We start from the raw sequence: 121,896 nt of genomic DNA on the forward strand, positions 1-121,896 counted from the left end.
CGCTCAGATGGAAAAGCTGCACCGAGACCTGAAGAAACACCTCAAAGTGAGCACTTCAGTCAAAACTGCTGTCCTAGAAAATGAACCAACACCAATCATATTCACACATTCAAACACACTCTGGTATAAGATCTTGCTTTTTATCCCGCCTCATTTTGGTTAATAGCAGTGTGTTTCTTTTGTATACAGGAACTTAACACTCAAATCCAGCGGGAAAAAAAGCTCCTCTCCCAGAAAACGCAGGAGCTACAGACGCTGAGAGCAAAAGAGAAAAATGTCATAGCAGATATCTCAGGCAGTCGTGTAGCTCTGTCCAGCCTGGACAACCGCCTCAGTAAACTGGACCAAAATGTTCTCAGGCAGCAGGACTACATCAACAACCAGGCAAGGCATCCAGACCATAACAAATATTCATACTTATCATACAAGCAGTCCTGTAGTCTCCTCATGATCCCAGATCTTGTCCTCATGTGCATCTAACTAAAAGTTTATTCTGAATTTACCAGGAATTCCAGATCCAGTATCTGGAGGAGAAGATGGCCCGTCTGAGTGGCAACGTGAACGAAGAGGAGAAACAGGTTCTGGAAAATCAGGTCTCTGAGCTGAGTGCGGTATTGGAGGAAAAGAAAAGGGCAGCTGACTTGCTTGCAGCACAGCTCAAGAAGCTTCAGGTGAAGACAAACTGGTCAAAAGCAGTAGTGAGGGAAAACTCTGACACATATTGACCTTAACACCTGTGCTTGTGTATTCGCAGAATGATATCCGTTTTGTGGGGAAAGAGAATGAGAAGACGGAAGCAGATAAGCAAGACCTGACCACAAAGATTGAGGAATTGAACCTCGTTGATGACACCTTGAACAAAGAGCTGAAGAGACTTTGTCTCAAGAAACAGGTCCGCACTCACAACAACATCTGTTTGGGAAAATTACAGCAGTGTTTTTTCCTTTGTGGCCAGTAGCTACATTGCACAGGAAACCTAAATCGTAATCAGTGCTGGTTAAAGTTTTAAATGACCAACCATATCAGTTTCTGTTTTTTACTTCAGATGGTCACATTTTGTTGAGACAGACAAGTTATTAGTTATAGATCTTACTTTATAGACTTTATATGCTGTCCTACAACGACCACATCACACTCTTGACACTCTTCCTCCATTAGGACAGCATAGTGGAGAACAATATCCAGCAGCTGCAGGTGAAGCGTCTCAGGACCTTGCTGTATGACAGGGCGGATGGCGTCCTCTCTCAGGAGAAGAGGAAGCTGAAGCTTCAGAAATTAATGAAGGAGCAGCAGAAGGAGATCTGTGTGTATCAGAAAATGTGCACCAAGCAGCTGAAGATCACTGAGCAGGAGATACAGCGTCTCAGGTGGGGCATGAGTAGGAAGACAACACTGGCATTTGCATTATAGCTACTGGTCTAACTGCAGTACTTTCACACAGTCATCAAAATGAATCAAACACTATGAGGACAGCCATCTTTTTTTATTGGGTGCTACTGTGCCATGTCCCATATCCCATAATCCATGTGGTCATTCATGATGCTGCTTAATGCTTCTTTTCAGTGCCCAGTTGTATGAACGACTGTCCAAAGTTGACAAGATGAAGAAAAAATACGAGATCGTCAACATTTCCATGGCTGCACCAGAGGGCGAGGAAGACAAATCCCAGGCCTATTACATTATCAAGGTAGCAACATCACATTACCAGATTCTAAAGGAAATTGCAAATATAATTTAATTACGTAGCCCAAGTTTGATTCCCGTTTCCGTCTTAAAGGCAGCTCAAGAGAAGGAGGAGCTTCAGTGCAAGGGCGACGATTTGGACGCCAAGATCCGCATGATAGAGAAAGAGAATAAGGCGTTGGAAAATACCATGCACCTGCTCAATAATCATAACAGCGCCTATCGTAAATCCATCAAAGAGTCCAGTATGTGCATGACGTCCTGTATTTTCAAAACCTATTACTTGTTGATAGTTGAATTTCATTACTGCAGATTTTAATTATTCACTAAACCAGATCCAGGAAGAATCTCAAAGTTCTGCTTTTGGTTCAGTTGCTTTTCCTTAATATATCTACCTAGTGTCTGGATGTGTGATCATATAAACACAATCAAATACTTTACCAGTTGTGTTTTCACTTTGTAGGCCCCGAGTATCAAGAGAAATTGAAGTTAGAGGAACAGAAAAGGGCGGCGGACGAGAAGGGCAAGTTCAAGAGACGCCAAATCAGAGAGCTGCAGGAAAACTTTGAGGTCCGTCTAAGCATCAGAGGATGTTATGGAGAATCTCTCTTATCCTATACATTGGCATTTTTAACACCATTTTTAATATACTGCCATGCAGAGAAAGGACTGATCATGAAATGACTAATACATGAAACATGTTATTCATTATGTACTATTCATTACTCAGGCGTGACAGTGAAATGAAAACTAAAAGTACATAGTTATGACTGTGAGGAGTGCAAGCTGTTCAGAACAATTGAAGCAGATTTTTTCTTAGTTAATATTTCAAAGATGATTATCTTTGACTTGTTCCTTCATGGTCTGATTGATTGATATTTTTATTCATAAGGAGGTGTGAGAACCAGCATATAAGGGTTCACATAGGAGAATGCATGTTTCGTAGTACAATTACATGGCAGACATTCCACAAATCTGGCCACGCCAAATGAAATCTCACTTGGAGATTGCCAAGAGACAAACATTTGGGAAAAGGTCCTCATGATTTGAGCATTACGCTGATTTTCTTAGTCGCTTTTCTGACTAATCCCATCTGACGTTTTAATTTAAAAAATAGATTTAATACTTTATATATTGATATATATAAACCGATCAGCCATAACATTGTGAGCAGTGCCAGGTGAAGTGAATAACACTGATTATTATCTCCTCATCATGGCATTTTTGTGTAATTATTTAACCCACAGAAATCATATATGATCGGTTTCAGATCTGCATTCCAGTGTTGTTTTTTAAAATTCTCTTTTCTTTGCCAGGTCATGAGCAGCTCACTCAACAGCCTGCAGCAAGAAGAAGGTGTTGAGAGACATAGAAAAGCAGATCTGGAAACACAAGTTGTCTCTTTCAAAGCCGAGCTCATTTCTCAGCAGGAAAAATGGGACAGGGCTACCAAGCAGGTCAGATATCCTGCATTCATGCAATTTGTAGCCATTGAATAGACATAGCTTGATTTTGATAAAGCAACTTTTTTTTTTTTGCATACCTTTTTTGGAATGCTGATTATACATTAAGCAGGATTCCACGACAGGGTGAAACTATTCTGTGGGGAACAAAAGTCTTGTTACAAATGAATATTCTCTTGTGTTTTCCATTTGTTTTTTCTTAAATTTGACGGTATTTATTCCCTCAACAGTCCTTAAAGCTGACAAAGGAGATCCGCTCTAGCAAAAACACCAAAAAGGAGACCTTTGAGGAACGTGACCTCAATCAAAAAGTACTGAAAGACTGCAAGAAGACGGTCAATAAGCTGTTTCTGGAAGTCATGGAGCAGCACCCTGACCTCCAGGAGACGTTACAGACGTACTTCATGCAGGTGAAGAGCTGCTTAGTGCTCAAATGGAGGAACAGTCCTGAACATGGAAATTGTATGTAAATGATATGTTTTCTGTCGTAGGCCGGGCTTGCTCTTCCCTCTCCTGCACCAACCCCGTCGAGCAGGAGTTCAAAGCTGAGTTCGGCACGTAGCTCCGTTTCTCTCAGGTAAACCTGCAGCACACGAGCACTTTATATCAGATCTCCACTGTGTGTACACTGAAAATACGATGAATGGAATCCTTCAAACCTTTTCCTTGCTCAGAGCAACCCATTATGCTTGTCAACACACATCAGTATTGTTTTTACTTTCTGACCAGATCTTCCAGATTCCCCAGGCCATCAGCAGCTAACAGCGCCAGAGGCTTGGCAGTTCACTCGCCCTCCGTAAAGAAGATTGATTTAGGCCTTGGACTTGCCGTTTCCTCTACTCTTTCACCTCAGTCTCTGGGCAGTGACAGGAGCAGTAGGAACAACAAGAGCAGAAGGAACATCAGAGACAGACATCTCAAAAATCCTTAATCAGTACTTTATCGGCTTACGGAAATGCTCTGTGTGATACAGAATATTTGTGAGATATATAAATTAAATCAATTTCATATTCCCGACTTTGTGGGAACAGTTTGGGGGTGACCCCTTCCTGTTCCAACATGACTGTACACCAGTGCACAAAGCAAGCTCCATAAAGACGTGGATGAGTGAGTTTGGTGTGGAGGACCTTGACTGGCCAGCACAGAGTCCTGACCTCAACCCCATAGAACACCTTTGGGATGAATTAGAGCGGAGACTGTGAACCAGGCCAAAACTGGGACGTCTGCCTTTACATGCACATGAATGTAATATGGAGTTGTCTCCCGCCCTTTACAGCTATAACAGCTTCAACTCTTCTGGGAAGGCTTTCCACAAGGTTTAGGAGTGTGTTTATGGAAATTTTTTACCTTCCCACTAGAAGCGCATTTGTGAGGTCAGGCACTGATGTTGGATGAGAAGGTCTGGCTCACAGTCTCCGCTCTAATTCATCCCCAAGGTGTTCTATCAGGTTGAGGTCAGGACTCTGTGAAGTTCCTCCACACCAAACACGCTCATCCATGTCTTTATGGACCTTGCTTTGTGCACTGGTGCACAGTCATGTTGGAGCAGGAAGGGGTCATCCCCAAACTGTTCCCACAAAGTCAGGAATATGAAATTGATTTGACATTAAGAGTTCATTTCCCTGGAACTAAGGGGCCGAGCCCAGCCCCTGAAAAACAACACCTGAATTCAATGATTTAGAGGGGTGTCCCAAAACTTATAGTGTATATTCATTAATTTTTACATAAATTCACACAATGGTCATTCTCAGTGTTGTTACATTTAAGTTTAATAAAATTGTTTTAATCTGAAATACAAATGAAATCATATCATCTGTTCGTATCTGTTCAGCGTTTAAAGAAAAGGTGGCGTGTGTGGAATAATACTTTAACCATGGGTGGAGTTTGTGCACCTGATTTACTGGAACTGCCGCTGTTCCACGTCACCAAGTATGAAAGTTAAGAACGAGTTCTATCAGAAAGTGGTTATAAGAGATACTGACGGCAACAATACACACTCACACTCACACACACACACACACACTCACACACACACACACTCACACACTCACACACACCGACGTACCTCAGTCAGCTGTAACAGCCTCAGCGGGAAACATGTTACTCCTAATCCTTTTAGTTGGAGGGGTTATTTTCACAGACGGGACAATCGGTGAGTTCCATAAAGATTCAATAATTTATGTTTTTGTTTATGTGAAGATTAAAATCATCCAAATCTTGTCAGATCTTTTTCCACCTTTAACGTGATTGTAATACAGCAGAGAACAACAGTGAATTGAAAAGGAAGCAAAACATTTTTAAGGGAAAGTTTTTTTTACAGTAACCTGCTGGCATAAGAGTGCACTCTAATAAATGTAGCTCTGGTAAAAAAAATAAGAGACCACTGCAAAATAATGAGTTTCTTACTGCTGACAATATTTCTCCTAAATTCAAAATATAACTATTGTTATTTAGAGCATATATTTAAAGGAAATGACAACACATCAAAATAACTGACTTGAACCCTATTGAAAACCTCTGGAATGTCATCAAGAGGAAGATGGATGGTCACAAACCATCAAGCAAAGCTGAGCTGTTTGCTTTTTTTTGCAAAAAAGAGTGGTATAAAGTTCCCCAACAGCAATGTGAGAAACTGGTGGAGATCATGGAGCCAAAACACATGCAGATCAGGGTTATTCCACCAAATACTGATTTCTTAATGTTATTTAGCCAAAGCATTATTTAGCACTGCATGATCTCGGGTTATTTTGATGTGTTGTCATTTCCTTTAAACATACGCTCTAAATAACAATAGTTATATTTTGAATTTAGGAGAAATATTGTCAGCAGTTCACAAAAAATGAAAAAATAAAAAACTGTTCATCTTACCAATACATGAACCTGTAAGAAAAAAACATAAGAAACTCATTATTTTGCAGTGGTCTCTTATTTTTTACCAGAGCTTTATTTTGTGTCAAAAAGAAGGCCCACTGTCTTTGATTCTGAAAACACCTGACATATAGGACCCTTTTGAATATTATTCCATACCCAAGACGTACAAAAGCCTTAAATTAAATAATCCTAAAGATAGATCTAAATAAAATATAAACTGTTAAAGCGCTAAGACATTACAGTCTGAACATCATGACTTTCTATTATTCAACTAATGCAGTATTTAAGTTAAAATACAGACATGACTTAGGTGAACAATGGACCAGAACAGACTCCATCATTCAGCTGTTCTGTCTATTGATAAAGGAATTCTCAGCACTAGAAATACTAGTATGGTGACTGACAGTTTAAGTCAAGATACTCTCTGATGATTCCACCCTCAAAGAAATAGGATAGAAAAATCACCAAGAACATGAAGTAGACAAGATACAAGCAGCAAGACAGATGAGAGAATGAGAGAAGAGAGGCTATAAAAAATAAAAAAATAAGTATAATAAAGATTATTGTAAAATAATAATAATAAAAAAGGCACTGCTTCACAAAAGTGATAATATTCCACGGTGTACCTGTGTGAGAGAGAAAGTGTAATGAATTTAATGAACTCCTTTTTTAGTAGCAAGACTGAAGACTGAAAAAGATTGAATGAAATTGTCTAAAGTTCCATACTGTTTGTGTTAATTTGTGTTTATTATTAAACAACATTACATAAAAAATGCCCTTACAAAACTTGTTATTCTTGCTTACCCCCTCTCCCTAATTAGCCCCTGATGTTTTCAAATCCTAGAAATGCCCCTGTCTGGTTTTAATTACTGTTATAATTAAATGGTGTGTGTGATCCAATGTCAGAATTAGACACAAAAGCATGTTAGTGTTTTAAGTTAATGGTGACCATATGTTTTAAAAATATTTCAGGTACCTGAACTAGGATTGCTGGGTGGAGTGGATGTAAAGGACACGGTCTGGAGAATTATGAGGCAGCCTATCAAAAATGACTTGGCCAAAGCGGTGAACTGGAGAGGTGTAAATGGGAAAACACTGTTCCAGACTTTGGAGCTAAAAAACATTGTGATTGGTAAGTGCATTTTTATTGAAAGTCTAGAACTTTCTCCTTCATGCCTCCCATGTGCTTTGTCTCTATTTATTGTTCATTTTTATTTAAATGTATTTTTGTATGCTCCTATTTTAGAGGCTGTAAGAAGAAATCCAGTGTGTGCACAGACATCCGAGTGTCACAACACACATGGAGACAGAGAGCAGATCCAACATGGCTTTTAATAACCAAGGCAGGGGGAAAAAAGGCAATACGACGAACGGAAATATCCAACTTGAAATACTAGAGCAGTAACTCGGTACTTTCTCGTGAACAGTCTCAATACTAGCCGCTGTGCTCTGCAGGTGAGGGCTTTAAGTAGGCGCCGTGTGATTGGGTGCAGGTGGCGCGATTAAAAGTCCGGTGATTGAGAGCGCGGGGGTGCGGCTGAGGTGTATGTGCCTGTGACAGTATCCCCCCCCCCCCCACGGGCATCTCCAGACGTCCGAGAGCGACGACGGAGGTGGCCGCGGCCTCTGGGAGCAGGTCGGTCTGGGTGGTGCTGATGGAAGTTGGCGAGCAGTGCCGGATCGAGGATGTCATCCCGGTCCACCCATGATCTTTCCTCGGGACCATACCCCTCCCAGTCGACCAGATATTGTACACGGCCGCTGCGTCGTCTGGAGTTCATTATCTCTCGGACCTGGTAGATCGTGTTGTCTGTGTCGATCTGGGGCAGCGACGAGATCTCGGACTCTGTAGGAGGAGGGAGAACAGGGTTAGTGTATGGTTTCAGAAGAGACACATGGAAGGTGGGTGAGATTCGGTAGTGCGCAGGTAGGATGAGTTCGTAGTACACATCATTTATGCGCCTACGGATGTTCAAGGGACCGATATAGCGGGGGCTGAGCATTCTACAGGGCAGTTTGAGGCGGATGTCCCGGGTGGAAAGCCATACTCGGTCACCTGGATGGTAGCACGGTGCTTCTTTGTGCCACGCAATAGCGTGGCGCAGGTGGACATGCGCCGATCCCCAAACCCTCTCACTCTCTCGGAACCAGTGATCGACCGAAGGTATTTCAGCAGGTTCGCCAGACCACGGGAACAGAGGCGGCTGGTAGCCGAGTATGCACTGAAAAGGGGTGAGTCCGGTGGTTTCTTGGCGGAGTGAGTTTTGTGCATACTTGGCCCAGGGCAGGTATTGGCTCCAATCATGCTGGCGTTCATGGCAGTATGCTCGGAGGTAGTGCCCAATTTCCTGGATTTTCCGTTCCGTTTGGCCGTTAGATTGTGGGTGGTAACCAGAGGATAAGCTTACGGATGTACCCAGTTGTCCTAAGAAACCCCTCCATATCCTGGAGATAAACTGGGGCCCTCTATCTGACACAATATCTTCGGGAATGCCGAAGTGTCTGAACACTTGGTGGAAGAGGGCTTTAGCTGTTTCCAGGGCAGTGGGTAGGCCCTTGAGGGGTATGAGTTTACAAGCTTTAGAAAATCGGTCTACCACGACGAGGATGGTGGTGAAGCCTTCCGACGCGGGCAGGTTGGTGATGAAGTCCACTCCCAGGTGGGACCATGGTCGGTGGGGAATAGGGAGTGGCATGAGTTTCCCTTCCGGTAAGTGGCGGGGTGTGGAAATCACGGCACAAACGGAACAACCTTTCACAAACTGGTTTACATCCTTACTCATATTTGGCCACCAATACCTGTTCTGGAGGAGTGAGAGGGTGCGTTGTCTGCCCGGATGGCCGGAGTCTAGAGACGAGTGTACAGAGTCCAGGAGGTTAAGACGGAAGGGCGCTGGAATGTAGGTTTTGCCTACTGGGCTCCCCGGCGGAGCGGGTTCATTCGCGGAGGCGGCACGGATTTCCTCGTCGACGGCCCAGAGGATGGGGCAGACGAACAGATCTGGAGGTAGTACCGGTTCACATGCATTGGATTGAGGGTCTGGTGAATACATTCTGGATAGGGCGTTGGCTTTTGTGTTCTTAAAACCGGGACGATAGGAGACTGTGAATCGGAACCTCGTGAAGAACAGCGCCCAGCGCGCTTGTCGTGGGTTTAAGCGTTTGGCTTCTTTGAGGTATTGTAGATTTTTGTGATCAGTGATGACTTCAAAGGGATGGACAGCCCCCTCCAGCCAGTGCTGCCATTCCTCCAGTGCCAACTTGATTGCTAACAGCTCACGGTTTCCAATGTCATAGTTACGCTCCGCCGGGGTTAGTTTCCTTGAATAGAAGACGCATGGGTGGAGTGCCAGAGGCTCACCTCCTCGTTGTGACAGCACCGCTCCTACTCCTAGCGCAGAGGCATCTATCTCGACTACAAAGGGCTGGCTAGGATCAGGATGCAGTAATGTAGGAGCGGAACAAAAGGCGTCTTTTAGCTGTTGGAAGGCTTCGACCGCTAATTTTGACCAGGTGAGTGTCTTAGGCTGTCCACCTAATAATGAAGTGAGGGGAGCAGTGATTTGGCTGTAGTTGTGGATGAAGCGGCGGTAGAAATTCGCAAACCCCAGAAACCGTTGCAGCTCCTTGACTGTCTCTGGCTGCGGCCAGTTCATCACTGCGTCTATTTTAGCCTGGTCCATCTTAATACCCGCAGTGGAGATGATGTAACCCAGAAACTGCACGACCGTTTGGTGGAACTCGCACTTTTCAAGTTTGAGGAAAAGGTGGTGACGGCGCAGGCGGTCGAGTACCTGACGGACATGGTGGATGTGCTTCGAATGGTTGGAAGAGTAGATTAAGATGTCATCAATGTATACGATGACGAACCGGTGGAGCATATCACGGAAGATTTCGTTCATGAAGTTTTGGAATACCGCTGGGACATTTGTGAGCCCATATCACATGACCCGGAACTCGTAGTGCCCAGAAGTTGTGATGAACGCCGTCTTCCACTCATCTCCCTGACGAATGAGGATGAGGTTATATGTGCTTCTCAGGTCCAGCTTGGTGAAGATGCGAGCTCCACGTAACTCCTCGAGAGCAGCTGGTACTAGCGGCAAGGGGTAGGCGAATTTCACCGTTTGGGTATTAAGATTCTGGTAATCGATACACGGTCGAAGCCCGCCATCCTTTTTTGCCACAAAGAAGAAGCTGGATGCCGCCGGGGAGGTAGAAGGGCGTATGAACCCCTGGCGGAGTGCCTCTTTGATATATTCTTCCATGGCCTTGTGCTCTGGGACAGACAGGGGATAGATACGCCCTTTGGGCATCTTAGCGTTGGGCAGAAGGTCCACAGCACAATCTCAGGATTGATGTGGTGGGAGCTTTGTAGCGGCGACTTTGCTAAACACCTCCGTGTAATCCTGATACTCTCCTGGGAGGTCCACCTCACGGCCAGTAGGGGGCTCTTGATGTTCGTCGACCCCAGGAGAACAGATCTAGGCGGAGGGCGCGGGAGTGCGCGTAAGCACGAGCTGAGGCAATGATCGCTCCACTGTTCAATGCACCCTGTGCTCCACCGAATCGTGGGTTGATGTTGCGCCAGCCATGGGTGTCCTAGAACAACGTCCACCCTGGCCTCCTCCAACACCAACAGCGAGAGCACCTCCTCATGCATATAGCCGATGTGCAGCGTCAATTCCGGCATCCGCCACTGCACCAGTCCTCGACCCAGCGGTTTTCCTTGGATAGTTGTGATGCAATAGCGCCTTGGGTTCCTTTGTCGTGGGATATAGCATGCAGAGAGGATGCGAGTGGAGATAAAATTCCCTGATGCGCCCGAGTCAAAGAGCACGCTGACAGAATAAGAGTGAGAGTCAAACATTAATGTGGCATCATGATACCAAGGATTAGAGAGTACTGAGCTGAGGTGGATAGTACTCACCGCTGGGTGGACCAGACGGACGGGACAGGTAGAAATAGAATGACCAGATTCTCCGCAGTAGAGGTAGAGCCCATGCTGAAGCCGGCGCTGCCATTCGTCCATGGATAGATGGTACACGTCCGTTTGCATAGGCTCTGGTGCGGAGAACTCCTCACTGGGTGAAGCCTCGGAACGGTGGTTCCCTCCACCCGGAACTGCGACGAGATGTTGGGCCACTGTCTGAGCCTTCAACAGGAAGGCCTCCAGGCTGCTGGAGTCTTCATATATGGCCATCTGCCGTCGGATCTCGGGCTGTAACCCCTGCCGGTACGCCGCGAGAAGAGCCGTCTCATTCCATCCGCTAGATGCCGCCAGCATGCGGAAGCGCAGCGTATACTCGCGGACGGTGTTTCTACCCTGCCGTAGAGTGAACAGCTCGTCATGTGTCGAGAGGGTGGAAGCGCCTGCACCGAAAACCGCCTTGAAGTGGGCCAGAAAGTTCGTTATGGACGCGAACACTGGGCTCTCCGATGTCCACAAGGCCTCTGCCAAGCGTCGGGCCTCACCAGGACAACAGCAACAGGATAAAGGCTATTTTAGCGTGGTCATCGGGGAACAACTGAGGGGCCAGTTCAAAATAGAGCTGGCATTGCATAATGAAACCGACACATTCGGCCGCGCCGCCCGAGAATAATGCTGGTTTGGCTACCGGACAGGTTGGTGGTGTCGCCACGGACAGTACCGATTGCTGTAGTGAGGCCGCCAGAGCAATGATAGGGTCCGGTGGGGAAGGCGGTTCAGCTGTCGGCTGTTGCGGAACCGGGGCGGCAGATGGGTCGGTTTGCGGCTGAGCTGCTGTAGGGGGTGTGCCGACATGCTGACCTTCCATCTTCCTGGTAAGATCTCGTAGTTCGCTGTTTGTAGGGCTAGTATTCTGTCACAAAACACATGGAGACAGAGAGCAGATCCAACACGGCTTTTAATAACCAAGGCAGGGGGAAAAAGGCAATACGAGGAACGGAAATATCCAACTCGAAATACTAGAGCAGTAACTCGGTACTTTCTCGTGAACAGTCTCAATACTAGCTGCTGTGCTCTGCAGGTGAGGGCTTTAAGTAGGCGCCGTGTGATTGGGTGCAGGTGGCGCGATTAAAAGTCCGGTGATTGGGAGCGCGGGGGTGTGGCTGAGGTGTATGTGCCTGTGACACTGAGCTTGTGGTCAAAAGATTTATTAAAAGTTTGTTTCATCTGGCTGGTGACCGTGAGGGTGGCAGAAAAAGAACACCTTTAACATTTTAATTTATTGCTTGGTTTCTGTAGTCTTTGGTAGTTTTGTTTTTTTAAATATTTGTTGTTATTTTACTGGTTTCTTAGCTTTTTTCCACTGTTTATTTTTCATGTTGAGACCCCCCCCCTTTCTGCATCAATAAAACATTCTGCTTTGCATTTGTATAGTTTCATTCTTTTATAATACCTTGCATCATAAATATTATACGGGTAATTTCTGGTTCAGTTCTGGGCATTCTGGCAAAATATTGGTCCAGTTCTGGCTGTTTTGTGGACCTTCTGGATAATTTGTTAGTTTTGGGTTAAAGTTGGTGGCATTTTGGCTCTTGTCTGGCTGACACGTGTGGATTCTGGCACTGTTGTAGGTCAGTTATGGCTGATTTCTGGTGACACTGTGGAGTTTTGGCTGAGTTTTGGTCTGTTTCTGGTATTGGTCTGGTTGACTTTTGGCAAACAGCTTTTGGGCCAGCTTTGGGCCGTAATTCCATATGGTATCTGGGTCAAACTTAAAGCCAAAACTCAGCCAGACTCAGCCCAGAGTCAATTTGCTATCTGGGTTTGCATTCAGGTGATTGGACTTTTTTTCAGTTACTTATTTAAGGTAATGAAATACAATTACTCAAATATTTTCCTTATTTTATTAAGCAACTATTAAAAAAAATACTAGCAGGTTCCCCAAGAAATGTCCATGACAATATGTGCGTGTGTGTGTGTAAATTTCCACTTTAAATATGTGAAATTTTATATAATTAAATAAAACTTCACTGAATTTAATGTTTTATATTGGATTTTTTTTTTGGTTTCTTTTTAAAATACTCGTATTCAAAGCTCACAACATAGTATCCCCAACCTCTACACCTTTTACACCTTATACACCTTCTTCAACACCAGGGGCGTTTCTAGGATTTGAAAACATCAGGGGCTAATTAGGGAGAGGGGGTAAGCAAGAATAACAAGTTTTGTAAGGGCATTTTTTATGTAATGTTGTTTAATAATAAACACAAATTAACACAAACAGTATGCAACCTTAGGCAATTTCATTCAATCTTTTTTTCTGACTTCTCCCATCATTTCAGAGTCTTGCTACTAAAAAAGGAGTTCATTAAATTCATTAAATTTTCTATCTCACACAGGTACACTGTGGAATATTATCTCTTTTGTGAAGCAGAGCAGTGCAGATCCTTTTTAATTATTATTATTTTACAATAATCTTTATTATACTTGCACCTCTTATTTCATTCCTCATTTATGCTTGCACTACTGTATGTATTATTTTTTGTTTGTTTATTTATTTTTTTACAGTCTCTCTTCTCTTATTGCTCTCTCATCTCTCATTGTCACATCTGCCTTGCTGCTTGTATCTTGTCTACTTCATGCTCTTGGTGATTTTTCTATCCTATTTCTTTGAGGGTGGATTCATCAGCCACCATACTAATATTTATAGTGCTGAGAATTCCTTTATCAATAGAAAGAACAGCCGAATGATCTGTTCTGGCCCATTGTTCACCTAAGTCATGTCTGTATTTTAACTTAAATACTGCATTATTTGAATAACAGAAAGTTATGATGTTCAGACTGTAATGTCTTAGTGCTTTAACCGTTTATATTTTATTTAGACCTATTTTTAGTTTTATTTCATTTAAGGCTTTTGTGCGTCTTAGGTATGGAATAATATTCCAAAGGGTCCTATATGTGTAAGGAAGCACTCGCAGGAGGCGTGTTGGAATCCATCAGCAGATCAGTTAATTCACAAAAACGGCAGGCAAAATCGTAAATGAAATGGAACAGCAAAAGGGTCAAAAACCGGGAAACTGCACTCACTAGAAACTGAAACCAAATCTCTAAGCAAAACTCGTAGTCAATAGAAGAACAGGCTAGGATCATATACGTGGCAAACAAAGCAGGGAATAATGCAAGGCTTGGTACATAATGCAAGGGAACGATATGTCGCAGAGTACAAAGAGAGTCACGCTGCTTAAATACCTGAGCAAGCCGGAAGTGAGTTCATTGTCGTCAATACTCGGGCGATGGTTCCCTCTGGCGTTCTGGTTCCGTACACCCAACCTTAATCTTGAGGGATTAAGAATATCCTTGGCATTTACCCAGCAGCATTCCTCAGGGCCATACCCCTCCCAGTCCACCAGATATTGGAGACGACCACGACCACGACGAGAGTTGAGGATGGCGTGTACCCAATAGGCCCGGGAGCCGTCATTGTCCAGCAGAGGGGGTGGCTCGGTGGGTGGCTGTGGAATTGGGAATTCGAGGTTCATGGAAGGGTTTCAATAGAGATATGGGGAAGGTGGGAGAAATGCTTTAGGACACATAGGAGGCAATTCTAGGTGGTAGGACACTGGGTTCACTTGGCGTATGATTTTAAATGGGCCGGCGATGGGCTAACATTATGGCATGGGAATTTTAACCTCAAATTCCACATTGAGAGCCACACTTTCTGACCCACACGGTAGGCCAGGTGAGGACGCTGCTGACGGTTCGCTTGGATCTCTTGATGACGGATTGGAGGCGCACATGAGCTCTCTCCCAGACCTCTTGTCTTCATCTCAATCAGTCATCAACCGTGGGCACATCAGAGGGTTCCCCGGACCATGGAAATAGTGGAGGTCGATATACCAGCACACATTGGAAGGGGGTTAAGCGTAAAGAGTTCTGGGCGTATTCGGCCCAGGGAAGAAACTCACTCCAACGCTGCTGTTCACGGCTGCAGTAGGTCCTTAGAAATCTCCCCAGTTCTTGATTGAGCCGTTCCACTTGGCCATTGGACTGGGGATGATATCCTGAGCTGAGGCTGACGTTGACACCAAGTTGTCTGCAGAACTCTGACCACACCCTAGAAGTAAACTGCATGCCTCGGTCCGAGACAATGTCTTCGGGGAGGCCAAAGTTACGAAAGACATTCTGGAAAATGGCCTGGGCGGTTTCCATAGCTGTGGGTAAACCTTTCATCGGGATTAGTTTTCAGACCTTGCATAACCATCACCATGGTAAAGCCCCGAGACTCTGGGAGGTCCGTGAGGAAATCCACAGATAGGTGAGACCAGGGCCAACGTGGGATTGGTAGTGGTTCTAGAAGACCTTCTGGTAGCTGGCGGCTCGTACGTGCTTGTGCACAGGCGTAACAAGATCGGACATATTCCTCAACGTCTTAGCTGAGTGAAGGCCACTAGAATCTTTGGCGCAGCAGCTGGATGGTTCTGCGAATACTGAACTGGGGCTCTCGTGGGTCCACTGTGGTATTCTCTGACAGAGGCTGGAAGGAACATAGAGCTTATTGGGTGGACAAGCGGGAGGAGGAGCTTCGGTTAAATGGCTTTGCTCGATCTCCTCCACTATGTTCCATTGAACTGGGGCTACATGGATGGAGGATAGGTTCTGGGCATGCTGGAGGTTCATGGGTCTTGTGAATATGTGATAGGGCATCTGCTTTCCCATTCTTGGAACTAGGACGATAGGAGACAGAGAATTTAAATTGTGTGAAGACCAGAGCCACCTGGCTTGGCAAGGGTTGAGGAGTTTTGCTTCTCGAAGATATGCAAGATTCTGTTGATCTGTGAGAACCAGGAATGGGTGGCGGGCCCCCTCTAACCAGTGTCTCCATTCTTCCAAGGCTGCCTTTATAGATAACAGCTCCCGATTCCCATGTCATAGTTGTTTTCGGCTGGCGTGAGTTTTTGGGAGAAAAAGGCGCACGGATGTAACTTTCCAGAACCTGGTTGATGCTGGGAAAGGACTGCCCCAATACTACAGTTCGAAGCGTCCACCTCCTCCACAAATGGCAGCTCGGGGTTAGGATGGCAGAGGATGGGGGTGGACGAAAAGCTGTGCTTTAGTCTCTGAAATGCCTCTTGGGCTTTTAAGTTTCTTGGGCTTGCTTCTCAGCAGGGACGACAATGGGCTTGCTATGGCACTATAATTCCTGCTAAAGCGTCTGTAGAAATTCTCAAACCCCAGGAAACATTGTAGTTCTTTGACAGTGGCAGGTTCAGGCCAGGACGTGATGGCGGATACTTTAGCTTGGTCCATCTCCACCCCTGTGCGTGAGATTACGTACCCCAGGAAGGTTATTGAAGGTCGAAAAAACTCGCATTTCTCTAGTTTTACGTATAGGTTGTGTTCTGCAAGGTGTTGAAGGACAGCACAAACATGTGAAATATGTTGTTCTCAGCTAGTGGAGTAGATTAAGATGTCATCAGTGTATGCGATAACAAATTTATGGAGCATGTCATGAAATGGGAAGGAGTTCAATAGTGCAGTCCCATGGTGGGTGTGGAGGTAACTTGGTGGCCTTTTCTTTACTGAAGACCTCCTGGAAGTCTTTGTATGCACTGGGGAGAGTAACCTGGAGGGAAGACTTGGGGCTCTCGATGGATATTGAGAGGCAGGGCTGGGTGCAGTGATCATTAAAACAGTTCTTGAGACAGAAAGAAGACCACCTTTTTAGTTCCCCTTCCTTCCAGGAGATTACGGGATCGTGAAGCTGAAGACAGGGAAGGCCTAGGATGAGAGGGTTAGATGGTGAGGAGATGATGAAGAATCTTAATTTTTCACGATGAAATAGTCTGATTTGAACGTCCAGGAGTGGTGTCTGGTGGGTGAGCAGGCCTTCCCCAATGGGCTGATCATTGATTGCAGTCACTCTTAATGGTGGGGTACATGGAATGATGGGTAATCTGAGCTCTTGTACTAGGCGGTCGTCCATGAGATTGACTGTCGAACCGGAGTCGATTAGCGCTCGCACAGAGATACGAGAGTCAGAAAGGAGAAAAAAGGCATGAAGAGAAACTTTTGAGGCCAACTTAACGATGGGACGTGGTTGGCTTCTCTGGGCATTGAAGCACTCTGTGACCGGATTTCCCGCAGTAAAAACATAACTGAAGCTGTATACGATGCTCGCGCTCTGCTTCAGAAACATGTGACCTCCCCAGTTGCATCGACTCAGCTGTTTCCTCCCTGGGGCTGTGGAATTCCATTGTGCGGCGGGGCATGGAACATGATGCAAAGGCTGGAGATCAGTGTTGACGTCGGAGGTTGTCAAGTCACATAGCAGATGTGATGTACTGAGACAGTGTCACGTTGGTCTCCCAGCATGCCATCTTTCCTTTCAGCTCTGGATTGAGCCCTTCACGAAACACTCCAACAAGTGCAGTGTCGTTCCACCCTGACTGAGCCGCCAGCGTGCGGAATTTACTGGCAAAATCCTCTGCCATATCTGCCCCTTGGCGTAATTCCAGTAACTGCATGGAAATGTCCTTTCCCCCCGCCGGGTACTCAAATACCTCTTTGATAAGATTGGGGAAATAGTCAGCCGAAGTCTTGACTATTCTTGAGTCTTGAGAATCAGATTCTCAAACAGCTGAAGCCCAGTCTAACACTTTACCTGTCAGCAGAGAAAGCATGAACGCGCACCGGATTGTCTCGCCGCCGTAGACTTCTGCCTGTTGCGCAAAGAAGTTGTCACATTGGCGTAAGAATCCTCGGCAGCGATCGGCGGAACCATCAAACTTCTCAGGTAGGGAGAAGCAGGGTAACTCACTGCACGTATGCGACGCTGGTGCTGGTGCTGTGGTGGCTGCTGGAGATTGTTGCTGTAGCTGGGTGTTGGTGGCTTGCAGCTCCGCCACCTGATCTTGGTACATGCGAATCATGTGTCCCTGGTGGACGATGGTGGCACGTAGATCCGCTGGATACTTGACTGGCAAAGTATCCTGTAAGGAAGCACTCACAGGAGGCATGTTGGAATCCATCAGCAGATCAGTTTATTCACAAAAACGGCAGGCAAAATCGTAAGCGGAATGGAACAGCAAAAGGGTCAAAAACCGGGAAACTACACTCACTAGAAACTGAAACCAAATCACTAAGCAAAACTCGTAGTCAATAGAAGAACAGTCTAGGATCATACATGTGGCAAACAAAGCAGGGAATAATGCAAGCCTCGGTACATAATGCAAGGGAACCATACTTCGCAGAGTACAAAGAGAGTCACGCTGCTTAAATACCCGATCAAGCCGGAAGTGAGTTCATTGTCATCAATACTCGGGCGATGGTTCCCTCTGGTGTTCTGGTTCCGTATGCGCAGTGACAATATGTCAGGGGGTTTTCAGAATCAAAGACAGTGGGCCTCCTTTTTGACACAACATACATTTGTTAGCCGACTTTTATCAACTGTGTTAACAATAAAAATTAAAAGTTAGGCCAGTGGTTCCCAACCTTTTTTAACTCACGGCCCACACAACCAAACACATATGTTTCCGCGGCCCACTGCAAAAAATTTAAATGAACCCGCTATTTGTGTCGGGTTAGTAACTGAGTACTCAGAAGCAGGACTGTTAACTGCCTTTACTGAATAAACTGGTAATGTTGAATAAACAGAAAATGTACATAACGGGTCACCAAGCCCCGAGACACTCGGGTTGACAATTCTTAAGTCAATTCAATCAGTCAGAGGGAACAAGCAGAGCAGGGTTAAGACAAGCAGTCAAAACCAGCAGAGAACTCCAACACTGGACAAAGCAAGACTAGAGTCAGGCTCGAGTGAGAAGCGCAAATCGAGAGCACATATAGAGCGAACAATTTAAGAGAGAGAAATCAATGAGCGGCTGAGCTGCGTGCAGCTGGCACGTTAAAGAAAAAAACAAAGACACAAGGGAAACTGAGACCGCGATCAAACCCACTTCCTGACGCTTTTTAATTTTTAATTGCAATGTGTTAAAGTACAAATTTAGTAAAACGGATAAAAAAAAAATAAACTTCTTGACTTGTTCACATGACAATTAGACATCATAAACAATAAACAACAATCTGTCACTCACCTAATGCGAAGGTTGGTGCTGTTTAGCATTGACTAAGCGTTGTATGTCGGGCTGAAGTGAAGAAAATTGCAAGCAAAGATCAGGCTCGACGTTAAGCTTATTCCGGTATTTTGTCTTAAGTGCCACCAACGCAGAAAATCCTGCTTCGCATAAATATGTTGTCGGAAATGGCATCAAAAACCTCAGAGCTTTGTCAGAAAGATCAGGATACTCGGAGAGAGTATGAATCCAAAAATCTGTCAAAGTTTTGTGAGAAAACGTTAATTTTAAAGCACTGTCACAAGATAAGTCAATGAGGCTGTCGTGGTCTTTTGCACTTAAACTTGTGACGGCTCCCTCACACAAGTTTGCAAAAGGATTTTCAATCCAGGTAACCTGAACATCTGGAGATGGAAAGTAGTCACACAATTGGCTCTTCAGTCCTTGGAGATGCTCTTCAATCAGCTTTTTAACTGAGGTGGGCAGGCTCGTGGCTTCTTCTGACAAAAAATGTGACAAATTCTCAAACGATTCGGATTTTGATTTGCAAATTCGCCCGGCCCAAATGTCCAGTTTTTTTATTGTGGCGTCAATTTTATTTTGGACTTGAAATGCTGTCACTGATGACAAGACTCAAGTTCACTCTATTTAGGTGATTGAAAATATCAGAAAGGTAGGACAATTTTGAAAGCCACTCAAAATCACTGAGGCGGTCCGAAAGGGGAAAATTTGAGTTGGATAAAAAAATCCGTGCTTCGTTGCGTAATTCAAAGAGACTAGTAAGCACCCGGCCTCGTGAAAGCCATCGTGTGTAACAGAAGCTGAACATGGTCACTTCGCATTTCTTAACAGAAAAGTCGAAACAAATGTGACTGAAGGGGCCTAGTTTTTATGAAATTGACTATTTTAACAGCCTCATCCAAGACACATCTCAGATCTGTGGGCATCTTCTTGGTAGTTAGTGCCTCCCGATGTAAACTGCAGTGGACGGAGCTCATAAGCGGCGCAACTGTTTTCACGCACCCAACGACTCCGTTGCGATGCCCCACCATGGCTCTTGCTCCGTCTGTGCTCAGACCCACGCATTTAGACCAATCGATTCCATTTGAAACAATAAATGCATTAAAAATATTAAAAATGGCTTTGGGAGTTGTTTGAGCCGGCAGCGGCTTACAGAAAAGGAATTCCTCTTGTAATTCTCCATTATGAACATACCGTACAAAGGCAAGGAGGTTGGAAAGGTTTGCTATATCGGTCGATTCATCCAACTGTAGGGCATAAAAGGGACTCTCTCGAATGTGTTTAACCAACTTCTGAGTTATATCATCTGCCATTTCATTTATTCTTCTCTCAACTTTATTATCCGGAAGTGAAATCAGATTTAACTGCTTGTGGGCCTTTTCTCCACACATCACGCCAACCATTTCTTTTGTGGCAGGTAAAATCAAAGTTTCACCATTTGTGTGTGGTTTTCCCGCAACACAATAAGATGCCTCCACTGCTTTACTGTTGTCCTTGCCAGAGAACGCAGTTTCAATAGTTTTTTTCTTGCTTTGGTACTCTTTAAGTTTGTTCTCAAAAAACTCAATTGGCTTGGACGCATATTCACTATGTTTTCCAAGTGCCGTTGTAATTTGCTTGGTTTTAAAGCTTCATTTGACAAAACTTCTGAGCATACAACACAGAGCGGTAGCTCGTTCTCCACTCCCACACATGTGAAACCTAGCGCTAGGTACTCACTGCTAAATTTTCTTCGTTTAGGTTTATTTTGAGTCTTTTCAGGGTCCTGCTTACTTGTGGATGAAGAAACGTCTATATTTGTCCTTTTCAGCGATCCCGTTGACAACCATTTATCCATGTTTACATCTGTTTAGCATGTATGCAGCAAAAATATGTTAGATAGCCTAAATTGGCGGGTTGTTATTAAACCAATCAACGAGATGCAATAGTGAATGCATAGTAACAGTTTATTATTAATTTTTCATTATTTAATTATATATCAAATTATGATATTTAATTATGACTACACATTTTTCATACATTAGCAATATTATTATTTCTATTGATAATAACTAGCGCCCCCCCTGCAATACCTAGGGGGCCGCGGCCCACAGGTTGAAAACCACTGAGTTAGGCTATTATCTGGATAATACGATTGCTGTGTTTTCTGACAGTTCATTTTCTACAGTATTGCTGTAAGGTATTTTAGTCACGTGGTGTGAAAGCGGCGCTGTGCAGACCGATAGATGTAGGACATCAAAGTCTCGCAAGAGCGGTTCTAGAGCATATTCCAGCACACACTCTCGTGGTATTTTTGTGTGTGTGTGTGTATGTGTGTGTGTGTGTATGTGCGTGTGCGTAGAGAGATGTCAGTCAAAATAGCGTACAGTAAACGGTAACAGCGCCGTTTTCGAAGTTTCATTCACTTTTGACTTCACTTCCTTCTTAAAGCCAAGTAAACTTTCTGAAACATGACACATGAACTTAAAAGAGAAAAACACTGGCTAATAGTTAGTATATGTGAAGATGTATGATTGTAATGATTTCAAAGGAACACACTTGTCTTAACAGAGCAAGTCACTTTATTCTCGATGAAAAAAATAAAACCCAACATGTCCAAATAACCACTACGTAATTGCGTTTCTTAAAGGCATACACCCATTGCAATGATAAATTACAACATAAATAGCTATTCCCTTGAGTCTTTGGGTCTCATTACTGTACTGATTGAATGTTATTTTGTACTGATGAATGTTATTTTGGTGTTTAATGTGACACAACAACCAACACTTTTCAAGCTGAGAACAAACAGAAATGTTAAAACTAACAATAAATGAGTTGAACAAGTGTGCACACTGACTGGCTTCTAATTTTCCTTTTTTTGAGTCTACAAACTTCTTGATTTGCTAATTTTATTCCAAAAAAAGCCGCATACCAAGATGCTGCCATCACCATGCTTCACTGCATGTATGTTTTTCGATCAGCTGATAAACTGTCTTGTTTTTCACCGCACATATTTATTAGAGTGCACGCTTATGCCACCAGGTTACTGTAAAAAAAAATTTCCCTTAAAAATGTTTTGTTTCCTTTTCAGTTCACTGTTGTTCTCTGCTGTATTACAATCACGTTAAAGGTGGAAAAAGATCTGACAAGATTTGGACGATTTCAATGTTCACATAAACAAAAACATAAATTATTGAATCTTTATGGAACTCACCAATTGTCCCGTCTATGAAAATAACCCCTCCAACTAAAAGGATTAAGAGTAACATGTTTCCCGCTGAGGCTGTTACAGCTGACCGAGGTATGTGTGTGTGTGTGTAGTGTGTGTAGTGTGTTTGTGTGTGTGTGTATTGTTGCCATCAGAATCTCTTATAACCACTTTCTGATGGAACTCGTTCTCAACTTTCATACTTGGTGATGTGGAACAGCGGCAGTTCCAGTAAATCAGGTGCACAAACTCCACCCATGGTTAAAGTATTATTCCACATACGCCACCTTTTCTTTAAATGCTGAACAGAAATGAACAGATGATATGATTTCATTTGCATTTCAGAGTAAAATGATTGTACTGAATTTAAATGTAACAACACTGAGAATGACCATTGTGTGCATTTATGTAAAAATTCATGAATATACACTTATATTGCCAAAAATTTTGGGACACCCCTCTAAATCATTGAATTCAGGTGTTGTTTTTCAGGGGTTGGGCTCGGCCCCTTAGTTCCAGGGAAATGAACTCTTAATGTCAAATCAATTTCATGCTCCCAACTTTGGGGATGACCCCATCCTGTTCCAACATGACTGCACACCAGTGCACAAAGCAAAGTCCATAAAGACATGGATGAGCGAGTATGGTGTGGAGGAACGTCACAGATTCCTGACCTCAACGCCATAGAACACCTTTGGGATGCGTGGAGACTGCAAGCCAGGCCTTTTCGTCCAACATCAGTGCCTGTACTCACAAATAGGCTACTAGTGGAATGGTCAGAAATTTCCATAAACACACGTCTAAACCTTGTGGAAAGCCTTCCCGGAAGAGTTGAAGCTGTTATAGCTACAAAGTGCGGGACAACTCCATATTACATTCATGTAAAGGCAGACATCCCAGTTTTGGCCTGGCTCACAGTCTCCGCTCTAATTCATCCCAAAGGGGTTCTATGGGGTTGAGGTCAGGACTGCAGCTCTGATAGTAATTCTGGATGTAATTCAAATCACAGCTTTATTTTAATGCAATTATTTTATTATTCAGTTTCCATAGCAACCACATGTTCAAGAAGACTTGTATGTGTAGGTGTGGAGTTTATTCTCCAGTGTAAGTGATTCAAAAACTTTAAGCAGCTTTAATTTTCACGTCCAAGGATTGAATACAATTTTTTCTGCCTTAAACCTAGAAAAGAAAAGGAAGCTGATTCATAAGCTAATGTTTATCACTGCTATAAGTGTTTTGTGGATATCCAACATTAAAAGTATTCTAATTTAAACTGGATTAAATGGATAATCCAGTAAATGGATAAAAATGACAGACATGTCATTCCTTCTTAATTAAAAAATAATTGAAATTGTAAGATAAATGCTGTGAGTGACAATATACCTGGAGAGATGTTTTTGTATGCAAATATTTGGATTTGATGCAGCGAAATGAAGACAATTGTTTAGAAAATGAAACCTACATTCTCAGCATTACAGAAAGACCTGCAGAAGAATTTATGTATAGCAATAACTGAAACAGTTATGCATTAAACCTTAAGCATCTCACAAATATTCTGTATCACACAGAGCATTTCCCATAAGCCGATAAAATACTGATTAAGGACTCTTGAGATGACTGCTTCTGATGTTCCTACTGCTCCTGTTGCTGTTACTGCTCCTGCTGCTGTCACTGCCCAGAGACTGAGGTGAAAGAGTAGAGGAAATGGCAAGTCCAAGGCCTAAATCAACCTTCTTTATGGAGGGCGAGTGAACTGCCAAGCGTCTGGTGCTGCTGGCTGCTGATGGCCCGGAGAATCTGGAAGATCTGGTCAGAAAGTAAAAACAATACTGACGTGTGTTGACAAGCATAATGGGTTGCTCTGATCAAGGAAAAGGTTTGAAGGATTCCATTCATGGTATTTCAGTGTACACACAGTGGAGATCTGATATAAAGTGCTAGTTTGCTGCAGATTGTAACAGCACGTCACGATCCCGAACACCAGAGGGAGCCCTCTCCTGAGTATTAGCACCCACAAACTACACTTCCGGGGTCTGTTCGGACATAGAAGCAGCGTGCTCCCTTTGTTTTATGCGAAGTATCGTTCCCTCGTGACGTACCAGCTCCAGCAACAAGCCCAGAACCAAGCCGCAGCCCCAGCTCCCACGCCACCAACATGCTGTGAGTTACCTTGCTTTGCTCTCCCTGAAATGTTTGATGGATCCGCTGACCACTGGCAGGGGTTTCTTCGTCAGTGTGACAACTTCTTTGCGCAACAGCCAGAGACTTACGGGAGTGAAACCACCAGGTGCACATTTATGCTATCTCTGCTAATGGGTGAAGCGCTAGACTGGGGCTCAGCGGTTTGTGATTCTGATCCTCAGGTAAAGACCTGTAAGAAAAATAAAATGATGAGGGTGTTGAAGATCTTGATGTAGAAGTTTATTGCAGTGTCGCAATGGCAAAATACATAAAGTACTTTGGATTCATCATGGTCAAAAAGAACGCAGGACAAATTCTGCTCAAACATTTTAAATGAGTTTCATTTTAAATGTAATTTAGTGTAAGAACTGAGTATCCCCCAAATGGCTGGATGATATTTTCATCTAGCCGGATGTCCTTAAATGGTAATCACAGTCACGTACACCTTGGCTAGGTATTGTTCTAAGTGTTATCACATGGTCGTGTGGTCGGTCAATACTAAATGGTCGGTCAATACTAAATGGTAATCACAGTCACGTATACCCTTTGTTCAGTGATGGTCCTTGATGTCTTGCTGCTGCTCCCATACTAATAATTGATTGGATTAAGTGTTCTAAATGTTTGGTAAGGCTGCTTTAAGCCTAAGGAAAAATACCATAAAGATAAACTGATTTGAATTAAACATGTTTCTATATGATATGTAAGCCTTTTTGGGAATAAGCTCTTTCAGATGTGTACTGTGGAGTGGAATCTGGGTTGAGGCAGTCTGTAGTTTCTTTGTCCCCCCTTTGATGCTTTTGACCCTGAAGCATCACAACACTTCCTTTACACAGATTACACCTCCCATTTTGGGCAGGTGCCCAGTGGCGATGATCCCCTGCAGTGGGTTGGCCCTCAGAGAATATTACCCGTCATCGAAACATCACCTCATGCACACTGGTTATGGCTCCATTCCACTAGGCAAACTTATCATAATGATTCTTCTTAAAATTTGGTTCTATGTACAAATATTTCTTGGGTTTGGAGCAGAGGCATTCAGGAACCATCACAGCCAACAGGAACATCTTACATTGATTATTGTAGTATCTGCAATCTCCCATTTCAATATGGAACACATAAAGCATAGCATAATGCATTGACAAATGAGGAAGATGCATTCACAAACAACAGATTTATCTCAATTAAACTTGAATAGGTAATCATTTACAATCATGCTTTTATTGGTAAAAACCAATAAACCTTAAGCTTGAATTTGTTCTAGTAAAGTTCTTGTGCACTAATCCAAATTGATATCCCTAGTTTCAGTGACTCCCAGTGCCCTCTCCATAAATTCCAGTAATTTCTGACTGAAAAAGGCTTCCTTGGGATGATTTACTGAAAGATGGTCTGTTAGGTGGTCTGTGGGTGAGTAGGTTGCAGCAGCACTGTGATACATCAGGAATGGTGTTGTCTAGAAGTCCTTTACATTCCTGTCACACTGTCTCTGTGGCACTGTTTATCCATGTCTGGAAACCATGCCATAAGATTCACCAGGACTGGAACATGGATCCATTGTAGGTCATTGATTAGCGCTTTGGGATAGGGTCTCATCACCACCCACAATGGGTCAGGGGTAGGGTCTGCCATCCTGGTCCATCAACACAATCTTTATTTCTGTTTTGTTAGGTAATCTGAAAAATACTTGCAAAGAGAATGAATTTATGCCCCCCCCCTCTTTACACACAAGACAGAAAACATTACAAACACTTACAATATACACTTGACTAGTTACATGGCCCTGTATGATTGGCTTCAGATTTTTATGGTTTTTAACTGATCATCGTGGGACCATCTCTTAACAGGTTGTTGGTATTTAGTTCTGTGGCAGAGCTTGTAAACTCTTGAATCTGAGAATCTGAACTCTTGAGCTTGAATCTCTGAATGGTCACACCTAGTTAGCAGCCCATGGGCCCTCAGGTTGGTAGTTCTTTACCATTACCTCATCACTAGTTTCAAATTTGTGATGATGCACTTCCTGAACAAAAGACATCTTGTTTTTCCGCCCATGCCAAATTTGCTGAGTGGTTTGGCGATAAATAGCAAGCAAGGAGTTACACAGATTTTTGAGCTCCTCACTCAATCTGTTTACAGTGGCCTGTAACTGATCAATTTTTGGGCCTGTTCTCTTAAGAGAAAATTTGCAATTTTTGGAAATATGTCCTTCCTTGCCACATGAATAACACACTGTGAGGTTATCAGGGTTACAAGGGGGGTGGTCTTTCCTTTTTATCTCCAGTAGCTTGGTCCTCATTTCTAAAGGAAACCTTATGGCCTCTATTCCTATGGAGCTTTTCAACACCAACAGCTGACACAGGATTGGATCTCTTTAAGTTAGCATGGCTGTTGTAAAACTGTCATTTTAGAAATTATGTCATTATAGTCAGATAGATGGGTCACAAACATTGTTACAGCAGAATGAGTGTGTGGATCACATTTGTTAATTAAAGCAGATTTGACACTGACATCATTCTGAGTAATGTTAGGATTACCACTGAAAGTTTTGAATACCTCCAATAATCGCTCTGAAAATACCATCAGGTGCTCACCTTTCCTCATGTGTACATCAGATATTCTATCCCTATTAACTGACATCACAGGCTCCAGACAGAGTCTCAGGCAAACACATCATTAACAGAATGCAGGCATCACCATCTGTAAATTTGTAAATGTCAGCATATTGCTCCAGGTTTTTTAGAAAATCCAGTGGATCTTGTTTGGCAGGATCAAATTTTCCAATGCTCTTTATCACAGCTTCTAGCTCATTGGGATTAAACCCTCTGACTATAGAAGAGGTCATTGGTACCTCCCCTCCTTCACTAGCATGCATCGTTGTGGTAGCGTGAATTGGTGCCATGGGAAATCTAACTGTACAGTCAGAGTACTGACTACTGACCGACCAAGAATCTCTTTCCGAATTTGCATCACCATCTTCATGCAAGTCTGTCATTTCTGGAACTCAACCGCCTATTGGAGCACAACCTGTATGTCAAGCTGGAGAAATGTGAGTTCCATCGCACATCCATGACCTTTTTAGGGTATGTACTTTCACAGGAGGGGGTGGAGATGGATCAATCTACGGTCACCACCTGGCCCGAACCCACTAGCATCAAAGAGCTACAACGCTTTCTGGGTTTTGCCAACTTTTACCATAGATTTATCTGCCAATATAGCACCATAGCTGGACCCCTCACTTCATTACTTAAGGGCAAACCCAAGAAATTAACATGGACTGACCAAGCCAGAGAAGCGTTCCTGAATCTGAAACAAAGTTTTAACTCAGCTCCCATACTCCATCACCCTGATCCTAGTCTGCCGTTTGTTGTAGAGGTCGACAGGTGTGGTATTGCCCCAATGTCAGAAGGACTCTGGGAAATTACACCCCTGTGCCTATTTGTACTGAAAAGTTACTTCTGCAGATGCGATTTACGATGTGGAGAATCAGGAACTGCTGTCTATGAATGCCGATCTGGAGGAATGTAGTCATTGGCTAGAAGGAGCTCGCCACCCATTCCTAGTATTGACCAATCACAGAAATCTGGAGTTCCTCCGTGAGGCCAAGCGCTTAAACTCACGCCAAGCCAGGTGGGCCCTGTTTTTCTCTAGATTCAAGTTCTCTGTCATGTATCAACCTCAAAGAGGTTCAAAGAATGGGAAGGCAGGGAGGCCCTGTCTTGGATATATGAGACTCAGGAGCCACCAGCACACCCTGAGCCCATTCTCCCGCCTTCTGTCTTAGTAGCTTCCATTCAATGGAGTATCTTGGAAGAGATTGAATGGGCCCATACCACTGAAACTCCACTGAAAGCCTGTCCACCCTTCAAAATGTAGGTACCCACCTCTCTGCGTAAACAGGTCATGCAGTGAACCCATGAGAGTCCAAGCTCATCCAGGCATTCACCGCACCTCCCAACTCTTATGTCACAGGTTCTGGTGGCCCTCACTCACTACAGATGTGGAAAGGTACGTCAAGGCGTGCACCACATGCACCAACTACCAGAAGGGTTACTGGAACCCCATTCTGCGATGACCATGGTCACACCTGTCCATGGATTTCCTCACTGACCTGCCAGAGTCTCATGGGTTCACCACAGTTATGGTGGTCATCGATCGGTTCTCCAAAGCATGCAAGTTAATTCCTATGAAAGGGTTACCAACTGCTATGCTAGCGGCGCAAGCCTTATTTCACCACGTGTCTCGCAACTATGGCCTTCTGGAGGACAGATCAGGGTTCACAGTTTACATCACGAGTTTGGCAGGAATTCTGTAAGCAGTTGGGCATAAACGTCAGTCTGAGCTCTGGATATCACCCTCAATCTAATGGCCAAGCCGAGCTTCTCAACCAAGAGCTAGGGAGGTTCCTGATGTCGTACTGCAGTAGAGAGCAACATCACTGGAGTGATTTCCTCCCCTGGGCAGAGTATGCTCAAAACTCTCTAACCCACTACTCCACAGGCCTCACCCCTTTCCAACGTGTTCTAGGCTATCAACCTCCCCTGTTTCCATGGTCAGAGAACCCTCTGATGTCCCAGTGTTCGACGACTGGTCCAGACAGAGTCAAGAGGTGTGGGAGCGGGCCCATGTACGCCTCCAAAGGGCAGGGCACAGACAGAGAATCCTGCTTACCGGGTGTGTCAAAGAGTCTGGCTATCTACACACGACTTGAAGTTACAACTCCCATGTCGTAAGCTTGGGCCTAAGTTTATTGACCCTTTTAAAATCCTCTTTCAATTTAATACTGTTTCATACTGCCTGGAGTTACCCGCTTCATATCGCATCTCGCCCACATTTCATGTTTTACTTCTTGCACCTTTTCAAAAGCCACTGGCGTCAAACCACGCCACCAATGTACCACCCCCTCCCCTGGACATTGACGTGTCCCTCACCTACCAGGTACATGCCCTCCTGAACTCTTGTCGCATCGGACGCTGTCTTCAATACTTAGTGGACTGGGAGGGGTATGGCCTGTAGGAAAGCTGCTGGGTTGACAGGGCTGATGTTCTGGATCCCTCTCTCACTGAGGAGTTTCACCACTCTTTCCCCAACAGGCTTCACCCTCGCCCACGGGGGCGATCATGTCATCGAACACCTGGAGGTGTTCCTAGAGAGGGGGGTTCTGTAACAGCATGTCGTGATCCCAAACACCAGGGGGCCCTCTCCTGAGTATTAGCACCCATGAACTACATTCCGGGGTCTGCTCGGACATATAAGCAGCGTGCTCCCTTTTTTTACGCGAAGTATCATTCCCTCGTGATGTACCAAGCCTTGTATTGCTATTGCTCTTATTTAGATTTCCCTGTATGAACTTTGCCTGTCTCTGCCTGTTTATGAGTTTCGGTTTTGTGATTCAGTTTTGGTTTCTAGTGTTTTACTTTTACAGTTGTCAACTTCTGCCTTGCCTTTTGGATTACGACTTTTGCCTGTGTGTTTCGTTAATAAAGATCTGCATATGAATTCCAGTACTCTCGTCTCCGATGAATCCTTACACACGTTTACCTGAGACAAACGGAGCTACGTGCCAAACTCAGCTTTGAACTCCTGCTCGACAGGGTTGATTTTCCTGCTGAGAAATGGCTTTGAAAGGGACAATTTGTGCTTCCAGATCTGTATTTTTTCTTGTCTCTGAGCAGCTGCCTCTTGCTGCAGGGTGTTTAATGATCTGCTCATGACCTGTCAAAGAAAAAAGAAGAAACAACACTGGAATGCAGATCTGAATCTGATCGAATATGATTTCTGTGGGTTAAATAATTATACCATATTACCTGGATTATATCCTTAGAGAGGAGAAATCCCACTTCCTACACAAAATAATCACTTAAAGTTAAGGATATTTGGCTTTTGGGTGAAATTTATGTTAAATGTAAAAAGTTCACGCTACAGTGGTATTATACGATGAAAGTAGGGCATTTAAGTAGAAACATGCAAAGGGTGATTTCCTCATCTCAAACAATTTATTGAAACAAAAGCCAACAACAGTGGTGGGTATAACACAACAAAAAATGTCAATGTCTCAATAACTTGTCATGTGCCCTTGACCATCAATTACAGCTTAACAACGACGTCTCATGCTGTTCACGAGTCGACTTATTGTCTGCTGAGGCATGGCATTCCACTCTTCTTGAAGAGCGGCACTCAGGTCCTTGAGGTTCTGGGGTGCAGGGTTACGAGCCTCTACGGGGCGACTCAGCTGATCCCATAGGTTTTCTATGGGATTCAGGTCTGGAGAAAGTGCAGGGCACTCCATTTGAGGTATCCCAGCCTCCAGCAGCCATTCCCTAATGATGCGACCTCGATGAGCTGGAGCATTGTAGTCCATGAAGATGAAATTAGGCCTGTGTTGTTCATGCAGGGGCACAATGACTGGATTAATGATGTTATTCAGGTAGTATTGGGCTCATTCTATAATTACAGGTACACTTCATGTCAACCAAAAAGTGAATAAATCAGTATTGATTTTTGATAAATAAACTAGATGTTTCTGTAATATATCCCCCTAATGTGCTAAAATAAATAATTGCCAAGCTTAAGCTCTAGTGACTTTTTAAATATTTTATTGAAAATAAACATTTGATTCATTATTTTTTATGGACAAATGTTGTGTCATATAAAAGATATTTAAAGTACTACACATTTGCTAACGCATTTGTTTTAAAGTTTTTTTAGTCCATTCTCCATTGGTTTTGAGATTTTCTGTCTAACTGATCTGAAAATATGCATATTTTAACCTTGTAATGAACATTCTGTGGGATGCTATCATGACAGATAAATATTTTTTTCAACATAAATTTGCATAATGCTGAATTTAAAGTTATTCATCATGCTTAGGTAAGACTTCCCTCTCCAAACATAACCCCCATGTTTTTTGTTATAGTTTAGCCAACAACTAAAAGATTTATGATGCAAAAACCACACGTAACACAGTTGACAGACAAATTAACACAGTTGACAAGAGTAACACAGTTGACAGGACACATTAGCAGAAAAAGAGAACCGCTTCTTTAAGATAAAAACTATTTATTATACATTTAAGCTAATGGATTCAAATGAATAGATTAAAAAAATATTACAACAATGGTCAACAATTTATGGAAATTCAAACATAGCAAACTTAAAGATTTTAAATCCATAGAGTCTGGGGTGCCTCTTTAGTCTAGATGTGTGTGTCTGATTGGTATCTGTCTAGTCCAGATGTGTGTCTTATCTATATCTCTCCAGTCCAGACGTGTCTGTGATGTGTCTCCAGTCCAGATGAGCCTCTGTGGTATCTCTCTATTATAGTACTGCCCGACAAATTTTGTTTCATTTTTATTTCTTGTTCTTTTGTGTTTCTTTTTTCATTCACAAAACTTTAAAAATGTATTTTGTGTTCTGTTTGCTCTTCAGTGTTACTTTTGATTTCAGACAGTTCACAAGTCTGAGATCTTGGACCATATTGCCCTGTCAATCTCCATATGATGTGAGGTCACAGCAGTTGGAGGAGGAATCATTCCGATGATGTCTTCATGCAAATACCATAGGATATCCTCCCACTGTGGCCAGAAAAAGCGGTTGATTCCAATCTGGTGCATACATTTGACTTAGACATGAGTTTCATTCACCTCTTGAATCACTCCAGGATAAATTTCATCATCATATTTCAGACAACACCACTGGCCAATGCTGTCTGAGTTTTTCCAAGGAAATTGGGACGGAATCGGACTGGTGTCCTTCTGTATGGGTGCTGTTGCCTGAACCTTGAAGGTAAAGGTTTTGGAGTTATAACACTGACACTCCAGGGTCTGTCTCACTGAGCAAAGGCAGCTCACAGATTTGTCCTGGGGTAACTGTAACAACTTGGTGAATGTGCATGGTTGATGGCACCGTGAGGAGACTATCTGGCATGCTCTTTGAGGCTTCATCTATGTTATCCTCACTGATGTAGAACAGTTTTACTGAGGTCTGTGCATCCACCAGTGCATTGAATAAGAGCTCAGGGTTAGGGATGTCTTTCCCATGGCTGAAAAGCCTGTCAGCCGTTCTTTTTAGGAGGCCACCAACTCCATCTGGAGCACCTTTGCCATGACTTGCTTCAAAAAAGTTCCAGGTGCCTGATTGGAACCCTCACTGCTGCAGCTTAGTACAGAACAGATAGAAATGACCTTTCTGCCTGTATTGTGTGCATGGCCCATCGCTGAAAAAGTGTGCCATGGTCACATTTGGATAAGAACTATTAGCCAGGTGAAGTATTTGGGATAGATGAGTCCATATGGCTGCTGGGCCTTTCTCCTTTGATGGCCTAATTGTGGCAAAGCACATGTTCTTCCACTCCACCAACATAAAGAACTCCAGGCATAGGCGTACTTGCAGGCATAGTTTTCTGAAAAATCTACATGAATTAAGCATTCATGGTCTGTCATGCTCCTCTTTAGTTCCTGGTAGTAGGTGAACTGCCGTTTAATGTTAAAGAGGTGTCTTTTGAAGTTTGTAAGTTGGCATTGGAAGAGATCGAGTAGGTTGATGGGTAGTTTATGGGTAACACAATTGACAGGTAAAACAGTTGACATTTCGGCCATTTTAGGCTGTAATGAAAACTGCAGACCTCAGACCATTCACCACATAACCTTCATCAACTCATGTTTTTATGTACTTTCTGTGCATATTGGTAAATATAACATCTAAAGCAAGTTTACAAGAACATGTTGATAACACAGTTGACGATTAAATAACCCTCTCTATGTACACACAATAAGACTGGAAAAATTTTGAAGAGGAAGAGTAGAAACTTAACACATTGTCTTCAAATCTCCCTCCAAAAAAAGGAGTAACATCACATGATGTTGGACATGTGACTTTGTAGCAAACTACTGCTGATTTAAAGGGAATTTTCCAATGGGTAACACAGTTGACTGAGAGTTCTCGGACACACACAAAGTGGATGATTTAATTTAAATGAATGAGCAAAATTGTTTTTGAAACATGTTTCTTATATTTGAATCATCATTTTGAACAAACATTTAGGAAAATTATATACAAAAACATGTTTTTAGAGTTAATCTGAAGAGCCAAACCTGAAATTTTGAAAATTGGACAGCACAAAAATAGCAAATTCCAATTTTTTGCAAAATAAATTATGTGATCTATTTACTTTTTGTATTAAATGAAGAAGAAATATGGTCCAATATAAAATTCATCATTGCTTTAAGTAAGTAGTAGTAAAATTGATCAATACAGCCCATGGACATGACATGTACCCCTAATTATAGAATAAGCCATTGGCATGTCACTGTACCATTCACAAGATGTAGGGCATTTCTGTATTGAGTAGACACACCTGCCCAGACTGATGCATAGCGCTCTCCTTGACATCTCCAACATCGTTGGCAGCCATCATTTCTGCTGAACATGAATCAACTTTTGTCAGAGAACAGCACTGAGGCTCACTGGTCCCTTGTCCAGCATAAATGCTCCCTGGCCTGATGCCTCTGGCTGATGGTGTGGTAAGGTACCCTTGCAGGTCGTCTAGCACGCAGACCATGCTGATGTAAATGGTTTTGAATGGTCTGACGTGACACTTGGGTGCCTCTCACCTCCCTTAAATGTGTCTGGAGTTGAGTGGCATTCATCATCCAGTTCTGCAGGGCACTGTTCACAATGAAGCGGTCATCAACGTGGGATGTGGCCAAAGGACGTCCACTGTGTCTTTCTGTGACTCTTCCAGTCTCTCTGTATCTCTGTCACAACCTGCTGATGACACTCTGTGACACTCTAAGTTCAGTGGCCACTTCCCTCTGAGAACATCCTGTTTGAAGCCTTGCAATGGTGAGGTACTGTTGATCAATTGTTAGGTGTGGTCTTGGTCTCATGATGTCAAAATGTGAACAGCATGATGAAGAGGACTGTTTAAATACCAATTCTAATTGAACCAGAAAATTTATTGGTCGATTCATGGATCAAACACCAGTTGTGAATTTTGCCGTTAAGCACCTTGTTAGAGAACAGCAAGTTATGCAAAAAGTACTGAAACACTGAAGAGTTGGACATGTGCATTCAAAAGTGTAGAGAAGATCAAATTAAGTTCACCTGTAAAGGTTATAGTGCATTTTAGGTGCATCCTGAAATTTCACCCGAAAGCCGAATATCGTTAACTTTTTGTGAGTAGTGTATATATATCTACTACACGGGCCAGCCTTCGTGCATCAATGAGCCTTGGTGTCCCATGACCCTGTCGCCGGTTCCCCACTGTTCCTTCCTTGGACCACTTTTGATAGATACTGACCAAATGTCACTGACCAAAGGACAAAATGTTGACTTTGCTGCCTAATATATCCCACCCACTAACAGGTTCCATGATGAGGAAATCATCAGTCTTATTCACTTCACCTGTCAGTGATCATAATGTTATGCCTGATCGGTATAAGTCAGATAAGTTATCAATCAGGCCAAGGAAGTGATCCAGAGTTTAGACAGGAGAAGGAGAATTATAAGCAAAGGACAATCATATTATTCTCTAACATACACTATATTGCCAAAAGTATTCGCTCACCTGCCTTGACTCGCATATGAACTTAAGTGACATCCCATTCCTAATCCATAGGGTTCAATATGACGTCGGTCCACCCTTTGCAGCTATAACAGCTTCAACTCTTCTGGGAAGGCTGTCCACAAGGGTTAGGAGTGTGTTTATGGGAATTTTTGACCATTCTTCCAGAAGCGCATTTGTGAGGTCACACACTGATGTAGGACGAGAAGGCCTGGCTCTCAGTCTCCGCTCTAATTCATCCCAAAGGTGTTCTATCGGGTTGAGTTCAGAACTCTGTGCAGGCCAGTCAAGTTCATCCACACCAGACTCTGTCATCCATGTCTTTATGGACCTTGCTTTGGTCACTGGTGCACAGTCATGTTGGAAGAGGAAGGGGCCAGCTCCAAAGTGTTCCCACAAAGTTGGGAGCATGGAATTGTCCAAAATGTATTGGTACGCTGAAGCATTCAGAGTTCCTTTCACTGGAACTAAGGGGCCAAGGCCAGATCCTGAAAAACAACCTCACACCATAATCCCCCCTCCACCAAACTTTACACTTGGCACAATGCAGTCAGACAAGTACTGTTCTCCTGTCAACCGCCAAACCCAGACTCGTCCATCAGATTGCCAGATGGAGAAGCGCGATTCGTCACTCCAGAGAACGCGTCTCCACTGCTCTAGAGTCCAGTGGCGGCGTGCTTTACACCGCTGCATCCGACGCATTGCATTGCACTTGGTGATGTATGACTCGGATGCAGCTGCTCGGCCATGGAAACCCATTCCATGAAGCTCTCTGCGCACTGTTCTTGAGCTAATCTGAAGGCCACATGAAGTTTGGAGGTCTGTAGCGATTGACTCTGCAGAAAGTTGGCGACCTCTTCGCACTATGCGCCTCAGCATCCGCTGACCCCGCTCCGTCAGTTTACGTGGCCTACCACTTCGTGGCTGAGTTGCTGTCGTTCCCAAACACTTCCACGTTCTTATAATACAGCTGACAGTTGACTGTGGAATATTTAGGAGCGAGGAAATTTCACGACTGGATTTGTTGCACAGGTGGCATCCTATCACAGTTCCACGCTGGAATTCACTGAGCTCCTGAGAGCGACCCATTCTTTCACAAATGTTTGTAAAAACAGTCTGCATGCCTAGGTGCTTGATTTTATACACCTGTGGCCATGGAAGTGATTGGAACACCTGATTCTGATTATTTGGATGGGAGAGCGAATACTTTTGGCAATATAGTGTATGTTGAGGGCTTAAGAAACTTGAGGAAATGGTCCAAAAATAAAAACTGTGGCCTTGGAACAAAACACTTGAGAGTGTTGATGAGTTATAGGCCATGCCTCCTTCACTGAGACCGACAGATTTATAGGCCATGCCTCCTTCACTGAGACCGACAGATTTATAGGCCATGCCGCCTTCATTGAGATTGACAGATTTTTAGGCCACACTACCTTTTATTGAGAGTGACAGATTTATAGGCCTCGCCTCCTTCATTGAGACTGACAAATTTATAGGCCACACCTCCTTCATTGAGTGACAGAATTATAGGCCATGCCTCCTTCAACACTAGGTGCGTTTACATGGACACTTTTTAATCAGATCGGACTGAATTCAATCAGATTGACGAATCTGATCGCAGCGATTACATGAACGTGGTATAAAGTAATCAGATTGTTATGCGCGTTTACATGACACATGATTAGAATCGGATTAGATCTTTTGACATGCGCACAGTCCACGAAAACATCCGTACGTCATATGTCATTTGTATCAACATCCGTACGTCATACATCATTCTTGCATCATTGCACATCTGCAGAACTTTCCAGGAACATATTCCATCTGATTAAGTGTTTACATGTCCTCTCGATCTGACTAAAAATGGTTTAAACCACCCCTTACCATCCGATTGAAATTTTAATCGGATGTGGCAAATGCCATCCGATTGACGTGTTTACATGACACTTTTTTAATCTGATTGTGCTTCTAGTCCTGTTACGATCGGATTACAAGTGTCCATGTAAACACATCTACTGATGGCTTTATATTTCATGCTGTCTGTAACGTGAATTAAGAATTATAGGCCACACCTCCTTCACTGAGACTGACAGATTTATAGGCCATGCCTCCTTCATTGAGACTGACAGATTTATAGGTCACGCCTTCTTCACTGAGACTGACAGTCTTATAGTCCATGCTTTCCTGAAGTACCTGACAGATTTATAGGTCACGCCTTCTTCACTGAGACTGACAGTCTTATAGTCCATGCTTTCCTGAAGTACCTGACAGATTTATAGGTCACGCCTCCTTCACTGAGACTGACAGTCTTATAGTCCATGCTTTCCTGAAGTACCTGACAGATTTATAGGTCACGCCTCCTTCACTGAGACTGACAGATTTATAGGCCACACCTCCTTCACTGAAACTGACAGATTTATAGCCCACACCTCTTTCACTGAGACTGACAGGCTTATAGGCCACCCCTTTTTCACTAAGACTGATTTATAGGCCACAACTCCTTTATTAAAAAAGCACAAAACACCTCCTTCATTAAATTAACCCCCCCCAAACATTTCTGAAATGTCTTTCCCCCTGCAGGAGCGCCATCAGCGATCCATTCCGATAGACACCTGGAACCTCTTCAGCACCATGATCACAGACGACTTGCTTTTTTTTTACCACATGAGGGCGGTGTTGAGCTAAAAATAATGTCACTGGGAATTCAAATAAATATATCATTCTTTTTCTTTATTTTTAGTTATTATACACTGTATGATCAAACGTTTGTGCACCCCCACCAATCCCAAAGATATGTTAAGCGGTCCAAGCATCAAACATAACGTGGAAAATTCAGGAATAGAATCGCTTCAAAAAAGTCTCATTTGAAAATGTTCTTGAAATAAATCCATGCTGAGGAAGTCTGTGGAAATTTATTTTGGAGCTTAAAGAGTTAAACAGGCACTACTGTAAGGCAGCCTGAAAGGGGAGCTTAGCTCACTGTGGTGTAGTGCTTATGGGATTTGTAGTCTTTTATTAAGACTACAAAAACTACAATTAGGGATTAAAGGCATATATTAGCCCAATAATAACAAGTTTGTCAGCTGTGGAGTCAAGGCAGCGTCCGGATTTTGTCTGCAAACTTTAAAACTCTCCTTTTTTGACTGAAATTTAATATTTTTACTTTTACTTCCGCCTTTCGATGCGTTAACGTTTTAGCGCACTCTATTGGATGAAGACCGCGTTGCTAAGCAACCCACAGCACAACACAGGGCTACTAGCCTCGAGGTTGAAGCTGAATGATCTAACCTGATAAGTTTATGTGAATTTGCTACTTAAAGTGTTTCCAGAACTTTCTGCTACAAAAAAAATGGCTAACGCGGTCATGTCGGGGCTTTTGACTGAGATTGGCTGGGACAGAAAATTCGCCATTCCAGTGTCTAATACCGAGAATAAATCTTTGGAGGATAAGGTAAGGAAAGACCTAACGATATGAGAAATTATTAGAAAAGGTAAATTAAAGACTTTTGGTTGATTTTGTACACATTATTACGCGTTAAATGAGAAAGAATAATGAAATTGTGAGGGTTCTGCGCATGCGCAGCTGTATACTTTCTTGGACGCTTTTTCTTCAGTCTCCAAGGCGCCCGGCGTTAAATTATAATGAACAGGCAAACGGAGAGGGTTCTGCGCATGCGCGGCAGTATACTTTCTATTAAATAAGCTTTTATAAGTTTTATACTGAAATAATTTTCCAACACAGTAAACAAGTAGCTTACTAACTCTTGTTACAAAACGCTTGTTATGGTAAAACATATTTTCTAGACTTGAAGACAGTGGCGGACCGTGCATTTCACACTTTGGCCTTCACTGGTGTCCTTCCTGAATTAATCCACCTCCATACCATCATTATGACCCCCTGACATTTTCTACTCAGCCCTCCTAAAATTCTGCGACTCTCCATAAACTCTACACAAATTGGTGATCTCCTCAGTCCCCTTTAAATTTCATATGAAAACGGTGGCAGACTTTCGGCTCTTCCCCGTCTTTCAGCGCGTTCTTCAATACGCAGAGCGAGGATCAGAGGACAAGTGTGTGTGTGTGTGTGATCAGAAAGACTCGTATTTGGCTTGTTCAGTACTCAATACAGTGGAATGCTGCAATAAGTTTACCATCCTACCCTGTTAGTCAAACCTTTATTTTATTTATTTATTTAATTTTTATTATACCCTCATTGGGGGCTGAGCCCCCCCTTACATGAAAATTCTAGAATCGCCCCTGGACACCACGGGAATAGATACTAATCAACCGTTAAATAACAAAGTAAAAAAGAAATTAGTCTACAGTATTTCACACCTCACAAGGAACAGTCAATTTTATTACGGTTACTTTTCTCAAAAAGACATTCTTGATGCCGTATGCAGCAAACTGCAATCTCTGGAGGACGCAGCATCCAAAATGAGACGCAGTGAATATAGAAACAATGTATATGGGCGGGTCGCTGCCTCTGACTACTCCAACTATCCAATCAAAGGACGGGAAATTGCTGACGTAATCGCATGCCTGCTAGATGGCCCCAGTGATGCCAACTCGAAATCTGATTGGTTAATGGAACAGTTTCATTGCCACTTATTTTATTATTATTATTATTCAAATGTTTTTAGTGATTTTCAATATTGCACAAGAATCACAACCTCACAAACATATATGACATTCTTCTTAAAACACATATTCCACATCAAACCACAACTACAGACACACACCCCATAAGGGGGAGAGGGGAAAGAGAAAGAAAAGTAAATAAATAAATAGATAAATAAAAATTAAAGAGATAAGTAAATAAATAGATAATCCACACAAAAAGGGGGGGGGGTCAATTATGTTCAATTATGAAACAGCCCATGATGATGCAATGTAAGATAAGAAGGGCTGCCAGACCCTATAGAACTTCACAGAGGAGACTCGGATGGTGTACTTAAGATGCGCAAGTTTAAGATAAGACTCATTGCCACTTATTTTAAGCGCGCCTGCACTTTTACATGCGTTTACATGGACACTTTTTAATCAGATTGGACTGAATTCAGTCAGATTGACAAATCCGATTGCAGCGTTTACATGAACGCGGTATAAAGTAATCAGATTGTTATGCGCGTTTACATGACACATGATTACAGCATTCCCGCCATTTTGCTTAGCGTCCGCCATTTTACCTACGACAACATCCGTACGTCATAAGTCATTCTTGCATCATTGCACATGTGCAGAACTTTCCAGGAACATATTCCATCCGATTAAGTGTTTACATGTCCTCTCGATCGGACTAAAAATGGTTTAAACCACCCCTTATCATCCGATTGAAATTTTAATCGGATGTGGCAAATTCCATCCGATTGATGTGTTTAGATGACACTTTTTTAATCTGATTGTGCTTCTAGTCCTGTTACGATCGGATTACAAGTGTCCATGTAAACGCACCTAGTGATTCAGATCACTGCTGTTTAGGCCAGCAGAGAAGGCCTTGCTGACCCTGACGGTCCGCCACTGCTTGAAGATCATGAGAATGAAAATGGTTATATACACCGATCATGCATAACATCATGACCACCTGGTTAATATTGTGTTGGTCCCTGTTTTGCAGCCAAAACAGCCCTGACCCATCAAAGCATGGACTCTACTAGATCCCTGAAGGTGTGCTGTGGTATTTGGCACCAAGATGTTAGCAGCAGATCCTTTAAGTCCTCTAAGTTGCGAGTTGGGGCCTCCATGGCCTCCACGGGACCCACCTCACAACTTACAAGACTTAAAAGATACTTTTGATAGATACTGACCACTGCAAACCGGGAACACAAGACCTGCCATTTTGGAGATGCTCTGATCCAGTCATCTAGCCATTTGGCTCTTTTGGTCAAACTCTCTCAAATCCTTAAGCGTGCCCATTGTTGCTGCTTCTAAAACATCACCTTTGAGGACAAAATGTTCACTTGCTCACCCACTAACAGGTGTCATGATAAGAAGATCATCAGTCTTAATCGCGTCACCTCTCAGTGCTCAGAATGTTATGCCTGATTGATGTTTGGTGCATGAATGTGGACAAATAATATCTCCTCCATCCACCAGATCCAGAGAAAACAGAAAGATCGAGCAAATGTGGAAAACAGAGTGAGCAAGCTCAAGGACCGGATCAGTGCCATGACTGAGCATACGAAAAACGTCCAGCAAGAGCGCATTCACTCTCAGGTGAAAATTATGCCCAGTGTTTGACCTTAACAGCAATTTATTTTCTGAAAGGCGACTGCTGTAGTAGATTTGAGGTTAATTGATATGTGACGTGTCTGTGTGCAGGCCCTGTGTAGGGCTGTGGAGAAGCAAACGGAGTCCGGGCTGCATTTCAAGGCCTTGTCCGACAGAGAGAAGGGACGGCTTCGTCAGGAGATTTCTCAACAGCAAAGCGAGCTCAAATCGCTGCGAGAGAGGAAGAACTCAAAGGAGGTTATAGATTCTCTGCTCTCTCTTAGACGGAGTCTCACTTTCATATAACATACAATAACATACAGGGCCAAACATATGATGGTTTATATCTGAAATGTTTTCTTCACTGCTCAGAACAACATCTTCAAAGCCACACAGAAGATAGAGGTCCTCAAGGGGCAGGTGAACATGGACCAGCAAACTTTGGACGCCTGGTGGGAGGAATCGGCTCGCAAAGACGAGGACATCATGACCATCGTCAAGTACGCACAGCAAGATGAGAGCAGGATTCGAGTGAGTCTGTTAATATCTTCTTTTAAAACATAGCCAGCGCTACATAGGTGCATACACTAACACAGCGTTTGATCCTAAAGCAGATTCTAAAGCAGAGCTGATAGCGTCTAAGATATGTGGGTGTAGCAAGGTTCTTTCATGCCATTGATAAAGCATCTTCTGCATGCTGTGTGTGACAGACACCCATTGTCTCTGTGTGATAATATGACTGAAACCCACTCAAACACAGAGTTGACATTTTTCCTGAAAGAAAAAAAAAACAGCTGGAATATTATGCAGTCTGTTTTATACATATTTACATATTTATGTTTATGTAACACTTATAGTATTTATGTTTTTTATATGTGCCAAACAGGAGCTGACTCTGAACATAGACAAGCAGACGCTGGAGGCAAACCGCAAGAGAAAAGCTTTGGAAAATGAGGCCACTGAGACCATCATGGCACAGGTCAGTTTTCTCCAGCATCTTACTCTTAAAGTCATAAAGAGACAAAAAGTCCATTTCATTCACCAGATAAAATGTGTGTGTTGAGCACAGGTGGCTGTGGAGAAGACGGCCGAGCTGGTGCAGCAGGCCAACGTGGAGAGACAGGAGCTGATCACACAGTGGGAGAACTCTATCGCGCAGATGAGGAAGAAAGACCAGGATCTACAGCAGTGTGCTCTGGTAACAAGCTACACTGAGACATGCTTGAGGGAAATAAACATGTATTTTAAAAGTAAAAAAATAACTTAATTTATTGATTTTTTACTTTTAGCTGCTGGTGGAGATAAACCAGATGATCCGTGAACGCAAAGCACTGCTAAACGAGAAGCAGAACTTCCTAGCTTACGAGGTGGACAACAACAAGGACTGCGAGAAGAAGATCGTCGCAGCCGAACGCCAGGCCAACAGGCTATGGCAACAGTTTCAGGAAGAGGAGAGCAACCGCACTCGACTGCAAGATGAGGCACGTTCCTATAGCTGCATTGGCTACAGTACATCACCTACTTGGTTATAATGAGGAGGCTCTGATATTAACGTGTTGCACTTTCACAGCTGGTGAGCCTAAAGGGCAGGGTGGATCGCACTGCTACAGACCTGGAGGCTAAGAGATCCCACTTAGCGAGCATCAAGAAGGACATCAACATTAAAACAGCAAAGTAATTCTGCCTCATTATTACAAAAAGCTTTAGTGGCCCAGTAAAATGGACTGAGGACACTGAAGGGAGAATGTTTGTGTAATGGAGGCCAGTGGTAGGTGACGCTAGAGTCTGCAGTCTTTTGCCTCCTTGTTAGAGTGCCCGCAGCCCATGCTGGAGATCCGGGTTTGAGACCCGCTTGGGGGGTTACATTTGCGCCATTTAAAAAATATTCTTTGAGGATTTCATTTCTCCTGCTAATGGCGGAAGTAAATACTGCACAAACTTGATCTTGTCTTTAGCCTCTACAGCTCATTCTGTATTCCTTGCAGATTGGAGGATACGCAGCAGTACATCATTGCTCTCGAAGCGAAGTTGCAGGGCGTGACGGAGGAAGCTCTTAGCGTGGAGGAGAGAGCCGCTCAGATGGAAAAGCTGCACCGAGACCAGGAGAAACACCTCAAAGTGAGCACTTCAGTCAAAACTGCTGTCCTAAAAAATGAACCAACACCAATCATATTCACACATTCAAACACACTCTGGTATAAGATCTTGCTTTTTATCCCGCCTCATTTTGGTTAATAGCAGTGTGTTTCTTTTGTATACAGGAACTTGACACTCAACTCCAGCGGGAAAACAAGCTCCTCTTCCAGAAAACGCAGGAGCTACAGACGCTGAGAGCAAAAGAGAAAAATGTCATAGCAGATATCTCAGGCAGTCGTGTAGCTCTGTCCAGCCTGGACAACCGCCTCAGTAAACTGGACCAAAATGTTCTCAGGCAGCAGGACTACATCAACAACCAGGCAAGGCATCCAGACCATAACAAATATTCATACTTATCATACAAGCAGTCCTGTAGTCTCCTCATGATCCCAGATCTTGTCCTCATGTGCATCTAACTAAAAGTTTATTCTGAATTTACCAGGAATTCCAGATCCAGTATCTGGAGGGGAAGATGGCCCGTCTGAGTGGCAACGTGAACGAAGAGGAGAAACAGGTTCTGGAAAATCAGGTCTCTGAGCTGAGTGCGGTATTGGAGGAAAAGAAAAGGGCAGCTGACTTGCTTGCAGCACAGCTCAAGAAGCTTCAGGTGAAGACAAACTGGTCAAAAGCAGTAGTGAGGGAAAACTCTGACACATATTGACCTTAACACCTGTGCTTGTGTATTCGCAGAATGATATCCGTTTTGTGGGGAAAGAGAATGAGAAGACGGGGGCAGATAAGCAAGACCTGACCACAAAGATTGAGGAATTGAACCTCGTTGATGACACCTTGAACAAAGAGCTGAAGAGACTTTGTCTCAAGAAACAGGTCCGCACTCACAACAACATCTGTTTGGGAAAATTACAGCAGTGTTTTTTCCTTTGTGGCCAGTAGCTACATTGCACAGGAAACCTAAATCGTAATCAGTGCTGGTTAAAGTTTTAAATGACCAACCATATCAGTTTCTGTTTTTTACTTCAGATGGTCACATTTTATTGAGACAGACAAGTTATTAGTTATAGATCTTACTTTATAGACTTTATATGCTGTCCTACAACGACCACATCACACTCTTGACACTCTTCCTCCATTAGGACAGCATAGTGGAGAACAATATCCAGCAGCTGGAGGTGAAGCGTCTCAGGACCTTGCTGTATGACAGGGCGGATGGCGTCCTCTCTCAGGAGAAGAGGAAGCTGCAGCTTCGGACATCCATGAAGGAGCGGCAGAAGGAGATCTGTGTGCATCGGGAAATGTGCACCAAGCAGCTGAAGATCACTGAGCAGGAGATACAGCGTCTCAGGTGGGGCATGAGTAGGAAGACAACACTGGCATTTGCATTATAGCTACTGGTCTAACTGCAGTACTTTCACACAGTCATCAAAATGAATCAAACACTATGAGGACAGCCATCTTTTTTTATTGGGTGCTACTGTGCCATGTCCCATATCCCATAATCCATGTGGTCATTCATGATGCTGCTTAATGCTTCTTTTCAGTGCCCAGTTGCATGAACGACTGTCCAAAGTTGACAAGATGAAGAAAAAATACGAGATCGTCAACATTTCCATGGCTGCACCAGAGGGCGAGGAAGACAAATCCCAGGCCTATTACATTATCAAGGTAGCAACATTACATCACATTACCAGATTCTAAAGGAAATTGCAAATATAATTTAATTACGTAGCCCAAGTTTGATTCCCGTTTCCGTCTTAAAGGCAGCTCAAGAGAAGGAGGAGCTTCAGTGCAAGGGCGACGATTTGGACGCCAAGATCCGCATAGCAGAGAAAGAGAATAAGGCGTTGGAAAATACCGTGCACCTGCTCAATAATCATAACAGCGCCTATCGTAAATCCTTCAACAAGGTTACAGAGTCCAGTATGTGCATGACGTCCTGTATTTTCAAAACCTATTATTTGTTGATAGTTGAATTTCATTACTGCAGATTTTAATTATTCACTAAACCAGATCCAGGAAGAATCTCAAAGTTCTGCTTTTGGTTCAGTTGCTTTTCCTTAATATATCTACCTAGTGTCTGGATGTGTGATCATATAAACACAATCAAATACTTTACCAGTTGTGTTTTCACTTTGTAGGCCCCGAGTATCAAGAGAAATTGAAGTTAGAGGAACAGAAAAGGGCGGCGGACGAGAAGGGCAAGTTCAAGAGACGCCAAATCAGAGAGCTGCAGGAAAACTTTGAGGTCCGTCTAAGCATCAGAGGATGTTATGGAGAATCTCTCTTATCCTATACATTGGCATTTTTAACACCATTTTTAATATACTGCCATGCAGTGAAAGGACTGATCATGAAATGACTAATACATGAAACATGTTATTCATTATGTACTATTCATTACTCAGGCGTGACAGTGAAATGAAAACTAAAAGTACATAGTTATGACTGTGAGGAGTGCAAGCTGTTCAGAACAATTGAAGCAGATTTTTTCTTAGTTAATATTTCAAAGATGATTATCTTTGACTTGTTCCTTCATGGTCTGATTGATTGATATTTTTATTCATAAGGATGTGTGAGAACCAGCATATAAGGGTTCACATAGGAGAATGCATGTTTCGTAGTACAATTACATGGCAGACATTCCACAAATCTGGCCACGCCAAATGAAATCTCACTTGGAGATTGCCAAGAGACAAACATTTGGGAAAAGGTCCTCATGATTTGAGCATTACCCTGGACTTCTTAGTTGCTTCTCTGACTAATCCCATCTGACGTTTTAATTTAAAAAATATATTTAATTCTTTATATATATAAACCGATCAGGCATAACATTGTGAACAGTGCCAGGTGAAATGAATAAGGCTGATGATCTCCTCATCATGGCACCTGTAAGTGGGTGGGATATATTAGCCAAGTCAACATTTTGTCCTCACAGTTGATGTGTTAGAAGCAGGAAAAATGGACAGACGAGCTATTGTTGCTGAAATTGCTGAAGAAGTTAATGCTGGTTCTGATAGAAAGGTGTCAGAATACACAATGTGCTAACAGGCAGCTAAAGGGGACCAACACAATATTAGGCAGGTGGTCATCAGTGTATATATATATATATATATGTGTGTGTGTGTGTGTGTATATATATATATATATATATATATATATATATAATCATTGGCGGGTCGTGCATATATATGATACTAGAATAGATACTAATCAACCGTTAAATAACAAAGTAAAAAAGAAATTAGTCTACAGTATTTCACACCTCACAAGGAACAGTCAATTTTATTACGGTTACTTTTCTCAAAAAGACATTCTTGATGCCGTATGCAGCAAACTGCAATCTCTGGAGTACGCAGCATCTGAAATGAGACGCAGTGAATATAGAAACAATGTATATGGGTGGTTCACTGCCTCTGACTACTCCAACTATCCAATCAAAGGACGGGAAATTGCTGACGTAATCGTATGCCTGCTAGATGGCCCCACTGAAGCGAATTCGAAATCTGATTGGTTAATGTAACAATTCCATTGCCACTTATTTTAAGCTACGGGTGCCTGCATTATTGATTCTGAAGGTTTTAAGGCAGATTTCTTTCACCCTGGCAACACATGATGTCAGCCACTGGCTGAAATATGATTGGATAAATACTCTTATCATAAATATACACTACTGGAAGCAGTGCAACCGAGAGAAAAGCTATGAAATGTAGAGAATAGACTATTGGGAATAATTTAATACACATTCATGGAAAACTATATTAAATATATTAAAATGGAAGTCAGTGATTCAGATCACTGCTGTTTAGGCCACCAGAGAAGGCATTGCTGGACCTGACGGCCCACCACCATATATTTTGTCCTGGACTTATTTTGAAAGCTCTTTGGTTTTTACGAACCTGTTTGGTATGTCGTCTTTACATGTGTTCTCTTGTACACTCTTACCATACAAGTATATTTAGTTTGAGATCTGATTACACTCTAACTGATATAATGATGTGACTGGTTGTGCCAGATCTAATTTAGGAGTTGAATAAGATGAATACTTAGACAAACCTAGAATTAAGAAAAATACAAGCCTCCCCTCCACTTCAATATGAGTTATTTTGTGTAGAAAGTGGGATTTCTCCTCTATAAGGATATAATCCAGATAATATGGTATAATTATTTAACCCACAGAAATCATATTCGATCAATTTCAGATCTGCATTCCAGTGTTGTTTTTTAAAATTCTCTTTTCTTTGCCAGGTCATGAGCAGCTCACTCAACAGCCTGCAGCAAGAAGAAGCTGCTCAGAGACAAAAAAATGCAGATCTGGAAGCACTAATTGTCTCTTTCAAAGCTGAGCTCATTTCTCAGCAGGAAAAACAGGACAGGGCTACCAAGCAGGTCAGATATCCTGCATTCATGCAATTTGTAGCCATTGAATAGACCATGGGTGTCGCGCCCCCTAACATTTCTACTCAGCCCCCCTAAAAATTCTGCGATTCTCCATAAACTGTACACAAGTTTGTGATCTCCTCAGTCCCCTTTAAATTTCATATGAAAACGGCGGCAGACTTCGACTCCTCCCCGTCTTTCAGCACATTCTTCAATCCGCAGACTGCGGCGACGCAGAGCGAGAATCAGAGGCCAAGTGTGTGTTGTGTGTGTGTGTGTGTGTGTGTGTCTGATCAGGAAGATCTTTAGCTTGTTCAGTACTGAAATGTTATACACATCTATGCAATACAGTGGAATGCTGCAATAAGTTTGCCATCATACCCTGTTAGTCAAACATTTATTTATTTATTTATTTATTTTTACTATTATACCCTCATTGGGGGCCGAGCCCCCCTTAAATGAAAATCCTAGAATCATCCCTGGAATGGACACAGCTTGATCTTGACAGAGCAACTTGTATGTTTTTTTTTTTTGCATACCTTTTTTGGAATGCTGATTATACATTAAGCAGGATTCCACGACAGGGTGAAACTATTCTGTGGGGGAAAAAAAAATTGTTACAAATGAATATTCTCTTGTGTTTTCCATTTGTTTTTTCTTAAATTTGACTGTATTTATTCCCTCAACAGTCCTTAAAGCTGACAAAGGAGGTCCGCTCTAGCAAAAACACCGAAGAGGAGACCTTTGAGGAACGTGACCTCAATCAAAAAGTACTGAAAGACTGCAAGAAGACGGTCAATAAGCTGTTTCTGGAAGTCATGGAGCAGCATCCTGACCTCCAGGAGACGTTACAGACGTACTTCATGCAGGTGAAGAGCTGCTTAGTGCTCAAATGGAGGAACAGTCCTGAACATGGAAATTGTATGTAAATGATATGTTTTCTGTCGTAGGCCGGGCTTGCTCTTCCCTCTCCTGCACCAACCCCGTCGAGCAGGAGTTCAAAGCTGAGTTCGGCACGTAGCTCCGTTTCTCTCAGGTAAACCTGCAGCACACGAGCACTTTATATCAGATCTCCACTGTGTGTACACTGAAAATACGATGAATGGAATCCTTCAAACCTTTTCCTTGCTCAGAGCAACCCATTATGCTTGTCAACACACATCAGTATTGTTTTACTTTCTGACCAGATCTTCCAGATTCTCCGGGCCATCAGCAGCTAACAGCGCCAGAGGCTTGGCAGTTCACTCGCCCTCCGTAAAGAAGATTGATTTAGGCCTTGGACTTGCCGTTTCCTCTGCTCTTTCACCTCAGTCTCTGGGCAGTGACAGCAGCAGGAGCAGTAACAGCAACAGGAGCAGTAGGAGTATCAGAAGCAGCCATCTCAAAAATCCTTAATCAGTACTTTATCGGCTCTTGGGAAATGCTCTGTGTGATACAGAATATTTGTGAGATGCTTAAGGTTTAATGCATAACTGTTTCAGTTATTGCTATACATAAATTCTTCTGCAGGTCTTTCTGCAATGCTGAGAATGTAGGTTTCATTTTCTAAACAATTGTCTTCATTTCACTACGTCAAAGCCAAATATTTTCATACAGAAACACCTCTCCAGGTATATTGTCACACAGCATTTGTCCTACAATTTCAATTATTTTTTAATTAAGAAGGTATGACATGTCTGTCATTTTTATCCATTTACTGTCCAGTTTAAATTAGAATACTTTTAATGTTGGATGTCCACAGAACACTTATAGCAGTGATAAACATTAGCTTATGAATCAGCTTCCTTTTCTTTTCTAGGTTTAAGACAGAACAAATTCAGGGTGTATTCGATCCTTGGATGTGAAAATTAAAGTTGCTTAAAGTTTTTGAATCACTTACACTGGAGAATAAACTCCACACCTACACATACAAGTCTTCTTGAACATGTGGTTGCTATGGAAACTGAATAATAAAACAATTGCATTAAAATAAAGCTGTGATTTGAATTACATCCAGAATTACTATCAGAGCTGCAGTTAAATAAAAATAAATCAACACCCTTTAATCAGATCAAAATTGAGAACTCAACGTCTTACAGTATATTGCCAAAAGTTTTCAAATCATTGAATTCAGGTGTTGTTTTTCAGGGGTGGTCTCGGCCCCTTAGTTCCAGTGAAAGGAACTCCTAATGCTTCAGCTTCATACCAAGACATTTTGGACAATTTCATGCTTTGCTCACTCATCCATGTCTTTATGGACCTTGCTTTGTGCACTGGTGTACAGTCATGTTGGAACAGGAAGGGGTCATCCCCAAACTGTTCCCACAAAGTCAGGAATATGAAATTGATTTGACATTAAGAGTTCATTTCCCTGGAACTAAGGGGCCGAGCCCAACCCCTGAAAAACAACACCTGAATTCAATGATTTAGAGGGGTGTCCCAAAACTTTTGGCAATATAAGTGTATATTCGTGAATTTTTTACATAAAATCAGTGTTGTTACATTTAAATTCAATACAATTATTTTACTCTGAAATGCAAACGAAATCATATCATCTGTTCGTATCTGTTCAGCGTTTAAAGAAAAGGTGGCCTGTGTGGAATAATACTTTAACCATGGGTGGAGTTTGTGCACCTGATTTACTGGAACTGCCGCTGTTCCACGTCACCAAGTATGAAAGTTGAGAACGAGTTCCATCAGAAAGTGGTTATAAGAGATACTGACGGCAACAATACACACACACACTCACACACACCGACGTACCTCAGTCAGCTGTAACAGCCTCAGCGGGAAACATGTTACTCTTAATCCTTTTAGTTGGAGGGGTTATTTTCACAGACGGGACAATCGGTGAGTTCCATAAAGATTCAATAATTTATGTTTTTGTTTATGTGAAGATTAAAATCATCCAAATCTTGTCAGATCTTTTTCCACCTTTAACGTGATTGTAATACAGCAGAGAACAACAGTGAACTGAAAAGGAAGCAAAACATTTTTAAGGGAAAGATTTTTTTTACAGTAACCTGGTGGCATAAGCGTGCACTCTAATAAATATGTGCGGTGAAAAACAAGACAGTTTATCAGCTGATCTAAGAACATACATGCAGTGAAGCATGGTGACGGCAGCATCTTGGTATGCAGCTTTTTTTGGAATAAAATCAGCAAATCAAGAAGTTTGTAGACTCAAAAAAAAGGAAAATTAGAGGACAATCAGTGTGCACACTTGTTCAACTCATTTATTGTTAGTTTTAACATTTCTGTTTGTTCTCAGCTTGAAAAGTGTTGGTTGTTGTGTCACATTAAACACCAAAATAACATTTCAGTACAGTAATGAGACCCAATGACTCAAGGGAATAGCTATTTATGTTGTAATTTATCATACATCTTCACATTTACTAACTATTAGCCATTCAGTGTTTTTCTCTTTTAAGTTCATGTCTTATGATTCAGAAAGTTTACTTGGCTTTAAGAAGGATGTGAAGTCGAAAGTAAATGAAACATTTTTTTTTCTGTTTTTTTTTTTCCTTCAAAGCTCAGAGCTCATCGGTCGGAATCTTCCCTCCTGGTAAACCTTTTATCTTTTAGCTTCCAAAAAGTAAACTAAGAAGAACTCAGTACTTTACCTGGAAACCAATATTTAATAATAATAATAATAATAATAATAATAATAATAATAATTTATAATAAAAGTTTTCAAGTTTTTGTAAAAAGCAAATAGAAACATTTTATGAAAAAATAAATCTTTGAAATCTCATAAATACTAAAACTTAACTAAAACTATTTTACTTAAACTACTAGAATGTTATTTCAAGGATCCTGAATAATCCTTGTGAATTTGAGTGTAAGGGCAAGAATAAAATTCCATCTAAATGATATGCATAACTAAGGTTTATGTTTGTAAATAATGTTTTATTGATTTTTTTTTAAAGAGATTTGTTGCTCTTTTTGTTGTTCTTGCATCTAAAGCTGAGACCTCATCAACCACGACCACTACACCTCCCACCACTACCACTACCACTACACCGCCCACCACTACCATTACACCTCCCACTACAACCACTACCACTACACCTCCCACCACTACCACTACACCTCCCGCTACAACCACTACCACTACACCTCCCACCACTACCACTACACCTCCCACTACAACCACTACCACTACACCTCCCACCACTACCACTACACCTCCCACCACTACCTCTACACCTCCCACCACTACCACTACACCTCCCGCCACTACCATTACAACCACTACACCTCCCACTGCAACCACAATACCTCTCACCTCTACCACTTCCACTACAAGTAAGCATTTTACCTTTTGCCTGCAAGCATATATTAGACATCTGAAAATGAAGGAAAATTTTCATCAAATTAAAAAATAATAGTAATATAGTAATAATATAGTTATTTATATAGATTAATATAAATAATCCCCCAAATATGGGCATAACCTGCCACTTAAAAATTCTGTTAAAAAAAATATGTTAAAATTCTCTACTATAAGTACACATACGCATTAAGTATTAACAACTTAATTATATCTAAAGTAAACAGTCGTGTAAGCATTTCACTGCATATCATAGTGTGTACGATTATGTATGTGACAAATAAAATTTGAATTTGAAATGAAATATAAAGTCATGTTTGTAAATAATGGATTTGTCTGATTTTAAAATCCAAAGCTGAGAACACAACCACCACCACTCCAACAACAACGCCATATCTAAGTAAGCATTTGATCTTTTTACCTTCTAGAGCTATGAATAACTTGAAAAATCCATGTGGCAAAATATGCCCTGGCTAAGACCAAAGTAGAAACCTATTGAGCATGAAGCATGGTGCTGGCAGCATCAGGTTCTCTTCAGCTAGAACTGGGGCTCTAGTCAAGATCGAGGGTATCATGGTTAAAAAAATGGCACAAAGCCTGCAAGCCTCTGTTAGACAACTGCAAGCCTATATAGGAAGTTTCACTTCCAAGCATGATAATGACCAAAAATCACTAATCGAAGTCAAAAAATGAGTCAGATCCCAGATCTAAATCCTGTCGAAAACCTGTGGAATAATGTGAAGACAGCTGCGAAGAGAAAATCCCTCACAGTCATTAGAGCTGAAGTAAGTTTTTGCGATCGTGTTGTATATTACAAGCAAAAGCTGCTTTAACAAAGTATTAGCTAAAGGCGTGTGTATACTTTTGCATCCTGAACTTTTCAATTTAAGTCTTTCCGAAATGCATAAATACTTGGGTAAATATGGTGGCTGAGAAGTGTGTATAAGAACGCAGGTCAAATCCTGCTCAAACATTTTATACAGTGTTTCCTGTTTGTACTTTAAATGAGTTTCCCAAATGGTCAGGCGTTACTAAAAGGTAATCCCAGTCACGCATACCCTTTGTTTAGCGTAGGTCCTTGATGTCTTGCTGCCACTCCCATACTAATAATTGATTGGATTTTGAGTGTTCTAAATGTTTGCTAAGGCTGCTTTAAACCAATGTAGAAAATACTATACAGATAAACTGAAATAAACATATTTCTATATGATATGTAAACCTTGTTGGGAAATGATTTGGAAAACCATGTGGCAAAATATATCCTAGTCTTTGGATATGTTGAAATTTTATATAAGTAAATACAGTATTAAAAGTAATAAAAGTGAAATTAATTAAATGAAACTTTACTGAATTTTATGTTTTATTGGATTTTGTTAAATAACAGATTTTTCTTTTTTTTTGTATCTTTTTTAAAAAACTTGTATTCAAAGTTCACAACATATCGTCCCCGACCTCTACACCTTATACACTTTATACACCTTATACACCATCCTCAACACCTTCTACAGGTAAGCATTTTATCTTTCTATCTTCCAGTAAATGGCTGCTGAGTAAAAAAAACAATTACAATCACATATTCCAGTCAGATTCACTGAAAGGAAATGTAGGTGAAGCATTTATATACAGTGGAACCTCTGCATACAAATTTAATTCGTTCTGGAGGTGAAAAGTTGTATTGTAAAAAAAAAAATTTCCCATAAGAAATAATATAAATGTAGATAATTCGTTCGAGCCGAATTCTAAGGGTCATGGGTCCTCACAGGAAGTCAGGCCTGGTTCACGCGGGTTCCACGTGGGCCCCATCTAATTTAGCCCATATGAATCTTGAGAATTTCTGAAATTCTGACAGAAACTTTAAATTATATTCATAATTGATCCTGATTCTCAATTCTAGAGCTAGCCTGATGGGATATTGTACCAGTTTTAGGTAAAGTTTATAAAATATAATAATCTATAAAGCTAATCCTGACACACCCATGTGGGGCCAGTCCAGTACCCACTGATAAACCTATAATGGGTCCCTGTATATACCACATGGGCCCACGTGGAACCCGTGGACAAACCCATCTGGGGCCCATGTTTCAAGCCCACATGGGCCCCACCTTGCAGTGTTGGCTGCTTGGGCTAAAAATAGAACAGACCACCCATGTCACGCATTCTGAAGACAACGTTGGTATCGTGGGTTGACTCTTTCCAAACAGCTTTCACTGACAACCAACTCCTTTGATTGGCTTTGCTTGGCTTTCCACTGACGCAAACAAGTTTTGAACGGCTCCCGGACTTAGCCAGTGTTTGGTTGGGTTCAGTTCGTATGCCAATTCAAAATTTGAATATTCGTAAAGGAGGGCATTCGTATGCCGAGGCTCCACTGTACTTGCAATACTAGCACGGTACTCCCTTGTCATAGCATGGTTTAGGGATAAAATAAAACCATCCACAGATATTTAAAGTGATCTGTATTTTCTACAGTGTATCCTTTCCGTATCGGGGTGCGAGCTTTGGTCAGATCTTCTGTGCCGCTGGATAAAGATAAAGCCAACGCCATTTTGCAGCAGGTAGGAAGCTTTAAAATTCTTCCAGATCTTCCACCAGGAACTCAATTTTAGGTCGAATTTTTTTTCTAGAATTTGTTTCGAAATTTGTTTGCGAGGGAGCTGGGTTTAGTCGCAGGAGAAAATATAATGAGAGAGCAACTTTAAGAACATGGTCAGGATTGTAGATTTCAGTTTTTATTGTGCATCATTTCGCTTTGCAAAATGTGAGCTAATCAGAACAAGAGCTTTCCTGTAACTTTCCTGATTTAAGGTGGAGTTTAATTTAAATGAAAGCTTTAACTTTAACACTACACTACACATGTCTTTCTATAAAATCAGTACCTTTAAGACTACCATACCCAGGATTGAGAAGAGTTACAGTTTAGTACCACCTTTTTTTTTTATTTGAAATTCAGAAGTAAAATATTTAAAACATGGTCACAGGAAACAGGGGTTCAAGAAAAGTTCATGTTAGAAACGTTAGTGGAACATAAACATTGTCTTGTATGTGGCAGGATGTAAAAAAAAAATACCTTCATGTAATTTACTGAGATATTAAACTAATAAACCAAATGCTAACTTTCTTCTCTCTCTCTCTCTCTCTCTCTCTCTCTTTAAATCTAGTATTTATCAAATCTATCAGGGTACAACATAAAGTCCAATGTAACAAGCATTAAGCTGGTATGAAGTATGAAGAGTTGCATCAGAAGAAGGTTCTGGAAATATTCAAGGCCCTCAGTGTTCTTCTTTTTTTTTTTTAGTTGAGTCTATTCACATTAATCATTTTCACTTTTTCTAAATCATTGCTTTTGCATTTCTTTTGAGATCATAGTTTAAAGGTATAGTGAACGTAACTTTGATTGGTTTGTCAGTAATGAATGAAGCAACAATGTTAATTTGAATGAATGAATTATTTAATGCAGAAATGAGAAAACGTAGATAACTAAAAAATTTTTGTTTCTTGTCTTTTTTTTTTCTTTTTTTTTTAAATGTATTGCTTAAAAGTTCTTTGCTAATTCTCTCAATAAATTGACCAATAAGCCATGCCATAATATCTTTATAGTAATTCACTTTTTAAAGTAGGAGTTTGTAGTTGTTTTGAACAAATACTCTGGTTTTGGTTTGCTCTGTGTACACACATGAACAAATCCTGGTCTGCCTTATGTGAAGAACTGAAGAAGTGACATGGAATTTTAAGGTAAGGTTTAAAACTAACAAAATAAGGTGTGGTCATTATTATACAGGCCTACAGCGAGAATCAGCAGTGGAAAGGAAAAACTCCCTCAGCTGGTATGAGGAAGAAATCGGGAAAGGAACCAGATTCAGTAAACAACCGACTGACAGGCAGTGAGATTTTAAGCTCTGAAATATGGTGAAGTCGAAACAGTGAAGTGTCTAGAGGAAGCCATCCACTAAAAAAATCAACAATTGGATAAAGAGGGTATACACCGATCAGCCATAACATTATGACCACCTGACTTGTGTCAGTCCCCAGTTTTGCTGCCAAAACAGCCCTGGCCCATTGAGGCATGGGCTCCACGAAATCCCTGAAGCATCAGAAGAATCAGAATCAGAAAAAGTTTTATTGCCAGGTACAGCAAAGGGTCAGCAAGGAGCACTTTACAGTACTAGGAATTTGTCTTGGTGTCAGGTGCAAACATATACACAGGTAAATAATTTAAATAAATACTGTATAAGGTGACTTGTATGAAAATTAGTGCAATAGAAAAATGTAAACAGTGAAAGTGACTGTAATATATATACAGATGTGAGGTATGCCCACAATGTAGGATTAGATAAGTATTGTGTACAAAAGTGTGAGTTTAAATGAACAGTAATGCAATTTAGAATGTGGAAGTGAGTGTCCGGGTTGGGGGGGGGTCATCTGGGGGTAAATGAGGCACTGTTCAACAGGCTGACTGCAGTGAGGAAGAAACTGTTCTTGTGGCGTGAGGTCCTGGTCCTGACCGGAGCCTCTTGCCAGAGGGGAGGGACTGAAAAAGTGGGTCCTTTAAGTCCACTAAGTTGCGAGGTGGGGCCTCCATGGATCAGAATTGTTTGTCCAGTACATCCTACAGATGCTCATTTGAATTGGATACCCTAAATGGTCTGCGTCTATGTAGCCCCAGACGCAACAAATTGTGATGCACTGTGTATTCTGACACCTTTCTATCAAAACCAGCATTCAGAACTTCAGCAATCTGAGCAACAGTAGCTCGTCTGTTGAATCGGACCACACAGGCCAGCCCTCGCTCCCCACATGCATCAATGAGCCTTGGCCACCCCTGTTCACCACTGTTCCTTCCTTGGACCACTTTTGATAGATACTGACCACTGCAGACCGGGAACACCCCACAAGAGCTGCAGTTTTGGAGATGCTCTGATCCAGTGGTCTAGCCATCACAATTTGGGCTTTTTTGGTCAAATTCGCTCAAATCCTTACGCTTGCCATTTTTTCCTGCTTCTAACACATCAACTTTGAGGACAAAATGTTCACTTGCTGCCTAATATATCCCACCCACTAACAAGAGCCATGATGGGGAGATAATCAGTGTTATTCACTTCACCTGTCAGTGATCATAATGTTATGGCTGATCAGTGTAAATCAGATAAGTTCCCAATCGGGCCCAGGAAGGGATCCAGAGTTAAGGTAGGAGAAGGACAATTATAGCCAAAGGACAATCATATTATTTTCTAGCATATGTTGAGGACTTAAGAAACCTGAGGAAATGGTCCAAAAATAAACACTGTGGCCTTGAAACAAAACACTTTGTATGGTGGAAACCTCCAGAAGTTCTCATCAGCCATAGAGTGAAACATGATGGTGGAAGCTTCATGTGCTGTAGTCTTTCTATTTATTAAATGTAGGTTTAATGGTTTGGAATATTATTTATAAAACTCTAACTGATACTTTTTGTTTGTACTTTTACATTACAAGAACTACATGAAAGGTTTCACACCAATGGTGGTGAATATTTATGCAAAGTTTTATGATATTGTATTTTTAATTCTATTTAAAAATATATATTTTTTTCCCTTTCCCAATTTAATAGGCTGCTTTGATTAAATGTATGAAGTCTAAAACCTAACTATGTTCATTTCATTTACAACACTACAAAATGTGTAAAACAAGGGTGAAACTTTCAAACTATTCTGGTATTTTTTTGTTCATGTAGATGTTAGTCTGTAATCAGAAATAAATACATGTATCTGAAAGCTGAGACGTGACTCAAAGATGTAGTTCTATGCCTTAGGAGTGTTTCCATAATTGGATGGATGGATGGATGGATGGATGGATGGATGGATGGATGGATGGATGGATGGATGGAAGGATGGATGGATGGAAGGATGGATGGAAGGATGACAGGATAGATGAATGGATGGATGGATGGATGGATGGGTGGATGGATGGATGGATAAAAGGATAGATGGATGGATGGATGGTCAGAGTTGTAGCAGATCTGGATCCTACTCCAGACAGTAAAACACTAAATAGAATGATTTTTTAAATTTTGTTGAATTTATGTTTTATGATTGGTGGGAAGTTGTACTCACAGTTAGACTCAACCACCACTGCATAAATCATCACCTTTTCCTCAACTATTATCATCTCTGACACCATCTAATCAACAAAAACTTCTGATTTTGCATAAAGTTTGGCCCCTTAGTTCCAGTGAAAGGAACTTAATGCTTCAGCATACCAAGACATTTTAGACAATTTTATGCTTTGTGGGAACAGTTTGGGGATGACCCCTTCCTGTTCCAACATGACTGTGCACCAATGCACAAAGCAAGCTCCATAAAGATATGAATGAGCGAGTTTGGTGTGGAGGAACATGACTGCCCTGCACAGAGACCTCAACCTGATAGAACACCTTTGGGATGAATTAGAGCAGAGACTCTGAGCCATTCCAAAACTGGGATGTCTGCTGTTACATGCACATGAATTTAATATGGAGTTGTCCCACCCTGTGCAGCTTTAACTCTTCTTGGAAGTCTTTCCACAAGAATTAGGAGTGTGTTTATGGGAATGTTTGACCATTCTACTAGAAGCGCATTTGTGAGGCCAGATAAACACTGGTGTTGGACAAGAAGGTCTGGCTCACAGTCTCCACTTTAATTCATCCCAAAGACGTTTTGTTGAGTTGAGGTCAGTACTCCACTTCAACAGCTTCAGCAGGAAAAATGTTGCTTTTAATCCTGTTTCTATGGTCTCTAATGTGTTACAAATCACGGATGATGATCCCCAACCGGGGAACACCAGCTGGCAAGGTCAGTATGAGGGATGGGGGCCTCATTGGCGGTTGGCTTATATCTCCTGGCATCTAATGACACTTTGCAGGTCGATGTGGGCCCTCTCCCACACTTCTCGGCAGCACTGGAACCAATCGTCAACTGAGAGAACATCTGATGGCTCCCCATACCATGGAAATAAGGGTGGTTGGTATCCAAGGATGCATTGGAAGGGAATGAGACCTGGCAATGACTTGATTAATGAGTTCTGTGCATATTCAGCCCAGGGCAGGAACTCACTCCACCGGCTTTGGTCTTGGCTTCAGTAGGTCCTTAGGTAGTGCCCCAGCTCCTGGTTCAGGCGTTTGGTGGTTCCAGTAGACTGGCTGGAAGCTGCTGGGGAGTTCTGGATTGCATCCAGCACATGCATCCACATATTGCTTGATGTCACTGGCTAGGGATGGCCACCAGCAGGCATTGTGCACCAGTTGGGTTGTTTGGTTAATACCTGGGTGGCCCAAGTTTCTGGAGGTGTGAACCCATGCTATGGTATGCTGCCAAAGGCTTGTTGGTACATACTGCCTGTTTAGTAGACTTTCTAAAGGTGGGGCTTTCGATGGCTAGTTCTCTTTGTATTTGTTCCATCAGGTCCCAATGAACAGGAGCAACGATTACTGATGGTGGCAGAATTAATTTGGGGTTGGGGCTGTCACAAATGAGATCATGGCGGCAGGATAGGGTGTCTTTTTTGCTGTTTTTGGATCCTGGCCTATAAGTTACCGTGAACTGGAACCTAGTGAAGAAGAAAGCCAATCTGGCTTGTCATGGGTTGAGTCTCTTGGCTCCTTTTATATTTTCCAGGTTCTTATGGTCTTTGATGACCTGGAATGAGTGGTGGGCCCCTCTAACCATTAATGCCATTCCTCTAATGCCTCCTTTATGGTTAGGAATTCCTGCTTGCCCATTTCACAATTGGTGTCTGCTGGGGAAAAGTAAAAAGGCACAAGGGTAAAGCTAGGCTGGGTTATCATGCCTATCTGACAATACTGATCCCAATCCTGCGACATGAGGCATCAATCTCGATGACAAAGGGCAGGTTTGAGTCCAGGTGCCACAGTATGAGGGCGGTGGTAAAAGTTCTCTTGAGGTGTTTGAATGCAGTTTGGGCTGCGGCTGCCATACCAAGCCGCACACCTCTGAGAGTCACTGCTGTAGATAACAGGCCTATCAGGGGAGGCTGCAGTACTCGTCAGACTGCTCCAATCACCATCCAGGTGGGATAATTTCACACAGAGAAACTCTCCTTGTACTTATAACACCCACTTCAAACCCCATTTCATAAAGATGGCCTGACCAACCTGCCCACCAATTTACATGCCTTTGTGATTGAAATATTCAGAGACTTCCTGCATCAGTATGTCATAGTCTACATTGATTATATTTTAATTTATTCAGTAAACCATGAGGACCATGTAAAACATGTATGCACTGTACTAACTCACCTCTTGCACCACCAGCTATACGTAAAAGCAGAAAAATGTGAGTTCCACAAAGATGCTGAGACTTTCCTGGAATACATCATTTAACAAGGGGGAGTATAAATTGACTCAACCAAGGTCAAAGCAGTGACATATTGGCCAGTACCAGCCACGGTGAAAAACCTGCAATGATTTCTAGGGTTCGCCATTTTCTATCAAAGATTTATTCAAAACTATAGTCTCATAGCCTCCCCCCTCACTGCCCTCCTGCGAGGAAAACTCAAAGAACTGCTCTGGACTGAGTCAGCTCAAGTGGTTTTTGAAACATTAAAAGCCAGTTTTACCACTGCACCCATTCTCAAACACTCCGATCTAAGCTTCCCATTCATAGTGGAAGTGGATGCCTCCAGCTGTGGACCAGGGGCAGTATTGTCTCAACACTATGCATAACCGGGAAACTTGTTCCCCTGTGCCTTTTATTCATGGAAGTTGACGTTGGTGGAGGTAAACTACGATGTAGGAAATTGTGAGTTGCTGTCCAATAAAGAAACACTCGAGGAATGGTGGCACTGGTTAGATTGGGCACAACATCCTTTTCAGTTCATCACCAATCACAGGAACTTAGAATATATTAGGAATGCCAAGTGCTTATATCCCCAGCAGGCTAGATGGGCTCTGTTTTTCACAAGGTTCCACTTCAGCTTGACCTATAGACCAGACACTAAGAATGGTAAAGCAGACGACCTCTCCCACCGCCATGACCCTGTGCACCTGCTCTCATGCCCTGAACCCAATTTACCACCCTCCCTTGTGTTGTGGTACTTAGAGAATGAGTAATTCAGTCAGTCCACGTGGCACTCAGGTATCCGAAGAACCACAGGGTATCTGAAGGGCCATGGCTGTCATACAAAATGGCTTTTGGTGACCCACACTGGCTCGGGATGTAGCAGAAAATGTCAGAGCTTGCCCTGCTGTGCCTAAACTAACCCTTGACACCAGCCCCCAGCAGGACTCCTGGAACCCCCTGAACATTCCACATTCCACACTTGGGAGTGGAGTTTATCATGAATCTCTCTTTCAAATGGATATAACACTATTCTTGTTGCCGTGGATTGGTTCTCTAATGCCAATTTCACATTGCATGATTTTCAAAGTGGTCGGATCACTGTTGTTTTCACACTGCATGACTATCTGAGGGAGCATTCAGTCACTGCTGTGTTCACATTGCACAATGAATTGGTGACAAGAGGTTTCACACTGCATGACTTCACAATAGGAATAATCGCAGACAATTCTGTGTGGTCTGCAAACTGTTTCACAACTGAACGTATGTGAGAAATAATAAGGAAATAACACAAGATTACACGTGAGATCAGAGTTCTCACACAAGACTGGAAATGTTACCCCACAAAACCATCCAAAAGGTCTGTGTGGAGAACAAGGATTGTGCATTCTGCAGAATTGAACAAATGAATAATTCTGCAATGTGCTGCTGCTGCTGCGGCTGGTCAAGCAAATGTTTCTGCTATATTTCTGTTTGATAGTATTGTAAAGCTTATTTATTCTGATATAACTATAGTTAAGAATTTTTTTCTGATAAAAACCTATAGACTCTATGAAACTATAATATTGTGCTCCAACTGAAGCTAAAGCTTGCTGATATTGTGGTCTATAACTTTTCCCCGAACATCCCTCTGCCCTGTAGCTTGCTCTCTCATTGGCTATAGGTCATCACCTTGGTATTTTTCAGCCAGGACTCATTTTACACCGCACATCGCTAACAGGTCCAGGTCCACTCATCGGCGACCCACTGTGTGATTGTCACTCGCATGCACAAGCTCCAATTTGCCTTGATTTTGGGCATTTGTCGGCGACTTTGCAAAACTAGTCGGCGACTTTGCAAAACTAGTCGGCGACTGAAAATCAGGGCTAAAATTGTGTAATGTGAAAAAGGTGTGCTGCCTCATCAATAGGGCTTATGTAACATCCCGACCTGTAACAGCCCCTCCACCAGAGGGAACCCTCGCCTGAGTTCTAGCGCTTCCAGGATTTACAGGAACATAAATACAGCGTGCACACTATTCTCTGCATGAAGCATTGTTCCTTAGCGACTTACCAAGCCTCTTGTGTTATTTATTTATGTGTATGACCTTGCTATGTTTTCTGTTTTTCGAATTCCCCGGCTTGTGATTTAGTTTTGGTTGCTAGTTTGTTGATTTCCTGGTTACTGAACTTTTGCCTGTTATACCATGTTTTGTTTCTTGCCTGTCGATTTTGGATTTGTTTGTGGAGTGAATTATTAATTGGATATGAATCCTAATTCCACCATGTTTGGAGAAGTATTGCAAATAAGATTTATTATAAGTCAATTATTTATTTGTTTGTTCATTCATTCATTCATTCATTCATTCATTCATTTAGATTAAATTTAATCCATTTAAGGCAATTTTTTAATCCTCAATTTGTCTTATGTGTAATGATTCAGGCTGGAGATAATTTCACAGCTTTTTATGACAATGTTGTATGTTTTGGTTTTTCTTTTTTTCCTTTTTTTTTTCCAGAACCTGCATCTCAAATATTAACCTTAAATAATTTCAAAATCAATTTCACAGCAAGTATGTTGACAATCCATTTTGTGTCTTATTAGTTTCAAGAGTGGTTTAACAGATAGAGAGAGAGAGAGAGAGAGAGAGAGACTGCTGAGTGATAATAGGAACTAAATTGTCTTCTGGATGGTTTATAGGATTACATTTATTTAAAAAAAATTTATTTATTAAAATTCAAATTATGAAACATTTTTTGTTAATAAAGTTAGTTAAATTAGTTACATTAGTTAAAATTAAAACTTGTTCTTTAAATACAAACAAAGTGTAAACTTAAATATTTATTCATGAGTAAAAACATCAGCTGGAGTGATTTTTGATTCAATCCTCTCTTTTTTTTCTTACCAGTGAATGAATTTGTAAGATAAATGATTACTTGAACATGACTGAAATTCATTCTGACTCATTTTCTGTCTCCATTACTGACTCATGACTCATTTACAGTGCTTTCATTTTTTTCTAATCTGATGCCTTATGATTCAGGTTGTTTTAAATAACACTGGGCACACATTTCACAACCTTTTATAACAATGTCCATTTTCGGCCCTTTTTTAAAAAAAAACAAAAAACCCAAAAACCCTGAAATATATATATGAAAAATGGTTAATTTTAGTGAAAACATATCCTTCTTTAAATAGAAACAAATTGTAAACTTTATTTATATCAAAAGCACCTCCTGGTGTATATTGTCGCTCTCATAGCACAGCAATTTTTAATTGTTGTGTTTTTAATTTTAATTATTTTTAATTATGCAGGAATGACATGCCTTCCATTTACTGTACAGTTAAAATTAGAATTAATTAGGTAATCACTAGCTTATAACTCATCAGCTTCCTTTTATTTCTAGGTTTAAAAGACAGAAAAAAAAAAGCATAGCGTATTGAATAATTAGATGAAAATAACCTGATTTACTGGAACTGCTGCAGTTGCATGTCACCAAGTATGAAAATTGAGACACACACACACACCCACACTCACACACACACACACACACACACACGTACCTCTGTCAGCTGTAACAGCCTCAGCAGGAAACATGTTACTCCTAATCCTTTTTGTTGGAGTGGTTATTTTTACAAACGGGACAATCGGTGAGTTCCATAAAGCTTCAATTAAATGGTCTTATTTATGTTTTTGTTTTTTGTCTCATGTTAAGATGAAAATATTTTCCACAGATATGGAAAGTCTACACTGTTAAAAGATTACTATGATGCAAATTATCTGGCCAGATCTTTTTCAACCTTTAACGTTGTTATAATACATCATATATACTTATTAAAACTTAGCATTAAAAACATATTTCCCTAAAAATGTTTTGTTTCCTTTTCAATGCAATGATGATGAAAGATGAAAACTTTGTAACCTGCGTGCACTCTAATAAACATGTGCGGTGAAAAACAACACAGTTTATTAGCTGATCGAAGAACATACATGCAGTGAAGCATGGTGACGGCAGCATCTTGGTATGCAGCTTTTTTTTTGGAATAAAATTAGCAAATCAAGAAGTTTGTAGACTCAAAAAAAGGAAGATTATAGGACAATCAGTGTGCACACTTGTTCAACTCGTTTATTGTTAGTTTTAACTAGGGCTGGGCAAGATAACGCGTTATTATTGCGTTAACTCATTAATGAATTAACGCCGACAATTATTTTATCGTTAACAGTTTTTATTATTTTGTAAATTATTTTAAAAGTCTGTTGCTCACTGGCTCTGAATACACATACAGACAAACCACAGGTAATGGGAGGGATGGGATCTTGATCCATATTGGCTTGGGATAAACGTGATGATGTGTCTGCACCAATGAGAGCATTTCGGATGACTGTAAGACTGCTGCAGCGCTCAGAGGAACCGGAGAAGAACTAGAACCGGCGGATAAATAAACATGGAGAAAGGCACTGAACTTTTACAGAGAGAGAGAGAGAGAGAGAGAGAGAGAGAGAGAGAGAGAGTGTTAACTCGCGTTAACTCATGACAATCATGCGATTAATCACGATTAAAAATTTTAATCATTGCCCAGCCCTAGTTTTAACATTTCTATTTGTTCTCAGCTTGAACAGTGTTGGTTGTTGTGTAACATTTCAATACAGTAATGAGAGCCAGTGACTCAAGGGAATAGCTATTTATGTTGTAATTTATCATATATTTATTATATCAGATATAAGATGATATAAGAAATAATAAAAGTATAATAATAATAATAATAATAATAATAATTAAAGCTTTCAGGTTTTTGTAAAAAGCAAATAGAAAAATTTTAGGAAAAAATAAATCTTTTAAATCTCATACTAAACTAATACTAAAACTAAACTAAAACTATTTTACTTTAGTAAGTAAAGTACTAAAGCACTAATACAATATATAAAAACTCCCAGATAATGCTTGTTAATTTGTCTTAATGATATGAAACTAATGTTAATGTTTGTAAATAATGTTTTATTGAATTGTTTTATATGATATGTCTCTTTTTTTGTTCATTCTTGCATCTAAAGCTGAGATTTCATCAAGCACAACACCTACTACTCCAACCACTACACCTCCTACTCCAACCACTACACCTACTACTCCAACCACTACACCTCCTACTCCAACCACTACACCTACTACTCCAACCACTACACCTCCTACTCCAACCACTACACCTACTACTCCAACCACTACACCTCCTACTCCAACCACTACACCTCCTACTCCAACCACTACACCTACTACTCCAACCACTACACCTACTACTCCAACCACTACACCTACTACTCCAACCACTACACCTCCTACTCCAACCACTACACCTCCTACTCCAACCACTACACCTACTACTCCAACCACTACACCTACTACTCCAACCACTACACCTCCTACTCCAACCACTACACCTCCTACTCCAACCACTACACCTCCCACCTTTACCAGTACACCTCCCTCCACTACACCTCCCACCTTTACCAGTACACCTCCCTCCACTACACCTCCCACCTTTACCAGTACACCTCCCTCCACTACACCTCCCACCACTACCACAACACCTCCCACCTTTACCAGTACACCTCCCACCTTTACCAGTACACCTCCCTCCACTACACCTCCCACCTTTACCAGTACACCTCCCTCCACTACACCTCCCACCTTTACCAGTACACCTCCCTCCACTACACCTCCCACCTTTACCACAACACCTCCCACCTTTGCCAGTACACCTCCCACCTTTACCAGTACACCTCCCTCCACTACACCTCCCACCTTTACCAGTACACCTCCCTCCACTACACCTCCCACCACTACCACAACACCTCCCACATTTACCAGTACACCCCCCACCTTTACCAGTACACCTCCCTCCACTACACCTCCCACCACTACCACAACACCTCCCACCTTTACCAGTACACCTCCCTCCACTACACCTCCCACCTTTACCAGTACACCTCCCTCCACTACCAGTACACCTCCCTCCACTACACCTCCCACCTTTACCAGTACACCTCCCACCTTTACCAGTACACCTCCCTCCACTACACCTCCCACCTTTACCAGTACACCTCCCTCCAATACACCTCCCACCACTACCACAACACCTCCCACCTTTACCACAACACCTCCCACCTTTACCAGTACACCTCCCACCTTTACCAGTACACCTCCCTCCACTACACCTCCCACCTTTACCAGTACACCTCCCTCCACTACACCTCCCACCTTTACCAGTACACCTCCCTCCACTACACCTCCCACCACTACCACAATACCTCCCACACTTACCAGTACACCTCCCACCTTTACCAGTACACCTCCCTCCACTACACCTCCCACCTTTACCAGTACACCTCCCTCCACTACACCTCCCACCTTTACCAGTACACCTCCCTCCACTACACCTCCCACCACTACCACAATACCTCCCACCACTACCACAACACCTCCCACCTTTACCAGTACACCTCCCACCTTTACCAGTACACCTCCCTCCACTACACCTCCCACCTTTACCAGTACACCTCCCTCCACTACACCTCCCTCCACTACCACAACACCTCCCACCTTTACCAGTACACCTCCCTCCACTACACCTCCCACCACTACCACAACACCTCCCACCTTTACCAGTACACCTCCCTCCACTACACCTCCCACCTTTACCAGTACACCTCCCTCCACTACACCTCCCACCACTACCACAACACCTCCCACCTTTACCAGTACACCTCCCACCTTTACCAGTACACCTCCCTCCACTACACCTCCCACCTTTACCAGTACACCTCCCTCCACTACACCTCCCACCACTACCACAACACCTCCCACCTTTACCAGTACACCTCCCTCCACTACACCTCCCACCACTACCACAACACCTCCCACCTTTACCAGTACACCTCCCTCCACTACACCTCCCACCTTTACCAGTACACCTCCCTCCACTACACCTCCCACCACTACCACAACACCTCCCACCTTTACCAGTACACCTCCCACCTTTACCAGTACACCTCCCTCCACTACACCTCCCACCACTACCACAATACCTCCCACACTTACCAGTACACCTCCCACCTTTACCAGTACACCTCCCTCCACTACACCTCCCACCTTTACCAGTACACCTCCCTCCACTACACCTCCCACCTTTACCAGTACACCTCCCTCCACTACACCTCCCACCACTACCACTACACCTCCCACCTCTACCATTACACCTCCCACCACTACCACTACACCTCCCACCTCTACCACAACACTTCCCACCACTACCACTACACCTCCCACCTTTACCAGTACACCTCCCTCCACTACACCTCCCACCTCTACCACTACACCTCCCTCCACTACACCTCTCACCTCTACCACTACACCTCCCACCTCTACCACAACACTTCCTACCACTACACCTCCCACCTTTACCAGTACACCTCCCTCCACTACACCTCCCACCTCTACCACAACACCTCCCACCTCTACCACTACACCTGCCACCTCTACCACAACACTGCCCACCACTACACCTCCCACTTCTACCACAACACCTCCTACCACTACCACTACACCTCCCACCATTACCAGTACACCTCCCTCCACTACACCTCCCACTTCTACCACAACACCTCCCACCTCTACCACTACACCTCCCACCACTACCACTACACCTCCCTCCACTACATCTCCCACTTCTACCACAACACCTCCCACCTCTACCACTACACCTCTCACCATTACCACAACACCTCCCACCTTTACCAGTACACCTCCCACCACTACACCTCCCACCTCTACCACTACACCTCCCACCATGACCACTACACCTCCCACCTCTACCACAACACCTCCCACCTCTACCAGTACACCTCCCACCACTACACCTCCCACCACTACACCTCCCACTACCAGTACACCTCCCACCATGACCACTACACCTCCCACCACTACACCTCCCACCTCTACCACTACAACTCTGAAAACTACACCTCCCACCACTACCACTACACCTCCCACCTCTACCACTACACCTCCAACCACTACCACTATACCTCCCACCTCTACCACTACACCTCCAACCACTACCACTACAACTCCCACCTCTACCACTACACCTCCCATCTCTACCACTACACCTCCCACCATGACCACTACACCTCCCTCCTCTACCACAACACCTCCCACCTCTACCACTACACCTCCCACTACCACTACACCTCCCACCACGACCACTACATCTCCTACCACTACAACTCCCACCTCTACCACTATAACTCCGAAAACTACACCTCCCACCTCTACCACTACACCTCCCACCTCTACCACTACACCTCCAACCACTACCACTACACCTCCCACCACTACAAGTAAGCATTTTTATCTTTTGCCTGCAAGCCTATATTAGACAACTGAAAATAAAAGAATTTTTAATCAAATTAAATAATTAATATATAGTTAAATAATAATAATAATATATACTAATATATAGTATTAAAAACAATATATCGTATACTCATATAGTCATATAAAAATCCCCCAAATAAGGGCATAAACTGTCACTTAAAATATGTTGAAATTACAAATGAAATTATATCTAAAGTAAATGAAATATAAGGTTATGTTTGTAAGTTTGTATGTAGATTTTTTTATATAATAGATTTGTCTGTTTTTAAAATCCAAAGCTGAGAACACAACAACTCCAACAACCAACACCACTTCACCTCCCAACTCTACAACAACAACACCAAATACAAGTAAGAATTTGATCTTTTTACCTTAAATCCATGTGGACAAATATGCCCTGGTCTACGGATAAGACCAAAGTAGAAACCTATTGAGCATAAAGCATGGTGCTGGCAGCATCTGGTTCTCTTCAGCTAGGACTCGGGCTCTAGTCAATAACCCTAACCCTAGCAAAAGCTAGGTGATTAGCTTTAGTGATTAGCTAAAGGCATGTGATTACTTTTGCATTCAGGTGATTAAACTTTTTTCAGATACCTATTTAAGGTCTTAAGTATAGTAATGAAATACAATAACTTAAGTATTTTTCTTATTTCTTAAGCACTATAAAAAATACTAGTAGGTTCCTCCAGAAAAGTCCATGATAATATGTGTGTGTGTGTGTATGTAAATTGCCACTTAAATTATGTTGAAATTATATACAAGTAACTGAAATTTTTTGTTTTTTATTGGATTTGTTAAATAACCTATTTTTCTTTTTTTTTTTGTCTCTTTTTAAAATACTTGTACTCAAAGCTCACGGCATATCATCCCCAACCTCTACACCTTTTACACCTTATACACCTTCCTCAACACCTTTTACAAGTAAGCATTTTAACTTTCTATCTTCCAGTAAATGACTGCTGAGTAAATAAACAATTACAATCACAATTGCATATTCCAGTCAGATTCACTGAAAGGAAATTTAAGTGAAGTGTGTTTGGCTGGTGCTAAAAAAAAAATTTAGGGGGGGGGCAAACAAACTTAAAATCAAACTGTTAGCAATGCAGGGCTGTAAATAGCCACTTATCAGGTGATTATGTATCATTACTGCTAACATAAAATATTGAAAATGTTACTGTTAAAGTTGAAAAGTCAACTGTTAAAGCATGCAATCATTAAAACACACACACACACTGGAAAGGTGCCTAATCACAGGCCAGTGGTACTATTAGAAAAGAAATTTTTCTCTCCTTTCTTTCTGGCTTACAAATTTCTCAGAGAGATTTTGGTTAAAGTCAGTCATCTCAGTCACCAGTCTCTTTTCCATTGACAGCATGGCCAGTCAGAAAAGCACAGAGTGTAAGCTCAACCTCCAGCACTTGACTGCTGCTAAATTTGCAAATTGGTTCGATCTGGTCCTAGTTCCTTGATTCTTTTTTTTCTTCATCCAAATGCCTTGTGAAAGGGTGTTTTTGTAAAGATAGAACCGAATTTTCTTTCATTCTGAGATATTTTGCTTGCTTCCACATTAATCAGTACCCTTCTTTTATCTGCTGGGCGCTAATAAGACTTGTTGAAAATGGTCCAATCACATGAGGCCAAGTATATAAAAACAATATTGATTCGCTAACAACAAAAGTGGGTGGGTTTGGGGCACCCAGTGCTGCGCCCCAAGGAAAATTTGAAACAAGCCAATTAGAGTTCAGCCTCGTCACATGCTGTATAGACCTATATACACACTCACTTGACTTCTGTTGGCTTTGATTGGCTTATAAAAAAAGTTTTAAACTGTTCCACTGATGCAAACAAGTTTTAAACAGCTCCCGGACGTTCGCGCAACTCAGCTGGCATTCGGTTTGGTTCAGTTTGTATGAAGGAAATGCTTCAGATGTCAATGCAAAATTTCAATTCTTAAGGTGAAAATTCGTAAAGGAGGGCATTCGTATGCCGAGGTTCCACTGTACTTGCAATGCTACCATGGTCCTTCCTTGTAATAGCACATATATTTAAAGTGATCTGTATTTCCAACAGTGTTTCCTTTCCGTGTCGGGGTGCGAGCTTTGGTCAGATCTTCTGTGGCGCTGGATAAAAATCAAGCCAATGCTATTTTGCAGCAGGTAGGAAGCTTTTAAATTCTTCCAGATCTTCCAGCAGGAGCTCAATTTTAGGTTCAAGAGTGCTAAACTGTAACTTTCCTGATTTAAGGTAGAGTTCAAATTAAATTAATACTTTAACTTTAACTCTACACTACACATATCTTTCTAGTGTACAGTTAAGGTTAAATGTATATAAATATAAGTATAAAATCAGAACCGTCACGTCCGGGTCCCCCTCACCCCACAGGGTTCGAACCTGGTTATCCGTGGGAATGGCGTGCATCCACACGCCATGGAAATCAGACCTATGCACAGGATCAAATAAGCACTGCTTTATTAAAGGGGTAAGGCAAGACTAACAAAATAAATAAAACAAACACAAACATCCTGGCGAACGGCCAGGCTAACGTACATACACACATAACAGTGGTTATGGTACACAAGGGATCACAAGGGATCATATATATATATATATATATATATATATATATATATATATATATATATATATATATATATATATATATATATATATATATATATATATATATATATATATATATATATATATATATATATATATATATATATAGGGCAGAACATCAAGGTGAAAGGGGAACAGGTGAAAAGTCAGGAAGACAGAACAATAGGGGGCATGGCAAAAAACACACAGGAAGTGCAAACAAAGCAGGCTTCGACGATTCACCTGCCAGCACCCCCTCCAGTGGTCTGGTAGTGAACTGTCCCAATGATTCCTGACAAGTACCTTTAAGGACACCACCCCCAATAACGTGGAAAGTCACAGTTTAGTACCATCTTATATATATATATATATATATATATATATATATATATATACAGTGAGGGAAAAAGTTATTTGATCCCCTGCTGATTTTGCACATTTGCCCACTGACAAAGAAATGATCAGTCTGTAATTTTAAAGGTAGGTTTATCTGAACAGTGAGAGACAGAATAAGAACAAACAAATCCAGAAAAACACATTTCAAAAAAGTTATACATTGATTTGCATTTTATTGAGTGAAGTGAGTATTTGACCCCTTTGCAAAACATGACTTAGTACTTGGTGGCAATCTCTTGTTGGCAATCACAGACGTCAGACATTTCTTGTAGTTGGCCACCAGGTTTGCACACATCTCACATCTCAAGGAATTTGGGTCCACTCCTCTTTGCATCCACTACCCATTTTCAATGCCCTGGCTGAGGGAAGGAGGTTCTCACTCAAGATTTGACGATACACGGTCCATCGTCCCTTTGATGCGGTGCGGTTGTCCTGTCCCCTTAGCAGAAAAACACCCCCAAAGCATAATGTTTCTGCCTCCATGTTTGACGGTGGGGATGGTCTTCTTGGAGTCATAGGCACCATTCCTCCTCCTCCAAACACGGCGAGTTGAGTTGATGCCAAAGAGCTGGATTTTGGTCTCATTTGACCACACGACCTCTGAATCATTCAGATGTTCACTGGCAAACTTCAGATGAGCCTGTATATGTGCTTTCTTTAGCAGGGGGACCTTGCAGGCGCTATTGGATTTCTGTCTTTCACGGCATAGTGTGTTACCAATTGTTTTCTTGGTGACTATGGTTCCAGCTGCCTTGAGATCATTGACAAAATCCTCCAGTGTAATTCTGGGCTGATTCCTCACCGTTCTCATGATCATTGAAACTCCATGAGGTGAGATCTTGCATGGAGCCCCAGACCAAGGAAGATTGACAGTCCTTTTGTGTTTCTTCCATTTGGGAATAATCGCATCAACTGTTGTCACCTTCTCACCAAGCTGCTTGGCGATGGTCTTGTATCTCATTCCAGCCTTGTGTAGGTCTACAATCTTGTCCCTGACATCCATGGACAGCTCTTTGGTCTTGGCCATGATGGAGAGTTTGGAATCTGATTGATTGGTTCCTTCTGTGGACAGGTGTCTTTCATACAGTTAACAAGCTGAGATTAAGAGCACTCTCAGGGAGTGTAATCTGTAATCTCAGCTCGTTACCTGTATAAAAGACACCTGGGAGCCAGAAATCTTTCTGATTGATAGGGGATCAAATACTTATTTCACTCATTAAAATGCAAATCAATGTAGAACATTTCTGAAATGCGTTTTTCTGGATTTTTTTTGTTATTCTGCCTCTCACTGTTCAAATACACCTACCATTAAAAAGGTCTAAATCAGCAGGGGATCAAATAATTTTTTCCCTCACTGTATATACACACATATATACACAGTATCTCACAAAAGTGAGGGGTGTACTCACTTTACATATATATATATATATATATATATATATATATATATATATGTATATATATATATATATATATATTAAATATGTAAATTTTAAGTAGAAATTTTTTTTAGATTAAAAATGTCTAAAGTTTTTTTTAAAAAATACCTTTATATCATTTACTGAGATTTTAAACTAACAAACCAAATGCTAACTTCTCTCTCTCTCTCTCTCTCTCTCTCTCTCTCTCTCTGTCTTCTTCATTCTTTTAAAGTATTTATCAAATCTATCAGGCTACAACATAACTGGCAGAGTAACAAGCATTAAGCGGGTATGAAGTATGAAGAGTTGCGTCAGAAGAAGGATTGGGATCTTTTTTTCTTTTTTTTTTCGTTGAGTCTATTTACATTCAAACTCGATTTGAAACTTGCCATATTTGATCTCTTCTCTTGTTCCTTATTCCCTTCCTTACTCTCTATCTCTCTTTGCCTCCTTATCCTCTCTCTATAATCCTTATCCTGTCTTTTATGTCGTAGTTAGTATGTGTTGTGTGTTTCTGTTTTATTAAATGCATTTTATTCACGAGTGATTGTCTCTGTGCTTTGCTCACAATTTCGGGGTCCCTGAACATTGCTCTTGCTACATGCTAAATTACAGCTAGTACTTTATAAAATAGTTATTCTTTCTTGGCCAGGAAGATAACTTTTCACGGAATTAATAAATAATTATACTGTCTGTTCGCTGGACGAACAAATCAAATAATTGTGTTATTGATTCTCTAACAGTTAGTTCTAAGAACCCCCATTTGAATATTTATAATTAATTATAACCAGTTATAATTACACTTAAATATTTAAATTTTGAGCTAAATTCGCTACATATTATGGTGGAGAATGCGGGCATGTTCAAACTCTGTTCTGTGAGCACACTCAGGGTTAATTTACTGGTGTTTTTGTATTTTTTTTTATTTTTATTTTATTTTTTTTGTTTTGTTTATTATTATTATTATGTGCGCGCTCAGAGCACCCTGAGTAGCTGTTAAGAAAAAAAAAGAAAGAGAGAATTTAAACTGCAGTGAACCTGAACCTGAATTCAAAATAAGTGTGTGGAACTGGGGTGTTTAGGTTTAACCCTTTATGGCACTCCTTGGTTTACTCCATCAGTAAAGGAAAGTTGCCTCCGCAGTGCACCACAGCAAGCTGAGCCACCCATCCTGCTGTACCTATCGCTGGCCAAAGTGGAACTTAGATATTACTGTCCTGCTGCTACTAGTCCAAAGGTGATTAGCTGATTTTCATCACAAATTTCAGGTATTCAGCCGCTCCCGCTCCGCGAGCAAGGTCAACAATCTAAGTTCCACCCCAACAGCAACCCCTTTCTAAACCCTTAACAGCGTTAACAGGCTTAGGCCTATTCTTCCCCTGCTGATTCAAATAGTTGGGTCTTTATTTTTCACCATTTTCTGTGCATCTGTGTGGGAACCTAATGTGTGAGAATCATCAAGGTAAAATTTGGCAATCTAAGAAAACCCAAGGTATTTAGGTGATCACGCCGTCAACCTGACCTAGTTCTCACGTTCGGCCTTAATCGTTAGGGCTAACTGTCAGATATATATATAGATATATATATTCGCCGAGTAGTACCATCACTAGTACGGCAAAGAATTGCATTGGTCCTCGCACCGTTTTTCTCTCTTCTCTCTCCCCACCAGTGAGCCAGCATGTCTCGATCATCAAGCCCTGATGCACACTGGGACCGACTAGAGGCCTGGCTGAACGCTATGACCGGTGCCCTCCTACCGGAGGCTGCGAGAGACATACAACCCCTGAGCCCTGAACAGCTGGATGACAACTTAAGTGCCCTGATGGCCCGCGATCCCACGCATGACTACAGCCACAAGGAGCTGGCCAAGATTCTGGGATCTCTGGCACACAACCTCTTCCTCCAGGCAAAAGGGGGGTGAAGCAAGCATGTCCCACCTGGAACAAGAATCAGCAGCACTAAAGATCCAAGCTGGAGAGGCTCAGAGGAATCTGGAAATTGCTCACGGTCAACTGGACCAGCTAATGACCAAAATGGAGCACCGACATCGGACGGCAGGTGAACAGGAACCAGAGCTGCAGGAGGAAGTAGTGAAACTACAGACAGCCCTGGCCGAGCTCCAGGTGGACACAGCATGGTGCGAGCAACAGGAAAATTACCTGAGAGAGAAGCTCAGCAAGGAACTCCAGCGAGCTGAGGGCCTCTTAAAAAGAGCAGAGGTTGAACTGAAAGAAAGAGACGCCAAGGCTACGGCCTACGAGGGCCATTTGCAAAGTGCCCGGGCCAAAATCAACGCCCTGTCAAAACAAAGATGCACAGGGAACTTAAACATGCGTATAGGTTGCAAGGTGACTGAAAGGAAAATGCACTCCGTAGAATTTCCCTCAACCTCAAAGGGTTTCCACCCTCTGGGCCAAGAATTTCCTGTCCAAAGGGGGGAGCAGGTGCCCCTACTCAAGACCTCACCTGCTAGCATCATCGAACCCCCAACAACAGAAAGGGGGAGGGAGTCCTTTCAAGGAACCCCATATCCCAGGCACAGGGTGGCCCCGAGGGAACTGGACAAACTGGCTAGGAATATTCCCACTTTCATGCCGAACCCCATGGGAGGCCACGATGTGCACATCTACCTGCAGGACATTGACTTTCATTTGCAAACTTTGACCAATGTGAATGCACACGAGACAAGCTCTGCCTTCTCAGGATCACCTCCAGCCGGGAGGTGTGGAGTTTCCTAGACCGGCAGCCAGAAACGGTCACCGCAATCTACCAGCAACTTCAACAAGATTAAATTAAAGAATTCTCTGAACCAGAGTCAGAACACGGACTGTTTGCAGCCATGGACTTAAAACAGGGCAAACTAGAAACACCACAGGCCTACTACAACAAGCTCCAACAGGCCTACTTCGGCGCACGAAATGAGCCAGGAATGGAAGAGGATTTCAATCTCAAGACTTTGTTTCTCAGGAACCTGCACTCCAGTGTGAGCCAGCACCTGGGGGTCCTGGTCTGCCCACGGAGTATGTCCACCCAACAGATGAGAGACTTGGCACACAAAGCCTACACTAAGCAAAGGACTGTTCCCGAGAAAGCTGTAAAAGGCCCAACAATCTACCCTGTTTCTAAGCAGAGTTCGGAACTGGCACTAGAGGGCATCCAACCATCCTGATCCACCTGCCCTCTAACCCTCATGAGCCACCTGCTAGCCGACCTTTCCAACAACTGTTGGCTGAAGATGTCCCCTACAGGTTACTCCTCGTCCAAAAGGGGGGAACTGTAGCGTCTCCAGGTCGGCTCACTTGCTCATGGGGTCCGTTGCATCCTTCTCAAAAACTCAATTAACTATTACACAGCTCACAACTGAGCTATCACTACTTATAGTCGTTTCATTATACCTCAACCGACATGCTGTAACTCATGGGAGCCAGGTTCCGGGATGTCTAATGGCTCTGGATAACCAATGACCCCCCCAACGAGACTGGAGACAAAGGAGGAATCCTGCCTCCATGAATGTTGGAGTTCTGCAGACCATCAATACTGATAGCCCAGCTTCACACCCCTGGAACTTCCCATCAACTTGTGACCTTAACATGCAAATCACCCTGTGCCTAGCAGTTTTACTGCTGTTAAAAGACAACAAAAATTCCCTAATCTAAACCAAATCAATGCCTTGACCGGGGGATGACCAAAGTTCTGACTGAAGACAAACACACACACACACACCCAAACCCACACACACACACACACATATACATACACACACACACACACACCCAAAGCATCTGGAAACACTCCTCCTGACCCCCACACGCACACACATAAGGAGATTCCTTGATTCAAGTTTCAATAAAACAATAGTAAAACCCTAACTGACCCATGCCTAACACACCTGTATATGTATTCCCCTTTTGCCTTTATATTTTTATGGTTGTATTACCACTCATGACCTGTTGTTCTGTGTTTTCATGAAATAGAACATCTTTTATAAGATAAGAATGTATGTTTTAATTGCCTATACCCCGTTTCCTCTCCTCTCATACTGTCTCTTTCGTGTCTACTATCAAAATGATCCGCTTTTACTTTTATAAGCAATAGTGTATGCCATATGGTCATCCAAGTACATAATATGAGCCTACGATACTTTAACTGGAACTTTATCCATTCCTGACTTCACCATAAAGCATGCAAATGAGTGACCGAGCGGAGACAAAGAAACTTTTCCCTCAAAAAGTTTCAGGTATTGGATTGGTCAATCTGAAAAACTGGGCGCGACCAAGGGATCAATAAAAACCCTAAGCACCTATCTATCGTGGCTTTTTGCTCAGCTTTTTGGCTTTTTGTCCAGCTTTGGCTTTTTGTCCGGCTCAGCTCGGCTTGGCCCCACGGGGGCCAACCCCTCTCCACTCTGCGGTCGGGGGGGCCCCCGTGCTCCTTTTTTTCCCAGCACGACCTCTTCTATCGTCGCCCTACTCGACTCCGATCTTTCTTTGGGACAAGACTTTCACTTTCTTCGGAGACTTTGCCAGCAGCGTCAATCGAAGAACTTTGTTTGCACCACCGAAACCTTTTTCGTTCCAGCAGAATCTCGTGCTTGTTCCGAGGACTTCGAATCTCTGAACCTCCTTGATCCACTACATCAGGACTCTTATCGACAAACCAATGCAAGTAAAAGTTACTAATTATTTTAGATCCGCAATTTTAAGCTGAAGCCCCTTTATTAAGGCGAATCCTCATTACCTTGACGATTCTCACACGTGTAACCAAAATTTGATCTGAAACTTGCCATATTTGATCTCTTCTCTGTTTCCTTATCTCCTTCACTCTCTCTCTCTCTCTCTCTCTCTCTCGTTCTGATTTCCTCCGTATTCCCTTCCTTACTCTCTATCTCTCTTTACCTCCTTATTCTCTCTCTATAGGCCTTATCCTGTCTTTGGATGGATGAAATGATGGATGGATAGTTGGATGAAAAGATGGATGATTGGAAGGATAGTTGGATAACAGATGGGTAAAAGAATAGATGGATGGATGGATGGATGGATAGTTTTTTTTTCTCCAGCTCCTTTGAGCAACATTAATTCACATTCACATGATTTGGAGAATCAGTCCACTGCTTCAAGGACAGTTGGGTGGCCCTGGGAACTTGGGTGATCTGTGAGCATAGAAGAAATCTATGACGATGTGTAACTATGGGTGCTGAGGTATAGAAAGTGGTTCCAGGAGACTGACTGGAAGCTGACATCCTGCCTGTTTAGTGGGCAGGGCTTTGGTGGCTAGTTCTCTTTGTATTTATTCCATCAGGTCCCAGTGAACAGGAGTAATGATTACTGATGGTGGCAGAATGAGTTCAGGGGTGGGGCTGTCGCAGATAAGGTTGTGGGCGGGATAGGACATCTGCTTTGCTCTCATTTTATCCTGGCCTACAAGTTACCATGAACTGGAACTTGGTGAAGAAGAGAGCCCACCTAGCTTGTCATAGGTTAAGTCTCCTGGCCTATATTATATATTCCAGGTTCTTAATGGCCCAGTCCATTGACTATGTCATGGCTGATAAGATTTACTTCAGATCCTGAATATACTAAAGCTGAGAGACAATGGGCCTTAGAGTAACCAATCTGTACAGAAAGCAGCAGACTATGAGAAGAAACATGGAGATTTACGTTGGTGGGAACTGAAGTAGACCTCTCCGGGGTGATTCGTAGCTATACAAATCGCTTCAGTTCAAAATGGTCCACCTGGAATGCTGCTAGAGACAGGGGTGGTTGTGAAGAAGGTTATCCAAACAGATTGACAGGATTATATAATCTGACAGGCTGGTCTGATCATCAGAACAGGCCAGTTCTGCTTGTAGAGTAGAATTCAAACCTTTCCAGAAAACAGCTTTCAGGGCCATGCCATTCCCTCCACTTTGTGCTGCTAATGTTTGAAATATCACTGCAAAATCTGCTGCAGAGTCCATGCCCTGGCGTAGTTCTAGCAGTTGTAAGGAAATGTCGTGCCCTCCAGCTGGATATTCAAATACCTCTCATATTTGCTGTGTAAACCGTGCAAAGGATTCTACCCAGTCCAGAGCTCTCCTGTAAAGAAGAGACTTAAGGAAAGCACATTTAGTAGCATCCTCACCAGATGTCTCCGGCTGATGATTTAAGAAAATCTCACATTTGGCATAGAAATCCTCAACAGCAATCGGTCGAGCCATCAAACTTTTTGAGTAGAGCCATCCTTGTGATTTCAGGTCAATGCAAGGGAGATCATAGCGCTTGTAGCAACAGCTTTTTGGTGTTTTGAAATGCTGCTAGCTGAGCTTGGTAGTCCTGTAGGAGTTTCCCCTGCTGAATAGCTACAGCCAGATTTTAGGTTAGCTCTGCTGGATTCATTTTAGGCAAAACATTCTACAATGTAGATGTTGTGTAAACACATCAGCTAACTTACAGTATATAGCAGTAGCCACGAAGCTATAGTGTGAGCCGGAAGTGTTAATATTCCGGTGATGTTTCCCTTTGATGGCTGGGTGGTGAAATTGTTTTTTTGGCTCGTATCCAGATGTACGCTTAAAATAATCTGATTCCACTCACACAGAACTAACCTCCAGAAATACAACCAAAAAAGCAAGAAAATTATTTATTATGAGGAAATAGCCCCCTCTACACCCGCCAGAGGGAACCCTCGGCTGAGTGGTCAATGGTCTGAATGGTCCCTCTATTGCTTGAATCACTGCCTACACAACCCAATCACTCACACCTGCCTTACAACCAGTGTGGAAAGCCCAGAAAGTCATGAACCACTGACAATACCTGAACAATATCATGACCTTTGAGAGGTTTTCATCAAGGAAAAAGCCACCAAGCCCCCCACACCCCCAACGCCCATGGGACTTTGCCATAGACCTGTTACCGAATGCCATGCCACCCAAGGGCTGAGTGTACCCATTGTATCTAGCAGAAAGTAAAACTATGGAGGAATACATTGAGGAGGCCCTTGCAACGGGCTATATTTGACCCTCCACATCCCTGGTGGCAGTTAGTTTCTTTCTCCTGGATAAAAAGGACAGTGGCCTCCGCCTGGGCATTAATTACCAGGGCTTAAACAGTATGTTACCAATACCCGCTACCACTAGTCCCGGCAGCCCTGGAACAACTACGAGAGGCATGGGTTTTCAGAAAATTAGATCTAAAAAGTGCCTATAACCTGGTCCACATCAGAGAGAGAGAGGAATGGAAGACAGCCTTCCACACCACATAGGGCACCATGAGTACTTGGTAATACTGTACAGCCTGACCAATGCGCTTGCCATTGTTTAGGTATTTGTGAATCAAATATTCAGAGACTTGCTTCTTCAGTATATCATAGTCTACATTGATGATATTTTAGTTTATTCACCAAACAATGAGGACCATGCACAACATGTATGCACTGTACTAACTCACCTCTTGCACCACCAGCTATACGTAAAAGCAGAAAAATGTGAGCTCCACAAAGACACGGTGACTTTCCTGGAATACGTGATTTCATAAGGGGGAATAGAAATGGACTCAACCAAGGTCAAAGCAGTGACAGATTGGCCAGTACCAGCCACAGTGAAAAACCTGCAATGATTCCTAGGGTTTGCCAATTTCTATCGAAGATTTATTCAAAACTATAGTCTCACAGCCTCCCCCATCACTGCCCTATTGTGAGGAAAACTCAAAAAACTGCTCTGGACTGAGTCAGCTCAAGTGGTTTTTGAAACATTAAAAGTCAGTTATACTACTACACCCATTTTCAAACACCCCAATCTAAGCCTTCCATTCGTAGTGGAAGTGGATGCCTCCAGCTATGGACTAGAGGCAGTATTGTCTCAACGCCATGGAGAACCGGGAAAATTTTTTTCTATGGTGTTTCTGTGGTGTGCTGCATGATCCCTCTGAAAGGCCTCATGCATCATTCTTTACTATTCAGTAAAATACTAAATTTATTAATAAAGTTTACATTTAGTTTACAATTAAACTTTCCACTTTTTTTATCCTTAGTTTGGCTAATGTCTAATGATTCAGGCTGGAGATAATTTCATAGCTTTTTATGACAATGTTGTCTGTTTTGGTTTTTCTTTTTTTCCAGAGCCTGCATCTGAAATATTAACCTTAAATAATTTCAAAATCAATTTCACAGCAAGTATGTTGACAATCCATTTTGTGTCTTACTAGTTTTAAGAGTGTTTTGATAGATAGAGAGAGAGAGAGAGAGAGAGAGAGAGAGAGAGAAAGAGACTGCTGAAGGAAAGATTCCTAAATAATGAGTGATAATAGGGACTAAATTGTCTTCTGGATGGTTTATAGGATCAAATTTATTTAAAAAAAATTACATTATTTAAATTAAAATGATTAAACAAAATATTTTTTTGTTAATAAACAGTTTAAATACGAACAAATTGTAATCTAAAATATTTATTCATGAGTAAAAACATCAGCTGGAATGATTTTTGATTGTTTCAATCCTTTTTTTTTTATTTGTTCATTTTTTTTCTTACCAGTGAATGAATGTGTAAGATAAATGATTACTTGAACATGACTGAAATTCATTCTGACTCATTTTCTGTTTCCATTACTGACTCATGACTCATTTACACTGCTTTTTTCCTCATATGATGCCTTATGATTCAGGTTGTTTTAAATAACACTGGGCACACATTTCACAACTTTTTATTATAATGTCCTTTAAAAAAACAAACAAACGGAAAGATATGAAAAATGGTTAATTTTAGTGAAAACGTGTCCTTCTTTAAATAGGAACAAATTGTAAACTTTATTTATATCAAAAGCACCTCCTGGCGTTATATTGTCTCTCTTTAAGCACAGCAATTATCTTACAATTATAATTATTTTTAATTATGCCGGAATGACACACCTTCCTTTTTTTCCATGTACTGTACAGTTAAAATTATAATTCGTTAGATAATCATTAACCTATAAATCATTAGCTTCCTTTTCTTTTCTAGGTTTAAAAGACAGAAAATAATCGTGACGTATTCAATTATTAGATATGAAAATAACCTGATTTACTGGAACTGCTGCTGTTGCACGTCACTAAGAGAACAAGTTCTATCAGAGGGTGGTTGTAAGAGAAACTGACAACAATACACACACACACACACACACACACCTCTGTCAGCTGTAACAGCCTCAGCAGGAAACATGTTACTCCTAATTCTTTTAGTTGGAGGGGTTATTTTTACAGATGGGACAATCGGTGAGTTCCATAAAGAATCAATTAAATGGACTTATTTATGTTTTTTTTTGGTTCATGTTAACAGTAAATTGACAATTTATCAGCTGATCGAAGAACATACATGCAGTGAAGCATGGTGACGGCAGCATCTTGGTATGCGGCTTTTTTTGGAATAAAATCAGCAAATCAAGAAGTTTGTAGACTCAAAAAAAGGAAAATTAGAGGACAATCAGTGTGCACACTTGTTCAACTCATTTATTGTTAGTTTTAACATTTCTGTTTGTTCTCAGCTTGAAAACTGTTGGTTGTTGTGTCACATTAAACACCAAAATAACATTTCAGTACAGTAATGAGACCCAATGACTCAAGGGAATAGCTATTTATGTTGTAATTTATCATACATCTTCACATTTACTAACTATTAGCCATTCAATATTTTTTTATTCTAAATTATGTCTGATGATTCAGAAAGTTTACTTAGTTTTAAGAAGGAAATCAAGTCGAAAGTGAATGAAACTTTACTGAAATAACTTTTTTTTGTCTGTTTTCTAAATGCTTGCCTCCGAAGCTCTGGGCTCATTGGTCTTCCCTCATGGTAAACATTTTATCACTTTAAATAAATTAGTGTTCAGAATCCTATCCTTTATCTCTGAAGATATGATACTTAGATTCTAGACTTAGTACTTTACCTGGAAACCTGTGAAAGTATTTGGAAGTAATTCTTGAATAAATAACGATGACAATCACAAATTCAATCCAGCTCTGTTGAAAAGTAAACAGAAAAAAATCTTTTCAATCTCCTAAATACAAGAGTTAAACTAAAACTATTTTATTTAAACATACTAGTATGTTATTTCAAGAATAAGAATGAAATTAGGTCTGAATGATCTGAAACATACCTGAAGTTTATGTTTGTAAATAATGCTTTATTGGATTTTATTTTAAAGGAAATAATTCTGAATTTATCTATGAAGCTTTCTGGGCTACTCTAGGTAAGTATTCTATCTTTTACCTTCCAGGGCTACGAATAATTTAAAAAAACCATGTGGTAAAATATACCCTGGTCTATGGATAAGACCAAAGAAGAAACCTATTGAGCATGAAGCATGGTGGTGGCAGCATTATTTGTATTTTTTGCTATAGTGTTGTATATTACAAACAAAAGCTGCTTTAACAAAAATTAGCTAAAGGGGTGTACATACTTATGCATTCAGGTAACTTTTTTCAGTTACTTATTTTCCCAGCCTTTTATAAAGTTGAAGGTCTTTCTTAAATGCTTAAGTATAGTAATGAAATACAATTAATCAAGTATTTTCCTTATTTTATTAAGCAACCCTTAAGAAAAGTCCATGATAATTTGTGTGTGTGTGTGTGTGTGTGTTTAAATTGCCACTTACCAATTGTTGAAGTTAATACAGTATATCAGTATTAAAAGTTGAATGAAACTTAATTGAATTTGATGTTTTATTGGATTTTGTTAAATAACAGATTTGTCTGTTTTTTTGGTCTCCCGAAGATGAAAAGAACGTATCGTCCACAACCTCTACACCTTCTACACCTTCCACAACACCTTCTACACTTTCCACAACACCTTCTACAAGTAAGCATTTTTTATCTTTCTATCTTCCAGTAAATGACTGCTGAGTAAATAAACAATTAGAATCACAAATTCCAGCCAGATTCCCTGTAAGGAAGCTTAAGTCATAATTCTTTAAACTTAATTCGTTCTGGAGGTGAAAATTTGTATTGTGCAACAAATTTTCCCATAAGAAATAAAGTAATTGCAGATACACTTTGCAGATTACAAAGAACTGACCCAAGCCGAGCATTCCATGTCAAGATTCCTCACAGGAAGTTGTGCCACCAAGGTTGGGCTAAAAATAGAAACAGACCATCCACGCCACCACAAAAAAACGACTGGAAAATCACCAAGCTTTTGAACGCATGCCGAAGGCAACATCTGGATCGTGGGTTGACTCTTTCCAAACAGCTTTCACTGACAAAAAAAAAATTATAAAAAATTCGGAAACTTGCTTCGCCCGGCTTTTCACTGACGCAAACAAGTTTTTAACAGCTTAGCTGGCATTCGGTTCAGTTCAGTTCATATGCCAGTGCAAAATTTAAATTCTTAAGGTGAAAATTCGTAGAGGAGGACATTCGTATGCCGAGGCTCCACTGTACTTGCAATGCTAGCACGGTACTTCCTTGTCATAGCACGGTTTAGGGATAAAATAAAACCATCCACAGATATTTAAAGTGATCTGTATTTTCTACAGTGTATCCTTTCCGTATCGGGGTGCGAGCTTTGGCCAGATCTTCTGTGCCGCTGGATAAAGATAAAGCCAACGCCATTTTGCAGCAGGTAGGAAGCTTTTAAAGTCTTCCAGATCTTCCACCAGGAACTCAATTTTAGGTCGATCCTTCAATTTTTCTGTTTTTTTTTGTTTTTTTGTCATTTGTTTTTAGGTTTTGAATTCAATATCGTTTTGTTCCCCCGGATAAAAATGTAAACGTATTTTAAGTTAAAAACTTGATTCAGACTTACATTAATGGTGAGGGGTTTGCGAGAGAGCTGAGTTGCAGGAGAAAATATATTGAAAGAGAAATTTTAAATACACTAAAGATTTCAGTCACTTTTTATTATAAATCATGTCATTGGACCACAATTAGTTGAAATCAAATTGAAGTAAAGCTTTAACTTTTACACGTCTTTCTGTATAAGAATAAAATCAGTATCTTTAAGGATCCCACCCCCAGTGACGAGGAAAGTTAAAGTATCTTCTTTTATTTTTAGCTGTGAAGGATGACTGATAAATTTTAAGTAGTAAGTCTTGTATGAGGGAGGATTTTTTAAAAATACCTTTACATCATTTACTGAGATATTAAATTAACAAAGCAAATGCTAACATCCATCTCTCTCTCTCTCTCTCTCTCTCTCTCTCTCTTTCACTTTCTCTCACTCTCTTAAAAAATAGTACATATCGACGCTACAATCAAGCTACAACATCAGGGGCAACGTAACAAGCATTAAGCGGGTATGAAGTATGAAAAGTTGCGTCAGAAGAAGGTTTTGAAAATTTTCAAGGCCGTCGATCTCCTTTTTGTATTTTGTTGTTTTTCTGAATAATTGCTTTTGCAGTTCCTTTGAGATTATAATTTAAAGGTATAGTAAATGTACCTTTGATTGGATTGTCAATAATGAACGAAGCAACAATGTTAATTTGAATGAATGAAATGCAGAAATGAGAAAACTGTTTTTTTGTTTCTTGAAATAAAATTCTTAATAGTGCCTTGCTAATTATCTCAATAAATTTACCAATAAGCCATTCCATAATATCTTTATAGTAATTCACTATTTAAAGTAAAGTTTGTAGTTGTTTTGCACCAACAATCTGGTTTTGGTTTGCTTTGTGTACACAGAAATCCTGTTCTGCCTTAAGTGAAGAATTCAAGAAGTGACAGAGACATTTAATGACAGGTTTAAGAGTAACCAAATGAAGAAACAATGGGTTTCAGTAGGTGTGGCCATTATTATACAGGCCTAAGGCTAGAAGCAGCAGTGGAAAGGAAATACTCCCTCAGCTGTTCAGTAAACAACCGACTTACAAACAGTGAGATTTTAAGCTCTGACATACATATAGCGAAGTACAAACAGTGGCATGTCTAGAGGAAGCCATCCACCGATTAAATAAGCACTGGAAAAAGGGTATAAGTCGGATAAGTTACCAATCTTACCAATAAGATCCAGAGTTTAGATAGGAGATAGACAATTATAGCCACAGGACAGTCATATTATTCTCTAACATAAGGGCTTAGGAAACCTGAAGAAACGGTCCAAAAATAAACATTGTGGTCTTGTAACAAAACACTTTATTTGGTGGAAACCTCTAGAACTTCTCATCAGCCATAGAGTGAAACATGGTGGTGGAAGCTTCATGTTAATTATCCACAGCCTCTTGGATGCTTCTCAGAGGAATCACCCTTGAATCTCATGTGCTGTAGTTTTTCTGTTTATTAATAGTAGGTTTGGAATATTATTTGTAAAACTGTAACTGATACTTTTCCGTAACTTTCTTCTGGATTTGTCTGGAGAGCTCCTGGGTTATTATGATGGTGTTTGTACTTCTCCATTACGACATTACAAGAACTACATCATGAATTTATATTTATGCAATGTATATATAATATATATACATATAACATAAATGTAATACAGTAGATATACACACACACACATATATATATATATGTGTGTGTGTGTGTGTGTGTGTGTGTGTGTGTGTTATATTTTTTGTATGTGTAGATTCATGACGTCTAATTCCTAATTATGTTTATTTCACTTCCAGGCTGTAACACTAACAAAATGTAGAAATGTTCAACAAGGGTAAAACTTTCAAACTGTTTGTTCATGTAGATGTTAGACTGTATAAATCATAAATAAATACATGTATCTAAAAGCTGAGATGTGACTCAAAGACACAGTTCTATGCCATTGGAGCGTTTCTATAATTGCATTTATTCTTTAAAATGCCCCAAACATGAAAATGGTTGATTTTAAGGTTCACCTTTATAGATCCTGGTCTGTTCTTTTTGGGTTTGTGCTTCCACTTTCACTTACCACCAGGGGGCAGTGCACTAGTCTCATTCAAGGATAAAAAGATGGATGGATGGTTGGATAGATAGATGGATGGATGGATAGTTTAAAGGATAGATGTTTGTATGGATGTATGGATGGATGAGAGGATAGATCAATGGATGGATGGATGAATGGATGAATGGATGGATGGATGGATAAGAGAATAAAGGAATAGATGGAGGATGAAAGGATAGATGGATGGATAGATGGATAGATGGATGTATGGATGGATGGATAAGAGGCGAGATGATTGGATGGATGGATGGATGGATGGATGGATAAGAGAATAAAGGAATAGATGGAGGATGAAAGGATAGATGGATGGATAGATGGATGGATGGATGGATGGATAGATGGATGTATGGATGGATGGATAAGAGGCGAGATGATTGGATGGATGAATGGATGGATGGATGGATGGATTGATGAATAGATGGATGAAAGGATGGATGGATGGATGGATGAAAAAATAGCTGGATGGGTGGATAAGAGGATAGATGAATAGATGGAGGATGGATGGATAGACGGATGGATGGATGAAAGGATGGATGAAAGGATAGATGGATGGATAGACAGATGGATGGATGGATGAAAGATGGATGGATGGATGGATGGATGGATGAAAGAATAGCTGGATGGATGTTCTGCTGGATCCACTTCTGGCAAAGTATTCTGTAATGTATACATATAATAGACTGAGATTTTTTTCTCCAGCTTGAGCAGCTGATTTCTAAGAACTGCTGCTAATGTACATCAGTGAGTGTGAAGCTGGAGAACAAGTTCCAAAAGAATGTTTATTACCAATACACACACACACACACACACACACACACACACAACCGCTTCAGCTGGAAAAATATTGCTTTTAATCCTGTTTTAGGGGTCACCATTTTTTTACAGATGGATCTGGTATGTTAAATAAAGATGAAACTGTAGGTAATGGTGTCCCTCCACAGGGCAAGATCAGACCCAAAGTGCAGGGATAGCAGCCAGTCGGGAAAATTTAAAATCTTTAAAAAATCTTTAAAATTAACAGACACATACACGAGAAAACTCAACACAAAACAGAATCCCGAGAACAGAAGAGGCACACAATAATGACGAGGACTCAGCAAAAACAAAAGCAACATGACAAATATAAATAGGGGAAATAATAATGACACATTAGGAACAAGTGTGCAGAGATGGGGCTAAGAATTAGGCAGGGCAGGGCAAACAGGTGAAAACCCGAAATATAACAAACCAGATGACAAAAACCCATTGCCAGAAAGCCCCCTAGTGTTCTGGCAGGGAAATGTCCAACCATCCTGACAGAAATAAATGTATTTCTTTGTCAGTATTTTTTGGTTCGTATCAAGATTTGCTCTAAGAATAATGTGATTCCACTCAGACAGAGGCAACCGCCACAAACACAACCAAAAGAAAAAAAAAAAAACAAGAATAGAGCCACATTATATATTATATTCATTTTTTTATTTTATTCATTATTTTTTACAAAATACAAAGATTTATTATGCATCATTTATATATATATATATATATATTTATTTATATTAAATTTAATCCTCATTTTTTTAATCCTCAGTTTGTCATATATATATATATATATTTTATAATATAAAAAAAATATATATAGATAGATATAGAGAGAGAGAGATTGGAAAGATTGCTAAATAATGAGTGATAATAGGAACTAAATTGTCTTCTGGATGGTTTACAGGATTATATTTATTTAAAAAAATACATTTATTAAAATTAAAATTATAACTCAAATAATTTAGATTAAAAATGAAAATTATTAACAAAATTTAAACCTGAAATATATGAAGAATTGTTAATAAACAGTTAAAATTAAGACTTGTTCTTTAAATACAAACAAACTGTAAGCTTGATTTTTGTTATTTTGTTATTTTTGATTGTTTCAATCATTCTTTTTGTTAATTTTTGTTCACAGGTGAATCAATTTATAAGTTTTGACTCATTTTCTCATTTTTTTCTAGACATTTCACAGCTTTTTATAATAATGTTGACTGAATTCTGTCCTTTTTTTTAGGTAGATTTTATAGGTAGAGTTGGTAAGTAAATTTAAAGTTGAATTATATTTTGTCTTACTTCTTTGGCTCATATCACAAAAAATTGGGTGCTACAGAATATCTCTGACTCTTTTGTAGTACAAAAATACACAAACACACAAAAAAGAACAGAGGCAGTCATCACCTCTGGTTGATGTTTTGAACTTTTTACAGCATAAAAAAAAAGAGAAGTTTTGTCTGTTTTCTTACATCTGAAACCTAACGATTAGGTTAAACAGCACCGGATATTTAAAGTGAACCAAATATTGGGACAGCAGTCGAGAAGTTTATGTTAATCATAACAGATCCTTATTAAGATCCTTACTGTTCCTCATAATTCTGAAATTCTGAAGTTAATTCCATCTCTCTCTTTATGTTCCAGAAATTTTCAAAGCGCAAGAGGCATACAGTGGTTATAAGGCTATCTCCTATAGTCAAGGATCTGCATATACTTTCCATGAGGTACATACAGTAAATGCAGTCGATTACACTTACACTTTATTTGAGACTAAACACAAAGCTCAAAAGGCGTAGCCATTACATGCCAGCTCATATGAACCATGTCTCAATGTCATGACATAGACATGTGGTCTATCAGGTGCCTGTGTGATACAATTCATTACATCATCAAGTTTAAGAGCAGACAGTGCCATAAAGAGGCTTTAGGTTGTAGGTAAGTTTATACTTAAATTTAGCGTAAGCAGCAAGCCTAGAGGCAACAACGGAGAGAAAAAAAACAGGGAGTTGCCTAGAGAAAAATTCAAAAAAGACAATGAGGTGAATATTTATGTGATGACGATGCTTGTTTTTTCCTCCAACAATTTTAAATTTGCATATAATTTTGCAATTTTTCTCCCTGCCAGGTGTTCATTTCATTGCAAGTTGTATGTATTAAACCAATTTCACTTCCAGGATAAGGTGGAAACATCCAAGGAGGATTGAATACTTATGCAAAGCACTTACTAATTAGTGTATATGTATATGCCTTATAATTTATATGAATAATGCCTATAGTGTTGCTATGAAAGCTGACTCCTTATCAGCCAATCAGACGAGGGCATTGTATAATAGTCAAGGGCTCAATTGGTCACAATATCTGGTGAAATAAAGCACATTAATTTATGCTTGAAGGATATAATGGAGTGTCTTTTAATATATAACTCTATTTGTACATGTAAGCAGGCTGTGCATTTAGTATGAGCTAATTTATGTTAATTCTGTGACTAGAACATTCAGCCATTTACTGTTTTGCATTTCAATGAGCACATTCACTAACAGCTAGTGTCACTTCCTGTATATAAAATCTTTCTATAATTGCTAATAATCATACTTATATGAAGTATTATATAATTTCACTCGTGAATAGAACACTTGTGATATCTGAAACGTTGAAATAAACATTAAATAGACATTGCTATAGGTTGAGGTTGAGAGAATGGACTGGAAGACGAGGTCAGATGTCAAGGGACAAAGATACTTTGCATACTTTCTATTTGCCGTTTGTTTACATTGATTGTTCTGTTTGGGTGTGTACTTTCTCCTTCACTCTCTTCCACCAGGGGGCGGTGTGTATTAATGTTCATAGATGGATGGTTGGATGGATAGATGGCTTTATCCTGATCAGGGTTGTGGCACAAGCCTGTTCCAGGAACCCGAGGCAGGAATACACTGGAGGCATATTAATAGCACAAAGTCTTTAAAATCCAATCTGTCTTAGACAATAAATTAATTGTAATTACACCACAGTAATGTTGAATTCTCATTTCTGATTGGTCAGAAGGTGTTTTCTATTAAGGCAGCTTCAAATCACAGGTTTATGTTAATGAGCTCATGTTTATTTATTATCACACTTGATTGAAGGAGTCTCCATTTTGATAACTTGCCTACAAATTTAATAAAGCAGGTGTTTCCCATCACCATTGATGGAGACAAACACAGAAGATCAACTGTCCCCATAGTGTGAGCATCCGATTGGTGCAGGAATTTTTCTGCCCCAAATGGGACTCATTTTAACACATAAAATATTATAATGCTATGGGGCAAGAAAACAAAAGAGGTAATTAGCATTGTAATGGAATATAACATGTATGAAGTTATGAATGAGGACTTTATTTAGGTCTGATAAATATGCCTGGATTAGACCACACCTACCCCTAAGGAGTAGGCAATGGAGGATAAAGACATACATATTTCTAGACAAGTATAATAGCTTATTATGACATGCTCTGGGTCAGCATTTTCACAATCCACATTTTCTTACAATGCATATTTTTTTGCCTTGACTTGAGGTCAAACTGCTTTCATCTCAGTGTTACCCAAGAGCTTGGGCCGAGTCACTGATTGCCAAAAATCTTTTTGGCATACTGGGTTCTCTGGCTGCTGCTTGAAGATTCGAAGTTCCTCCTTTATGTGGAGTAGTCCAAACTAGCTTGCTTCCTCTCAAAACTGCTGACCGGTCTCTGGTTTATGCACGTCCCAGATGAGTTTAGTCATGAGTAAAACATGGGGGTTAATCTGGACAACACTGTACATAGTCAGAGTTTTAGGAGCCCAGAATTTTTTTCACAGCAACATTTTGTTCAGTATTCAAGTGCAAAATAAGAAACATGAGTAGCAATTCCATCAAATGATGACTGAGTAATGAGAGACACTAAACATATATTTTGGAGAAACATTTATCAAAAGTACAGCATTACTTCATCAACTTTATAAAAAAAAAATTAAGATAAATTTTACTGTATTTTCTCTTCATGTCATTCTAAGTATAGTACCTCAAACATACAGTACAAATTGAAAGAAGACATGGTGTGTTCAAAAAGAAATGACTGATACATACAAATTTTACAGCTCTTCACCAGACTCGGTTGTTCTTCTAAGTTCACCATCGTGCCAAGGTCCACTTTAAACGTTTGAAAATTGATGCCGTCTTTAGGTAGAGAACTCATTTCTGTGTAAATCACTGAGTCTTGTTCTCAGTCGATTTCTCTGGCTCCGGGTCGAGGTCAGTTAGACAGCAGTAGCACACGATCTGGGTGTATTTGGTGATGGAGGCTGGCACGGAAGAAGATGAAGTGAGAGAGGGAAGAAAGATGAGACAGGGTCAACAAACTATCAGGAGCACATAGACAGCTGCTGGAGTACTCAGAACTGTGACTACTGAGAAGTGCAACATGTGTTATTATGTTTTTTAAGCTCAAGCCTTTTGCTAGAATCCAGTATTCCATGAAGATGGTCCAAGAAGTCTTTGCTGTGTGAGATGCATTAACCTTTACCTAGCATCAATTTTAAGGAGGCATATGTTCAGGTGAGTTAGCTAACACTAGATACCTTCCACCTGTTTTTTGTTGTGGTCCCTTTTTCATTACCTAACCTTTCATTACATCTGAAAAGATATCTTTTAACTACTTCTCACGCACGCAGAACAGAATGAGCAGCAGCCCGTTTAAAAGCATAATTTTGAAGTCTTTAGTCTTGCAATACATGTAATAATTTGATAGAATTGTTCTATTTTCTGAAGAAGTTGACAAACTAGGGTGTGTCAGGAACACGGAAAAAGTTGCTTACTCACACTGTATTCAGATGCAGAAAGGCACGTGTCTAATGTCCGAGTCAAATCTTTACCAAAAAAAGAAAAACGCTTTCTCAAATGCCATTTCATCACTTTAAGTAGAGCAAGTAGTCTGGGCAAATTTGCTTGTGGGAATTTACCAAAGGAATGTACCAAATTGACCAAACATCTTGCCAACAATGTGGTGACTGCTACCTTAGAGGGCCATCTGAAACCCTTGCATTTTGGTCACTTACTTCAAAGGCAGCCAGGCAAAGAAATCACCAGGTTGGTGAACAATTCTAAGATCTTCCTGACCGAAATCTTCCAGGCAAACTAATATATAATTTATAGTAGGGCAGTTTCTAATATTACTCCAAGTCAGAACTTCAGCTATCAGTAAATTTTTCATTAAACTGGTCAAGAACTACTTATACACTCATCCACTCTCTATGAAGCATCACAGACACTCTACTTCAATACTGGGTTAGGGTTACTTCTACTTCAATAAAAACAAATGCTTTCCTCAGACTAATGTTGGCTAATGTTACTAATGTAAATCTAAAGATTCTTACCATTGAGCCGACTCAGCCATTTTGGCCTCTTCTCCTCAGGCAGGTAGATGCAGAAGTAGTACACTGGTATACCAGAGAGAGCAATGGCTATTCCAATGAGGGAATTGATTGTGTCACTATAGAGGGGCACGATGACCAAGAAAAGACTGCAGAAGCAATAGATGAAGGGAATGAGCAGTGTCAGCTGGAAGGGAGAAGACCGAAAAGACAGAAAATACAAAGTATAAATGTAAACAATAAAGTATAATGACAAATCCAACACTTTAGTCAGAGAAATTGAGAAGTTACCTTCACAGGTCTGTGTCTGTCTGGCTGTGTGAAGCGAAGGTAGATGAGTCCCACCACAGATAATCCCACATACAGCCAGTAGCTGAAGCTGAAGTAATTGATTAGCAGGAATACATCTTCTACACACAAAAAGATGAGTCCCATCACACCCTGTAAGCATAAACAACAACCAGTTAGATCTTTAAAGTTGATCTAATGAAAAATTTATGTAGATTTTGCCACTTCATTAATAAAACAGAATGGATATTTATATATAAAATGCCTTTCCTTTAGATAAAATGGTTCACAAAAGACCTCAGCTTTTAGGGTTGATATATTTGGGAGCAAATGGAAGACAAAAATGATGTTATCAATTTCCACCTTATTCCTTGTGAACTTTCAAGAATTTTCTACACATTCCATTTTCATTATTCTACTTGTTAGGAAGTACCAAGAGATGGGTTTGATTGGGGGGACAAAGTGGACAAAGTAAGGTTCTTGGAGCTGAGATTCTTGGGAAGGTTATTGTGGAAACTCAATCCTAATGAAAAAACTCCCAGATCCTCCTCCAAGAACTTCAGTTCTCTATTCATTACATGACAGTCCACAATCACTCTCCATATACTCACCATTTAGATAAAGCAAATGACCACAAATTGTACACCCTTGCAAGTAGTTTGCTTGACATGTTTAGACAGGCCACAGTCCTAAAAACCCCTCCCATTGACTTACCTTTAAACATACTAAAATGAGGGTGTCAACATCAAGCTGATGAAGCATTATCAACCACACAGGAAACAGCTTTATGTTTATGGTTTTAAAATATGGCTGGTTAAGATGTTGCTTGGATATGAAAGAAAAATATTATGACTGCTGTAAATGATCATATCTAAGAAGACAAGTAGATGGCTTCAAGTCCCCCATACCATGTACTTCTACAGTAAATAGTCTGTAAATAAAAACTACACCATTTGCTTGTACGTAAAATGCATTTTTAGGCCAGTCAACAAATATATCTGATATATTTGGGATCAAATGGAAGGCATAAATAATGTTATCAAGCTCTATCTTATTCCTTGTGAACTTCCAAGAAACTTCTCCACATTCCATTTCCCTACTTTTTAGGAAGGACCAACGGATGGGGATGACAAAGTGGACAAAGTGAGGTTCTTGGGGCTGAGACTGCTCTTGGGGAAACTCAATCCTAAGAACCTCAGTTTGTCTTATCACTCTACCTCCCAGATCCCCCTCCAAGAACATCTCAGGAAACATCCTGGAAGACGGTCATGCAGGACACAAGGTTCCTAATGCTGTAACACTTTTTCTACTTGTACAGTCTAAGACCAGAGATTGGTATGGTGTCTTACGTTGAAGATGAGTGCAGGGACAGGAGTGTAGCGTTTAGCATGGATCAGAGCCAGGCTGTCTGGTAGGTGGCCCTCTCTCGCCCCCACGAAGAACAACCTGCCACAAGAAGTACACTCAGAAACTGACATAAAAATTTAAAAAGTTATTTGTGGGATACACAAATCATTTTACTGGAACAATCTTTGCCAGGATGCACATCTAGATCAGCAGATTTTTTTTTTCCATTAAGGTCAACAGTTCCTTGTGAATGTAGCCGTAATTATTGTAAGAGACAATCACCTAGAGGCAGCAATGATGGAGGCATTGAGTCCTCCGTAACAGGACATAGCCACAGCAATGGGAATGACCCAGCTAATGGGTCCCAGAACCTGATTCCCAAAAGTCTATAGAAGGAGAAAACAGAATTGAAGATGGTTACCTGGAGATCTCCAATCAGACCTCAAACTCCTAAATCTATTCAGTATGCTTTGTGTTTGTCCAACAATACTAGAATTAATGAACAAATCATTAAGGGTGCTATGTATAAGAGGAGTTAGAATAAAGAGAATGCAATTCTCTAACCAGAGGCATGTGCAAAAGTTTTCACCCCCCATGGTTTCTGGATGGGGAAAAAAGAGAATTTTTACCTCTATTGCTATTTATCTACAAAAAGAAAATTATTAAAACAAGTGTAAAAAGATTTGCTCTGTCCCCAGGACTTGACATGAAAATAACTCACATGAGTTAGGTGTAGATCAATAATTTTTTGTGGAGGCACATACCACTGCAACTGCATCACTGGCCATGAAGGAAGGTATGTCCATTACCAAGTAGTACGCCACATTTGTAAGCAGATAGATAATGGTTACAATCGGCATGGAGATGGCAATGGCCAGGGGTAAATTCCTGCATGAAAAAAAATAAAATTTTGCTGTTAAATATCAATGAACGGTTAAATCTGAAATCTCAAATCTTCTGAACATGATCAGTTCTACGATAGATTTTCTGGTTGGCATTTGTTGGAATTGATGAATTATTAATTATGCACTTTTTTAATCAAATTAAGACCTTTCTGGATTCACAATCTCCTCTGTAACAAAGTTAAGTGTATCCCAGCCGGAGTAGGAGAACAGAGCCGAGTAGAGTGCGAGGGCAATGCTCCCAGCCTCCAAGGAGGATCCCTCGAATGAATTCTCGAAGTTCTGAGTCTCTCCTGTCAAAGGAAACAAACTTACTTTAATGATCATGAAATTTTGATCAACTTTTTTTAACAAAATGGTAGCCATTCTGTCTCTGCCTTGACCCAAATATGAGATGAGCCTTCGAACTGTTACGATTTTTACTAAAAAGCAAGAGAATGAAACTGAACATAAATTTAGGAAACATGATAAATTATGTTCTTTGTGGGTGTATCCTGAAAAATGATCATTTAAAAAATAAGGTAAAATATGTTTCAAGATATTTCATAAAACCAAATTTATGTAATTTTAAAGGTAGCTGAAGCTAGCTGATTTGAACCTCAAACTACAAACATACACCCAATCTACCCTTTTTAAAAAAAAAAAAAAAAAATCAGGCTTAAGTTTGGGTAAGATAGACCTAAACTTAGTAAGGAAGTGAATATTAGACACCAAACACAACTTGGCTAATTGACTTGAATTTGAATTACGTGGAAAATCATCTATATGCATTTTTCTCACTAAATAATTTCTAATAAACTTAGGATAGGGGACATTTCACCCAAATTACATACCTTGAATGATTTTTATAATGCCGATTGCAATGATGAGGATGAGGGAAGAAATCTTGGTGTAGGTGAAGATATCCTGGACCAGTGTTCCCCATTTCACATAAGCACAGTTTATAAAGATCAGCACACCTTAGACAGAAAGAAAAAGTCTTTTAAGACCGAGGTTAGAAAATTGATAAGGACGAAGAGGATCAGAATCAAAAAGAAGAGAATCACGATGAAGTTCTACAGTTTTCTCTCAATTATTTCTATTATTCATTTGTTTATTTTTCAAATTCAGACCAGGATGTTGGACCAAACTGTCATTTGGGATCTAAGTAGGTTTTCTCATCTTATCTTATCTTAAAATAAATAACTCAGCAACATATTAAGAAGGAGGAGAAGGCCAGAATTTACAAGCAACCCCTCTAGGCAATCTCTAAAAATGCTACAGTCATCATCCTAATCAATAATATTTAAAGTAAGAGCTTGTGTATGTTCAGAAAGTTGATTGAAAAACTGTTTCAGCTGGTTCCTTCGTAGAAATCAGAATGAGACAACTGACTTATGAAGCAGTGAGGCATTGATGTCAATATATTCAAAGACACTTAACGTCCTTTACACCCACTTGGCAGCCATCTTGGCAACCAGGCACCTATTTACTTGACAAACCAGAAATCATATTCACAAGATCTGGTAATAGTGGTGTAAATGACGGTGGTTACTGGCTCCCATAAGCAAAAAAAAAAAACCTCAGGTTGCTCTGGCTACTGCAGCCTCCAACAAGGCAATCAATTTTTTATGATGAATGGCACGTAATAAAATCACCATGTTGAGCAATACTCGTTTCCCTATTTGGCCCATTTCTATTCAAACCATATTCCCAACTAAACGCAGTCCAAACTTCACAGGTTCACCAGTGGAAACCAAATCATAAACCACCAGAGTTTTAATATTTATTCTGTATCAAGCTCCACTACTCTGTTGGGTCTGATCTATTTCTGCTCAGAGGGACTTGTTCAGAAATGCAGGCCTACTGGCAGCTCACCACTTCTTCTTCTATTTCCTGTTTGTCTCCCTCCCTCCCTCCCTCCCTTTACTTGGCTTAGCAACTGCTTCTATGAAAGAAAAGAGAAAGAAAAACAGATCCTGGCTCACGTTCGTGACATACGTCACGTCTTTGGTAGTGCATAAACATTCACCCCAATGTTTACACATCAGAACGGAAAATTCAGTTAGTAGTATAAGGGCAATGTGGCTGACACATTCAAAAGGAAATGTTTAAAGTTGGGACCAACTTTAAACATAGATCTTTCACCTATATTCCTAACCTGATGTGTCAAACAGGCTCCAAAAAAAGGTTCCTACTACTATCAAAGTTTGCCCTGCCTTCCACACACACACACACACACACACAATAAAACAACCATGCCAAAAAAAACTAGTCCTTTTTTTTCCAGTGTTAAAAAACCTGTGTGTTCCTTTTTAGTGATGTACACAATAATGGTCAGTGTTAGGAAGTGACCAGGGGATGAGCAGGGGATCTCCAAAAGCATGAAATGCTCTGGCGTAAGTGTAACCACAAGTATATAACTGAGACTAACAGCATACAGTGATTCAGCAAACTTTTTTCCATTAGTCACTTTGACTGTACAATGCTCATTCCTCAACCTTTACTCTGAATGCTAATGCTGATAAACAGTAATTGCTGAAGAGCAGAACTGCATTCAAACTGCAGACAAATCCCATTTCTGCTTTGCAAAATGTGTTTTTATTTGCAACTATTGAATAAAAAGAGATTTTACAGCAAAAGATGGGTAACTCCTGCACAAATATGTGCATGCTAGCATAATTTGCTAATATTCTGAGCGAACTTCACATCAGGTGAGCTAGTTCACTCATGTTAAAAGCAAATCTTATCAGGGAAGCTAACTCTACCTAGTTGGCTAACGTTAACAATTAAAGTTATTTGAATTCATGAATATGTGAGAAATCCTGTCAGTACGCTCATGCTAGTCAGCAGATTAGGGCTAGCAGAAGAAATATGACCTATAATCCTTGCAATCATCTTGTCAGGTTATCTCATGCTAGCTGGATGGCTCAAGATCGGTATAATCTATGACTATGACTAAAAATTCCTGTCATAAATCCACAAGTTACATCATATTAAAACAGCAGATTAATGTTAGCGGTGAATACCTAGCTGGCTAACAAGTAAGATTATAAAGTAATCCTGTCAGAAATCCTGTCAGATTATCTCATGTTAGACAGCTGATCAGTGTTGATTAATATTACATTGAATCCTTTTAAAACCCTGCCAGGTTAGCTCACACTAGCAAGTTTGCTTATGTTAGCAGTAAATCCTGTTAAGTTTAGCTAATGCTTCCTAGCCGGCTAAAGTTAGATTCTTGCAATCTATAAACATGACAAAAAAAACCTCTAGGAAATCCTGTCAGTTTAGCTTATATTATAAAGTTAGTTACTGCTAGAAGATAACTTGTAAATAATGATGACAAAAAAATCCTGTCAGAAATTTTGTAAGGTTAGCGTATGTTAGCTAGCTAGCCAATAAACTCTGAAAAAATACACTTTAGACATAAATGGTACATATTTCTTTACATAGCACAAAAAACACAGCCCTGCTTTCATTTCCATATATGGACTCAATGACACATGCACTTTACTTGGTAAGTGGGAAGTCGTATCTCAGAATTATGACATTTTAATGTCCTCTATATAAGCTTGTTTTCAGAGTTTTATCAAATTAGCCAAACTAGCTTAGATTCAACAGGTTTATATGAATAATTCCGTGGACAAAATGGTAAACTACATGAGAAAACAAGAAGCTTTGACTCACAGATGCAGGCAGCAGCGATGACTCGTACAGCATCGTACGGAGGTTGGCACGTTGGGTATAAAGCCTCCACCAGGTAGTTGGCAAATGTCAGAGAGATGACAGCCTGGCTCGCCGGCTCCACCAGCAGGATTGATGTCCAGAGGCGGATGAAGGCCAGAAATCCACCAAAGGACTCTAGGATATACGCGTAACTAGCACCTGACTTGCCAATGGTGGTGCCAAGCTCGGCATAGCAGAGAGCACCGAAAACGGAGAACAAGCCCCCGAGTGCCCAGATGAGCAGCGACAGGCCATAAGACATGCTGTGTAAGAGGACGCCTTTGGGTGACACAAAGATCCCTGAGCCAATCATGTTTCCTATGATGAGGCACACGCTATTGGCCAAAGAGATCTCCCTCTTCATCACCATCCTCTCTGTCTGGGCTTCAGGACCTGCTGGTGCTTTCAGGTCTGGGTCCGAGTCTGCCCTTGATGTGGGGCAAAAACCTCGGCACTTGTCCAAGAGTTTCTGTTTCATGCTACCCAACAAGAAATGACATGAAATCAGGATCTTTACATTTGTTTAATGCAAAATCGACACAGTAAAAAGGGTTCCTCAGTCATGGTAAAGAACTTTTTATAAAGGAACTCGGGAATCTTTTCTGAAAAGAAACCCGCCTCACTGCTAGCGAAAATGGATCCTCCTGGATTAGTTTCAACACAAAAACCTTTATTTTGGTTTCCCTAGGAACATGTAAGCATTCAAAATTGAATGTTTGGTCTGTTGTTTCTTTTCTACAGAACCTTTAATGGTTGTAAACCAAAGTGGGTACAAAGTTGATTCAATTTTATTGCTGTTTGCTGTTCAGTTTTAAGGAACAAACTGAAAAATGTTTTTAGGGTTCTAGATTTTTTTGGTGTAGAGTTCTACACAGAGAACAAAGATGGGGAAAAAAATTGTTTGTTGTGGAGTTTTAAGTAACAAACCAAAAATTCTAGATTAAATTATTAATTATTATTATTAAAAATTGTTGGAAACTTTTTTTTGTTCGACAGAACTATTGTGTGTTTATTCTCAACATATAAATTAAAACGTGTTCATCCTGCAATGCATTTACATGAAAATAAATAGTACAGATGTGTAAAGAGTTTTTTTTTTTTTAAATCATGCATCAGATTCAGAAATTCAGATATTCTTATTATTGTGATGCAAACAAAAAAACCAAAACAACTAGAGTTAGCTTTTAATAGAAAGCAACCATGAAGTCAGCCAGCATGTAGTAATCCATTAGTGTGGGCTAAAGGTTGTGCTAAAGCATGCCCAAGAATGGCTTCCATACCTCTAATGTATCGATGATGAATGATAGTAGAAAGAAAGCGTTAATTGTTTGTTGTGTAGAACCCGTGCAGATGAATACTGCAGATTTTTATCTTTAAAGATCCAGAGGCTCCAGAGAAGGTGTGGTGTTGCAATCACAGACAGCAAAATGTTTTTGTACACAGAGGACACGCAGTTCCTTAAGTTCCCCTGTTTATTTTTGGACAGAGAGAGAGAGAGAGAGAGAGAGAGAGAGAGAGAGAGAGAGAGAGAGAGAGAGAGAGAAACCCTCCTCTTGTTGTTAACTATAAATAATCCTTTCACTCTCGTAGGAAGATTTTAGAACTTTGGGTGGGGTTACGATGTATGGATTACGGGGGAAAAACACATTAGCTACTAAATTCTTGATAAAATATTTTTAAGGTGTAGCAATTTCAAGGATTAGGTTACGATGCAAATATGTTCTGGTTTCTATGGTAACAGCTTGCTCAGGGACTTGTTTGTACTGCGTTCTTGGTTTTACAGTAACAGCAAACAAACTGATTTGTTTGTAAATGTTTTAATTTTGAACAATTTTCTGTGAGATGTTTATGCAACAACGGTCAGTTACATTAGAAAATTTGTAATTGTCTGACACCTTACACTGAAATCAAAATTTGGAAATTTTGTATTTTTGTCTCCTTTGGTCCCTCATACAGTCTACGCTGTATGCTGTTGCCTTAACCTTGATTACATTTGAGCATAGACCTGGTAAAGTCTGAAACCTTAGATAAACATCTAAAAACCGGCGCTGTTCATCTTTCAGGTATTTCATGCTGAAGAAGAAAAAAGAAAGCAAACGAAACGCTAGTGGAGAGCTACACATTTTAATAACACAGAACTTCTCTGGAGGTTTCTCATGACGTTCATACTAGAGCACGTACATTGATCGCATTCCTGACACCTGTACATTGCTACATTGGCTATGCATTGGTTGTAATGTGCACACGGTTTCTCATGACAGCATCTAATTTTACAGAAAAAAAGGCAAAAGGCAACAGATGGCACTTTTAGAGATACAACAAAATAGAGGAGTAATGCTGTTATGACAAAAATAGTCCTCTTTATTTAGGCCTAGCATCTATATTATTAAGGCAATGTTCAGTTTGGCACAGAGTTGTTGTTGGGTTTGTTTTTTTTTTTAAATACACCCTATGGAAAGGACAGGACGCGACATTCTGGCGCCTTGATCTACGTCCATGATCAGCGCCTACGAATTGGCACAATACTCTGCAACTATTAATGCGAACGTAATACACAAGCACACTCGTGATACTGTCTAGTGCATCGCTTAATAACATGCAAATAATCAAATACTTCTTCTTTTAATACTAAATGAAATGAGAACCATTGCCAAGTCAAAGCAGGAGGGTTTCCAAACCCAGTGTTCCTTTCTTAAAAGTGTAACCTATCCAACAAACTAGAAAGCTAAGTGCCTTAGTGACCCCATTGTCTGCAGTGCAAAAAGAAATTGCTGTTGATCACCATATGGAAGCATCCCAGAGCTACAAAAAGCAGCTAAACGTCAAAGGAAACAACAAAAACCAGTTATGTGGTTAAACAGAACAAACAACAAAAATGCTGCTGTAAACACAACCGCATTCTACAGTGTCGCAACAAACGGACACCACAGGTACCTGAAAATAAACGCTCGAGATCCAGTAGTATAAATATTCCCTGTAGCAGGGGTTCAGCGTTACGATAATGATTCAGCCAGGGTAGCTGTAGACATCCAGTTGATTTCTAGGGTGGACAAATCACAAGCCTGGGACAAGAACAAGACTAATCCAAGCTATCTGTATTTCATTGACTGTAGGACTGGATATTATCATGATATATTTGATGACAATATTGTGATAAATAATGGATATCAAAGCTACTGTGGAAAAATTTATATTAAAAAAATAATATTTGATTTTATTTATACATTATATTTTATGCATTATATTAACTTTAAAAATTTAAATAATAATAATAATAATAATAATAATAGCAACAACATTTCAACTTTTGGAATTTTTTTTGTCAACTTTTATGGTTTTAACCTGTTTTGCTGGCTGTACACATACATATCATGATACATATACTGTATACTCACCGTAGAAGTGTATCATGATATGTTTAAAGATTTTTAGAAACTTGGATATTTTTTTTTTCACCCACCACTAATTACTAATAGAGTTGCCTGATAATCAGAAGGGTCATCAGGGTTCTTCTCACTTCACTAAACCAACAATCCAAGAACAAAACACAACAGAAAATCAGAAAAAAAACAAAGAGACTAGCAGGAAAAAAAAACAAAAACAACAACAGCAAACACATCAGCATTATCTCATAGTGTAAAGGGGCGGGTCTTAGGGAACATCACATGCTTGATGGTGACACAACTTGGGGAAAACCATGAAAAAGTGGAATTCTGGGACGTTAGAATAACAATAAGTTCTGACCCTTTTTATTTTGTGTCAACGACTGTGTTTTGTCTGATTTGCTGCTGCGTTTTTGGCTTGGAAAAGTGTTTTGGACTTCATCATAGACGTGTTTGTTTTAACACACCCAATAGATATTTGTTTTATATATGATGGCTACTCTTTTACCGAATCCTTCCAAATGCTGCACTATTTACAAGCTCAGAGAATGTGGCCTGGCTGTTGCTAAGAAGTATTTTTTCCTCAAGGATTAAGATGTATCTGGTTAACGCCCATAGCCCATGTGCAAGATAAGCTTGCCAAATTGTTACAGTAAATTGGGTTGCTGCTCACTGCAGAACCAGTTTCCAGGGGTAGAGGTAGACCTGATCTAACTCCTCCTATAAGCCTAACCCGAACCCCAACCCAGGAGATGCTTACAGCATGGAACAAACACACTCATCCAACCTGAAACACACATCCCCACACATCTGACTGGCAAGAGGACTTGGATCAAATCCAGTCTACTCCCAGGAATCCTGGTTCTGCAGCAAGGTCTATTTTAGCACATTAGAGCACTAACCTGCTGGTTGGCTAGTGACTAAATTATGATTTGTCCACCCCTGGCTTAGCATATCCATGACCTACGCTTACCAAGTTTAGCATTCCTTTCTTATAGCAGTTCTCTATTTCAGCTGAAGTATGGTATATTGCACTCTCATAATAGTACATGTTATAAGTGTACAATATAGGTAAAATTCAGTTAACTACCATAATCCAAATCATCCGCACCTGGCTCCAAAAATTATGCACAATAGGAATCAACAAAGCCTTAAACAGAACCCTAAAGAAGTTTAGCAGGCTGCGAACACAAGGATGCATTTGAAGCTAAGAGAGAAGGACTACATGCATATGTTTAAACTATGCTCAGTTTTTTTGTATGCAACATACTCGGACATAGTACGTAGAAGAAAGTAGGGTGGGGCTTCAGATATTGTGCATGTTACAAGACAGATTGCAGGTTAATCAGTTGAAGGAGGAATCAGTTGTCAGTTATATCCAGAGCTGTAAGATCCGGTGCTAAAAATCATATAGCTTTATTCTGGCACACCGATCTGAATGTACCTACAACAAACCACCAATTTTATGACTGTTGCCAAAGCATTCTTGTGAACGCAGTGTGTAAAACGAAAGTAAGATCCAGTTATCACAAAGTAAACTGGTGTTAAAACTCCACAAAACTGCATACTGATGCATGATCGTAAAAATAAAACATGAACTAAAAGGAAGACGTAGAAGTTTCCATCAAGCTGTGCTAAAACAATGCTGGCAACTTCACCGACTGATCCTGGTTCACTTTGTCATTCATATATAAACACAACAATTGCACATTTCTAAAACACAAGTGACCAGTTCAACCAAAAATCGAGAAGATATGGTGGTGTCATTTGGATTGCTCAATGATCCTCTGGGGCAAGACAACATCACTTGGACACACTGGCTCAAATGACATCAATCTTTCACACATCTACTCCAACAACAAAGAGTGAAAAAGCTTGAGAATAATCGGGATGAAAACAACAAGTGGTCCAGTGCTACAGCCGCAGCAAAGGGAGAATGGAATTACTCCAATACAAGGCCTGAAAATTTTCCCAATGACAAAATAAAAAAAAAATAAAAAAAAGCAGCAACGCAGGAAAATCCCTCAGCTGTCTATTCCAAAAGTGAGCAGTTAAGAGGGAAGCTGAAAAGCTCAGAAGATGTTGCGGATGTTATTGCTGGAGGTGGTGAGCGGTGGAGCACTGGCAGAACTGTAGGGTGGGGGAGGAGGCGTCGGGGAACTAAGGTCTGGAAATGGTTGCAGGCCCATCTGCTTGTTGTCCTGCAGCTTGCGCACCACCACACGGCAAAACTCCTCGTTGTGGCGCTCGCACGTGTCCAGAAGCTTGCGAACTTTGGCGGTGCGAGTCTGCTGGTTGACCACCAGCTCGTAGTCCTCACGCATGAGCAAGTCCCGGGCCAGCAGTGCATCCAAGCACTGGTTCAGACATGCCTCGGTCATCTGACGCACAACCTCCTCCCGCCGATAGCTGATCCATCGTGCTGCCGGGCCATGGGTGTCCAACAGCAGGGGGAATTCTAGAGGATGTTACAGATTATGTACCAGTTATAAATAGGGACTGTTCTGATTTTGAAAAATAACTCGGAATTTCTTCAGCTTATTCGCCAACGTTGAGATAACAGGACAAGGAAGTTTGGAATAACTGGTAATTCTTTCTTTTCTGAAGTTAACCATTACATGAACCAAAAGGAAATATTTTTGTTAGGAATTCTCTGTAGTTCAACGTGACATACCTTGTGGATGTGACTGTAGAGTGAGAGGCTGAATGTTTATGGGCAGGTTGCTCTCACTTTGAGGCGCGTGTGGTCTGAGGGGATTGCAGCAGTCCGAGACAAACTGGGCTGTCTGATAATTAGGATTCAGGTTGTTCTGGGGGCCCTGGTCCATTAATGGTTTTGGGGTGTCCAGTGGTATGGACACAACAGATGACAACGGTCCAGCTAAGCATGAAAAGGAGGGGTTGTTTAGTACAAACGGTATTCTTTTACATTCGAGACCTAGATGTAAGAAGATAGAAGTCTTCACACCGAGTATTCACAACTGACATTTTGTTGCCATTTCCATCTAATATCAGCAAACACTGGTCAGTTGCCTTGCTCTTGGGTTTGGTTGGAAAAATCAAGGTGGTCAGAAATCTCCTAAAATTCCAACTCAGAAATCCCCCATTTATGTCCCCAGGTCAATGTGAACATCTGGGAGGTGGTAAGAGTTTTTCCCCATATGACTCACCAACCATCTTTTGCCATCTTTGGCTTCCAAGTTATTCTCGTTATTCAAGTATTTTTGAAAAACATAACTCAAATAAGGAGTGCTTTTTCATTTTATGAGGGATTTCCCAGGTACAAATTGCTTGAAGACAAAATTAGTTACAACTCATTTTTTTTATTCCAGCTGCTATCATTACTAGATTTTTTTAAGTTTAATGATTACCATGCGAGGGATTAGAGATGGTAAGATAGCCTGGTTGGGAGATATCCGTGTCCTGGGAGGAGCAAGACCCTGATCCTGATGTAGAGCTGGTATCCTGTCATAAAGCCATCAGAAAATCGTTAATAAGATTGTATGGTATGTGGGATAACACAATGACTGTTTTCACAGTTCAGCCAGCAGGAATCTGAACACTAATCCCAAGGCAGAGTAACTGGAATGAATTTAAATCAATAAACAAAGCATGACCTATGATGAGGACAAATCTATTTCTAAAAGACTAACCTGCTCTAAAAATATATATATATATATATCTGAGAAGGAAATATTAGTATCAATTATGAAGAAAACACTAACTGGCCAGGGAGTGTTTTGTTCCTTCAGGCTCTTATCTGTCCTTTTCACATTCGTCGTCGTCGTTGTTGTTGAAGTGCTGCTCCCCGGTCGCATAAACTACAATGAGAAAACAACAGAGAGGAGACAGATGGGGTTTTGTATTTAAAGCCAGGTAAAAACAATTTGAAAGTTTGAACTGAAACTGTGGAAAATCAAGAAGTATCAATACTAAAAAAAATAAAAAATCCTAGCATGCCATCCTTAGCTAGTAAAACAGGGACATTCTGTAAAATTACGATTCAAAGACTCCAATTTCTTTCTGACTGCGGATTCATGTAGGTAACAGTAACAGCTACCAGAAACAAATGCTTTCGTGTGCAGTGTCCTTTCCCCTTAAGTGAAATTCGTTTTCTGCCAAGCAGATTTTATTCTCACTTTAGCTCGAAAAACCACTATTCTGAGGTACTTCCCATATCACTGTAGTCAAATCACGGCTAAACTGTATTAAGTGGCGCCTCTGTAAATGTCTGTTATTATAATTATTTGAATGTAACCATTGCAGGATTCTCGTTTCCACTCACTTTTGACCTTTTGACTTCCAGCACCGCCTCCAGGACATCGATTTCATCAAACCTCCGTAGCAGAGGCTCCAGTTCGATAAGACACTCTAGCAGGGGAAAAAAAGCAACATAATATCATGCTCACTGCAAGACAGACAGGAAGTGCTTGTTGAAATGTACGTCCAAGCGAGGGTGAAAAGAAAAAAAAAAGAGGAACCATAAACTAGGCCATTGTACGGTAGCAGATCTTTGGATTAGGAGGGTCTTGAAAAGGAAGGGGGACGAAAATAGACACTGTGCGTGTGTGGTTGTTATAAAACAGTGCAGGTTACAGTTCTCAGAAACAGTGACTGCAATAATCAGACACAGATCAAACATGGGTCAGGTTAGTTAAATAATGCTGGACTGGCAAAATACATTCAGAAAGATGTATGGGTGCCAATATTTATACTCGCCCACCTGATTTAACCCTTAATTCCAATGTTGTGGTTTATATCCAATGTATGTGGACTTATTTGTTTAATTGTTGATTTCTGTGAGAAGTTTAGGAAATTTAGGAAAGGAGTCTCCAGTGTCAGCGCTTTGGAACAGTAAAGCTTAAAGCTTGTGTTTTGCTGTTTCTAGGTAACATTTAACTTAAAGAAAGAGAGGGAAAAAAGAGAGAACGAGGTTTACAGCTGTTATAACGCAAGTGAGAACAGGAAGTAATTACATTCGCGGACATTCCGCCACAGCTATAGATGGATGGCGTGTTGTGTGTATGTGGAATTCTAGTGTTCAGTTGAAAAAAGTTGAGTAAAATGGTGAAAGTTCTGTTACTCACTGAGGAAAGAAGGGCGCTCGTCGGGATTGGCGGTCCAGCCGCACGACATGAGGTTGATGAGCGTCTCTCTCCCGGGGATGTCACCCGGCAGGCTGTCCAATCCAGTGTCGGGCCGAGAGCCACGCAGGACGCTGAACATTATCTGCATGGGGTTGGTAGCATCTGACCAGGAGACAAAATCAAGACTCAGAGACGCAGAAGGAAGTAAAACTGTGTCAAGCTTGAACCAGTCACAAATTTCAAAGATCTGAACTGCTGTTCTTGACCAACAGAACACGCATTTAATTCTAATAAGATGTGATGCGTTTGCTCTAGTAGATTCAAAACAGATTAATATTATATGGCAACCCCTGTATCACTGCCTGTTCTGCAATTCATTCTTCAAATGACAAGCTTGGCTGAACCGACACTGATTACAGCCTCACATATCCTGTTTGACATGCTGAGATGCTTTTCTGCTCATCACGGCTGTAACCAGAGATTGCTGTATCTTTCCTGCACTCTTCATCTTTCTCCTCATCATCTCTCTCATCTTTTCCTCTCATTTTAAGTTGTTTTTTCGTTTCATTTGCTATAAAACTCTAGAGACTGGATGAAATGTAAATTCCTAATGGCTTATTAGTTAAAAAGGTATCTCTCAAAGACACACACGCACACACACACTTCCACTACCTTCGTAAGGTATCCGTCGAGACAGCACTTCCCACATGATGATGGCATAACTGAAAGAGGAAGCAGAGAACAGCAGGGTAAAGCCACTGAAGAGCCACTGAGGAATCCCCCGTAGAGGAATCAAAACTCAAAACTCTCTTTGGGTTCAGCCCAATGATTTCAACAACCTCTTTGACTAATCTGGGACAAATCAGAGAGGAACACAACCTTCGTTTTTGTTTTGTTCCGATTTCTCACACTAGAACTTCGGCTTCCCGGAAGAACACCGCCTCAGACGAGGGGAAGCCCTGAAAGGTGTGATGGTTAGTGGGATATTGTTCACCGTCCCCTGTTCTGGGAAACGTGACAAAACACATCAATAATGTATTCGCTTCAGAGATCTGAATGCAACACACCCACAAGCTACAGGCAACAATGGATACAAGCTGACTTGCATGGTTAAGCGGAAAAGCGCTGGAGGGAAATCAGAACAATTTTCTTTTTTTTTGGTAACTAAACCACTACATGGGAATGTGCCACTTAAAAACAAAAGATCAAATATGGGGAACGTTTTGAGATGGGACTGTGCTGTTACAGGAAAACAATCACCTGTACCAAAAGTTTCCTTCGTCAACAGTTTGTTTTATTCATGAAATGAAACACTGTACATTTTAGCCGTTTCTAGTTACATTTAATGTTGTGGAACAAGTTACGACAAAGAAAAAAACAAGGTGCTTCTCATTTTTTCTTCCATCTGTCCAGGGTGGAAAATTTTCCGCCTGTTACAAAGTAGCCCTGACATTGGAGACGAAATAAATGCCCCCTTGTGGCTATAGAAACAAACAGAACATCTTCCGACCAATCAGAATCAAGAATTCAAAAGCACTGTATTTTAAGCATTAAGTGTAAAATCAGCACCTGTACATGTCCTGCTTGACGTCTGCTCTCCGGGTCTTGTTAGGTTCGTATTCTTCAGGAGGCATGTAGATGACGGTGCCTCCCATCTCAGCCGGCTTGGATCCGGAACATTTGCTGATCGAGAGCTGGCGCCATTTTGACAAACCAAAGTCGGCGATCTGGAAAGGAAGATAAGGAAGTTATGTGGTTAAGAAAGCAGAGTCATGTTATCGTCTAGGGATAAGACAGGAGCTGTTCTGTCTTCTTAGGATTAGCGATTAGAGAAATAGTACTCATGCTCAGAAAATGTGCCAAGGGAAGAAATTTGAGAAGAGATTTTGGAAATGCTTATTCTCATTTCATGAGTCAAGACAGTGCTTCAATAATCGGTACACATTCCAGGACAGTAAGTCGATAAATAAAGGAGGGAAATGACCCACTGAAACAACAATTGTTAAACCGGTTCCCTTCAACTGGCAAATTGGGAAATAGAGGAAGCTGAGTTTAATTCTCATGTTACCTTCACGTGGTACTCGCCATCCAGTAGAATGTTCTGTGTTTTCAGGTCGTGATGAAGCAGTGGTGGAGTCATGTTATGGAGAAAGTTAACTCCTAGAGCTATTTCGTATAGAATGCGCAGCCTGAGAGGCCAGGCCACCACTGGATACATGCTTTTCTAAAAGAGAGAGGAAGAATGAAAGAGGAGGGAAAATGAGCTTAATATAAAGCTGATACTGAGACAAACACTGTTACATTAAGCTTGAGACATTGAAGGTCTAGCTTCTAGACACAAAATAAAAACTGGGACTTTTTTTTTTTTTTTTTTTTTTTAAGGCTTTCAAAAGGACCAATAAAGCCGACTTTGGAACTTTTTTCAAACAGTAATAATATCAGACTGATGATGGCAAGGACCTCAAGACCTCATTATAAAGACATTATCTTTAATTTAGAACCACAAGACGTGGCCTGGTACAGAGGTGCCAATATTTAAGAACACTTTCTGTGCTTTTTCAGCTAAAACAGCGGATTTCTAATAAAAAGCCATTTCACGTATTTAAAAAATTTGCGCGGGGTCACATGGAAGCAGTCACTTGCGATGAGGTCAACTTTGGGCAATTGAACAGAACACTGGTCTTCATGGCCAGTGACTAAACTGGAGGAGCTGCTAATGATCTGTAAATTGTGTAAAGATCTACCAGGTTTGGATGGGGACAAGAATTCCCAAAGTACTCCAATAATTATTATATCCCCTCCCTCACCTTCCTATGTAGGGAATTAATCCAGTTGGAATAGTTTGGTTATTTTATCAAAACCTTCTTGATCTGGATCAGGTATTCTTCAGAATAGGGGAAGACCCTGAAACCTTTAAGAGATAGATAGCTCCTCCAAGGAAGTGTCTTCTACTTAACACACAAGCTTCAAGACCATCATCTGTATAATACATATAGCTTTATCTGGGCCAGGTAAGTTGAGAACTTCTTATGCAGAGACATTCATTACCTCATGCAGAAGCTCATCCAGAGAGCCATTGGTCATGAACTCGGTGATGATGCAGAAGAACTCGGGCTCGTTGCACACTCCGAAGATCTGGATGATGTGGTTGAACCTGGCCTTGTGGAGCACCTCGGCTTCTTTCAGTAAGCAATTCCTTTCTCTGCAAGGAAGTTAAGCATAATGAAAGGACTATGGGATTTTCCCCTTTCTGTATACGACTGATTCAGATTGTACAATAGTGACAGCACTGATCTGCATTTCAGTTTCATTTCTGGTCTCCAAAACTGCCCAATAAACCTCTCCTTCCAAAAACATCACTGTGACAACAGTAAGTGCTAGACAACTATGTGTATCATTTTCAGTTTAGAATTACAGTCAAAGAAACCATTATATACAAACAATCTGACTAATCAGGTTTGAGAATTCAAAACATATAAAAGAAGAATATAAACCTTTTCGCAAAGTTTGTGTTCTGGATCAAGGATCTTTCAAGCCTTTAATGTAACAAAAAAGTTATCTTTAATGTACTTGTACAAAAAGTCTATCTCATCATACCCTTCCGTGATTAAGGGTTTCACTTAAATCCATAATATATCAGCCACGTGGTTTAGCTGCAATAAGGGGAAGGTTCTGACTGCTCAACAGTCGGTGGAGATTTATGACTCAGTTCATAAAAAATATGAGCTCTCTTCCTTAAATAGTTTTATGTGAAATGAAATCCCTGTACTTTGGGACAAAGCCCAGAAAGACCTGAAGCTCTACTTTCTATCAAAATAAACTGTCTGGAAACATCTCTCCGTTTCCTTCCTGAGGACAGTTTCGGCTCCCGCCACGTCCCTGCCTTCTACCTACTAGAGAGCTAACAACTACAGCCTTAAAATATGAAGTCGTACAGATTAAAGTCATACTTTAATCGTTTATACCGATTAAAATTGTAAAGTCATACAATGGAAAGCTAAAAAAAAAAAAATCCTAAAGTTGTACCGATTAAAAATCAGAAATTTGTGTATCTTAAAATCGTAATGTTGTACAAGTTAAAATCGTGGCGTTTTTCCACGTTTGTAGAAAGTAAAATCGTAACCTTGTTCAGATTATAATTTCAACGTTGTAAAGAGTAAAACCTTTGTCGTAAAGGTTAAAATAAAATCGTGAGGTCATACAGATTAAAATCGCAGCGTCGTACCAAGTAAAATCGTAACACTGTTCAGATTACAGTCCTAACGTCGTACAGAATAAAATCCTGTACGCGTTAAAGTAAAATCGTAAAGTCGTACAGATTAAAATCGCAGCGTTTTTCCTTCTTAACGCTGTGGTAACAATGTACAAAGTAAAATCAAAGGTGTTCAGATTATAAATTTTTAACGCTGTACAGATGAATATCTTTGTCTGAAAGGTGAAATAAAATCAGACTAAAACCGTAGCGTTGTACCAAGTAAAATCGTAAGATTGTTCAGATTACAGTCCTTACGTCGTATGGAATAAAATCCTAAAAGTGTTCAGATTAGAATTTTAGACGGAAATAAGATCGTGAAGTCGTACAGATTAAGATCGCAGATGAAAGGACGTTATTTTGTTTTAATGACATTTAAGTGACCGCACTATAACTCCGCAGTGTTGCACATTTCAGCCTAATAAGTTCATACTACAGAAACACAATCTCTTTCACACAGACACACACAAGTGGAAGTTCATACCTTTCACCGACCGGGGAGTCCAGTTTTAAGCACTTAATGGCGACGGTGGTGCGCCAGTCGCTGTGCTGCGCCCGGAACACGGTGCCAAAGCCGCCTTTGCTGATGTAGTGCAGGTCGGTGAGTTTGCGGTACGGGATCACCGGCAGCGTGCTGGTCAGACTGCACAGGTTCACGCAGCCAGCCTGATCCATGCTGAACGTAGCTCAGAGAGATAACGGCATTCCGGCGAGCAGAGAAACACTGAGTCACTCCGAGAGGAAAAGGGAACGGAAGCACAGGGCAGGACTTCACCGACACTTTTGAGGCGAATCTGCGTAACACTTCTTCTTATTCTTCTTCCCACCCTCACCCTCGCCCTCCTCCTCCTCCTCCTCTTCCTCCTCGTTCCCACGAATAAACACTGTCTTTACACAATCAGATACAAAATAACTCGTCTACACACACACACTGTCATCTGGCCACACACCCTGCTGTGAATGTAACAGTCTTCAAGGGGCAAGATCGGGTAAATTCGGCTCTTTCCGTATTTGTCGCAGGTGCGCATTTAGGCGAGGAAAAATATCACACAGATCCGAGCGCATTGCTGCGTTCTTACTATTTTTTCCCCTACCCATATTCCGGAAAACCCCGCCCTCCTGACACGTGATTGGCTGGTAGTTCATACCCAAAACCACCCCATCGTTTTAATAATAATTTAAAAGAAATAAAAATAAAAAAAAGTATTACTGTTATTTTTATTTGTACATAAAACAATTATTATATTCGTCTTATTATTCAATAAATAAAAATATATCTAACAAAATAGCGAGTAGTATTGTCAATATAGGCTGCAAACAGTTTTATTTTTAAACAAAGTACGGGTTTTAATTGAATTAAATAAATGCAATGTTTCAATTTTCTGTAAAAAAAAAAAATCAGTTTTAACCATATATTTATTTCATCTTCTTCTTATTATTATTCATTATATACTTATATTTAAAAAAAAAAGAAGTACATTTTAATATTTTTTGAACGGTGTTGATGTTTTTATTGCTGGCAGTGTTGATGTTTTAATCAAAATAAAAATACATTTTAAAAAATGCAGGCATTATTAACCATTATAAAGCTTTATTACATATAATGCATTTGTGTAAATGATATGTCTTTAAGAATGTATATAAGAATTTTTGAATATAATATATCAAATATATACTTTAAAACGTTAAAACACCTTTATACTGTTGGTGTTAATAGGAAAGAAGTGAACGGTATTCTACAAAACTATATTTTTATTATATCAAATGTATTTTTAAGAAATGTCTTATAACAAGCTTTATTAAACCGTAATATGCAATTCGTGTGAATGGAGTCCAAAAATACCTTAACGAAAGCTTTCACTTTTTTTGGTTGACACAGTGATATAACTGACACTTTAACTGTCCAATCAGTGAACAGGAGGCGGGGTTACGAGTAGCCAGTCATAACACTGGAAGCGGAATTTTTCTCCTAGTTACTTCCGTATATAATTTATTTTATGTTATTTGTTTAATTGTTCATTTAAGCTTTAATTTGTTTATTCGTGGTATAGAAAACAGCTTATATATTTATAGCCTCATTATATATATATATTATATATATTATATATATATGTATATAACAACAAATATATATATATATATTTGACTTTAACAGTGTAGATTATAATGCAATATCATAGCAGTTTCCGTTCACATTGGCCTGCATTATACAGAGCTGTACAGAATTTAGGAAGGAAATAAAGTTCAAGCTTCTACCAAGAGAACCTGAAGAGCTTTCATCATGTGATCATGCAGAGTTAAATGAGTAAATCCCGGTCATGTAATCTGGGAATTCCCCATGATGTAATAAGCTTATAATGTGCTTCTGGGAAACCCTTAGAAATAATGGCATCTGATATTGTCTAGTACATCAGGATGGGAAATATACAGAAATCCAAAGAATATTACACAAAGCATTTATTGTACACGGTTTTTGATACATTTTTGCCTTATATTAGCCCTCTTGGTTTATAAGAGGATATCCATTCAGTTGAACAGATTTAAAGAAACGAGGCCAGGTGAATTAGTTGTTAAAACATTTGCCTGGTGCCTCTGGGGTTGGATTTCCAGCCCTGCCCTGTGTACACAGAGTTTGTGTGTGTTCCCTATGTTTTGGGGGTTTCCTCCGGGTATTCCAGGTCCCCACTCTTGATCTAAAGACATGTGCTTGATGGTGGTATCTAAAGTGGTTAAGGCTCTGGATTGTTGACTGGAAAATTAAGGTTCAAGCCCCATCACTGCCAAGCTGCCACTGTTGGGCCTTTGAGCAAGTGCAGTAATGTATATGTGACAAATAAAGGCAACTCAACTAAACTTGGACTTAAACTGTAGGTTGACTGGCATCTATATTTAGCCATAATTGTCTGTAGTCTATGAAATGTTTCTTGGTCCCTCCTAGGTTCCTTCAGATTCCCCACAACTCAGTGTAGGAGAAGCAGCACAGAAAATGGATGGATGTATGGATCATAGCTTGATATCATCCAGTAGAAAAGACACAATTAGAATTCAGACCAGGTGTTTGTGACTTATACCATGATTTTGTTTTCTATTATTTCCTATCCCAAGGAGTCGAAAAATGTAGAATAGTATTTATTTGTCGAAATGTAGTGTATTACATATTTATTCACACATCCAGTGCACAGAGAGATCTGTCAATCAATTTTGGCTTTTCATAAAGTATAAATGTTTATAAAAAAAATACATTTTTAAAAGATTATAAATTAAATTAAAGTTTAAATTTGAATTAAATTAAAAATTAAAATATTAACTTAAATTATTTGATTTATTTATTTTTTAAAAGTTTGCAGTGTAAATATATAATGGGTGTTAATCAACATGGGTATCTTTTACAATATATATTTTTTTAAATTCTTATTTTGCGGGGTAATTTTTTAAAACTTATAATTATAATTAATTTTTTGTTTTCGTTCTTTTTGACTTAATACTAAATTCCATGTAATTCCGAAGGTAAACAGCAGGGGGAGTAATTGCAGCATTTTTTTTAAAAAAAACACTATAAACAAATCAATTGATATGAAACGCATTTAATGAAAGAAATAGCGGACTATTCATTTGTACCTTCAATCATTTGATATCCTTCGATCAAATCGTCATGTGCAAACATTTATTTCTCTACAGATCACGTGCAAAAGTTTGAAGAACAAGGATAAACTTTAAATAGCAAAGAAATAAGGTTTAACATATTTAATATAGTTGATAACACATATTGCGCAGTCCTATTTAATATTAGTCTTTTTAAAAAAATAAAATCCTTTACAGAAATTATCATGAGACGTTAGAGTGAAATAATTGAAAGGATTACACGTTAGCTTAAAAAAAAAAACAAAAAACATTATGTAGCTTGTTTTGTTTTCCGGGATTAGTGATCACGTGGGTGGGTGCGCGCCTTCGCGGTCGCGAAATGTGATTGGTTCAAATGGTTGTCTGTCATACTGACGCCCCGCCTCTTACTGAAACTAGTCCAGGGTGTATGAGGATGCTGCACCAGTCATCAGCTAATCTCTGATCAACCACGATTTGATTTATTTATTATCTTTAATAAAAGAGGAACCGTTTAATGTTGGCTGCAGCTGATCATCTTTGCCTGCTGGTAAGTTGAATACCCTGCACAGCTCTGGTATTATTTCTTATAGCATTGTTTCCTGGATTACACACTGATTAGATGTTACTTGAGAGCTCTCCAATAAATGAGTGCACTCCTTAATATATACACAGATCCTGATTCTTCTCCCATGTGACCAAGAAGGTGCCTCATTTTTTATAATTATTATTATTATTTTTTTTAAAAATCAAATTCTTTCTTTCAAGCCTTCATCCTATGGAGAACTCCCTTCCTGGACACGGTACACACTCGCACAGGAGAACATCATCCCTGGGGAGTCTTTCAGATCATGCCAGCAAAGAGAACGGGAGGAGAACCAGTACAGGCGAGCGGAACGATAGACCGCCTGTGCCGACCTTACTAGGTTATGAGATCATGGAGGAAAGAGCGAAGTTCACGGTAAGCCTTTGATACACAGTGTTTGTGTTTGAGTGTTTGTCCATTTTGGAAGGAGTTTCCAGTATCAGCACTTTGAAGTCTGTAACTATGTTTTCGGATGCGAGAAAGAGGAATTCATGCTTTTTTCGGTTACTGGTCATGGAAACGTGTGACTAAACAGATGTGAGTAATTCTTGCTGCAGCTGAAAATAATTGCAGCTGGAACTGTCACCAACACATGATGTTGCGTGTCTCAGAATGGCCATTGTGACTGTAACAATGGCTTAAAATCCATTTTGAATCATACCTCACCATGCCGGTCCATGTCTTCGCTCTCCCCAGGTCTACAAGATCTTGGTTAGAAGAGCGCCTGATGAGAGCTGGGTGATTTTTCGGCGCTACACGGATTTCATCAGGCTCAACGACAAGGTGAGGAGGAAGTGACTTGGGTCATGTGACAACAAAAGTGGTCCATTGTCCTCATTGTCACTGTCTGATACATAGTTCCTCTCTTTCTTATGTGTGTGTGTGTGTGTCAGCTCAAAGAGATGTTTCCTAAACTCAGACTCTCTCTGCCACCCAAGCGTCGCTTTAAAGACAACTACGACATGAACTTCCTGGAGGAGAGACAAGTTGGCTTGCAGGCTTTTCTTCAAAATCTGGTCGCTCAAAAAGACATGACTAAGAGGTGTTTAAGAACATGTGCAGCTCTTAAAACCAATGAGATTCATGTAATTTGTGTATATATTCTGTTAGATCAAAATAATGCTATGAACATGAAACACAGCCAGCGAGATTGCCCACGATATCAATCCCTTTAATAGAGACGTTTAAAAAAAATACCAAAACTTGAAATTCAAGGAAACAAATTTCTCAAAATTTCTATTTGGCTAGTTCACAGCCTAGCTAGCGCTAGCTAACAATCCAGGTAAACTTGCCTTCCCATATGGTAACACTGATTAGACAGAGTCTAAAAACAGTCATTTTATTGTCTGTAAAAGCAGCTGGCAGGATTTTCCGGAAGAAGTCTACAGTGTCAGCTCGCAGTCTACATTTCCGAAGTAGTTTGTTCGCTTGAGAGAAAACATTTAAGTCGGAGAGTTTCTGGATGTCTTTGGTTGCCGAATGAATAAGTATAAATGCAGTTTACGCCTTTTTTTCATCCCAGTGACGTAGTGAGAGGGTTCTTGTGCTTGGACGACCCTCCCGGACCCTTCGATAGTCTGGATGAGAGCAAGGTTAGAGCTGATTATCCTAATGTGCCGTATTTTGGAGGTGTTTTGGAAAGTGTTACAGCTCTCTCTCTCTCTCTCTCTCTCTTTCTCTCTCTGTTGCAGGCCTACTGCGAGACCCTGGAAGAGACGAACCATCGGCTGCAGAGGGAGCTGCAGGATAAGCAGCGGGAAATCCAGTCTCTTAGACGAATCTTGGAGGACCGAGATCTCCAAATCAGCGGGCTGGAGAAGTCCAAGAAGTAACAACACAGAGAACATGTGCCTTATGTCATTCCCTTAATTTTGCTCTGCTTACGCTGTTCACTTGGACACTCTGTGCTTCACAGCAGCGTTTGTGACGAGTTAAGTAACGTCCACGAGGTAAAGGAAGACGCCCAGACAGAACCAGAAACAGAAGAGATACAGACAGACAACTCCACTGACCTGGACAGAAGGTGTTGACTCTTTAGAATTTTTGATCATGTATCAATTCTGGAATTAATTCTGATTCACAAATCCAAAGGTGTTGATTCTTTAAAATTTCAGATCATGTATCAATTCTAGAGTTGATTCTGATTCACGAATCAAAAGGTGTTGATTCTTTATAATTTCTGATGATGTATCAATTATAGAGTTGATTCTGATTCACGAATCCAAAGGTGTTGATTTTTTTATTATTTCTGATCATGTATCAATTCTAGAGTTGATTCTGATTCACGAATCAAAAGCTGTTGATTCTTTAGAATTTCTGATAATATATGAATTCTAGAGTTGATTCTGATTCATGAATCAAAAGCTGTTGATTCTTTAGAATTTCTGATAATATATGAATTCTAGAGTTGATTCTGATTCATGAATCAAAAGCTGTTGATTCTTTAACCTTTTTGTAAATATATGAATTCTAGAGTTGATTCTGATTCATGAATCAGAATGTTTTGATTCTTTGAAATTTTTGATCATGTGTCAATTCTGAAATTGAGTCTGATTCACAAATCAAAAGGTGTTGATTCTTTAGAATTTCTGATTGTGTATCAATTATAGAGTTGATTCTGATTCACGAATCAAAAGGTATAGATTCTTTAGAATTTCTGATGTATCAATTATAGAGTTCATTCTGATTCACGAATCCAAAGGTGTTGATTTTTTTTAAATTTCTGATCATGTATCAGTTCTAGAGTTGATTCTGATTCACGAATCAAAAGCTGCTGATTCTTTAGAATTTCTGATAATATATGCATTCTAGAGTTGATTCTGGTTCATGAATCAAAAGGCGTTGCTTCTTTAAAATTTCTGATCACGTATCAATTCTGAAATTGAGTCTGATTCACAAATCAAAAGGTGTTGATTCTTTAGAATTTCTGATTGTGTATCAATTCTAGAGTTGATTCTGATTCATGAATCCAAAGGTGTTTGTTCTGTGTCTGCAAAGGCACATTGGTTGCTATAGCAACAGCTCACAGAAGCTATGATGGAAGCGAAACCTCACTGCACTAAAAGTTTATGATGTGGTTAGTTTTTCTGTCAGGGGATATTTCTGTTCTTTTTAACTTAAAGAATGAAAAACAAAGAGAGAAAAAGATGTACAATTGTACAATTTCCAATCTACTGTATCAACAGCTTATAAAAAAAAAACTAGGCTAGAAAAGTCAAACACATGGAAAAGAGGATCATCACATGGAACTGATAGGAATAATAATCTGATACTTTTACGAGGAAATAGTTGCTGTAGGAAATCCTAAAGAAATGCAATCCAGGTATTTTCAAATCATTTGCTCGTATTCCTCAGACTTAAGGCCTGCAGTTTTAGGATTCGCACTAGGGAGTGGAAAGAGACCGCTATGTTTTTTACAGCTAAGCCATAAAATATTATTTATTCGTGAATCAAGCTGTCTGGAGAACACATGCACACACACACACACACACACACTTACTATCATGCCTCAGTATCTCCAAATGCTTGTGGTTGTTTATGAGGAAGAGTCTAAATGTTTAGGAAGTGAATTTTACCCATAATCCCGATGCTCTTCTTTATTTTTTGTGGTTGTTTACGTTCACCGCTGAAGTTTTTGAACAAACTTTGCTGTTTGTTTTTGTTTACATTCTCAGTGTATGTAATTAAACAAACCAAAAAACGTTTATTGTTTTGCCTTTTCGTTTTATTGTTTTCGTTCGCATTCTCTGGTCAGAACCAAAAGATTTTTAAAAATTCTATAAATATTTTTTTGTTTGTTCACATGTCAAAAACACACGTCCTTGATGGTTGACTAATAAAAATCCTTGATGTAGAAACCCATTTTCAGCCTATTACAGCACAGGTAAATAAACAATATCAGTCCAAAACATTCAGTGAAGCGCCGCCGCATTAGCATTATTCTCTTTAGATAGATATGAAGTCCCACTGCACATCTATCAGCAGGTCGTCAAACAGCATTGTGGGTAATCTCACAAAGTGACTTGACAGTCACCAGGTTCCGAGACTCAATTCTTTTTTTGTCAGTTATAGAAATTGATATGACGTAAAATTCTGTCTCAGAAATAAACACAACTCTATGTTTCTTTTCCTTCCCAGTTTGGAGCCCCATTTGGCAAAAAGAAGCCATGCAGCTTGCTGGAGCGGTTCGGCCTAGGAAGACACGTGAGCTTCCCCAGATCAAGATATCTGAAGGACCAGGCTTAGAACTTGCATCATCTGCAGGAGAACTAAACATGATATTTACAAACCATAACAGTTTTGTTTTTTTTTTGTCGTGGCAGAAATATGTTGGAGTAGTCTGAACCGCTGGGATGAAAAAAGATCAGAACTATTTACAAGATGAGAAATGATGGAGTTCCAGCAGTGCCTTTTCATCTGGAAGTCGAAAATCAGCACATTTTTAGAAATGTACATCTGGAGTGGGCATTAAGACGGCTGCTTTATTGTATTTTCATGAGGGCTTGACCGTCTTGGTATAGTGTGTGTGTGTGTGTGTGTGATTATTCTGTATTGCTAATAAGGTGCATAATTAATGCACTTCCTTTTACAAATTACCGTTTCCTTAGTAACTCATTCAGGGAACAAATCAATTTAAAATTTTATTTAAAATAAAATTAAAAATGATGTGCAATCACTGATATTTTCTTGTATATTTATTGTTTATGGAAGGAGTCTCCAGTGTCAGAACTCTGGTTTCTCTTAAAACATCTTTTTTCTCAGATACTGGTGAAATTTTTGTTCATAGCTGTTTCAAAGCAGGAAGAGCTTTAAGGAAGTCATTTGTTTTTTGCAGATTTCCAACAATGTTAGACGAAATAAGTGAAAAAGCCCTGTGGTATAATAGCAGCGCTTGATGTCATGACATAACCCTTGTTGCTGATGATATTTCTATAACAGCTTACACTTTCCTCAACTATTACCCACAATGCTGTTGGATTGCCTGGTGAAAGTGGTGACTGCGTGGTCTCTCGTCAGTTCACTTCACTTTCAACACCATCACCATCAAACTGCCAAACCAAGTCTGGATTAACGTGATGTTGATTCTCACTGGAAATGGGTGAATAAGAAAAGAAGCTCTTTATTTATTTATTTTCACATGAGGAACTCAAGTCCAATCTCAAGATGTTTTCTCTATTGACTTGGACTTTCTCTGATTTCTTGCCATTTATATTTGGACTATTCTCAGCCTTGGGCATTGGTCTCTTGGCGGAAAATGAGTGGTTGTTAAATTATGTTGTTATGTTGTCAAAATTATCATGTTTTTGCTTTTCACCAGAACAAAGTTTGACAAATGTAATTTCTTATTTTCGAAAACAGCCTAATTAGTGGTCCAGTGTGTGAATGAAGCCAAATATTTGAAATAAAGGCTTGGAAAAGGATCATTTCCTTTTTGGTCTCACTGTTGATTTGTCAGTTATAAAGTTTATCATGCGAGTCGTTCAGGGTGGAATTTAACAGAAAATTCAGTCGCAGAAAAAAAAGCCCACAACCCCAAAGCTCCAGTTGGCAAAGAAAAGCCACACAGCTTGTCGAAATGGTTCGATCTTGGAAGACAACGGACAAGTGAGCTTCCCCAGATCAACATA

General features: G+C 40.5%; 6 protein-coding genes and 1 long non-coding RNA gene across 10 annotated transcripts in view; 5 read left to right on the forward strand and 2 right to left on the reverse strand.

The window, feature by feature from the left end:
• The window catches only part of LOC131355866 (coiled-coil domain-containing protein 39-like), a gene marked incomplete at its 3' end in the record, with an annotated part of 4,024 nt that extends 2,097 nt beyond the window's left edge, over positions 1-1,927 (forward strand). The window contains exons 8-14 of the mRNA XM_058394406.1: positions 1-46; positions 190-384; positions 507-671; positions 755-892; positions 1,159-1,367; positions 1,564-1,687; positions 1,778-1,927. The exon at positions 1-46 is cut by the window's left edge and continues 87 nt beyond it. Of these exons, the coding sequence (XP_058250389.1) occupies positions 1-46; positions 190-384; positions 507-671; positions 755-892; positions 1,159-1,367; positions 1,564-1,687; positions 1,778-1,927 (1,027 nt within the window). The remainder of the gene's footprint in view (positions 47-189; positions 385-506; positions 672-754; positions 893-1,158; positions 1,368-1,563; positions 1,688-1,777) is intronic.
• A 3,213-nt stretch (positions 1,928-5,140) lies between these two features.
• LOC131355637 (uncharacterized) lies at positions 5,141-12,922 on the forward strand. Its single transcript, XR_009204882.1, has 3 exons — positions 5,141-5,298; positions 6,990-7,149; positions 7,264-12,922. It is a non-coding gene; the product is annotated as an uncharacterized LOC131355637 (long non-coding RNA).
• A 25,265-nt stretch (positions 12,923-38,187) lies between these two features.
• On the forward strand, positions 38,188-55,534 carry LOC131356567 (coiled-coil domain-containing protein 39-like). Of its 3 annotated transcripts, XM_058395686.1 has the most exons (26): positions 38,188-38,414; positions 41,060-41,179; positions 41,285-41,431; positions 41,546-41,704; positions 42,060-42,152; positions 42,243-42,371; positions 42,463-42,654; positions 42,744-42,847; positions 43,159-43,291; positions 43,435-43,629; positions 43,752-43,916; positions 44,000-44,137; positions 44,404-44,612; positions 44,809-44,932; positions 45,028-45,187; positions 45,406-45,512; positions 47,513-47,653; positions 48,334-48,513; positions 48,595-48,680; positions 48,832-50,473; positions 51,156-51,188; positions 51,590-51,931; positions 52,312-52,356; positions 53,387-53,464; positions 54,426-54,511; positions 55,115-55,534. In XM_058395686.1, exons 1-20 carry the CDS (start codon positions 38,313-38,315, stop codon positions 49,037-49,039), a joined length of 2,892 nt encoding a protein of 963 aa, XP_058251669.1. In that variant the 5' UTR covers positions 38,188-38,312; the 3' UTR covers positions 49,040-50,473; positions 51,156-51,188; positions 51,590-51,931; positions 52,312-52,356; positions 53,387-53,464; positions 54,426-54,511; positions 55,115-55,534. The 3 variants fall into 3 exon arrangements, with proteins under 3 accessions (XP_058251669.1, XP_058251670.1, XP_058251671.1); XM_058395687.1 differs by lacking the exon at positions 51,590-51,931; XM_058395688.1 differs by lacking the exon at positions 47,513-47,653.
• LOC131355867 (mucin-2-like) lies at positions 53,991-85,581 on the forward strand. The gene is made up of 12 exons (XM_058394407.1): positions 53,991-54,129; positions 54,426-54,511; positions 55,735-55,837; positions 65,298-68,639; positions 68,955-69,026; positions 69,529-69,597; positions 70,747-70,832; positions 82,861-82,887; positions 83,240-83,284; positions 83,809-83,892; positions 84,569-84,654; positions 85,268-85,581. Exons 1-9 carry the CDS (start codon positions 53,991-53,993, stop codon positions 83,282-83,284), a joined length of 3,969 nt encoding a protein of 1,322 aa, XP_058250390.1. The 3' UTR covers positions 83,809-83,892; positions 84,569-84,654; positions 85,268-85,581.
• Positions 85,582-88,770: 3,189 nt separating this feature from the next.
• Positions 88,771-101,087, reverse strand: LOC131355982 (Y+L amino acid transporter 2). 2 transcript variants are annotated; one of them, XR_009204966.1, is made up of 11 exons: positions 100,642-101,087; positions 99,323-99,840; positions 96,490-96,615; positions 95,805-95,949; positions 95,519-95,642; positions 95,037-95,140; positions 94,757-94,853; positions 93,411-93,560; positions 93,123-93,306; positions 91,837-92,051; positions 88,771-90,668 (listed from the first exon to the last, which is right to left on the reverse strand). XR_009204966.1 is itself a non-coding variant. In XM_058394671.1 (10 exons), the coding sequence occupies exons 2-10, from the start codon at positions 99,837-99,839 to the stop codon at positions 91,957-91,959; spliced, it is 1,542 nt and encodes a 513-aa protein (XP_058250654.1). In that variant the 5' UTR covers position 99,840; positions 100,642-101,087; the 3' UTR covers positions 90,710-91,956. The 2 variants fall into 2 exon arrangements, 1 of the variants encoding a protein (XP_058250654.1); XM_058394671.1 differs by lacking the exon at positions 88,771-90,668 and having other exon boundaries at positions 90,710-92,051.
• A 382-nt stretch (positions 101,088-101,469) lies between these two features.
• ripk2 (receptor-interacting serine-threonine kinase 2) lies at positions 101,470-113,169 on the reverse strand. Its single transcript, XM_058394670.1, has 11 exons — positions 112,568-113,169; positions 110,880-111,033; positions 109,900-110,055; positions 109,401-109,558; positions 108,504-108,553; positions 107,832-107,993; positions 107,030-107,115; positions 106,470-106,565; positions 106,116-106,209; positions 105,419-105,625; positions 101,470-105,202 (listed from the first exon to the last, which is right to left on the reverse strand). The coding sequence occupies exons 1-11, from the start codon at positions 112,756-112,758 to the stop codon at positions 104,817-104,819; spliced, it is 1,740 nt and encodes a 579-aa protein (XP_058250653.1). The 5' UTR covers positions 112,759-113,169; the 3' UTR covers positions 101,470-104,816.
• A 2,921-nt stretch (positions 113,170-116,090) lies between these two features.
• LOC131355662 (sorting nexin-16-like) lies at positions 116,091-121,682 on the forward strand. The gene is made up of 8 exons (XM_058394075.1): positions 116,091-116,233; positions 116,452-116,644; positions 116,966-117,052; positions 117,163-117,311; positions 117,792-117,861; positions 117,961-118,097; positions 118,185-118,292; positions 120,407-121,682. Exons 2-8 carry the CDS (start codon positions 116,462-116,464, stop codon positions 120,462-120,464), a joined length of 792 nt encoding a protein of 263 aa, XP_058250058.1. The 5' UTR covers positions 116,091-116,233; positions 116,452-116,461; the 3' UTR covers positions 120,465-121,682.
• The last annotated feature ends 214 nt before the right edge of the window (positions 121,683-121,896 follow it).

This window comes from Hemibagrus wyckioides, linkage group LG07 (assembly GCF_019097595.1).
Source record: "Hemibagrus wyckioides isolate EC202008001 linkage group LG07, SWU_Hwy_1.0, whole genome shotgun sequence".
Lineage (NCBI taxonomy): Eukaryota > Metazoa > Chordata > Actinopteri > Siluriformes > Bagridae > Hemibagrus > Hemibagrus wyckioides.

What these genes read in the sequence shown, in the direction of transcription:
- LOC131356567 (XM_058395686.1), top strand. Translation starts at nt 38,313, where the DNA reads ATGGCTAACGCGGTCATGTCGGGGCTTTTGACTGAGATTGGCTGGGAC. An exon ending in AGGACAGGGCTACCAAGCAG is followed by an intron (nt 47,654 to 48,333) that starts GTCAGATATCCT and finishes TTCCCTCAACAG; the next exon opens with TCCTTAAAGCTGACAAAGGA. An exon ending in CGTAGCTCCGTTTCTCTCAG is followed by an intron (nt 48,681 to 48,831) that starts GTAAACCTGCAG and finishes CTTTCTGACCAG; the next exon opens with ATCTTCCAGATTCTCCGGGC.
- ripk2 (XM_058394670.1), bottom strand. Translation starts at nt 112,758, where the DNA reads ATGGATCAGGCTGGCTGCGTGAACCTGTGCAGTCTGACCAGCACGCTG. An exon ending in GACTCCCCGGTCGGTGAAAG is followed by an intron (nt 111,034 to 112,567) that starts GTATGAACTTCC and finishes ACTTCCTTGCAG; the next exon opens with AGAAAGGAATTGCTTACTGA. An exon ending in CATCTCTAATCCCTCGCATG is followed by an intron (nt 105,626 to 106,115) that starts GTAATCATTAAA and finishes TTTCATGCTTAG; the next exon opens with CTGGACCGTTGTCATCTGTT.
- LOC131355982 (XM_058394671.1), bottom strand. Translation starts at nt 99,839, where the DNA reads ATGAAACAGAAACTCTTGGACAAGTGCCGAGGTTTTTGCCCCACATCA. An exon ending in CATTATAAAAATCATTCAAG is followed by an intron (nt 95,950 to 96,489) that starts GTATGTAATTTG and finishes TTCCTTTGACAG; the next exon opens with GAGAGACTCAGAACTTCGAG. An exon ending in CCAGTGATGCAGTTGCAGTG is followed by an intron (nt 95,141 to 95,518) that starts GTATGTGCCTCC and finishes CTCCTTCTATAG; the next exon opens with ACTTTTGGGAATCAGGTTCT.
- LOC131355867 (XM_058394407.1), top strand. Translation starts at nt 53,991, where the DNA reads ATGGGCCCACGTGGAACCCGTGGACAAACCCATCTGGGGCCCATGTTT. An exon ending in AAACAACCGACTGACAGGCA is followed by an intron (nt 55,838 to 65,297) that starts GTGAGATTTTAA and finishes TTGCATCTAAAG; the next exon opens with CTGAGATTTCATCAAGCACA. An exon ending in TACACCTCCCACCACTACAA is followed by an intron (nt 68,640 to 68,954) that starts GTAAGCATTTTT and finishes TAAAATCCAAAG; the next exon opens with CTGAGAACACAACAACTCCA.
- LOC131355662 (XM_058394075.1), top strand. Translation starts at nt 116,462, where the DNA reads ATGGAGAACTCCCTTCCTGGACACGGTACACACTCGCACAGGAGAACA. An exon ending in TCATCAGGCTCAACGACAAG is followed by an intron (nt 117,053 to 117,162) that starts GTGAGGAGGAAG and finishes TGTGTGTGTCAG; the next exon opens with CTCAAAGAGATGTTTCCTAA. An exon ending in CAAAAAGACATGACTAAGAG is followed by an intron (nt 117,312 to 117,791) that starts GTGTTTAAGAAC and finishes TTTTCATCCCAG; the next exon opens with TGACGTAGTGAGAGGGTTCT.